Source organism: Salvia miltiorrhiza, chromosome 1, assembly GCF_028751815.1.
Source record: "Salvia miltiorrhiza cultivar Shanhuang (shh) chromosome 1, IMPLAD_Smil_shh, whole genome shotgun sequence".
Taxonomy (NCBI): Eukaryota; Viridiplantae; Streptophyta; class Magnoliopsida; order Lamiales; family Lamiaceae; genus Salvia; species Salvia miltiorrhiza.
This window is the reverse complement of record NC_080387.1, coordinates 56,202,457-56,305,048: the sequence shown is the minus strand read 5'-3', so window position 1 is coordinate 56,305,048 and position 102,592 is coordinate 56,202,457. Positions and strand designations below refer to the sequence as shown.

At 36.1% G+C, this 102,592-nt stretch overlaps 6 protein-coding genes and 3 long non-coding RNA genes across 17 annotated transcripts; 6 read left to right on the top strand and 3 right to left on the bottom strand.

Moving 5' to 3' along the window:
* The first annotated feature begins 7,760 nt into the window (after nucleotides 1–7,760).
* LOC130996386 (probable sugar phosphate/phosphate translocator At3g17430) lies at nucleotides 7,761–13,620 on the top strand. Its single transcript, XM_057921813.1, has 10 exons — nucleotides 7,761–8,255; nucleotides 8,552–8,858; nucleotides 9,615–9,722; nucleotides 10,309–10,340; nucleotides 10,414–10,464; nucleotides 11,483–11,544; nucleotides 11,645–11,906; nucleotides 12,698–12,963; nucleotides 13,050–13,138; nucleotides 13,295–13,620. The coding sequence occupies exons 2-10, from the start codon at nucleotides 8,775–8,777 to the stop codon at nucleotides 13,457–13,459; spliced, it is 1,119 nt and encodes a 372-aa protein (XP_057777796.1). The 5' UTR covers nucleotides 7,761–8,255; nucleotides 8,552–8,774; the 3' UTR covers nucleotides 13,460–13,620.
* Nucleotides 13,621–14,217: 597 nt separating this feature from the next.
* Nucleotides 14,218–16,596, bottom strand: LOC130996601 (uncharacterized). Its single transcript, XM_057921900.1, has 2 exons — nucleotides 16,440–16,596; nucleotides 14,218–15,646 (listed from the first exon to the last, which is right to left on the bottom strand). The coding sequence occupies exon 2, from the start codon at nucleotides 15,577–15,579 to the stop codon at nucleotides 14,554–14,556; it is 1,026 nt and encodes a 341-aa protein (XP_057777883.1). The 5' UTR covers nucleotides 15,580–15,646; nucleotides 16,440–16,596; the 3' UTR covers nucleotides 14,218–14,553.
* Nucleotides 16,597–27,032: 10,436 nt separating this feature from the next.
* On the top strand, nucleotides 27,033–35,430 carry LOC130995673 (ion channel CASTOR-like). Of its 2 annotated transcripts, none has more exons than XM_057921049.1 (12): nucleotides 27,033–27,679; nucleotides 27,854–27,925; nucleotides 28,595–29,209; nucleotides 29,688–29,870; nucleotides 30,643–30,702; nucleotides 30,781–30,984; nucleotides 31,171–31,419; nucleotides 33,019–33,117; nucleotides 33,336–33,530; nucleotides 33,692–33,784; nucleotides 34,515–34,781; nucleotides 34,889–35,430. In XM_057921049.1, the coding sequence occupies exons 1-12, from the start codon at nucleotides 27,227–27,229 to the stop codon at nucleotides 35,105–35,107; spliced, it is 2,709 nt and encodes a 902-aa protein (XP_057777032.1). In that variant the 5' UTR covers nucleotides 27,033–27,226; the 3' UTR covers nucleotides 35,108–35,430. The 2 variants fall into 2 exon arrangements, with proteins under 2 accessions (XP_057777032.1, XP_057777040.1); XM_057921057.1 differs by lacking the exon at nucleotides 33,019–33,117 and adding an exon at nucleotides 32,863–32,961.
* Nucleotides 35,431–38,413: 2,983 nt separating this feature from the next.
* Nucleotides 38,414–41,682, top strand: LOC130996683 (60S ribosomal protein L5-like). Of its 2 annotated transcripts, none has more exons than XM_057921986.1 (9): nucleotides 38,414–38,573; nucleotides 39,123–39,192; nucleotides 39,282–39,373; nucleotides 39,673–39,799; nucleotides 39,914–39,993; nucleotides 40,090–40,206; nucleotides 40,764–40,898; nucleotides 41,006–41,175; nucleotides 41,358–41,682. In XM_057921986.1, the coding sequence occupies exons 1-9, from the start codon at nucleotides 38,571–38,573 to the stop codon at nucleotides 41,470–41,472; spliced, it is 909 nt and encodes a 302-aa protein (XP_057777969.1). In that variant the 5' UTR covers nucleotides 38,414–38,570; the 3' UTR covers nucleotides 41,473–41,682. The 2 variants fall into 2 exon arrangements, with proteins under 2 accessions (XP_057777969.1, XP_057777971.1); XM_057921988.1 differs by lacking the exon at nucleotides 38,414–38,573 and adding an exon at nucleotides 38,864–38,881.
* Nucleotides 41,683–41,970: 288 nt separating this feature from the next.
* LOC130996985 (uncharacterized) lies at nucleotides 41,971–42,818 on the top strand. Its single transcript, XM_057922269.1, has 2 exons — nucleotides 41,971–42,243; nucleotides 42,478–42,818. Exons 1-2 carry the CDS (start codon nucleotides 42,092–42,094, stop codon nucleotides 42,704–42,706), a joined length of 381 nt encoding a protein of 126 aa, XP_057778252.1. The 5' UTR covers nucleotides 41,971–42,091; the 3' UTR covers nucleotides 42,707–42,818.
* A 200-nt stretch (nucleotides 42,819–43,018) lies between these two features.
* LOC130996821 (uncharacterized) lies at nucleotides 43,019–46,721 on the bottom strand. The gene is made up of 5 exons (XM_057922102.1): nucleotides 46,472–46,721; nucleotides 45,522–45,623; nucleotides 43,967–44,108; nucleotides 43,856–43,902; nucleotides 43,019–43,415 (listed from the first exon to the last, which is right to left on the bottom strand). The coding sequence occupies exons 1-5, from the start codon at nucleotides 46,556–46,558 to the stop codon at nucleotides 43,176–43,178; spliced, it is 618 nt and encodes a 205-aa protein (XP_057778085.1). The 5' UTR covers nucleotides 46,559–46,721; the 3' UTR covers nucleotides 43,019–43,175.
* A 32,073-nt stretch (nucleotides 46,722–78,794) lies between these two features.
* Nucleotides 78,795–80,288, top strand: LOC130997159 (uncharacterized). Its single transcript, XR_009092991.1, has 2 exons — nucleotides 78,795–78,896; nucleotides 79,827–80,288. It is a non-coding gene; the product is annotated as an uncharacterized LOC130997159 (long non-coding RNA).
* Nucleotides 80,289–83,602: 3,314 nt separating this feature from the next.
* LOC130997203 (uncharacterized) lies at nucleotides 83,603–85,702 on the top strand. Its single transcript, XR_009093010.1, has 2 exons — nucleotides 83,603–85,188; nucleotides 85,435–85,702. It is a non-coding gene; the product is annotated as an uncharacterized LOC130997203 (long non-coding RNA).
* Nucleotides 85,703–85,899: 197 nt separating this feature from the next.
* Nucleotides 85,900–88,231, bottom strand: LOC130997074 (uncharacterized). 7 transcript variants are annotated; one of them, XR_009092950.1, is made up of 6 exons: nucleotides 87,669–88,231; nucleotides 87,121–87,248; nucleotides 86,920–87,021; nucleotides 86,468–86,841; nucleotides 86,299–86,351; nucleotides 85,900–86,122 (listed from the first exon to the last, which is right to left on the bottom strand). It is a non-coding gene; the product is annotated as an uncharacterized LOC130997074 (long non-coding RNA). The 7 variants fall into 7 exon arrangements; XR_009092927.1 differs by having other exon boundaries at nucleotides 87,722–88,231; XR_009092948.1 differs by having other exon boundaries at nucleotides 86,479–86,841; nucleotides 87,722–88,231.
* Nucleotides 88,232–102,592: the final 14,361 nt, after the last annotated feature.

Sequence of the window (102,592 nt, the reverse complement as noted above, 5' to 3'; positions counted from 1 at the left end):
AACAAATTCCTTGTATTATGCACATGAAATGGCAATGACAATATATATAGCTCTATAAGCATGAAATGTTTCCGGCATGTTTTCACTGAGGGCTTTTGTGCTCAGCCCTGCATGTATTTCTAAATGTGCAGGTTGAGCTGATGGAGCTGTGCTGAGCGGAATATCTCTGGGTTGTAATAAGTTCACCTGTCTAGTATATGTCTTCATACATATAACTAGCTATGTATTCCGCTGCAAAACTTTGATGTATCCATATATTATAAAACAATAAGTCTTTGAGATGTCGGGTCACTTTGAGAACCTGTATAACTTATATTTTGAAGGTTAAATTATATATGTACCTTTTCGACTTCTATTAGCTTTCGTTTAATGCTTATTTGGATATTATTTATTTATTTCTTTTAAATTTAAGTGCCTATGACGCCCCTTTCTTCCCCGTTTCTTTAATCCCCATCCCAAATCGTGGATTCCTCGGTTTAGCTATCCTTAGCAAAATCGGGCTGCGACATTTAGGATCTTAATGCAAATTAGCCCAAATCTTTTAAATATTTGAACAATATCTTAACCTTTAGATTTATGGCAAATTTGTCACTTATACTCCTCTATCCCATAATAGTAACTCCACCATATATGATTCATCACAAACTTTTTTACTCCTATTTATTCTCATTATCATAACACTATAATAAAAATGAATTGCTTTTTTTATTCACAACATAATCACCTAATATTTATTATTCCCTCCGTCCCACTAAAAATAGTATGTATTTCATTTTGAGTTGTCCTACTATAAATGACACGTTTCTATAAATGAAAATCTTTAACCTTTAAAAAAGTGTAGGCCCTACCACTTTAAACCAATTTACACATTTTTCTTAATTTTTGCGTCGAAAAGTTTTGAGCCACTTATAATGGGACGGGGAGAGTAATATTCATGTCAAAGTTTGATGTACACACTATTCCGGGAGGGAAGGAGTATAATTTTTGCACAGGTTCATAACTGAAATTAGCCATTAAAAGAACATGAGAGTTTTTTTTAAGCTAATAGATAATTTCATCGTCGATTGTCTAACTGTTGTGAATTGAGTTATTGATTGTTTGAATTGCGATTTTGAGGGTTCAATTGTTAATATGAAAAGACAATCCAAAGAATCAAAATCTTTAATCGACAGTGTGACAATTTTACATGGATTACAAAATCTCTATGATGTAGTCAGGGCCGTTTCTGACGAAAAATGGGCCCAGGGCGAAACGATAAAAATGGGCCCTCTATTCACCATCATAACAACACAAAAAAAAACACTTTTTTTAAAGTCATATTATAATATTTCGGTAAAAAATATATTAATAATTATAAAAAAAATGACTTATTCTCGCCTTTTTTACTTGCAAAGTCATCTATAAGAACATTTATTTCAATATTTTTTAGAATATATTTTTTAATACAAAAAATTGCTAAACTATTTAATCTTTTTTGCCATATCGACGTTTTTAAATATGTCTTCAATAATTTTAACTTCCATAAACTCTTCTCAGCCGAAGCTACTGTTACAGACATAGTTAACAATATTGCAACATTTGGATAACAATCTGTAATTTCCATAAATTCAAGAATTTCAATAGTTGAAGTTATTTTATTTGATAATTTCATTTGTAATATTTTTAATTCAATAAATAAATCATCTAACTCATATAATGAGTAAAAGTAGATTTAAAATTAATACAGTAATGTCTTAATTTTTCACTATCCAAAAATTTTAAAGTTTTCGAATCAAATGAAAAACCAAATATATGATCAAATGATTTCATTTCTTTAAATCTACATTTTAAAGAAGTAATCGTTATGTCCACAACAACTACAAAATATTCAAATTCTAAATGACATTTTATTAAAAATATTGGCTCCATATTCATATTAGATGCAAAACTCTTAGCAATAGTCAAACATGTATTAGATGTTAGACCTTCTAATTGTTTCATGATAGAGTCAATACGCATAGTATACACAAAAAATGATATTAGACCTTATAATTTTTGGGGGGCCCAAAATTATTCAGGATGAAATTTTTTTGGCCTCATTTTTTTTTTATTCAATGCTAATAGTATACACAAGAAGAAAATTAGGCCAATAATAATAATAATATATATAAGAGAATATAAAAAAATTTGGGCCCCCAAAAATGATGGGCCCTGGGCGGTCGCCCATGCTGGCCCGCCCTCAGAGACGGCCCTGGATGTAGTACTAGATGCCAATCCGGGCTCCAAAAATTGTCATATTTAAAGAATAAATCCAAATTTAGAGGGGTGTATAGCATGCAATGATGTGAAATTCCAAGTTGAGTTAAATTTAATTAGTGGCAATTTTACATAGATTACAAAATCTCTATGATGTAGTACTAGATGCCAATCCGGGCTCCAAAAATTGTCATATTTAAAGAATAAATCCAAATTTAGAGGGGTGTATAGCATGCAATGATGTGAAATTCCAAGTTGAGTTAAATTTAATTAGTGGCAATTTTACATAGATTACAAAATCTCTATGATGTAGTACTAGATGCCAATCCGGGCTCCAAAAATTGTCATATTTAAAGAATAAATCCAAATTTAAAGGGGTGTATAGCATGCAATGATGTGAAATTCCAAGTTGAGTTAAATTTAATTAGTGGCTATACCTGTGAGTTGTGGTCCAAGGCTCCAAGCAATTGTGACCACTGACCAGGAGTCGATTCTTGGGGGGTTTGGCTATCCAACAATGGAAGGCACAGGTTGTATATGATTACCGACACAATCAGACTTTATATTTTATTTACAATGCTTAATGGAGAATGTTTATTGTATATATTTGTCATTACTAAAAATATGAAAGCACACTAGCACGCTAATTCTCTAGACGATTAAATTCCAATTTATTAGTAAGAAGGAAAATATCTTACCAATAAATTATGCTTTATCATCTCATGAATATATAATATTACATATATATTTATAAAAAATAATTAACAACAAAATACAATTCAATTAGTATGCCGCAATCCCTTCAACTAATTAGTTAGAGGGTTTGAGACTTCGAGTCATCTAAAGATTGGTGTCTGTAAAGGTGTAATCAAATCAAGTAGAGTCGAATATCATCGTGTTCAAATTTGATATGTTTATTATTGAATCGAGCTTCGAGCTTTGTTTATCGAATACTTCAAATCTCACAAGTTTATTCGAGCTTAAGCGAGCCCAAATGAACTTTCTAAATTTGAATTTATTTTTAATTATAATGGATGCAATAATTTTTATAATGGATGCGTTAATAATAATGGTTATCACAAAAAATGTACTCCCTCCGTCTCGCGAAATACGAGTCATTTCTTTTGGGCACAAGATTTAAGAAAGTATTCCCTCCGTCCATCAAAAGTGGGGCACTTTAGCTGAGCACGAGATTTAATAAAATTGGTGATGATTTTAATGTAATGGAGAAATTAAAATTGGTTATGAGATGTGTGGTTGAAATTGAATTTGGAGTATTTTTTGTAAATAAAGAGTTTGTAAGGTTAAAAGATTAAAGTGGATGGTGGGACTATTTCTTTAAAAGAAAAGTGGTACACTCTTTGCGGACGCTCGATATAATAATTGTGCCTCATTTTTTGCGGACGGATGGAGTAATATTTATTGTGTTAATTAATTGGAGATCAAGTAATATCCAGTCTCTCACTAGCTTACGATCTTTCATCCATCATTTCCCCCTTTCGCCTTCATGCTCCCAATTCTCTAGGGTTCTGATAGCTCTACTAGTCCCGCTAGCCTTTCATTCTACAATACTCAGTTATTTTTGCCCTGTTCATCAAGATCAACACTGATTAACCGAATAACTTATATATTTGTTCTCTTTTTATCATAGTTATTACTTGAAGCACGTTTATTACGCCGGTTATTTCTCTACCATTTTACTTATTCAAGCGTCGGAGAGCTTTCTATCGACAACTCCATTGGTATTCTTCTAAGGGCTCTAACTAGGGGTGTAAATTCGGGTTGCGGGTATCAGGTATACCCTCACCCGTCCCGATACCCGCAAAATCAAGGAAGAGGGTCGGGTGCGGGTATTGTTTTCCTAAAAATTGCGGGTATCGGGTACCCGCATGTAATTTTTAATTAAATAAATAATTTTATAATTATCAATTAATTTTTAGGAAATATGAAAATAACTCCCTAAGTCGTAGACTCATAGTCAATTCACTACTCACTACAGAGAGATAGTTGGGATTCGAGAATTAAACGGGAGTTTTGTTGAAAATACCCGTGGGTAAAAAGGATACCCGCACATTGCGGGACAAGAATATTCTCCAGCGGGACAAAATACCCTCCAGCGGGACAAAAAAACCCGCAAAATTAAAAATAATCAAAACTTGCGGGAAATAAGGGCACCCGTAACATGTAGGCGGGACGGGTGAGGGTGGGGTTTCAGATGATTTTGTCCCACGGGTACCCGTATTTTACGGATAGAGTACCTGCAGGTACTCGAATTTACAGCCCTAGCTCTAACATTGCTTTTGATTTTAGATTGCTTGTGCTCGTCGATCTAGATTTAACCCACGTTCCTTCCTTCTATAGTTGTTGGTCCCACACAATTATTAACTTTGATATCTCAACATTTCCACCTTACAACACTAAGAGGGTAAAAATTATAGTGTTAAAATATGTGATACTATAATAAATATAGTGCAAAGTGATTATCAAAAAAGAAATCAAATTAAATGAAACAATGCGGAATAAAATACATGCAAACGGTAAAGTCAAATAGGACGAAGAGCAGGGTAATATTTTCTTTTAAATAATTAAAGGTGGTATCTTATGATTTAATTCAAATAGGACGAAAAGGGCAATATTTTCTTTTAAATAATCAAAGGTGGTATATTATGATTTAATTGTAGCAAAATTGTTCTTTTTCCCGTGCAATCAAGACATTTAATATGTATTTGATGTTTTTAAGTTTTTAAGTTTTTTGTTTTTTTACTTTTTAGATGAAATTTGCATTAGTTTAGTGAACAGAACACTAATAACACTATGATTCGAATCCGATGCCATAATGATCATCAACCATTACCGAAAACTCACTAGTTCATTTGTTTTTTGTTTTTTGTTTTCTACTTTATTTTTTTTGTTGCGAAACACAAGTTCATTCATTTGTTAAAACTATTAGAACAAGTAGTATCATCCTTATGCAAGACTGATTTGGAACTACGAAACTAAGCACACCAAAAATAAATTAAATCATCATTAAAGCATACCAAACACAAGAACCCTCGCCAAAACTTCTACATGTAAAATTCATAATAATGGTATGGCTGCTGGAAATGGAATCGTACCTTATTCGTGAAGGCAAAGTAAAATTTTAAGGCTGCGTTTACTTTGATGGATAAATTTATCCATGAAAAATGATGAATAACAAAAATTTATGCCTTAAAATGTGTCATTTCTTTTCCAACATTTGACACAAAAGAGATGTTTACCATTTTTCCTTCTTTATTTTCAGTTCAATGATGGATAATATTATCCACTCAAAAATTGATGGATAATATTATCCATCCTTGAAGTGAAAATAAGGAAGGAAAAATGGTGATCATCTTTTGTGTGTCAAATGTTGAAAAAGAAAGAAGACATTTCAAAGCATAAATTTTTGTTATCCTTCCATGGATAAATTTATCTATCAAAGAAAATATTGAGTTGCAGTCGTCACTTTAAACGACCAAATGTGTGACTGTGATTCAAATTGGGTGACTATCGAATGATAATTTTCCCAAATAGTTGAGCTTCGATCAATTTGTGAGATATATTTATCACATTTATTATGGACCGATGAAAATGACAAAAATACCACACTTATCGTGGACGGAAGAAGTATTTATTTATTTGAATATTCTATTTTTTAATTAGAATTATAATAAGTATCTAAATATAATAAAATAAGTAATTCGCACGCAGACGAGACCTCTACGTTACACAAAAGTGGGAAAATAATCGCATGCAAACGAGATCATTATTCACACAAAAAATGAAAAAATTACACCATTTGCAAATGGGATTGAATCTAAGCTTTACAAAGAAAAAAAAAAGATTGATTGTCTCAGCTTTACCATTTAAATTAGATTTTATTGGCAAATATTTTGAAATTCTTCTTACTGAAGGAAGGTATGTTTTAATTGTAGAAATATAAATTCATAGTAATAGATAAACTATACTCCATAAAGAGTTTGGTGCTCCAAACTCTATATATATATATATATGTATTGTGATTTTCACAATTGATAAAATAATGATATTCCCAATCTCCAAATGCACCACTCATGCTAAAAAAATTAAACACGACGGTTGAGCTCAGACAACCACATCAAATTCTTTATAATATCCCAATATAGTATTTGACAACGCAACAAACTAGTATTATTAAATGGTCAAATGAAAAGAAATACAATTATTGTTAACCTTTTTGTGGTTAATCTTCCGTGGAACTCGTGTCTTCGACTTTTGTTATTTGGATTTTTAGCGTTGAAATTGGGAAATTATGGATGGGTGATTCAGTGCTTCAGGAAGATTTTATATACTACTCCCTCCGACCGTTTCATCGTTTTTTTTTCGTTTATCTTATTAATAATGATATGTTTTAAAAAAAAAAAATCACATTATCTCACAAAAAATTATGAATTCTACCACTTTCTATCACTATTATTCTGTAATTCATTTTCTTTCTTAATAATCGTGTCGAATAATAATGAGCCGTTATCAATGAGACGAAGGAAATATATGGTTATTAATACAAATTTCATTTATCTTACCTAATAAGTACAATATGAATTTGTTATGAAATGAAATATTAAAAATATGCAGTGAAAATATATAAATTCGTAAAATGAAATTTTCATTATTTATGAAATTCGAATCCTGAACTATGAATTAATTTAACGAAGTAATGAATTTATATAGATTCAGCAAAGTCATTATCATCATCAACCGATAATAATTTATACTCGTTTATATGATATTTTCTTCGTCCCACTTATTTTGACACATTTATTTTTGACACGGAGATTAAAATAAGATGTTCAGAGTGTAAAGTGGGTAGAGACCACTTATTTAATGTGAGGATAAGATATGAACCACATATTATTGTTAAAAAGTATAATTATAAATAAGACAAATTAAAAAAAAAATGTGCCAAGATAAATGGAACGAGGGAGTAACATTTAAACTATTATCATATTCTATCTTTTGAATTCATATTTTTTCATAACATATTTATATTAGACTCATTTAATACTAAGTATGATTTGTATAATTAATAATTATTCTATATACAGGGGTTGGTTAATATAAATATTGAAAACATTGTATTAAATATATAAAATTATTATTTTTTAAATATAGGGGTTGGTTAATATAAATACTGAAAACATTGTATTAAATATATAAAATTATTGTATTTATCATGAAATTAATTATATTTGAAACAAAATAAAAATCGCTCCTCATAAAATTTGAATCCAAATGTTGTGTTGATCGCATCAACACAATGCATTCATAGTAAATCCTGATGAACGACAAGCATAATCTGCATAAAGCATCGACAGCCATCCATATTTATAAATAAATATCCTTATAAATTAGTAAGTTCTTTTTATCAAATGTTATATTGCGTATTAATCAACAAGGACAAACAGAAAGCATCGACAGCCATCCATATTTATATATAAATATCCTTATATAGCTACTGTCCGAGGCTATTCCAATTTCCAATTTCCCAAATAATTTTAAAAAATAGAAGAACCTGAAATTTTAGATTAAAATAAAAACAATCATAAAATAGTACTCCACTAAAAGCGAAGAAATAAATCCGAAAAGTTTAACGTGGTTGAAAACTGAAGAGGAAAACGAAAATACTTATAAAACACACATCGCCATTACTATTAGCGAAGCACTGAGATCTGGAAGAGGTTTTTACTTCTCTGATTCATCGCCACCCAAGATTCGTTCAGTGTTTTCACATTTTCCTCACTAAATCCTACTTTTCTCCAACATATTGCACAAAAATTGTAGATCCTAAATCCATTGTTAGCTGCGAGAGTTCTAACTTCCTCGAGCGACTAGCAAGATTTTTGTACTGTTTCCCCCAATAGGAATTGAATCGTCATCACCGATTTTTCCTTAGACCCAACTCAAATCGACTGGCTTTACGGAGGCCCAGTTGAAGTTGCAGCTCTAATTGTAGTATTCAGGTTCGATCTTTCTCAAATTCTGCTGATTCACTAATATACTGATTTTCGACTTTGCGCGCTACGTGTTTGTTGTAATGTTTGGGGACGTTTCTTCTCAATGCCAGCCTGTAGCTGCTAATTTTGGTGTATTTCCCGGAAAACGTAGATTATTGATGAAATTATTGATAAAGTGTGATTATAATGGACCTTAATTCATTTGTGATGGAGTCGCGCTGTTAATTTTTCTTTTGGTGATGATTCTTGGAGATGGATTAATGATTTCTGACTATCCGCTTGATTTTGGTACTTTTTTCTAGGTTCGGATGGCTGTTGGAGTTGCAACCTCAGCTATTTTGCCCGGAAAAGCGAATTTTTGTCACTTATCAAGGGAATGAATGAGAACACCCTCAGCAGATATAGCATCCTGTTCAGTCGATTTGTTGTAAAATAACTAGTTTAGTTAGTTTAAGTAGTGACAAATTTCAGGACGTGGTATTCAGGGCATGAGTGCTTAGATTTAAAGGGACCAAAATAGGCACAATGATCAGCAAACACCTTCTGCTAACATACCTGTATCTCTTAGTATATATAACGCTATCCTCGGGAGTTATTCTGTATAACAAGGTATGTACTTCTTGCTCAATAGCCATGATATAATCATATGATCGGTATGGTTAACTGTTGATTCTTTTGTCTGTTTTTATGTGGTTTTCCTTAATATAGGTGTTTTTGGAAAGAGTCCTAGCCATAGTTTTCATATTTGCATTGTGCGTAACTAATGGTACCCTTAACTTGTAGTTATGTAAGACTCACAGTTAGAATTTTAGTGCTATGCAGCCAGACAGACCTCTTGTTCATATGGGATTATGTTTAGACTAAATGGTCATGATATGGAATAGGATAAAAGTGAAATAAGATTCTCCTATACTACTTATTTTCTACAGAAATATTATACAATGTGCAGTATTTTATGGTGCTTGAACTTTGTGTGTTCCTTTGATATACTTTAAAGAGAAAAGTGACCTTCTTATAAAGATACACAAGAAAATGTATCCAGTTTCTGCAGATGTGGTATTCTACAAAAATTGAAGAAAACATATATAGGAAAGGTGTAAAAGCTGCTGTGTCTTGTTTATGTCTATTTACAGAGGACCGAGTCTCAAATGTTCTGGGAATCTTCTATAAAATTGACAAATATTAAAATAGTTAAACATACTAACAACAAATGTTAGTTATTTTGTTACATATGCACGGGGTATTAATTTTTAATTAGTGGAACCTTCATAGTTTCCATCAGTATACTCTATAATTTGTTCTTTCTCACTTTTTCGATATTTATGACCTCACATTTATCCCTCTCTTACTTTTTCTTGTTTGTAGTGGGTTCTCTCACCAAAGTATTTCAATTTCCCATTGCCGATAACACTTACCATGATTCATATGGGCTTTTCGGCTTTCGTGGCATTTGTTCTTATCCGTGTTCTTAAGGTACAGATTGTTTTGGAATTCCTTTTATATTATTAGTTCATTATGCTTGTTGTTTGAGTGACTCATGTCAACGGCTGAAGCGATATTGAATACACAAACATAAATATAGTTTATGAACTCCAAGAGTTATTATCTAATTGGACTTGTTAGTGCCATTCCTCTTGCTACCATGAGACGAAGAAGTAGATCCATTATTGCACTTGAATTGAGTTGTAACTGTTCTCTTGCTACCACGAGTTATCTTTTGTGCCCCTATGATGGTTTTTATATCTTCTACTACTTAATAACTTGTAGTTTGATGTTCTAGTTTAGTTGTTATCTCTAGCCAATTCCGTACTTTAGATTCAATGTTTGGAAGCTTCGGTTTGAGTCAAATTGGAATATGGCAGCACAGCTTTGTGGATGACTCTTATTAAAGATATATATGTTTGATTCCTTTATTTTTAATTTTTTAATTTTGTGCAACTGTTTTGTCTTCTAAGCCTTCAATAATTTCCTACTTCATTATCATTTTGTAATCTCATCTTATTTCCTTTGTGTTTTATATTCCTTGATTCTATATCTATTCCTCCCTCCTTTTTTTCAGGTTGTATCACCTGTGAAGATGACTTTTGAAATGTAAGAGATGTTCCCCTCATTCTTATTCACTTCATATAGCACCTAGTCTGATCATGTCTTTTGGTATTTGCAGATACGCGACATGTGTAATTCCTATTAGTGCTTTCTTTGCGGCAAGTCTTTGGTATGTTATGATTTTTCATAGATCGGAAAATCCTTGCTTGCTTCCACGGTTTTGTACTCTTACATAGGAGACGTGCTACCTATTATGCAGTAATTGTGAACTGCCTATTACTAGGAGACTTTAAAATTTACTGCTTAGGATTATCATAACTATGTCTATATGTTCTTTAATAAACTGGAGCCCACCCGATAAATATTATTGCTTCTAACAGCTCTTGCAAAGGACAAATCATGATGTTTACAACAACACATTTGTTTGCTTTTGCACAGAGTAGTTCAGCTTTTCTCTCAAATTAGTACTAGTTGAATTTACTATGGTTCATGATATACATGAAAGTAAATGTTGAAGAGATTGTAACACCTTTGTTTCTTATAGTTCATGATAAGAGTAAATGTTAAAGAGACTGTAACACCTTTGTTTCTTACCCTCAAATCTATAGTTATTCCCAGTAATGCCCAGCACACTTATACTAGGTCGTTTCTAGTACTTGCATATGACTAATAAGATGATCCACTTACAAGTAAGCAAAGTGAACTTTCACAAATTAAATTATCTACTAGGTGATCAAGATGCAGATGCCAGAGATACTACAAAAATCAAACATAAAATCTAGCCATAATTTTACTTTTGTAAGGATAGGATTAAGTGTAAATTTCCTTAACAGCTGTTCATAAGTAAGTGTGCGTGTTTGAGAATTGAGAGAGAGAGAGAGGGCTGCTGACTGGTAACATCTCCACTTTTATTTAAAATGCAAATACGCATGAAAGGATCTATCAAACAGATAAGTGAAAGTGTGGATGTTTGTTGTTTTTGTGGTAAACTGTATCATCTGCACTAGGCCAAATGCGTTTCACCTACTTTTCATTCTATTAGCTGTTATAAGACTGGTATTTGTGAAAGTTGTTCTTCTCGTCATTTATCCTGCTGTCTGGAGTAGCACTTCACTGACTTCTGTGTCAGACTATGTTTTATGAGCCATGTTCCTTTATATTTTAAATTTGGGCATACTCTTGTACAGGTTTGGAAATACAGCCTACTTATTCATCTCTGTGGCCTTCATTCAGATGCTCAAAGCCTTAAGTATGTGCACATATTGTCATTTGGCTTCTTATGTCAATTGTTAGGCACAAAAAGTTGACTGATTAATTTTTTTTTTTTTTATCTTTATATTGGATGGCAGTGCCAGTTGCCACTTTCCTCATGGCTGTTCTTTGTGGAACTGACAAATTAAGATGCGATTTATTTCTGAACATGCTGTTGGTCAGTTTTGGAGTCGTGATATCGTCATATGGGGAAATTCATTTCAATGTAGTGGGCACAGTTTATCAAGTCACAGGAATATTTGCTGAAGCTCTTAGATTGGTTCTTACCCAAGTTCTACTCCAAAAGAAGGGCTTAACACTCAATCCTATCACAAGCTTATATTACATTGCTCCATGCAGGTACACTTCTTCCATTTTAAAATTTCGCACCAATTGCAGCTTTATATTCCTGAATTGAGAGTAATGAACGGAGGAAATAGCGTGCATTACTTCTTACAGAATAAAAATCTGTGCCGATCCATTATGAGAGTGAAACTGTACCAACTTTGGTATAAGGAAAGTAGTCGTGAAATGAATTCACTTCTCAACTAAACATGCTATGTGCACTGTCCAAATTTCATGCAAATTATGACACTTGATGATCTGGATTTTAGCATCTCCAACATCATTTCTAGAAGTTTGATTGGAATTTATTTCATTTTTATGATTTCTTATCCAATGTGCACTATGCTATATGCTTGGTGGCCTTAGTTACTTTTCAATGTTCCATTCATGTGTAAAATCATTATAATTTTTTTTATTTTTCATTATAAGATCCATATTTGGGTGGAATACTGAAAAATGGGAAGCAAGAGTTAGCAAGACAAATCTTGGAATATGATGCTTGGCTCTCACGTTTCTTTGAAAGCTTTGCAATGGGATTGTTCTCTACCTGCCTGCCAAATATCTGCATATTTAGTCTTCTCTTGTAAATTGATATATGTACTGTGGTTAATGTTTAGTTTACCATTTGCGTCTCATAAAGTTCATATATATTTATCAGCTTCTAGGCTTTAAACCTTCCATTCTATAAGAGACTACCATACTTGTATTCTTTTCTTTGTCCTCAACTAGAGGAAAATGAAATTTAGCTTTATTACGTGTATTGAACACTGATAATACTTGAGATGTCCTTTTCCTTGTCTTTACAGTTTTGTGTTCCTGTTTGTACCATGGTACCTCTTGGAGATGCCCGGGATTGAAGTATCACAGATCCGGTTCAATTTTTGGATATTCTTCTCAAATGCACTTTGTGCATTGGCTTTGAATTTCTCAATCTTCCTGGTAATTGGTAGAACCGGTGCTGTTACTATTCGAGTTGCTGGCGTTCTAAAAGACTGGATTCTAATTGCCCTTTCAACTGTCATTTTCCCGGAGTCAGCAATCACAAAGCTAAACATCATTGGTTATGCTATTGGTACAAATCTTATTCCACGCTAAGTTTGTATTTCTCTGAAAGTAGTCAGCTTGAAGACCATATTAAAGTTATCATTGTTTCTACAGCTCTATGTGGTGTTGTCATGTACAATTACTTGAAGGCCAATGATGTTAGGTCATCCCAAACTCCCGGAGACAGTGAGCGAACAGCAAAGGTAAAGGTTCTTCTTAGTTAAAAACAATCCCTTATAATCTTCCAATGATCTTTCACATCACTCCAAACAAATGACTGCTGCATTTCATTTTTTTCCGAGGGAGAAAAATATCAAACTCTTGATAAACTAACAAAATTGTGTCCCGTGTTTATACAGGATCTGAGGTCTTCCAATATGTATGGTGTGGACGATAACTCCTCAAACAGCGGTATGGGAGGGAAGAACGGAAGGAGTGGCTCTCATCTAGAGGTCGTGATAGACGAGGAAGTCCCTCTAATTCCTGCTTCGAAGGGTCTGTTGTCGAGATCAAAACCTAGTTAGAGATAGAATGAATTACAGTTGTTCCTTCTATTGTTCGTCTATTCCGAGCAGCTCTTTTTTGCAGCGTATTTTCATTCTTTACCTAGAGAGTATTATCATGGATACTTAAACCTCTTAAAACGGTTGAACTATGCAATGGAATAGTTGGCTGTTTGCATGAATTCTTTACTTCTATCTCCCTTTTATTCTCATCATAATATGCATATGGGTGCCAATGGTAAAGTCATTGTATTCATATATAAAAGATTAATTATAATCCAAATGTACATTAACAGTTCTCTTGACCAGTGGCAAATGAAATCAATGAATTTTGGTGCCGGTGGTTCTAGATTATTGTTGAATGAATCGAGAAGTAAGTAAGCCGTATTATATAGGGAGAAAGTAAGTAAGCCGTATTAATTTAAGCAATTCTGCAATACCAGGTTTATATGTAAAACTGTCTAAACACAAACTCCGTGAAATATACTATAATTTAAGCAATTTTGTATTGTATCTAATCATTTGTCCTTGTAACTAAAAGCTCGTCTCGAAATTATTCTAATAATCTTGGATGATCATAGAGAACTTAAAAGCGAGTCGCCAAAACTTACATGGATTTCATTATATACGTGAAACAAGAGGCAAGTACGGCACCAAACACTCTCATATTTGTTCCAAGTGCTAACGATATTGTAATTTTGCTAGTGTTTAGATTCGAGTTTTCACCTGTCTAAACACAACTCCGTAAAGCAATAATTCACAATATAGCAATACTACCCTTCAAGAAGCCCGCATCTAACTGAGCCAACACTAGAACATTATGTTACACCAAGTTTCAACAATTTGAAATAAATGCACAACAGTTCGACAACATCAGGATGATAAATCAGAAAGAACACAAAGCTGATATAGTGTTTCTGATTTTCGGCAAATTAATACATGCTAAAAGAGATTGGCAATTTGGCCCCGCGTAACTCAATCTTCTACAAAACACCAACCGGCAGAAACCAAGACAGTCCACAATCCTACAATGTATTCATTAGTCCTTAGATAGGTCTCAACAGCAAGCAATGAGTGTCACTTCTCAACCATACCGGATGGCATTGGATACCCAACTAAATTTCACCAAGATATATCTGCTTGTCGCTGCTGCAAGATCCGATTATAGGTTCATGGGGATGAAAGACGCATTCATTCACTGACCCAGTATGACCAGGAAGCTTGTATAATATGCGTCGTGAAGTAGTGTCCCATGCGTAGACCATGCAGTCGCTACTACCAGCAGTGACTTTGCTTCCATCAGGTGACCAGCTACACCTCAGCAGGTTCTTCTCAAAATTGTGTTGATGCCCTTCAAGAATCTTCACACAGCGATTCTGTGGGGCATATGGTCGCATATCCCATATTCGAAGGGAGCAATCCATGCTGTTTGTTAGAAGGTAAGACCCATCTGGACTCAGCTGCATACCAGTAATCATATCCTGATGTCCTTGAAGCTTCATAACAGGATCAGTTCTTCGTAAATCCCACACCTTAACATCATTGTCGATGCCACCGGTGTAAATCTTATCTGAAGCATCAGAGAAACTGACGGCTGTAATCTGGTACTTGTCTGGGAAACTCTGAATGGACCCCCTTTGACGCATGTCCCAAAGTTTTGCAGTTCCATCATCTGACCCACTGACAATAAGAGGAGGGCCCCTCCGAGCAGGACAACACGAGTTCACAACAAACAAGTGCCCGACCATCTTCTTAATCTGTTTTCCTGTCTCCACATCCCATGCCCTTAAAGTTTTATCAGGGCTTGTTGATATTATCTGCGAACCATCAGTATTCCATTGAACATCCAAGACAGCATTCTTGTGCCCTCTCAAGACCATAAAATTTTTGCAATCACCTTGCACATTCCACAAGAAGATATCCCTGTCATGTGAACCAGATGCAATGACAGTCCCAGCAGGGTTAAACTTCATTGAGTAGACTGCACTCTGATGCCCAGACAGTAACATTATAGGTGCTTCTAAGCTGGATGTTCGCTGTTTCCCATTGGGTCCTGACCCAGGTGGGCCAAAGCTGTGTGTGAAATTTGACAACTCTGTGGGCTTTGGACCAACCACAGATAGAGCACTTTCAACTTGCATATTCGTTTACGTTTCTCTCTTAGTAAGATAATGAATAAGAAGACAACAACAGTCGCCAACTTCAGCTCTGCATGAAAGTAGAATTCGTTATGCCATCAAGTCAGACTAGATATAGAACTAAACAATTACAACTAAAAGTAAAAATTGCAGGACTGGTAGAGCAAGTATCTGTTTTGCAAAGCGGCTAGCACATACGATCAAAGAGCATGATACGAATATCTGAACAAATCTACTCTTGTACCCTAATCAGCAAGCATAGAGTTCTCACACAAAAAGCATCCTATTGATTTTATATGTATTCCTTCACAATCAAAATCAACACCACGCCTTCTAAAATATTCTCATCAAGTTCAACATAAGAATACATTCCCACAGGCCACACATTTCACTAAGAGCCTCTATCTACAATGTTAGAGCAGCAACTACTTCCTCCCAGACACCGCCCAAATACATCAACACAAACAAAAAACAGGAGAGAGAGAGAGAGAGAGAATCGCTTAAGTCAGAATCAAATCTAACTTTAACACCCAAACCAAAATGCCAAGAGTAGAAAAACAAATCTAGAAAACAGGCCACAACTACCCAAATCAATAATTCGTCACATCTAGAGCACAAAACAAATCTCCAATGGCAATTCCGAGTAACATTTTGCACAACGCAAATCAACATTAATTTTTTTTGAGAAAGGAACCAACTATGACAAAAATTCAACACGATCATCTAACTAACACTAATTAACAGACCAGAAATAGGGACGAGGCGGAGCAAAAATCATGGACATTACAAATGGGGGAAAATAGGAATTATGCATTAGAGTGGAGCTCATGAACACTAAGATAATGCAATCGTAGAATCATTACCTTCGATTAACTAGTTCTAAAACCCTAACCTAGGGTTCTTCAAGAAAGTACTGGAACAGCTGAAGATTTGACAGAAAAATGGAGGGATCGAAAATCTCGTAGTTGGGTTCAGTTGTTTTATGCTTTAGAGAAAAACTGAGTATATCTTAATGGGTTGGGCCTATTAATTTATTTCTTGGGCCTTTACTTCTCTTCTTGCTCTCCTCATGTCATGGTTTCATAAATCAAATTTCAAATGATTTATTTTTACGGGAAGGATATGTATTTATTTAATCCAATCCTATTCCTCTCTTACAATATCTTCCAACTAACTTGGGAAATACTCAAAATCCAACAAACGGGATGAGAGCCGCTCGATTAACAAATTTATACAATAAAACATCCCAATGAACATCTTACAATATATTGATCGATTAACAGATTTATATAATAAAATATCCCAACGAGCATCTTACAACGCGTATTGATCGCATAATATCATGAACATTGTCCGAAAGAATAACATCATTATGTTCACGTCTGGCCATAGAATGAGTAGCAACGTAGGAATCCATATATGGGTCTAATATATTTTGTTTCAGGTTAGTGTTGGAATAAATGGCTTTATTAGTCCATAATTACTTTGTAATTAATGGAATTAAATGGTATATTTGGAGTCTACATTTTGAGTAGATTAATTTGGTATATTTACTTGTTCAAATCTATTAAGAATTGAATGAGTAATTAATGCCCAAAGATATCCATGGTTCGGACCACCTGTTTGCCCAAACGGACGTGGCAGCGGTTGAGGACCGAAGAGACACGATGGTTCGGACCACATGTTTGCCCAAACGGACGTGGCAGCGGTTGAGGACCGAAGAGACACGATGGTTCGGATCTGTTTGCCCAAACAGGACACGTGGTGGCGGTTCAAGACCGAAGAGACACGTCGGTTCGGACCTCCTGTTTGGCCAAACGGTCACGTCAGTTCAAGGAAACCCCTGGACTACTATAAATAGGGCCCTCCAGAATGAGATTAAACACACAAACGAATTCAGATAATCAATTTGTCATATTAGTTTAGTTTACATACTCAGTCCCGAGTATCAAGCCGTTCGACCGGATAGCGAACTCCTAGTGCTAAGGACTCGTCTATCATCCCGAAACCGTTGTATCTTGGGGGCAATTACTGTAGATCCGCGAGCACAGAGCGGAAGTAATTTTGCCTTACGGAGAGAGAATTTATTCTCGCCTCGGTTCTGCATCCTTTCATTTATCGTCATTCTATTTTCTACACTACCAAATAACAATCGTAAGGCAAAATTAGTGTGGAAAGATGGCGACAGGAAGCAACACCAACAACAACAATGCTCCACCAGTTCCGACCAACGTTCCACATGCTCCAGCACCTGCTGCTGCCGAAAAGCCGGAAAAATTCGCAGGTTCTGAATTTAAACGTTGGCAGTCTAAGATGCTGTTTTATCTTACTACTTTGAATATGGCTCGTTTTGTGAATGAATCTCCTCCAACTGTGGGGGAAGACGAGACTGATTCGCAACTGCGGATAGCATATGATGCATGGCATCATAGCGACTTTCTGTGTCGCAACTATATTCTGAATGGGCTAGACAACACTCTCTATAATGTTTACTCTAGCGCCAAGACGTCCAAGGAACTATGGGACTCCTTGGAGACGAAGTACAAGGCAAAAGATGCCGGCTTGAAGAAGGTCATAGTCGGTCGTTTTCTAGACTTCAAAATGGTTGATAGCAAAACCGTTGTGGAGCAAGTGCAAGAATTTCAACTGATCCTGCACGACATTCTTGCCGAAGGTATGGAATTGTCTGAATCTTTTCAGGTGGCCGCGGTGATAGAGAAATTACCACCACATTGGAAGGACTTCAAGAACTATCTCAAGCACAAACGCAAGGAGATGGGACTTGAAGACTTGATCGTTCGCTTGAGAATCGAAGAGGACAATAGAATCTCCGAAAACAAGACGAACAAAACTTCCATTGAGGCAAAAGCAAATCTAGCCGAGTCTAGCAACAAGAAGAAACGCAAGTTCAAAGGCAAACATCCAGACTCAAAAGGTCAGAAGAGGATCAAAGGAGATTGCTTCAACTGCGGCAAACCCGGTCACATGGCAAAAGATTGTCGCAAACCGAAGAAAGACAAGCACAATGGTCACCATCAAGCCCACGTGACGGAAACAAAGTCTGTGCCCCTCGACTTAGGCGAACTTGACTTGTGTGCCGTCGTAGACGAGGTCAATATGGTCGGCAGTCCAAAAGGATGGTGGATCGACACCGGTGCTACCCGGCATATCTGCGCCGACAAGACAATGTTCTCCTCGTATGAAGCTCTCACCGGCGATAGAAAACTATATATGGGCAATTCTACCGCATCCTCGATCATCGGAGTTGGAACCATTGTGCTCAAGATGACGTCGGAACTCAAGATAACCCTACAGAAGGTGTTGCATGTTCCCGACATTCGCAAGAACTTGATCTCAGGATCCGCTTTGTGCAACGCTGGATTTAGACTAGTATTTGAAGCAGGCAAAGTTGTAATGACCAAGAATGGTCACTATATAGGAAAAGGCTACCTAGATAATGGCCTTTTCAAGCTTAATGCTATCCCTGTACTTGTACGTGATAATGCAATAAAGGAAAAAGTTACTTACTTGGTTGAGTCTCCTAATTTATGGCATGATAGATTAGGACATGCAAATCTAAACACACTACGTCGTTTAGTAAATTTAGACTTATTGCCAAAGATGTCTTTCAATCAACACCAAAAATGTGAAATTTGTGTTGAAGCAAAAATGGCAAAATCTCCTTTTCATTCAGTGGAAAGATCAACGAAACCTCTTGAATTGATTCACACCGATCTATGTGATTTAAAACTTGTGCAAACAAGAGGTGGAAAGAATTACTTTATAACGTTTATAGATGATTGCACAAGATTTTGCTATGTGTATCTTTTGAGAAGCAAAGACGAAGCATTCGAAGCTTTCAAAACATACAAAAATGAAGTTGAGAATCAACTTAACACCAAGATCAAAATGATTCGAAGTGATCGAGGTGGCGAGTACGTTGCACCTTTTGAGGAATTTTGTCGTGAAAATGGCATTATTCATCAAACGACTGCACCTTATTCTCCACAATCAAATGGTGTTGCAGAACGAAAGAATAGAACATTGAAAGAAATGATGAATGCTATGTTGATAAGCTCAGGCCTATCACATAACATGTGGGGGGAAGCTATTCTTTCGGCTAATAAAATTTTGAATAAATTACCCCAAAAGAAACAAGAAAAAACCCCATATGAATTATGGAAAGGAAGGAAGCCGTCCTATAAATATACAAAAGTGTGGGGGTGCTTAGCAAAAGTTGAAGTACCTAAACCCAAACAAATAAAAATAGGACCAAAAACTATTGATTGCATCTTCATTGGATATGCAAACAATAGTAGTGCGTACCGATTCTTGGTACACAAGTCGGAAGTACCCGATATGAATGAGGGAATGATTATAGAATCAAGAAATGCCATATTTTTTGAAAAAATATTCCCCAAGAAAGAGAAGAATGGTATAAGTTCGAAAAAGAGAACTTATGATGAAATTTCGCTTAAGGATAACGGACCAACACGTGAACTAACACCGCAACCAAGACGCGGAAAGCGAACAAAAACTGCGAAAACCTTTGGTCCAGACTTCGTAGTTTATACTTTAGAAGACGAACCAAAGACAATCAAGGAAGCATTGTCTGGTCCTGATGCCGATCTATGGCGTGAAGCTATCAATAGTGAAATCGAGTCAATCTTATCCAATCACACTTGGCTTATTGTTGATCTTCCTCCGGGAAACAAACCTTTGGGTTCCAAGTGGATTCTTAAGAAGAAATATAAAGCCGATGGATCTATTGATAAGTATAAAGCACGTTTGGTAGTTAAAGGCTACAAACAAAAGGAAGGGTATGATTACTTTGATACATACTCTCCAGTCACTAGAATTACATCCATTAGAATGCTACTTGCTATAGCAGCATTATATAATCTTGAGATTCACCAAATGGATGTAAAAACAGCATTTCTAAATGGAGATTTAGAAGATGAGATATATATGGAACAACCCGAAGGGTTCGTGATTCCTGGCCAAGAAAAGAAAGTTTGTAAACTTGTAAAGTCTTTGTATGGACTCAAACAAGCTCCCAAACAATGGCATGAGAAATTTGACCAAGCAATGATGGCAAACGGATTCAAAATCAATGAATGTGATAAATGTGTATACATTAAAGGAACATCCGACAATTTTGTCATTGTTTGTCTCTACGTTGATGATATGCTAATTATGGGCAGCAACAATAAAATAATCATAGAAACCAAGGAGATGTTAAAGAGAAACTTTGACATGAAAGATATGGGATTAGCTGACGTGATTCTAGGAATTAAAATCCTTAGAACACCCGAGGGAATAGTCTTATCACAATCTCACTATGTTGAGAATGTACTTAAGAAATTCAAAGCTTTTGATCTACCTCCGGCTAAAACGCCCGTTGACCTAAGTATACACTTAGCCAAGAATCGAGGAGAACCCGTATCACAATCAGAATATGCTAGAGTTATTGGAAGCCTAATGTACTTGTCAAATTGTACAAGGCCAGATATAGCATATTCGATCAGTAAATTAAGTCGGTTTACAAGTAATCCCGGGAAGGATCATTGGACCGCATTGACAAGAGTGTTGAGATACTTAAAGCACACAATCTCTCATAGTATACACTATTCGAGATATCCCGCAGTTTTGGAAGGATATTGTGATGCCAATTGGATATCCGACACTAAAGACTCTAAATCCACAAGTGGGTTCGTTTTTACCATTGGTGGAGGAGCAATATCATGGAAATCTTCTAAGCAAACATGTATAGCCCGATCTACTATGGAATCGGAATTTATTGCTTTAGACAAAGCCGGTGAAGAAGCCGAATGGTTAAGAAACTTCTTAGAAGATATTCCCTGTTGGGAAAACCTTTGCCTCCGGTTATGATACATTGTGACAGCATGGCTGCTATAGGGAGGGCAAAGAATAGTTTGTATAACGGTAAATCTCGACACATTCGTCGAAGACATAATACCGTTAGACAATTGATCACTACAGGAATAATGTGCATTGACTATGTAAAGTCAAAAGACAATATTGCGGATCCGTTTACTAAAGGTATTAATCGTGATCAATTGTATAACGCAGTAAGGGGAATGGGATTAAAATCCACACGTTAAGAACTTTCATAGTGGTAACTCAACCATAATGACTGGAGATCCCAAGAACATGGTTCAATGAGACAACTAAATTATGGAAGTTCAAGTTGAGCACTTGAAACCTTCAAAATCCATTCTCATAGCTGCTCAAGTGCAAAGCCTGCAGCTTGTGGTAAAGGGTAAGCCGTCAAAGCTTTTAATGATTCCTATAGCCTTATTAGGTGGAGTATGGCAGGATACTCTTTATAGGAGATCACCTATACAAATGAAGAAGTGGGGCCGCTTCAAATTATCAATAACACTTGTGAATCCAAGAAATGGTCCAAGGCCGAAATGGACACAACGTGAGAACGAAAGATATTAGATCTATTATTGTGTGTATGTTGTTGACTAGATTTACACAAAAGTTGACCGGTTCAAGACATCATGTTCACCGAGCAACGAGTAAATCCGATGGCATTACACTAAGGAAGGTTCAAAGCTAACAACTACCTATCCTAATGCAATAATGGATCGTCGGGACTTAGTTTTTTGCATTTGCATTAATCATCATTCATGTGGGGGATTGTTGGAATAAATGGCTTTATTAGTCCATAATTACTTTGTAATTAATGGAATTAAATGGTATATTTGGAGTCTACATTTTGAGTAGATTAATTTGGTATATTTACTTGTTCAAATCTATTAAGAATTGAATGAGTAATTAATGCCCAAAGATATCCATGGTTCGGACCACCTGTTTGCCCAAACGGACGTGGCAGCGGTTGAGGACCGAAGAGACACGATGGTTCGGACCACATGTTTGCCCAAACGGACGTGGCAGCGGTTGAGGACCGAAGAGACACGATGGTTCGGATCTGTTTGCCCAAACAGGACACGTGGTGGCGGTTCAAGACCGAAGAGACACGTCGGTTCGGACCTCCTGTTTGGCCAAACGGTCACGTCAGTTCAAGGAAACCCCTGGACTACTATAAATAGGGCCCTCCAGAATGAGATTAAACACACAAACGAATTCAGATAATCAATTTGTCATATTAGTTTAGTTTACATACTCAGTCCCGAGTATCAAGCCGTTCGACCGGATAGCGAACTCCTAGTGCTAAGGACTCGTCTATCATCCCGAAACCGTTGTATCTTGGGGGCAATTACTGTAGATCCGCGAGCACAGAGCGGAAGTAATTTTGCCTTACGGAGAGAGAATTTATTCTCGCCTCGGTTCTGCATCCTTTCATTTATCGTCATTCTATTTTCTACACTACCAAATAACAGTTAGAAGCATAGTTGGTTCTCTTCGTTTGTGCATAAATAATCCACCTTATATCACCGCGGATAATAATTCCATTTCGAAATGCCATGCGATATTTCCCTCTCGCCAGCTTCTTACACCACATGTAAATCCTAGATTAGTTCACCAACCGCGCCTCCTAATATGATTCCCACAATCAGGGGCGGAGCCAGGATTTTTTGGGGGGGGGGGGGGGGGCTGAACTGTTACGGGGGTTCGGGGGCGGTAGCCCCCGGAATTTTTTTTTGGGGGCATTCAATACATTTTAGACATTTTTTACTAAAATACAAATATAATCATAATAATAACAACATTTTTATAGATAATATAGTTCAAAACATTTACTAATTTTTTTTTTGGAGCATTCAATACATTTTAGACATTTTTTACTAAAATACAAATATAATAATAATAATAACAACATTTTCATTTATAATATAGTTCAAAACATTTATTAAATTTTTTTTTGGGGGCATTCAATACATTTTAGACATTTTTTACTAAAATACAAATATAATAATAATAATAACAACATTTTCATAGATAATATAGTTCAAAACATTTACTAAAAATTTTTTTGGGGGCATTCAATACATTTAGACATTTTTTACTAAAATACAAATATAATAATAATAATAACAACATTTTCATTTATAATATAGTTCAAAACATTTATTAAATTTTTTTTTGGGGGCATTCAATACATTTTAGACATTTTTTACTAAAATACAAATATAATAATAATAATAATAACAACATTTTCATAGATAATATAGTTCAAAACATTTACTAAAAAATTTTTTGGGGGCATTCAATACATTTAGACATTTTTTACTAAAATACAAATATAATAATAATAATAACAACATTTTCATAGATAATATAGTTCAACATTTACTAAAAAAATTTTGGGGGCATTCAATACATTTTAGACATTTTTTTACTAAAATACAAATATAATAATAATAATAATAACATTTTTTTAGACATATTATAATTTTTTTTTTTTTTTTAATTTGGGGGGGCTCTAGCCCCCCCTAGCCCCCCCTGGCTCCGCCCCTGCCCACAATGCCTCGCTCCATCATAATTTACAAACAAGGAATCAAGTATTCCACAACGTAATCAACCAAACCTCAAAATTCTTTTCAGACTTCATGTGCTATATCCAATAAGTTCATCACTTTTCCAGTATTCCATAACCTACTCGTCTTCCAGCCTTCTCGAATTTTCGGGTGGAAGAATACCGCATGTTCCGCCCATCAATTCTTGCATAAAAATACAAATTCCATATAAAGGAATATGGTTGGCCCTATTTTACAATTGCACACAACATCTCTCTTATTTTTCATTATCTATTTTATAAATTTAGGATTAGATTTAAGGGGTGTAAATTTATAATTAAATTTGAGGGGTGTAAATTTTTTTGTGGGCCCAACTTAATATAGGTGATATGTTAGATGATCATTTTATTTCACTTTTTATTATTTTAGCCCAAATTTAAAATTATGATTATTTTTGAGAGATCTGCTGTGAATGCTCTTAAGAGACGTTCAAACCATAACCTTGATTTTTGGTAATCAAATTTCAAATGATTAATTGTAAAAACACCTACCAACTTTAATCTAATTTTAATTTTTGACATATTATAAATTGTCATAATACTTACATCACATTTTATTTGTAACATAATAAATACGGTTAATACATTTCAAAAACGTTCAATACCAAATATATAAAGTTGTTTCGTGAGTAATATGATAATATCAAATTTTTAATTAAATCACTTCATTCTCCATCATCGTAAAATACTTGATTATGTCAAATTGCTAAAAAATTTATTTTGATTTGATGGATATTAAATGCACGACGAAAGAGACCGGTAAATGAATAAGGAAGGGTTAATAATGGTTATTTTTACTCATTATCAAAGACAAAAAATAAAAAATACTCACTATAAAATAAAATTACCCTTACTTAATTCATAAAAAATGTTGAAATCGTGAACTTTGCTCGACATGCTCGACTAATGCACGTCGAACATGTTGAGCATTAATGCATCAATGGTAAATACATTAATGCTCGACATGCATTAGTTGAGCATGTCAAACATTGCGTATTTGTGATAAATATATTAATGCTCGACTTCTGCAGTCGAGCAATAGTGATAAATACTCCAATGCTCGACATGCTCAACCATTGCGAGTCGATCAATCGAGCATTTTGTAGTCGAGCACTATTAGAAAATACACTAATGCTCGATATTTATCGATTACAAGTCGAGCATCAATGCAAAATACACTAATGCTCGACATAAGGGCAAAAATGTTCTAAATGGATATGTTTATATCTATATAATATATTATAATGATTTTTTTTTCCTCCCTCCATTTTTATTACACCTATCTTTTAAATTCTCTGTGGTCTTCTTCACCCCAATTTTTCCCTACTTTTTCTCTTTCTTTTCACCAATTTTCATATTTTTCTATATTTAATTATTTTCAAAACGTCATCAAATTTGATTTATAAAAAAAATTATCAATATTTATCTTAAATTTAATATACTATAAAAATCATAAAAACGAATTTAAAATGAATAAGTTATGAAAATTTAAATAATTGTATTTTATTCCTTTTAAAAAGTGACAAAAAAAAAGCCTTTTATTTATATTTGTGCATGAAAATATTTATTATGATGAATTATACTATATAATAATATGCATAATGCACATTTTCATTATTGAATAATTTTAAAATTTAATTAATTAATTATATTTATCATTACACTTTATACAAATTGAAAATTTACATTTTTAAATTCAGAATTTTAGTGAGTAATTGATGTAAACTATTATATTTTGTTTTTTAAAAATATTTTGTATTTGTTTATATTTTGATTTTTTTTATTATTTATAATTATTTATTTATTTAAATTTGTCGTTTAATTTTAATGTCCGTCATGCATCGCACAACTTGGCGTATCCTAATATTTTATAAAAGGTGAGTATTTTTTATGTTTTGCCTTTTGGAATGGGTATATATCATTTTGCCCTATGAATAATTATACTCTAAGGGCGAGTTTGATAGGGGACATAAGCTCTATATTACTTATTTATCTCACCTTATATGCTGTTTGATGCGGTAATTTAATTAGAAGCCAAGCCCGCATTTATTTTAGAGCCCACAGCAATTCCATTGTTCCAGTTACATAATTGATCCAGCGCTCACCACCAGATTTTTAATCTCTATTTCTACAGTGTCTGAGATTACATTGAAGTTGTCGACTTTGTCCCTGAATTCATTTCACTCATTTCATCCATTTCTTTTTCTTTTTTGACGGGGGCGTGTTCAACAGGGAGGGAGGAAGCGCGTCGGTATATTGTTTGGGGGCGTGGTGATGTATCTATGAAGGCAGACGAGAGCATTCGGGATGGGGAACGACGGCGCTGGGCAAATCTGGGAGGAGGCGCGCCGCATAAGAGAGTGGAGGGCGGCGGCCGGGAAGGGGGGTGGGGGGTTACAGCGCTGGGTGAATCTTGAGGGGAGGAGGGGGAGCGGCGGCGCTGGGCAAATCTGGGGGGAGGCGCGCCGCAGAGAGTGGATCCCCAATTTTTGGTTTGTGGAGAATTGATGGCAATTGTGGTGGGGCGTGGAGAATTGATGACAATTTTTGGTTTGTGGAGAATTGATGATGAAGGTGATGAGGTTTTATTTTTGGTTACGTGTCAAATCTACCCATAGTGTTTTTATGGCGAAGGTGATGAGGTTTGTGGAGAATTGATGGCATATTCAGTTTCTTCCACAAACTAAAATAGTGTTATTTCTTAATTAAAATTTTTCAACTAATTTTAATATAAGGTTAAAATAGTAATTTCACTATTTAATTAAAATTTAATCTAAACTATCAAACAATTAAATGATGTTATCTAAATTTTAGTTTTGATCTATCAAACACTAAAATACATTACTAATCTAATTCAATCCATATTATTTTAACTAGATTTTATTTATCACTCTTTATCTCACGTAGCTATAAAACTGACCCTAATAAAGATAAACAATATAACAGATTGAATTATTTGTCTGCATTAGTATATTTTTAAATTTTCTAAAGTCTCAACTGAAGGGATCAAATTTATACACTATTACTATAAGACAACATATTTATTTTATTCAACATATAAATCCAAAAGTCATAATTCAATTACTCCTGAAACATATACAGTTATCAAATTACCCCTCGCAATCTCATAGAATTCCAAACATGGCCTTCAACTCCGATGGCTCGCAGCCGTCGACCTCGTCGCCGGCGGAGGCAGCAGCCACAACAAGAGACTGGATTTTCCCTTCATACTCATTCGTCCACTCGACGCATAACATCCGGAGAACCCCCAGAAGAAGAAGAGTCTCCTCCTACCATCCACCGCTGGCGCAGCAATTCAACTCCGCCGCGGCGGCGTCCTCAACCGGAGACGACTCTAATTCCTTCACCACTTCCTCTCCAAGTTTTAGACCGCGGGGTTTCGAGTTTGGCAACTACGAGAGGTCAACGAGGTTGCTGGCTGATGGTCCAGATGGACCAGCAGCAGCGGCTGTCAAGTCGAACGACGCCGTTTCTTTGGAGAAGGAGACTCAAACAACATATTCGGAGAAGACATTTTCGAAATTTTTTAGAAGCGGCTTGAGAATTCGACCGCAGCTTGCCTTTTCTGTTTCAGTGAGTTAGTTCTCTTCTCTACTCTGCGTGTTTGTGTGTGTGTGTGTAGCAACGTACAACTCTGAAGCGCAGAGGTACTACTACTTTCTATGCGCTCTAATCTTTTGGTGATATGAATGGTGCAAGTGGGCATGTATAGTTTAGTTTTCCTGATAGCGATGTTTTGCAATGCAGATAGTGACAACAGTGTTATCTTCATTGTTAAGCAAAAATTTTACTTTGCACAAAGAGGTTACTGAGTTGCAGGTATGCTAGCTAGCTACAAGTTCGTTTACTTCACGTTTCTCATTTGCATCAAGAAGATTTTTGTGCTGTGTTTCCTGCTTATATAATTTCATGGGGAATTTCCACGCAAATTTAACAAAATTGACCAACACTTATATCAATATGAAAATTGTTGAACTCTTAATGAAATTATGAAAGTGAACTTATAGGTAGAAAAACAGTTCATGAAATTATGGCTTGGTGAGACATATTCCATATAGTGAACTTAGTAATGCTAAAACTGTGCTTCAGATTGTAATAGAAATTTGGTTATGCACATCTGAACAGAAATTCCATTACTTAGTACTCAGTACAAGAGAAGCTACCATTTAGACCAGTTTTATTAAGCTATTAGAGTTTGAACTGTAGATGGCAAAAAGTCTACATGCTCCCATCGCTAAGAAACAAAATGTGACAATCTGGCTGTTCTGGTGAAGTTAAACGTGTGTTTTTGTGATTAGTTACTTAAATACACAAAAGAAGATACATGAACAGCAGACTGTACTTGCATTGTCGTTTGTCATCCTTAATGGACCTAGTACAGGCTAGTAGTTTTTTTTTTTATGAAATTACACACTTCCTGTTGCCCTTATGGCAACTTCTCATATGCTGTTTACTGTATAATCTAATATTCTTTACCATCGTCTGTAGGATCAAATTTCCAAGCTTAATGTTAGACTCAGACTATGTAATCTTTTGGACTCCCCAGACGTGTACAACTCATCACCTCAGGATGTTTCTATTGATCCAAACAAGAGTCTGAAAATTGCAGCATTACTTGTTTCAATCATGTTACTAGTCCTTCCGCTATTATTCTTCTTCAAGAATGTCGATTATATCTCAAGCTCAAGAAGACAGATAGACAATAACTCAGAGGAAGTTTCTCTGAACAAGCAGCTAGCATACAGGGTTGATGTCTTTTTATCAGTTACCCCTTATGCTAAGCCTCTAGCATTGTTAATAGCTACTCTGCTGTTAATATGTCTTGGTGGATTAGCACTGTTTGGTGTGACAGATGACAGTTTAGCTGATTCCCTTTGGTTGTCATGGACATACATAGCAGACTCGGGAAATCATGCTAATTCTGAAGGCATCGGTCCTAGACTAGTGTCTGTATCCATTAGTTTCGGTGGAATGCTTATATTTGCTATGATGCTTGGACTTGTTTCTGATGCGATTTCTGAGAAGTTCGACTCTCTGAGAAAGGGAAGAAGCGAAGTTGTTGAGCGAAATCACACTCTTATACTCGGGTGGAGCGATAAGCTGGTAAGCTCTTGTGTTGTGTGCCCTAAAACTAGAGGGAAAATTGATCCCTAGGCACTCGCGTTCATGCTCCTAGTTGTTGTGCTTTGGAATGTCTTTTATTCATTTTAAAGCACAATTGTTTCCTTCAAATCTTGGTTCTAAATTTATACTACCTCCGTCCCACTATTGTTGTCCCAAAACCTTTGGGCACGAGAACTAAGAAGAAGATGTAAATTGGTTTAAAATGTAGGACCCACACCATTTGAAGGGTTAAATATTACTACCTTTTATGGAAATGAGACAATAATAAGGTGACAACCCAAAATAGTAAGTGAGACAACAATAGTGGGACGGAGGGAGGATTAAAGTTGCTATATTGATTTGTGATTGAATTTCATTTCCAGTGATCACTTTTAAATCAACTTACCATACTTAATGAGAGTTTGGGTGAGGGATTGTGGTTGTATTGACTGTAATCGACAATATATTTCATTTTCAGGGATCACTTTTAAATCAACTTGCCATAGCTAATGAGAGTTTGGGTGGTGGGACTGTGGTTGTGATGGCAGAGCACGACAAAGAAGAGATGGAACTTGACATTGGTAAAATGGAGTTTGATTTCAGAGGAACATCTGTCATATGCAGGAGTGGAAGCCCTTTAATATTAGCTGACCTAAAAAAAGTACGTTCTTACAATTTCTTGATTTTCATGCGTGTAATTCTCTCATTGTTCTCTATTTCAGACTCACTACAGATGCAAAAAATTTACTTCATTATGTTAAGTTGCTTTACATCCAACTGATTAATATATATGATTTATATATATATATATAGGGGAGGGCTAGAATAAAAACACATTTTTTTTGTATAAAATAGGAACAATTTTCAGCCCTTAGATCATCTACGGTTGATTCATCACCTTGTTGGATGAATTCAGGTCCCGAGTTCGAATCCCAAAGGTAGCAAAAAATTTATTTTCCAGTTTTCACAATTCATACAGTTCCACAACCAATTCATACGGGTTCTACATAGAATTCATACATTTTAATTCTTTTATAGTTTATACAAAAAAATATGTTTTAATTCTAGCCCACCCCTATATATATATATATATATATATAGGTGTAGGATCAAATTAGAACTGTCATGATTTTTTTAACTAGAAACTACTCTAGTCCATAGATCTTGATTGATGGATGGTCAAAATTGATCTTCAAACGGTATTATACTTTTTTACTCATAATTTTCTCTATTATTATGCTTTTTATGCATAAAACACTGCTTTCTGAATATTAAAATTATGCTTTGTTCACAGTTAATAGAATAAGGTTGATTTTTACTGGATCTCAACCCTATATACATACATTGCATATGTAGTGTTTGTTAGTGTATATCTTGTGGCTGGTCTGACATCACAATTTTAATGAACAAACTAACTGGAAGAGGTTGCATAGGTTTCTGTTTCTAAGGCTCGAGCAATAGTTGTCCTTGCTGAAGATGGAAATGCTGACCAGGTTAGTGAAATGGAGAATGAGTGTACCTCAACAACAAATCAATGTGAATTAGCTAATATTTGAACTTTCTGAATGTAGAGTGATGCTCGTGCGTTAAGGACAGTTTTAAGTCTTACAGGAGTTAAAGAAGGATTGCAGGCTCACATAGTGGTTGAATTAAGTGATCTGGATAATGAAGTTCTTGTTAAACTCGTTGGGGGGGACCTTGTTGAAACTGTTGTGGCTCATGATGTAATTGGAAGGCTGATGATTCAATGTGCTCGACAGCCAGGCCTCGCGCAGGTCAACTTCTACCCACATTACTACTTGTTTGTGTCATTAAACAGAAATAATTGCTGCTTTCAACATGATATATTGATTGTTAAATATGACCCCACTTACGCGTCAAGTCATTCTCGTTCGTGGTTCATTATTTAGCTCCACTTTTCCAACTTTATCTTATTATCTTCTGTAAACTTGGAAATGTAGATATGGGAAGACATTCTTGGGTTTGAAAATTGCGAGTTCTATATTAAAAGATGGCCGCAGCTGGATGGAATGCAATTTGAGGATGTTTTGATAAGCTTTCCAGAGGCCATTCCTTGTGGCGTGAAGGTAGCATCTAGTGGTGGAAAAATTATTCTAAATCCTGACGACACTTATGTTCTGCAAGAAGGAGATGAGATTCTTGTTATTGCAGAGGATGATGACACATATTCTCCATCAGATCTGCCAATGGTATTTCTCTTTTCTTTGCCAATGTGTTGTAAATTTACATTTTCTTGATGACTTCCTATTAGCTATTCTATCATAAGAGATTCTAGCTTGTCATAACATTTTTTCTTCTTGTACTAAAGAGAAAGCCATCAATTGTTTAAGCTAATGATACGCTCTAATTATTAAAAGGCTTTTGGCAAACTTGTACAAAAGAAAAAAATGCACAATCAACTATGTTTAAAACACAAGTTTTGTTACCACTTTGTTAGAAGAGCAAATTTTAATACTTTGCTAGAAGTGGAAGATCTCATTTTTACACTACATCAAGATTCAAGAGTAGGAATGATGAAATTAAGAGTAAAGAATTTTGAAACATAAACTTTTAAGAAATTAAGGAAGAGTAAAGAACATTAAATCTCAATCTTTTGAGAAATTAAGAAGGATAGAATTTTGAAACATATACTTTTGCACTAAAGCTCGCTTTTGTCTCTCTCATTTCTATCAATTTTTTTGCAAGAAACGTCTACTAAAATGTCCAGATTTCTAGAATGGACATCATAGTTAGTTAATGCAGTAGAATAACCTTATCCATAGCTTCAACCCTGTTTGATTGAAGATGTAGTATTTAGAATCAGTTTGAACACCAAGAGCTTCATCTAGTGTTATTTCAATCAAGACTTGAATGAAGTGTGCATCCTACTAACCCTGAATCCATGAGAATTCGCTTAGCACTACTATTTGTATATTCTGCATCTACTGAAAAAGGCCCATTGATTAATGTAGCATTGCTCCTTCCTTCAATGTGGGCTCTACGTTGTTTTTTCCCCCCCTTCAGCATGGGTACCATCTGGTAACATTTGCATTACATTCTTCATATGCTTTATATTGGTACTGGTTGATGGGAGAATAATAGTATGTCATACAATAACTAAAACTTGCATAATGATGGGACTTGTACAAGCTTCTTATCTGACAGCCACACCTCCACTACATTCTCCAGGCTCCATGGAGATAATTTTCTCGATCCTTTTACCAGTTTTTTGTTGCGCTATGGAATAATACAAATCACTATCATTGTATGAAAATGATTGTCTAAACCTTTCTGGTGCCAAAGAACTGCTAGGACTTCTGCTAGCCAGTTAACTTCAGTAGTTCCAATTAAGTTCTTGCTTTGTAAAGAGATTTAACAATAATATACTGTCTGTTCAAATCAAACTACTTCCAGGAATTTTGCTGTTATAAATTCCTTAAATTCTTGTTATGAGAATGGCAGTCTGGGGAGCTTTCATTTTGTAGTGGTATATCACATTAAAGCTAACCTAACAATGAAGAGAGCAAAGATGGAAAGGTGGGCTGGCCACTGTTGAAAGACATGGTTTAGGACCAGTTCCTACCATGGAATTCAAGTCAGTGGGGCATACCATGGATCAAACTTACAGACACAAAATTAATTTTATTATTCAGGTCAAAGATGCCGAATTCCTACTGGTTACCCCACTGGCAAGGAAGCCTCAGAAGATTCTACTTTGTGGATGGAGGAGAGACATTGATGATATGATTGTGGTAAGCCCTATTTATTGAAGCTCCTAATTCCTTTTCTTCTTCAACTGAATGCTGCAGGTTCAGGGAGGAAATTTACCTGAGCTCGAACTAAATCAAAAGTCTTTTGAGCGGATTCTTCTTTGCGGTTGGCGGAGAGATATGGAAGATATGATAATGGTAGAGCATGCCTTCAGAACTTCTCCAGAAAAGTTGAAATTTCTAGGGAGGCAACTGGCTATATGCTGTTCTGAAAAACTTCCTATCATGTGACAACAGTCCCTCAATGAAAAAAAGAAATCCAATTTTTAATCTCATCTATTTTCAGTAATATCCATTTAAAATTACTACATTAACACCTTACAATATCACAAGAAACTCTTGTGGGTTTGTTTTAGGTACTGGATGCTTCTCTAGCACATGGGTCTGAGTTATGGATGTTCAATGAGGTTCTGGAGAAGGAAAGAGAGAGAAAACTTACAGATGGTGGCCTTGAGATTGACCGTTTGATGAACATCATACTTGTCCATCGCGAAGGAAATGCTGTAATAAGGCGCCACCTTGAAAGCCTTCCATTGGAATCGTTTGATTCAGTAAGCTGCATTTACCTTAAGTATATCTTTTGCAGAAAGCTTAAACTGACATGTTATAAGTAAATTACCATTATTTTCTTTAACAATCGATCATTGTTCACTGCTGCAAACTATGTTTCTTCCTAAAGTTTCTACCTGTCATTTTTGTTTATGCCCTGCAGATATTGATTTTGGCTGATGAATCAGTGGAGGATTCTGCAATTCAGGCAGATTCCAGATCTCTCGCCACACTACTGCTAATACGTGACATTCAGGTAATGTATTGGATAGGTGATTTTTAATGCAGTTGTTATGTGACCTAGGAAATTACAGTGGTTCCTCATTTATTTTTCATGTTCCCTAGTTGATTTAATGTGTACAATGTGAATTTTGTTTGGGATTTCTACATGATATATGGGGGTTAATTGCATATAAATTACTGAACTTTCAAACAATTCTCATTTTGCACACCAACTTTAAAATTTGTATTAAAATTACTCAACTATATTTTTTTTATCATTTTGCTTAGTAGACATACTTATTTCTAATATTATTTCATGCATGCGCATATGTATGCTCTGAGATCTAATACCTTCTTGAACTATACTTAATATTTTGCCTACAATAGCCAGGATTTATTCTTTACAGTTGGAATTATAGTATCAACTTCAAAGGCTACTTTACCTTTTGGATGCACCTGCTTTTGGATGTCTTTTGCATTCTTTTGAAACAGGTTGCCTCACAGACCTAAGATCTTTCTCTGGAAAAGGATGAAAAAGAGACAAATAAATAAATAATATTGATAAAATGAAGCTGCCACCCTAAGCAGTTGTGTTGCACATTTGAGCTCAATTTGTTGTGGGGAAATTTGTTTAGAGAAGATGTATAGGAGATCACACTGTATGTTCGGTTTCATTTTAACCGAATTGAAAGCAAAAATGTCTTTGGTGATGAAACTGAAAACCACCAATTACGCCAAACTAAAATTTTAATCTGGGTTTGCAGGCAAAGCGCCTTCCATGCAAAGAAGCTATGGCATACCAGACCCATAGAGGTAGCTTCTCGCAAGGCTCGTGGATAGGGGAGATGCAGCAGGCTTCGGTTAAATCAGTTATTATCAGTGAAATTCTTGATCCAAGGACCAAAAATCTATTATCCATGTCAAAAATCAGTGACTACGTTCTGTCAAATGAGCTTGTCAGCATGGCACTGGCCATGGTTGCAGAAGATCGCCAGATAAATGATGTACTGGAAGAACTCTTTGCTGAAGAGGTAGGTTTCTACTTTCAAAATCAATTTGGTGCTTCTTTTCTTGGCTGGAACTTATTTTTATGTTCCTTGATGCGTGCAAAATAACAAGAAGCTTTTACATCTTACAGGGGAATGAGTTGCACATAAGAGCAGCGAACTTATACATCGAGGAAGGTGAAGAATTGAGTTTCTACGAGATATTATTGCGTGCTCGACAAAGAAGAGAGATTGTGATAGGATACCGTCTGGCTGACACGGAGAAAGCTGTGATCAATCCTCCGGCCAAAAACGAGAGGAAGAAATGGTCACTCAAAGATGTTTTTGTGGTCATAGCTGAGAAGGAATGAGTTACTGCTCGATGCTCGTTAGTACCAAGTGACGCGCGTTTAGATTTGCTGCAGACTACAGGCGCCCATTTTTGTACCACATCTTCAACATGAAGGCTTCAGTTCCGGTTGGTGTTACCTACACTTGAGTAAGTTTGCGATCACTTTTTAAGCTTATTTTGGAGGGAAAATTCATTTTCTGCTTATTGAGATGTAACTATTTTTATCTTATATTTTAGCACGTCAGTGTATGTCGTACGTATATAACAACACATGTACAGTATTCATGTCGGGAAGCATTGAAAGTGATATATAAGAGTTTGGTTGTAGGTTTTGTGAACTCATTCTCTTCGCAACATTATGAGTTTTCATCTCATGTCACATTAGCGTAGTTGCAGATGGAATAAATCGAGGGATAAAATTGAAAAACATACAACAGATGGTTTCCCGACTTTATAATTATTAGTGTATTTTTGTTTGTCACTTCAAATCATGGAGATGGACTAGAAAACTCTAAACTGGTTGACATAATAATGTTGCGTTTTTTAAAATTTTCATAGGATGTAGCTACGACATATGTTTCGCGTAACATTAGTCGGCCCAATACTGACAAAATTAATCTAGCGATGTTGCTGAAAATGTTGAATTGGTATACACAATAATTGGTTTATATAAAATTTTATTATTTATGTATGGATAGATTAATTGATATTGATATTATAAATAGTTCATGAAATGAAATGTCCCCAAGGGAACACCAAGCGGTGCGACCTCCTGTATGTGAACAGTAGGGATGTCAATCGGGCCAGCCCACTCGGTTTCGGGCCAGCCCATTCGGTTTCGGGTTATTTTCGGTTCGGGCTAGTCGGTTTTTTTATTTTTCGGGCTAAAATTTTTCGACCCTAACCCTAACCCACTCGGTTTCGGGCTGGCCCGTTCGGGCCCGCAAGTTTTACGATTTTTTTATATATAAATAATCATATTCTTTTAATAAAAATATGTCATATTTTTTAAATAAAGACAATTCGCTTTATTTTAAATACAAAAATTAGTATTTTTTTAACATAAGTTTACATAATATCTAATTTTAATTTCGTTTTGATAAAAATTGTATATAGATTTAATATAAATGACTATCTTTCCTTGACTTTTATATCATAGATGTTTGTTATTAACCGTTGGAAAAAATCAAAACATATTCTACAAGCATCAAAATGTTATTATTGAATTAAAAAGTAAAGTATTAAAGTTTAAAAATCAATTATTAAGAATGTGTTCGGTTAATCGGGCCAACCCACTCGGTTTTCGGGCCAACCCTATCGGGCTCGGGCTATTTTCGGTTCGGGCTAAAAATTTTCAACCCTAACCCACCTTTTTTATCGGTCTATTCGGGTCGATCCGTCGGTTTCGGGCTTTTTTAACATCCCTAGTGAACAGTGAGGTTTCGGGTTCAAACCCCACTGCTCCCCCTTTCCAACTCCCCCAAGTCAAAAAAAAAAAAAATAGTTCATGAAATAAATAGATAGATTTACTATCCTTGTAAATTCAAATATTCAAGTGTCCAATATATTAAATTCTTTAGTTAGACCCTTGAAAACAATAAACATGAATATTAGATAATTATAGTTTTTTCAATCTAGCTCATCATATATTAGTGAACTGTTACAAGCCAACAAATAGGGTATGTCAAGCTTAAAAACTCTCTTACTATTAATCCCTAAAAAAAGAATTCTCTTACCTATAACGTTTAATAAAATATAGATTTCAATGATGAAAAAAAAAATCAAGTTTCAAATTAATCGCGAGAGGATTTATTCATTTCTTAGATTTAAAGGTTATAAAAAAAGTACTAAGATTTTCAGTCAGAAAAAAAGTACTAAGATTTAGGGGGGTGTATTCGTTGTGGAATTTGATGGATTTCTATGGATTTTAAAAGTCTGGGTGTATTCGTTCAAGACTTTTAAAAGTCTGCAGAAATCTGGGTGTATTCGTTCATGACTTTTAAAAGTCCATATAAATCTGGGTGTATTCGTTCAAGACTTTTTAAAATCCATACAAATCTAGGTGTATTCGTTATTCCATTGACTTAAAATCCGGAATGACTTTCATGGATTTCATCCAAAAAATACACACGACGAAATCCGGCCAAGAACCACGAGAATTGAAATTCATGAAATTTTTAAGCGAGCGCTGAGTTCCAGCGCCCGCGGCCAAGAAGCCAGCGAGCGCTGGAACTCAGCGATCGTTGAGAAGCCAGCGAGTACTATGTTCTGTTCATTTGCATTTTCTTGAAAACTATAATCACAGCTAGCAATGGAGAAGGAGCCGCCGAGCTCCGTCTTGCGCTTGACGACCGGTTGGTGATCGTGCAGCCAGTGGCGGGTGGCGAAAACGACGTCGAGGCGGCTTATCCACCAGCGGATCTTGAAGGCGGCGGAGCGGCCGTCGGAGCCGAGGGGGAAGAGGCGGAGGAGGAGGCAGAAGGCGAGCCAGCAGAGGAGCATGACGAGCGTGGCCTCCTGAAACACGGCCTGCGACTGCGTAAACTTCTTAATTGAGTCGAAGGAGAATATGGCGGCGGGGAAGGTGAAGGCGGAGCCGTAGCTGACGCCGCTGCTGAGCTGGACAAACGGCGGCTCCGCCGCGAATATGGCGCAGGCGCTGGAGGTCCGGTTGTAGAGGTAGCCTGGGTTGCAAGCGCAGAGGGTGGCGTTGTAGATCAAGGAATTGGAAGGGCATGCCATTGCATATTCCAATTAACAACAATTGAAACGAAATTCGGAATCAATCAGATTGGTTTCTTGGCTTGGGATTGGGAGAAACGACGAAGAACATTTTCGATCTGGAAATTTGACAGCTTGCCATGTTCTGTTCATTTGCATTTTCTTGAAAACTATAATCATTGCATTTTCTTATTGTAAATTTTCAAGAACGAGGGATATTGCAATTCACCAGCATGCCTTTTTCTAATCCCAGAAATCTTGATTAGGGTGCGTGTGCTTTTTTGGTGTTGAAATGCAATGATTACAGTTTCAAGAAGAGGGCCTCATTTGCAGAAGCCTACTCCAGCGGCCGCTGGGTTGCCGCGGTTGCTGGGTTTCCAGCAGGTGTTGGAACTCCGCGGGCGTTGGGTCTCTTCTAGCGGGCGCTGGTTTCATGGAATTCAATTCCAAAATTATCCCGTAAAGTCTTCGAAAATCAATGAAAATCGGAATGAAATCCAACCACGAATTAATTAAAGTCATCTGGAATCTATGTGAATTCCATGGAATTTAAATTCCATTGACTTTTCAAAGTCTGTGGAAATCCATAACGAATACACCCCCCTTAAAATTTTAAAAAATGCTAAATGTCATCCGCCGTTTTGAGAAGGGTATATTCGTAATTTTAATGGGAATTGAGTTTCTAGGGTTTTGGTATAAGTAATTATCTTGAACATCTGCTATCGTCACTGGCACTGCGCAGCTCCAGTCCAACTTCAACAATGGTTAGCGCCTTCTATAATTTTGCCGCTTGTATTTTCTCGTTATCATCTATACGTCATTGTACTCACAGTTTGTTTCAGGTGTCCTTTTTGTGTTGCTTCGTTGTTTTGTCTGTGTGCGATTGGGATCAGTTATCATCACTTTGGATCGTTTTTGTTTGGCTAGTGTGGACCGACGAATCATATAAAAAACCTGCGAGTATTGATTTTTGATATTGATTGAACTTTGGCAAGTGGAAATTTGTGTTGTCCGGCGGCATTTTGTTGTTGTTTAAGTAGAATTTGTTTGATATGTTTCCGTGAATTATTAGGTATTATATGTAACTCTTACTTTTCAAGTCTTTTTTTTTTCTGCCCTGATACTGTTATCCTTTCCTTGCTCAAATATGTGAGTGAACCAATATTTCGGATTATGTTTTTCGATTATGATTTTATTCCGTATTTATTAGATTTAACTAGAGTTGCATGCAGTTTTTCCTCTCATGTATATTGTAACAAGTTGTTCTAGTTCTAGCTATTAATGTTTATCATGAGAATTTTTCCTCATTTCAGGTTTTTATCAAAGCACAGAAGTCAAGGGCATACTTTAAGCGGTTCCAGGTCAAATTTAAGAGAAGGAGAGGCATGCATTTTCTTGTCAGGTCTTTCTCGTGTTGTTATTAATTATTATGGTGGTTCTAATAAATTTTATTGCCTTTTGAATATATCCAGAGGGGAAGACAGATTACAGGGCTAGGATTCGTCTAATCAACCAAGACAAGAACAAGTACAATACTCCAAAGTACAGATTTGTTGTGCGATTTGTATCCTAATTTTGCAAGTAATGCTAAACAGCATTTACTAATTTTCATAATTTTCATTTATTTGCTAGCATTTTTTTTTAATTTTCTTTTATTTGCTTTTGTTTATAGTATATGAGGCAGGGGTGATTAATAACAGTTTTATATCCGGTAGTCTCTTTCTCAAATAGACTAAAATGATATACTAGATGAGAGGTAGCATTCTCCACATTGAAAAGGACCAGATGATGTTTAGAAGTAATATATTGCTTGTTTGTTGGCATTGACTAATTTAAATTGCGTTAACCTTAATGTTGTTATAGTCCAACAAGGATATTGTTGCACAAATAATATCGGCTAGTATTACTGGAGATATGGTTCTCGCTACAGCGTATGCCCATGAATTGCCTCAATTTGGACTTCAAGTTGGTCTGACAAATTATGCTGCAGGTATATTTCCTTTGGAGCTACATTCATGCCTTTCCCGTGCTTGACTGTGAATTTGTTGAAAATATACACGGAATTTTTTGCTTAGATCAAATCCTAATAAAGGTTGTTTGACAGCCTATTGCACTGGGCTTCTTCTGGCTCGCCGTGCCCTTAAAAAGCTTGAGATGGATGATGACTATGAAGGCAATACAGAGGTATGGCATGTCCATACTGCCTATCATTTGGATTCATAGTTCAAGTTGGATCCTCTGCATGATTTATTGATCTCAGTGGAACCTTACTGACACCAGGCTACTGGAGAGGATTATTCAGTTGAACCATCAGATACACGAAGGCCTTTCCGTTGTCTGCTTGATGTTGGTCTACTTAGAACAACTACCGGAAATCGTATTTTTGGTGCTCTAAAGGTACTCGGTTATTATCTTTTTTTCATGGTTGAATGGATCAATTCATATTTGCTCTGTTTCTTAAATAGACAATTTTAGGTTCTAATATAAAGTTGCATGCTTGCTATGATATATGCTGCTATACATGAGAGGTGCATGTTCGCCAACACTTGAAATCTTTCGGCTTTGCCTGCTTAACAATTAGTAATGAACTGTGTTGTTGAAAGTTCCAGCTGAGTGGTTTAATGTGTGTAGTGAAAGTGACCATACCAAATTGCCTTTTAGATGTAAAATTTACTGTGTAGTTCAGATCATCTTCTATCTAGATTGTCCTGTGTTGTATATCTAGGTGGAATACTGTAGTGTCCATATTTGAAGGTTAATAGTTTGTAATTATCACATTGCGGCTATCATATACATTGTTTGTCATTTTAATATCCTTTAGAGTCGCATTTTTTGGATCAAATTTATTACAGCTGTTTGGAGGATAAATTTGTCATTAGTTGTTTGCCTAAATGTTATCTGCTGTATGTGTGTGTATGTAATTTATGCACATTCTGTTTGGCTAATGATTACAGGGTGCTCTTGATGGTGGGTTGGATATTCCTCACAGTGACAAGAGGTTTGCTGGTTTCTCAAAGGATTCTAAGCAACTTGATGCAGAAATTCACAGGAAATATATTTATGGAGGCCATGTGTCATCATACATGACGGTACATTTGAAGTTTTGCTTTATAATTTGAAAGTTAGGTTTGATGCCACAGAAACTAGGAAGTAGTATTACTCAGATCTTTTGATTGGTTATATTCCCTTTGAACAGACTTTGATGGAAGATGAACCCGAAAAGTTCCAATCACACTTCAGCAAGTATATTAAGAATGGTCTTGAGGCGGATGGCCTTGAGGAACTGTACAAGAAAGTCCATGCTGCCATTCGTGCTGATCCAACTATGAAGAAATCTGAGAAACAGCAACCCAAGAAACATAAGAGGTATGCGGCAGAATATCTTTGTCATTTTATTTTAGTTTGTAACCTAGGTATGATAGAAATACTTCTTCGCGGGGAAACATTTGATTCTTTTGCTTCAGTCTGTAACCTGTACTGTGCTCTACTTAGATTTCGCTGTTCCTGGATACTTTGTTCAATTGTTTATTGTGCTTCTTTTGTCTCAGGTACAACTTGAAGAAGCTCACTTATGAAGAGAGGAAGGCTAAGTTGATTGAACGTTTAAATGCTCTGAATGCTGCTGCTGGGGTTGATGAAGATGATGAGGAAGATGACGAGTAAACACTTGTAGGGGATGACTTGAAAATTTACTTGTATTTTCAAAATAGTGATATCTACTGTTTTATCTATGCTGCCAATTTTGGGGATTTTGTTTCCATCATTTTCATAGCTTTAGTCGATTTTTGAGGTTGAGAAGCGCCTGAATTCATGTTCGTTATGAGCAAATTATATTGCATTATTTATGGTGTTATAATTTTGAATTCATTTCAATTTTTCTGTTGCCATTCTGCATTCACTGTTAAATAATGTGTTGTCCGAGCTCTCAAATTTAGTGAATTTCCTACTAAATTAAATTATTAAATTCACGTTAATTGTGTTTGATTTCTGTCGTTTGTTTCCTTTCAATATTTACAACGTATATTTTCTTCGTGTCTTAGATTCCATTACAAAATAGAAAATTGATAACAGAGAACACACGCACACATGTTTTAAGCGGTGAAATTTCATTGAATTGAGGCCCACAAGATTTAAACCTTATCGAAGAGCAACCAATGAAGTCTCTACACCAAGTTCAATCAAAGGATGTAAAAGCCTACACTATCCACATACTAAATTTCTTGGTGCACTTAAAAATCTCTACTCTTCTAAATCCCCCCAAAATAAGGCTAGGTAAATAACCATGGCCCATATAGCCCCTGTTACTCCCCATGCACCAAAACCCTCAATCTCCACATTTACTAGAAAAACATCCGATTTCACATCTCCACCATTCCATAAATTCTATGCTTGCACAACTGCTGTTCCTGATCAGAAAACATCTGTGCAAAGGAGGTTTGTGTCTACATTTCTTTTTTGATCAAGTTTGTGTCTACATTTATGTCTATAATTTTTCACATTCAAGCTTATCTGAACATAATTCATCTAGTGCAAAATTCTTTGTGATTGCCAGGGTCGGATTTTCTTCATTTCTGTTTAGTTCCAAAGCGTAACTTTATATGATTTTCTTGATGATTGCACAATTTTACTTTCTTGATTACGTTTTCTAAGTTAGAATGTGGAATGCAGGGATGTTGCACTAGGGTTAGCAGGTCTGGTGTGGGGATTGAGTATTGGTGGTGGAAATGCATGGGGAGCCTCTAGGCGGCCGCCACCGCCGCCTCCAGAGGAGAAAAAGGACCCAAATGTGACTGGTTTGGCAGCAAAGGTTCTTGCAAGCAAGAAGAGGAAAGAAGCCATGAAAGAAACAATTGCTAAGCTTAGAGATAAGGGAAAGGTCATTCAGGAGACACAATAGGATGTGTTTACCAGCATTGGCTTGCCTACCTGATTCTGTTTTATTCATTTCGGAAAACTTATGAATTTGAAGGAACATGTGTCATAATGTCAAGGATATTCGTTGATTTGCATTTTATGCTTTTCAATTGCGATTTTATGACATTGCAGCAGCTCACTTTCTTCTAGATGAAAATGGAAGCATAAGCACATGAAATGTGCTGAAGAAAAAGAAAGGAAGAAACAACACATAATGACTCAAACTGCTAGATGCAATCTCTTTTACCTACATTAACAAAGCTGATATGTATATGACAAAGTTCAGACTGCACCATGATGAAAGTAGCATGCCGTTATTAAAATATGTAACAGAAATTGGAGAGAGTAGTAGGCGTTAATATCAATCAAACATCTACTTCACATAGGCAAATGGAATAGCAGAATCTTGAGCGAGGAGTGATTAAAAAAACATAGTGTATCTTGATTAAATATCAGCCTTTCAGGTTTCCAAAGAATCTAGAAAGTGGCAAGGGTCCATCAGCCTCTTTACCTCCATTGCTCGACTGCTTTGATCTTGATCTTGATCTTGATCTTGATCTTGAGCTTTGCCTCTTCTCTTTCTTCCCTCTCTTTGGCCTTGACTTTGATCTTTTTGCCTCTCTTTCATCATCATCAGTGTTTGATGTTTCCAATGATGAACTTGAACTAGAATCTGAAGATCTTCGAGAATGCTACAGCCAAGCCAAGTGTCGAGTATACAGTGAGTTAATAATGCATTTATAACTAATGATGTGGTGATTTAGTACCTAGAATATTCAAATTACCTCTATCACTGTAAACTTTTCAAAACACCCAGGCCCATATAACAGGGGCAGAGGTGGATGAGTTAAGTTGAGGGGTGGGTAAAAGAGATGAACAATAATTTTGGGGGGGGGGGGGTAAATAAATAAGAATATAATTATCTAAAGCCCCTGCGATGCCTAATAAAGATCTACCCTTGCATATAACCAAAGTTGTTCATGTTGATAGAAGGAAATTACAGAAATCAGTTATATGTGTTGTAAAATAGTCATTTTCAACTTGAATAACTTGTTCAATTAAGTAGATCATTGTTTTAAAATTATATGAGATGTCATTTTGGCAAAACTTAGCAGTTAAATGGTTTATGTACCTTCCGCTTCTTGCTGCTATGCTTTCTCGAATCTCTCTCCTTTTTATCTGCAAGAAAACTCATCATTGATTTCATGAAGCTAGAGAAGTACTCATTTACCCAATTTATTACCCTTTTTGCGGCTGCCTTTGCTGCTTGAGTAGTTACTCCCACGAGCAAGTTTATGTGCCCTTTCAGCATCAAGCTGAGCTCTATACTCTATCATCATCCTATCTTTATCTGCTTCCAATTCTCCTTTTCTCAATTCTTCTTCCTAATAATTGCAGCATTAGATCTAGGCACATACAAACCATAAATAAATAAAACTTGGTGGAAATGAAAGTTTATTCACAGCAAGAAATCAAGGAAAAGTGGTAGAGCTTCAAACTAAACAACACGTGATAGATTGAATACTGCAACTATCAGTAGAATAGTCCCACTGTCCCAGCATGAAGCCACATGATGAGGTAGTACTTTGATCTAAATCTTACCATCTTATAGATAGTTCTGTACATATGAAGGATGTTATAAACATCTCATTTGTTAGAGATAGTTACACGTCATGGATTTTCTATATATAAACAAGTCCATAATTAATTTGCTGTTATCCAAAATTTTCAAGTTAGTCATAATTATCCATAACGTAGATCTTCAATTCCTCCCAATTCTATCAAATCAGCCACAATTAGTCCTAAGATTAGTTTATCCCTCCCATTACCAATCATCCTATAATAATATATCTCTGCTCAACAAAGCATCCTAAAATAATCACCAAAACCATCTCTAATTTACTCTAAGAGTGCGTTTACTTTGATGAATAAATTTATTATGGGAAAAGGAGGATAACAAAAATTTATACCTTTAAATGCCTCCTTGAAGTGAGAAAGGAAGGAAAAATGGTGAACTTCTCTTTTGTATAAAATGTGGTAAAAGAAAGGAGGCATTTAAAGGCATAAATTTTTGTTATCCCTCCTTTTCACATGATAAATTTATCCATCAAATTAAACGCACCCTAAGGGTTACAACTAATACAAACCAGTCCCGTTTCATTGTATTTGCATGAACATGTTGCTAAAAAGTAGTTTTCGTCAAGATTACAACTACTACAATCATCTGCAAAAATAGTTTATCTAAATTTATTATAACTGCTGCCAATGCTACTACTATTAAGGACTTAATATAAATTGACATGTAAATTTTTTATAAGCATTTTCTTTTTTTTTTTGTGCCTGATGTTCAAAAGGCACATCACCTTGCACCTAAATCTTCAGATCCTTTACCCCTTGGTGCACTTAGCATCTTTAATTACTATGGTGACAAATCATATAGCTTTCAATTAGTACTCCATCCAATAATAACATATGGAACAGTCTATTACGGCCCCTTTCAATTAGACCATCCCATCCAGTAAGTCCAAGGTAACCTCGAATAGCACATGTTTGCCATCACTCACCCAAAATTTTCACCAGCAGTTACATGGTTTCTATTAATCATCCAGAATATTAATGCTTCAAAATGTTATTAGTAGTATGCCGAAGGGAAAAAGAAGGAACATTAGGTTAAACTAACAGATTCTGACTACAAAATACAAAGGAGAGACTATAACAAAAAAATGCCAGGAGAATGTATAAAGCTTGTAGAAAAGACATGAAAAGAAAGCTAAAAAGTGCATAGCCTGATATATCACCTTTTGCTTCTTTTTATACTCCTCCCATGTAACTGTATGAGAAGTTTTTAGACTTGCCAAACGGGCAGCATGCCACTCTGGTGAATGAAATGAACTATCAACCTGAAACTGTTCACATCAGATATATTTCCAACACACACACTCAGGTGAAAAGATAACACAGTTGTGATAAGTTATGTAAAAAGCTGCTCCATATATGCACTTGTAAATGTGTAGGTATGTGTGTGTCCGTGTCTGTTCCAAAAAACAACAAGATTTAAGTGATGCAAATTTCTTTTACACAACTATGTGAAATAGAAAGCATGTCTTTTATTGAATGGCTGAAACCCGAACACTTCATATACAGTAAAACTGTAAAAGTGAAAACTAGTTGGTTAAGTTAGTCAGAAAAAATGAAAATAGCCAATTAAGTTAGCCCTTCATAAAAACTAATCCATACATACAAGATTTGGTGGTCATGTAAGTGTATATACGACTGATGTAAACTAATTCATAAAAATATATAATCGCCATGAAAAATCTTCACAGAAAACCACTAGCTTTTACTGTAAACAAGGATTATACACATCCAATTTGCAGCCTGCAAGCTTTCAAGATTGTCACTGAACAACAAACAACTTGACCCGAAGCAATGAGGGCAACCTCAAAGCTCAAAATGAAGTAAGTGTCTCAAAATTATGACTAAAAAGTTCCCTCCCCAAATTACACTCCAAATATCTAATTCGAGAAAAATCACCACTTATTTCTTTAATTTCAATACTCTTAATCAGTTCCTCAATAATACTAACATAACAATCATTTCCATGTAATTAAAATTTTCCGCTAAACCCGACAAATTCATAAAACTTCCAATTCGTATTCCTTAAATTGACAAATGAACGACATGTATCAATTCGTTCATCAACAACGTAAAAGCAATAAATAGTGAAGCAGTATGGAAGGGTACGAACCAAGCCATCCTCAACCTCTTCCGGCCCGGCTGAGCTCGAGCCGAGCCGGCCTCTCTGCATAGCTTTGTAGGCTTGATTTTTCCCCATTAATTTTTTGTATAAATATTTTGCGATTTTCTTCTTCTACATATGAAGGGGAAAAGATTGATGCGTGTGAGAGGGAAACTAATTGAGTAGATTCTAATGGAGTTTATTATTCAAAAAATAAAAAAAATACTATGAAAATGAAGTTGAAGCGGGACCTTGGGGGCAGATTTACCATAACTAAATATCTGATGGGGCAATTAAAAATAGCAAAGGTTTTTTTTTTTTGAGAAGTAAAAATAGTAAAGGTTACACGCAACATTTTTTAATTAATTTTTTTAGGACACGTTCTGAATTTATTTGAGCCAAATTATCATTGTCTTAATAATTAAAATTATGTTATAAACTGAGAGAAGCGAGAGAATAGAGAAGAGAATACGTATTAAGTGTATTCAATATGGAGGCTAAAGGCCTCTATTTATACAAGTAGAAAGCTAGGGTTTTAGGGAGATTTCTTGGTCAACACAGATAAGATATATCTTATAGATATATTTACAACACTTCCCCTTGATTGACCAATCCCTAAAACAAAAAATGTTGCCTCATTAAAAACCTTGCTAGGAAAACCCAATGGGACAAAACCTAGTCGAAGGAAAAAGAGTACAACTGCTTCCCCTGAACTTGAGATCATAGAAGATCTTTGAGTCGACGCATGCCGATCTCATGTACCAACTTTCTGAATGTCGATGTTGGTAATGCCTTGGTGAATAAGTCCGTCAGATTATCACTTGAGTGAATTTGTTGAACGTCGATATCGCCATCCTTTTTGAAGGTCGTGTGTATAGAAGAGCTTGGGAGAAATATGCTTCGTCCTATTACCTTTGATGTATCCTTCCTTGAGTTGCGCGATGCAAGCAGCATTGTCTTCATATAAAACAGTTGGTTTGATCTTTGATGAAGCTAACCCGCACGACTCTTGGATATGACTCGTCACATTTCTCAACCATACACATACTCGACTTGTTTCGTGGATTGCAATGATTTCAGAATGATTTGAGGATGTTGCAGTCAAGGTTTGCTTCACAGATTTCCATGATATAGCAATTCCACCACATTTGAAAACGTATCTAGTTTGTGACTTAGCTTCATGTGGATCGGATAAAAATCCTGCATCCGAATACCCCACTAAAGTATTATCAGAATTTTCTTGATAATATAATCCAAGGTCAATGGTACCCTTTAGATAACGTAGAATGTGTTTAACACCATTCCAATGTCTCAAAGTGGGTGCAACGCTAAATCTTGCTAGAAAATTTACAGAAAAAAAACTATATCCGGTCTAGTATTATTAGCTAGATAAGTCAACGCTCCAATTGCACTTAGATATGGTACTTCAGGACCAAGTATCGTTTCACCCTCTTCAATTGGTCGAAATGGATCTTTCTTAGTATCAAGAGATCTAACGACCATTGGTGATGTTAATGAATGTGCATTATCCATGTAAAAGCGTTTTAACACTTTTTCTGTATATGTGGATTGATGGATAAACGTTCCTCCACGGATACGTTTCATTTGCAAACCAAGACAAAACTTTGTCTTTCCCAAATCTTTCATCTCAATTCTTTGTTTAAATATTCAGCAGTTTTATATTGAGCTCTTCAAGAGTCTCAATTAAATTTAAATCATCAACATAAACTGCTATGATTGCAAATTCACTTTCGGTTTTCTTAATGAAAACATAAGGGCAGATATCATTATTCTTGTATCCTTCTTTCAAAAGACACTCGCTCAGTCTATTGTACCACATACGACCAGACTGTTTCAACCCATACAACGATTTTTGCAGTTTAATTGAATACATGCTTTTGGGTTTTGACTGCAATCCTTCAGGCATTTTAAATCCTTCGGGAATTTTCATATATATGTCATTATCTAATGACCCATAAAGATAAGCAGTTACTACATCCATAAGGCGCATATCAAGCCTTTGTGACACAGTCAGACTAATCAAAAATCTTAAAGTAATAGCGTCCATTACTAGAGAGTATGTTTTCTCATAATTAATTCCTGGTTTTTGTGAGAAACCTTGTGCTACGAGTTTTGCTTTATATCTCGTAACTTCATTTTTCTCGTTTCTCTTTCTAACAAAAATCCATCTATATCCAACATGGATTTTAGATTCCGGAGTTATGGCTATATATCCAAATACTTTCCGGTTATCACAGGAATTTAATTCCCTTTCTATAGCTTCTTTTCACTTTGGCCAATCAAGTTTCTGTTTGCATTCTGCAACAGATTTTAGTTGAGGATCCTCATTTAAAACATGAAGAGCTATATGAAAGGTAAATATATCATCAACAATGATATTTTCTCTCTCTAGTATCTGATGTAAATAATTTATTGAGATCTCATGATTTTCAGATACTTGTAATTCTTCAGAAATTACATCGCTTTCATTTGGTTGATTAGTCATTTTCGTCATTGTTTGGTTTCTATCTTGCCCCTTTCTTTTTCTAGACATAGAATCTTTGGAACCAACTGGTCGACCACGTTTTTGACGAAGTTTAGACTCATTTGCTGCCAAATTTATTTGTCCTTCAAGGACATCAATTTTAGCTGGAGTATTTGCAGCATGTATGTGAGATTGTGTCACTTTTCTTGTATCTACAAAAGCATCAGGAATTTGATTTGCAATATTTTGCAAATGAATGATCTTTTCAATTTCTTGTTCACATTGATTTGTTCTATAATCAAAATGTGATAAGTTTTTCTCATTTCAAGAGAGTTCCTTGTGCATTTCTAGATGTAGATTTATTCCTCATAATGTTGGAAATGTCATTTCGTCAAAATGACAATCTGCAAAACGTGCAGTAAATAAATCACCTGTTAAAGGTTCTATATACCTTATAACCGAGGGTGAATCAAATCCAACATATATCCCAAGTCTTTGTTGGGGACCCATTTTTGTTCGTTGTGGGGGGTGCAATTGGGACTTAAACCGCGCAACCAAAAGTTCGTAAGTGAGAAACATCAGGTTCTCAGCAAAAAATAATTTGCATTGGAAAGTATTCATGATTGGCTTATGTCGAACTAATGTTGCAGCATGTAATATGGCATGACCCCAAACAATAGTTGGGAGTTTTGATTTCATATGTAATGGTCTAGCAATAATTTGAAGACGTTTAATAAACGATTCTACTAAACCATTTTGAATATGGACCTGAGCGACTGAATGTTCAATCTCAATTCTAATAGCCATACAATAGATTTCAAATGCTTGAGAAATAAACTCACTAGCATTATCAAGACGAATTCTTTGAATTGTCTGTGAATTGAGCTCTTAATTTTATGATTTGAGCAAGTAGTCTAGCAAATGTTGCATTTCTAGTAGAAAGCAAGCATACATGTGACCATCAATAAAAAAAAATATCAATCAATACCAATACTATAAAGTATCGAAAAAGGTCCACAAGGTGGATGTATAGGTCCACAAATGTCTCCTTGAATTCTTTCTAAGAAAGATGGAGATTCGGTATTAACCTTCGTATATGAAGGTCTAATGACTAACTTGCCTTGCGCACAAGCATCACATGGGAATTCATTTGTAAAAAGAACCTTTTGATTCTTATGTTGTGCCCATATGAATTATTGATTATTCAGCGCATTATAGTTGCTCCAAGATATCCAAACCTATCATGCCAAAGCTTAAAGCTTTTGTGTCATTGAACTTTGCGTTCATGACATGGTTTGTCTCAATTGCTTTTATGAATGTATAATACATTCCAGAAGGTAATGATGCTAATTTTTCTTTTGTCAGCTTATAGCCTGAAACAAAAGAATTTATGCAAATATATTCATTTCTACCTTTCACACAATTGTCTCGATGTGGTATCCATTATTACGAACATTATTGAAACTTAGTAAGTTTCTTTTAAACTTACTAGAGTATAGGGCATTTTCAACATCTAATTTAGTATCATTTGGCAAAATGATACAAGCTCTTCCGGAGCCTTCAATGATGTTTGATGCACCTGATATTGTGTTAACATTATTCTCATCTAATGTCAACTTAAGGAAATACTACTTCTTCTTTTGAAGAATAATATGTGTAGTTATTTCACCAAGACAAATATCACAGGATTCCATATGATGTTAGTGTATAGATGTTCATGCCTTGTTAAAAACCTCTCCGTAAAAACCCCATGGGAAAAATTCGGTAGAGGAAAAGAGTACAAGACATATATATTTACTCATATATTACACTAGTTGCCTCGTTAAAAACCTTAACTAAGAAAACCTCGTAGGAAAAAACTTAGTAAGGGAAAAAGAGTACAACCATTCGGCCTTTAGGGCCATTTGACCTTCACAGTCTAATTTTCGAGAGCATAATATATACTATTTCTTTTCAAGAGCATGTAATATTCTTCAGGAATATTACTTGTGCTACTTTAATAGCATCAATTTAAGATCTTGAATGTAATATTATTCAGGAACACTACTTGTGCTCAAGGTCTAATTTTCGAGAGCATGTAATATGCATTGCTCTTCAAAAGTATGTAATATTCTCTAGGAATATTACTTGTGCTATTTTAATAGCATCAAAATATAAACTTTAAGATTATCCGTGTTTCTTTGAGAACAACGATAATTATATTATTCGTAATATATATATATATATATATATATATATATATATATATATATATATATATAGGAATTGGTTCAATTGAGATTTATATATATTTTGAGATTTTGAGATAAATGAACATATAAGTACATTTTGATGAACTTGTCAATTAATTTTTATGAACGCGCGTTGGTCTGGGGTTCAATCCCTACAAGTGGCGTGTTTTTTAAATAAATTAAATAGATTCATATGTTCATCAGTTATATTGGTTATGTTCAAAGAATTTATTAATATGTTCATTTATCTCAAAATCTCAAAATATTTAAAATCTCAATATAAGCTAACCCTATATATATATATATATATATATATATATATATATATATAAGCAATATAAGTGGAAATTGCACAAAGTTTAACAATCTATTATAAGCAATTTTACGGTAATCGAAAAGAAATTTGATTAAATATTGAAGCAATTGACTATTTGCTCAATTAATGGCATAACATACTGATGTATGGAAAAAAAAACATATAAATCGATTCTATATTGATTAATCACAACAGAAGACCAATTCATATACCAATGACAATGGCTTAATAAATCAAACGCAATAAGTCGTAGTACTTCTCTGTTGTCGAAAATATTAGCAAGAAAATTGAACATCTCATATAGAAAAGCAATTGGCAGTTCATATATAAAAACAATTGCACTTATTGATAACAAATCACGAAATTTGGCATGGAAATTGACAACAATAAATTTCACAGTTTACAATTGATTTGAAAAAGAAGTGATATATTGTGTGAAATCAATAATTTCAATAACTAATTGTTGATAATCTACAAGATTATCAAAAGTTATAAATTCATGTTTGTTCGGGAAACTATAATCAGTATATTTTCATCAAGAATTGATGTCTATCGATCAAGAATTATAAAAATTTGACTTATATATGTAGACGTGCAAAATAGTACATTTGGACGGAAAATATGAAGAATACAACAAAATTGAGTGAATTACTCCAAAAATCAAGAATCTATTATATATACACGAAAGCAGAAGAAAACACTAATTGTGTGAAATTAGTGTATATATAAAAATCTTTTCGACCACCCTTTTCCAAGATATAAGAATTCAATTAAACTGAAACTTTATTTTACTTTACTAAATATTGCAGTCCGTCAATATAGAAAAACGAAGGATACATCCCTTTTTCTAACTAATCTAGTCTAATGATTCCAATATCTGTTATTTGAGTTTTTGAAATATTAAAGAAGACAAGCATTAAACATACAACTTCAAAGCATCTAGCAGCCAACAACATGTATAAGGGATTTAATATGTGGAAAAACAATCGCTCATGACCAATTAAAAATTAAGGAAACTTGCATACAACAACCACGCTACTAAGACAGAAATAAACGGTTGAAATACTTGCACAAAATTATTTAGATCGAAAATGAATACAAGAATTTTGTGAAATCAAATAGAGATGAAGTTATTTAATTATATGATTCACATAAAATCGGCACATATTGAAAGTAGAATTAATTACCTTTCTACAATCGAAGGGAGATCAGTCGAAGGGAGATAGTAGAATTAATTACCTTTCTACAATCGAAGGAAAATCAGTCGAAGGGAGATCAGAGAACTATCGAAGGAAGATCAGTCGAAGGGAGATCAGAGAACTAGAACTATCGTGCTGATAACGTGTTATAAACTAGAGAGAAGCGAGAGAATAGAGAAGAGAATACGTATTAAGTGTATCCAATATGGAGGCTAAAGGCCTCTATTTATACAAGTAGAAAGCTAGGGTTTTAGGGAGATTTCTTGGTCAACACACATAAGATATATCTTATAGATATATTTACAAAATTATACTTTATAACTTAATTTATTTAGAATGCCCAAAATTGGGTTTTGAAAAATTGGCGACTAAAATGTGAATAAAATAGTACTCCAGCATATCACCTAAATGCATCACTAACTCTAAATTTAAGCTAAAACAATTGAAAATGAGATAAAAAATGCATCCAACAGATCCCCTAAATTGGATGGGGCCCACAAAAAATTTTACACCTACCTAAATTCAATCTTAAATTTACACCAATCCCTAAATTTATTTTAAGCTTATAATTAGTAGGGCCCACACATAATTATTGTTTTTATGTAGAAAATAGGAGATCTGGTGTATGCATTTATAAAATCGAGATCCTAAAATTAAATAGGGAAGCTTTAGGGAGGAATATAGGAGCATAATTTTGAGATTTCTGCTGGGAGTGCTCTTAGGCTCGTCCCATTTTTTTTCGGGCGCTATTATTAAGGAGAGTATAATCTATATAATATAAAAGATGAGTTTTTTCTCTTCATTTTTTCCCTCTTTATTTCTCTCTCTTCTTCCACCATTTTTTTATATATTTTTTAATTCTTTGATTCATGAAAAAAAATATTCAATATGCATCTTAAATTTATTATAGTATAAAAATCATGAAAATGAATTTAAAACGAATAAGTTATGAAAAAAAAATTTAAATAGTTTATTTTTCTCTCTTTATTAAAAATTTACAAATTTTTTTTAGATTTATGTATGAAAATATTTATTTATTTTCTATGACGTGTAAAACTCTATAATAATAATGTGTAATGCTAATTTTCATTATCGAATAATTTTTTGAACAGTTCGGTAGCAGATTACTCCCTTCGTCCACTAATTCAAGGACTTCTTTCCTTTTTGGGACGTCCACCAACTCAAGGTCTATCCATTTTTAGTAAGTTTTTATTTATATTTAATTGGTGGGTCCCAAAACAATACACTTTTTCTCCACTCAACTAATAAACAATACATTAATTGTGGTCCCTTTCTCTATTCAACTAATAAAAATACATTTTTTCTTAAAACCCGTGTTTTGCTACTTAGGTCATGAATTAGTGGACGGATGGAGTATCATTTTGAGGGAGTTTGGCATTTCACAGAATCTTTTGTGGATATTTTCCCGGACGTGGTGTGTGATATTCTTCTTCTACCGGTTGGCGGTGACGAGAATGCACGTTATTGGAAACCGTCGCTGCATGGCAATGTCACGGCTGCCTTGGCTTTCTCTCATCATTGTCATCACTTTCATCACGTTAAATGAGGTAAGTGGATTTGGGAGGCTTATATCCCTCTCGCCGCCGTTCTTTCATTTGCTGGCGTATTTGGCATGGCCGAATGCCAACTTTTGATAGACTTATTAGGCATGGTCTCATCATGCCGAACTTTTGCATTTTCTGCATGACTTATTGTGAGTCGATGGATCATGTTTTTTGGTCGTGTGAGGGAATTAAAAAAGTGTGGCTTGATTTTTTGGGATGATTTGACCAATCTGTTGATATGGGAGCTCCAAACATACATAGTTTTTTGGTTTCCGCTTGGAACAAAGACTTTAGCACACAAGTTGATTGCTTTTGGAAGGCTGGTATTATTACTTTGCTTTGGGTTATTTGAACTCACCGGAATAAATGCATTTTTGAAGATAATAAGTTTAATTCGAAGAGTATTCTGGTTTTTGTTAAGGCCGTTTTTCTCGAGATGGACAACAACTTCAAGAAGTTGGGCAGCATGTACAATACTTGCTCGGACTTACTGGTCCTGTGCAATATCGGCACTAACCTCGACCGGCTCCACCCCCAAATTTTGTGAACGTTTATTGGTGGCCTCCTGCCAATCAATGGATTAAAGTTAATGCCGACGGTTCGGCTCTTGGTGCCCCCGAGTATATGGCGGCTGGAGGGGTGTTTCGGGATTGTAGATGCTCGGTCAGAGGTTGCTTTCACGTTAGACGGGGTTGCGGCTTCGCTTTCGAAGCTGAGCTTTTAGCTGTCATTACCGCCATCCAAATAGCTCACAATAGAGGTTGGCACTTTTTGTGGATTGAGTCAGATTCTACGTAAATTGTTCAGCTGCTTCATTCGAGGTCTTCAAACGTTCCTTGGCGTTTTGCGGCGATGTGGATTCGGGTTTTGGGTCTGCTTCGTCATTTTAAGGTGCATGTGACGCATATTTTTAGAGAGGGCAATAAGGTGGCGGATATTCTGGCTAATAATGTTATGCCGGAGGGATGGTGGGATTTTGAAATCAATGCTATTAAGGATGCGGTTCGCTTGGACATGTCGACGCATAGCCACTTGCGGCGGGTGGGGTAAGTTTTTGGGTTTCTCGGCTTGTCTTGGCTGGGACTTTTCGTCATACACTTAGCGGAATGGTTCTCTGGTGTGGGTGTTGCTTCTTGTTGGGGGTATTGATGGTGGTTGTTGGGCGGCTTTTCGGTTTTTTTTTTCAGTTCTTGGGTGCGCTCGAGGCTGGGATCGGGATGTTTATCCTTTCTTGGTTGCTCCGCAATAGGTGCTAGATCCTGTTGGCGTAGAGTTTTGGAGACCAGCGAGTTTTCGTCATTGATACGTTGTCCTTGCTCTCTTTAGAGCATTTGGTTTTGTGTAACTGCTTTTCTCGGCTGGGCTATGCTCTTCGTGCATGGAGTTCCAAGATGAAGCAGCGGGAGCTTGGCCGTTTATGGTTTACAAGTTTATCTCTCTCACAGTTGGGGGGCTGTTTTGTGGGTTTGTTTGGGGTCTTGGCTGGGTTTGTTTTACTTGGGGCCAGGGCCGGCCCTTATGTTAATTTGGTGGGGCAATGGCCTAGGGCCCCCAATTTTTGGGGGCCCCAAAATTTAGGCCCACTTAGTATATACCCTACAAAAAAAAAATTTACTTACCTACTTTCTAATGGTGTAGCCGACAGCAGCAATCAATTCATAAAAAAAAAAATTAGGCCCACTTATTGAAGCTCTCCCACGCTCTCTCTCAACGGCTCTCTCTGTCTCTCACGCTTTCTGATTCTCTCTCTCTCAGAACTCTCATCTCTCTACTCTCAGTCTGACTCTCACGGCTCTCTCTCTCTTTCCATCTCTCAACTCTCTCCTCCATCTCTCACTCTCAACTGTATTGAACATCTCATCTGATGTGTTCTGCGGCTGCCAGCGCCAGGAAGCAGGGAAGGGTCCGACGCCGAAGGGAGTTCTGTTCTTCTCCTCAAGTGGTCGCCGGACGTCGGTGCTCCGACCTGCTGCTGCGTCGTCGGCTCCCGGTCGCCGGTCGGGTTCAGTTCTACAGCAAAACGGCTCCTCAAGTCGGCTCCCGATCGCCGGTCGGGTTCAATTCGTAGGAAGAAACAATTTGATGAAAGTTGTCAAGAAGAGATTCCATTATCTGATGAGGAGTATTTTAGGATCAATTATTTTCTTGTTATAGTGGATATTGCTATTTTATCTTTAAAGACTAGATTTGAACAATTGACAATTTTTTAAAGATATTTTTGGCTTTTTGTTTCCTCATAAGATGTTATCTTTATGGGATAGTGATAAATTGCGTAAGTGTTGTGTTAAGCTTCAAGATGCCCTGAAACATAATGATAAATTTGACATTGATGCTGAAGATTTATATTCTGAATTGCAAGTGCTACAAATGTGTTTACCATCTGAAACAAAATCGCTTGGTGAGGTTCTTGAATTTGTTAAAGTTTCAGATTACTTTCCTAATGTTTCTATTGCATATAGAATATTGTTGACCATACCAGTTACTGTAGCTTCAGCAGAAAGAAGTTTTTCAAAATTAAAATTGATAAAATCATATTTACGTTCTACTATGTCTCAAGAAAGGTTGAATGGATTAGCGGTTTTATGCATTGAACATGAGGTATTAGAAAAGCTTGATCTTGAAGAAATTATTGATGATTTTGCTTCTCAAAATGCTAGAAGATCTAAGTTATTTTTATAATTATCTCATCATTGTTTTCTAGTTTATTGCCTAGGGGCCCCTTTTTTCCTTTTCGCATAGGGCCCCCGAAATGTCAGGGCCAGCCCTGCTTGGGGGTGGCCAGCGGTTGGTTTCTTTAAGTGTTCCTTTGTTTTCTCTTTTGTATTTTTCGTTTATTTCTGTTGCGGGGGCCCGAGGTTATCTAGGGACGATGGTTAGGCCGGAGTCTCTGAGGTGGCTTCATTCCGCTCCCCCACAAATTTTTTTGCTTGCTTTTTAGACGAGTACTCTTTTTCCCCAAGTTGAGGTTTTAATGAGGCTCGGGCCCTTAGTCTGCTTTTCTGTGCTTTCAAGGGTTCTAGGTTCGTTTTTTCTTTTTAATAAAATTTCATTTTAATAATAATTATCGAATAATTTTTAAATTTATTTAATAACTATAATTATCAATACACTTTATACAAAGTTTAAATTTTATATTTTAAAATTCATAATTTTACTGAGTAATTGACATGGATTATTTTATTTTATTTTTAAAATATATTTTGTACTCCCTCCGTCCCACGAATCTTGACACGTTTGGTTTCGTCACAAGAATTAAGGAGTTGTAAGATTAGTGCTTTAAGTGTGTAAATAATAAAGTATAAAAGATACTATAAAGTATGAGAGTATGAGAGAGAATGTAATAAAGTGATAAAGTAGGAGAGATAATGTAATTAAATAAGATTAATTATTACCTTATTTGAAAATGTGTCAAGATTCATGGGACGGCAAAAAAAATACATGTCGAGATTCGTGGGACGTAGGGAGTATTTATTTATATTTTATAATATCTATATTTATTTATTTAAATATATCATTTAATTTTCATGTTCGTCGTGCAACGCACGAATAGCCATACTAATTAGTGTATTAAAAGTGTGTAAATGTGTGAGACCATATTATTTGTAGTGTAAAATCATTACCAAATTTATATAGAAACATATAATTTTTAATGATAATTGCGTATTTAGATACATATAATTTGGTCATTTATTAAATTTGGCACCACTTTTATTTGTTAGAATTGAGTTCATACACCTTCATTTTCGTTTATTAATTAATTATCAAGGTTAATAGTCATTATTATTTATTGAAAATAATATGATTAGTATGACTTTATTTCACAAAGTAAATTTCTTTTTTTCTTGGATTTATGTGATTTTCAATAGTTTTTTAATGATAAATAGATATTTAGATATCTGTAAATTAGTCATGTGTTAAATTTGGCACCACTTTTATTTGGGTTAATTGCATATAAAATACTGAACTTTCATCTAATTCTGGTTTTGCATACAAACTTTAAACTGTGGCGTGATAATTACTAAACTTTTAATTTTATCTGATTTTGCTACCAATCCAAATTCCGGCCAAATTCCGGGTTGACATGGCGTGCGGAAATCTGACATGGCATATGTATTCTTACGTGGCAATTAGTTGCCCGTAAAATACTGAACTTTCAGAACCTAAAGGGTAACTGAGTGTATATCAGTGGAACCCGTTATGAAAAATAGCGAAGTTTCTCTTCCCCATGAAGACAGGCTACAATTGGTAGCTGGATTTTAGTGTTTTACATTAAAAGTCTGAATATGGTGTGCGCGGGTTTTACATCTAAAATTGAAAGGATAAAGCTCCTTTCCTTATGAAAGATTGATGTTAATCATCCAAAATTTCATTCTGAAATTTAAACTTTTTTCTTGATTTGCCGTTCTCACATAAACAATGTTTCTCATATGTAGTCAAACTGCCTGAGATGCTCTCATTTGTGCACATTGAAATGGAGACACTGTCAGAGCTGCAGCAAAGATTGGTGGACTTCCTCAGGTCTTATGATCTTATTGTTTAAGCTTGAAATAACTTGTTCTTCCCTACCGAATCTGCAATCATAACTTGATTTTGCATCTCAATTTTATCCTTTTCTTTGAGTTGGGGAGGAGGGGATACGATGATTGAACCCCGGTCTCTCACTTGCAGAAGAAGGCTTGTGGTAGAGTTTGTGTCTCTTTAATCATTCATCTTCGTTTGTAGAGGTTTGGTTTTGTAAATAACCACTCAAAAGGTGCCACTAAGTCGTAAGAGTTTCAATAGATTGAACCCTCTAAAACCTGGTGTTGGGAACCACTCATAGGATTGCTTGTTTGTTGTCATAACCTTCAAACTGAAGAACTAGCATAGTCTCTCGAAATAAGGTTCGATCTTCCTCGTTAAATATTTGCATTAATCAACTGCACATCATTTTGAACTTAACATATGGTTGGGGGTTGGTGGCATGGATATCTTTGCTTCTTGGAGGGTCTTGGTTTGGTTATACTAGTCGACCATTCACGTAATATGCGTGGGGATAATTTGTTTTCATGATGTTAAATAAATCTGTAGATATAATAATATACATATAAATTTATATAAGAGCTTGATTAAATAAAAAAAATTATATATGTATTAAAGTTATACAAAGGAGCCAAAAATATATTAGCTTCATTAAAAAAATAGAATGTTTTCTTATATGGGTGTGTTTACTTTGATAGAAAATGTTAGAAAAAGTATATTTTTCATCATTTTCACATGTTTCCTATGATGGATAATTTTCTCCGGTCAGGCTGGAAAATTTATTCGGGCAGCCCCTTTTCACTCATTTTCTCACAAATGTTGAACAATATTATCTTATTGGGAGGGTGTGAAAATATTTTCCAATATTTCAATCTTTTTATCCATCTATTTCTAACAAAGTAAACAAATGATAAAAAAAGAGAAAAATATAATATTATCTCATATTTTCTTATCCATCATTTTCAAATGAAAATTTTACTACCAAAGTAAACGCACCCTATACATAAAATTTATGAATACACATTCTAACTTCATATCAATCTAATCAAAAATTTATGGATTGTTCTAGATAGATTGAAAAAAAAAGTGATTAGAAAAAAAATTCAAATTTGAGTGACATATCCAAATAGTTTGACAATCCAATAGGATTGAGGGTTAAGGGTTTAGGTCGATAGAACTAACTTAAAAATCAACTGAATTGACCTGATTAATCTAAATCTTTTTCATTATTTGATTTTCAAATGTCATACTTTACCATCACTCGTAAACAAATATATTCTCACATTATTATAATTTGATTTTAATGAGATCTAGGGCACGATCTGGTGTGTTTATTTTATCAATTCTATGGCTGATATTGTATCTGGAGGGAATTTTTTTTTCGCAGGGTTCGAATCCTGGAGGGAGCAATATATTTTAAATTTTGTTATTCATTAGTATATATTGCATTGTTCATCAGTATATACTGCCTTGTTCATCGGTATATATGTCTTATTCATTACCAATTTTTTAAATTTTATTTTTCATCAGTATATACATCTTGTTCTTTATATATACGTCTTGTTCATTAGTATTATATGTCTTATTTATTGTCCTCAGTGTTTTACGAAAAATAGGGGGTCTCAATGGAGCGCGCCCATATATATATATATATATATATGAGAGTTCAATGGAGACCACTCCCTTAGATAAAGAATAAAGACCAAATCATGTGTGTTGGTCTTGCTTAATTTAAGGGTGATAATTTAACCTATAATTATGATTTTATTTAATTTATTTTATATAATAAAGGTTAGGTTTGTCATTTGTATTTTCTTTCTCTCTCTCTCTCCCAACTCACGCTCTCTTTCTCTCCCACACAGCCGCCACCTTCCTTTTCCAGATCTGGTATCGCCGTCGCCGCCCCTGCTCCTCCGGTGAAGACGCCGCCTGTCGCGACTTCGTCTGTCAACAACACGGCAGCGTCTGTCCCCCTCCCCTCGCCTCTCTTCCCAATCTCCGCCGACATTGCAGACTTGAGGCTGTACGGCCCCGACGTCGCCAGCGGCCGACGAAGACGGCGATGATGAAGAGGGAGTTCACGTTCACCAGGCCGTCCAGGGCGGTCACATGGACGCTCGTGGTGGCAACCGCCGCGCCGCCGCCGGATCTGCGGTATTGACAATGTAATGTTCGTAGAAAATACTAATGAACATACTAATGTCCGTCGATATGTTCGTAGAAAAATAAATGAACATAATAATGTTCGTCGATATGTTCATCGGAAAACAAATGAACATACTAATGTTCCCCTATTATATTCATTGACAGATCAGGTCCCAGATTGGAAAGAGAAGAATTTTCGGGATTTGTTCAATGTAATCCTAGAATTCAGTGGATTTGAGTGGCCATATATGCCATTTTTGAATTAAATAAATGTAATAAACCAATATTTAATTACATGAAAAATCAAATCAGGAAATTATATGAACCGTTGATTGGAGTGAGATGAATAGTTTTGATTTGATCTTTATTCTTTATCTAAGGGAGTGGTCTTCATTGAATGCGACCCTATATATATAGACAGAGAGAGAGAGGTGGGCTAAAATAAAAATAGATTTTTTTGCATAAAATAGGAACGGATCTCGGTCCTTTATTTTCCAAGATCCTATGGCTTAAATCATGCCAAAGATTAGCAATAAAACTGATGCCTATTGCATTGGAGGATTTTTTTTGTCATTATAAATAAAACTAATGCCTATAACATATCTTCTCAGATTTGGTAACTTTTATTTCATTAATCTCTTTCCATTTCAATGCATATCTTTTCATTGCTCAAGAATAAAAATATATCTTATGCAAATATTGCTTTTATCATATTTTTTGGAATTCTTCTAAACAGTTACTTCTTACGATATGATTTGCTGGAATTACTAATCACAGATATATTGCATGGATCACGTTATGTTGCAAAACTGAATCGAAAATTATCTTGCATGAATCGCCCGTTGATTCAGCACGAATTTTCATTAGATTTTAATCCGGCTAAGCTCATCTAATCTGAATTTCATGCAATGATTTGTGTGATTCATGCGATTAATGTTTTCATAATTCCCATAATAGTATAATAACATAAATTAGAATGCATTTTACGATTTTTTTTATAGTATTATTTAGGATTTTTTTATTAATTCAGAATGCCTATAGTTATTTGATTGATATGTAGATAACTTCTTTATTTTTTGTCCGTATCATGTTTCATTTGAATTTTGAATCTGCATTATGTCTCATTTTTTTGGAAATACAATTCATATGCATTCTCATTTCTCTCACAAATTATAATGCATTTCCCCTTCTTCTGAGCAAGGTAAGCTGCAATTCACAATATCGATGCAATTGTTAGACGATGATAGGGTTCACACAAAAAAATAGTGATTCAAACACCATAAACACAAGTTAACATCATTTGCGGAAAAGTATACATATTGATTCATGCTTCATCCGCATTGGTTCATTGAATACAAGATATAATTCACCCACATTATTTGGTTCATGCACAACCACCAACTGATTCAAACATATAATTATAGGTTTTAAAAATATTACCAATGGATCATCCTACATTAGGCATGGTTCATACTACACAACAACGGTTCATAATATACACAATGTGGTTCAATTAACCAACTCAAGCTTATTTTACACATCAAAACAACATTTCGCATACTCTCACACCAACACAACCACAAAACATCCCACTGGAACGCTCATACACATCCCAAATATAAACAAAAATAAATAAAATTCCAAAATTATCAAAACAACATTTCACATTCTCCTGTCGAAAATATAAATCGGTGTTTGACTCATAAAATTACAAATCATAAAAAAAATATCCTTTTTATCCAAACCTATCACTACTGATTCATATTGCACGAAATCGGAACACCAAATGAAAACCACAGCCGATCCGAGTGCTCATATCCAATTCGCCATTTTTTTCAACCAAGATACCAAAAAAAAAAAAAACAAACAAAGCACAATATTATAATCTACATATCAGCTCTCTTTGATTTCGAAATCGCCATTATAGATCTGAAATCCTTTACCGCATGTTATTTTTTTTAAATTTTCGTCTGAATTGCCCTCTGAGCTAAAAGTCTGGACAAAAACAAAAAGGCAAAAGCTTGAAGAAAAAAAATTACCTGTCAAACAATCTATCGAACACCTAAAGGGCAGAATGAAGAAACTGATTTCTCACTGCCATAGAGGATAGAGCTTACCAAGAATTCAACACCAATGCCATAAATTTTTTTGGTACCTTTCGTGTGAATCGCCCCCGCCGGAAAGGGATAAAGAGAGTATCTTGGAAAATAAACCCTACACCTTCTAATTCATACCATAAAAAATAATTATTTATTACTTCTCCACAAAATAGATTAGATATGGCAATAATATTCAAAGATTCGTCTGATCTAATCGAATCATTTCAAGTCGCAATTAAATAATACCAGAAATGAATTTCCAATTAAATGGGGCGCTATTTTCGGAGCAAGTTTGGTGAAGATCATCGGCCGATTTTTTTTGGACCAATTTACCCTTATCCGATTAATTAAGTATGATTCACAACCTGTTTTAATTTGAACCGAGCAGTAAGTAATAATCTAATCTGGACTAAGGGGTGTTTTCACCCTAGCCCACCCCAATATATATATATATATATATATATATATATATATATATATATAGGGGTGGGCTACCGTGAGAGCACATTTTAAAATAAGAAATAAGAGCAATTTTTAATATATGAATTTTATGTAGAACACGTATGAATTCGCTATATAAATGTATGAATTGTGAAAAATAAATTTTTGCTACCTTTGAGATTCGAACTCAGGACCATAAATCCATCAAACAGGATTACGAATCAACCGTAGATCTTGATGATCTAAGGGCTGAAAATGATTCTTATTTTATATCTTAAGAAATGCTCTTATTTTAGCCCTCCCCTATATATATATATATATATATATATATATATATATAGGGGAAGGCTAAAATAAGAACGCTTCTTAAAATATAAATTAGGAACCATTTTCAGCCCTTAGATCATCAAGATCTACGGTTGATTCATCACCTATAATGCACGGATTCGCCGGAAAACTATACATTGCAGTATCTGATACGTACAGGGGGCGGGTGCGGGTACGATTCGCGTGGGATTCGCACGGGATTCGCCAGGTGGCGAATCCCCCCAAAAAATTAAAAAAAAAAAAAAGGATTCGCGAATCGGGTGCGCCATCCTCGCGAATCCGGCTGTGGCGAGGGAGGTGGCGATGGCAGCGTTCCGGCTGAGTCGCGGCTGTCGTTCCGAAGAGATATAGGGGAAGGAGGCGATGTTTCCAGTGGATCTCGCCGGAAATTTTGAGGGGGAGAGGCGCCTGCGTTGTGAGGAAAGAGAGAGAGAGAAAAGAGTGGAGGGGTCGTGAGGGGGGGCGCGGCTGCCGACGATTCTCGCTGGAAGGAGGGTGGCGGCATGGTCAATTTCGAGAGAGAGAGATGAGGGAGCAGTAGCAGATAGAGAGATTAGGGAGAGAGGGGCGGCAGGTTGTGCAAAAGAGAGAGAGAAAAGAGAGAGAGGGCGGCGGATTGTGAGGAAAGAGAGAGAGAGAGAGAAAAGAGAGAGAGGGCTGATTCGTGAGTGAAGTGAGTAAAACTTTTGACTTTTAAGTTTTAATAATTGATTTAATTTTAAATGGGCCTAATTATTTTAAATGGGCCTAAATGTATTTCATTTTAAATGGGTTCATTTATTCTAATATAGCCTTTCAAATTTTAGGGAGCTATAATTGATTTTATTTTAAATGGGTTATTTTAATATAGCCTTTTAGATTTTATTCTAATTTTTAAATTTGATAGATTACATATAATAAAATATATAAATATATATGTATTTGATTGATTATATATAATAAAATATATAAATATAATAGACGTATCCTTCACGAATCTCACCCTATAATTTTTGAAAATCCGTATCCCCGCACTCGAACCGTATCGCTCCCGCACCCGCCCCCCCCGCACCTGTGCAATATAGTTCATCACCTTGTTGGATAAATTCATGGTCCTGAGTTCGAATCCCAAAGGTAGCAAAAAATTTTTTTTCGCAATTCATGCCTTTATACAGTTTATTCATGCGTGTTATACATAAAATTCATGCATTTTTGCTGGTTCGTAATTCTTAAAATAAGGGTGGTTTATTGAATAACTGCCCCCTATATATATATATATAGAGGAGAGATCAAATGAAAACATTAACTTATGTGTTAACTAGGAACCAATATGAGCCCTTCATTTTAAAAATCTATGGACAAGATTAATTGATAATAATTAATGTTTAAGACTTAATAACTAATTAAATGTCTTCCCCTTTTTTTGTGGAATCTTTCAATTAACCGTGTGTCCCTTATTTAGTGGGATCATTTAGATCATAATATTAGTTTTATAAATACTATTAATTGTGTAAATTATTTTAATATTTATCTATTTCTCTCTCTCTCTCTCATTTATTTAATAGTTACGGTTAATACTCTCTCTCTCTCTATTATTTCTATTGTTTCATTGTTACAGTTAGTATTAATTAGCACTGAATTGTGCCGAATTTAGCAATTACAAATTGAGTAATTAGCATTTAGTTTAAAAGTAATTATTCATTTCTCCATCTGACCGACGAAAACATAACTAACTAATGTATAAGAAAAAAAAAATATATTCTTGCATCCAAAGCATTTAACGTTTCAATAATTAGCAAAAAAGTTCCAAAGCAAAAATAAAAAGAAATTATAAAAATCCACCGTAAAAATAAATAAAAAAATAATGGTTCTTAATTTTCATGCTTTTGGCAATGTCAACTTAAAACTCATTACTTTCATTTTAGCCCAAAACCGAGCTCTAACTGCATGTAGTATATATAACATATTATTATATTAAATTCACATAAATACAACATTAGAATTTTACTATATAATTTAGAAATGTTAATGATTATTGATTAAAATCTAGAGAATTAGAAAGTATTTAGCACTGAATTGTGACATAATTAACAATTAGAATTCAAGTAATTAGCATTTAGTTTAATAGTAATTATTTGTTTCTCCAAAGTTTGGAGTGACATAATTAACAATTAGAATTCTAGTAATTAGCATTTAGTTTAAAAGTATTTATTTGTTTCTCTGAAGTTTGGAGGCTGCTCGATGGAAACAACACTAACTATTGTATTAAAAAATATTCGACAAAAAAATCCAACATAAAAAACATGATACAAGATCAACCAGTATAAGCACAAATGAATATTTAAGCAATAATATATAATAAAATAAGCATCTACGATTTAATATAAAAGCATAATACGCAAGCAGCCACTTCCAATGCCCAAATGCATTTCAAAACATCAATATCTTAGAACAAATAAAAGCATTGATTTATACCTCAAAAAATATAATTTATCAACTTAGCAAACCAAACGAATGTATTTGTATTTGGGAAGTATTTGTAGCAACAAATGAAATGCTAAATTCATGTTCAACTCTTATATAATGTCGAACTAGATTTAAGCTAGCTAAAGTGGCAACCAATTTCTATAATAAGCAATAATACGCTAAACAATAAGCAATTGATATTCCATTACTAAGCAATACACATATCAAATGGCCTATCTATGAGATGTTTATTTATTTTTTAAGAAAATAAAATGCTTATTAAATCAATCAAATTCGTGATAGATGGTGTTGTATTCTATATCACAATATATTAAGGCAATTACCTAGTGTATCCCAAGGTGGATTACGTGGAATATTTGGATGATTTGAATTTCCGAATCACATAATATCCGCATCATTATCTGCATTAATATATTTAGTCGATTAATATAGCATAATCTTTGAAATATTTTATTTGATCTGAACCGTTCAATTAGTGTAAATCTAGGATCTAAAATGGTTCCTAGGTAACACATAAGAGTTGGTTTATATTATAACCCTTCCCTTAGAACAGAGAACCATTTTAAACCATTCGATCATCAAGATCTACGGTGGATGCATCATCTTGGTGGATGAATGCAGATTCTGGGTTCGAATCCTGAAGGGAGCAAAAAATTTATTATTTTTCGGATGCATTAAATTTAATAGCGAATGCATTAATTTATATAGTAGATGCATTGATTTTAATGGTTCTTATGTTCTCACGATAAGTGTGGTTCTCACTATAACCGCACCATATATATATATATATATATATATATATATATATATATATATATATATATAGGGAAGGGCTAAAATAAGAACATTTCTTAAGATATAAAATAAGAATCATTTTTAGCCCTTAGATCATCAAGATCTACGGTTGATTCGTAATCCTATTGGATGGATTTATGGTCCTGAGTTTGAATCCCAAAGGTAGCAAAAATTTATTTTTCACAATTCATACCTTTATACAGCGAATTCATACATATTCTACATAAAATTCATACATTAAAAATTGCTCTTATTTCTTATTTTAAGATGTGCTCTCATGGTAGCCCACCCCTATATATATATATATATATATATATATATATATATATATATATATATAGGCCAAGGTTCAATGAAGAATGCCTAAATGTAAGAAAGAAGAGAGAAGTAATCTCATCCGTTGATCTTATATAATCTAACGGACATGATTTGTTCACGCTATGTTCAACGGATTTTTTCGTTGAACATATGGGGGGTCGAAACCCAGAACCCCCAAAAATATTGTATATGTTCACGAATGTTCAACGAAAAAATTCGTTGAACATGGCGTGAACAAATCATGTCCGTTAGATTAGATAAGATCAATGGATGAAATTACTTCTCTCTTCTTTCTTACATTTAGGCCTTTTTCATTGAACCTAATATATATATATATATATAAATGGGTCACATTATACTAGCAAGAACGCAATCTCCAATTTATATAGATTTCTTCAAAATGACCAAATGTGTTTTTCTCTATTGCATAGTTTTAAACACACTAATCTAACAAATCAATTCACACAAAATCATTAAATTTAATCAAGTACCAATATAGATGTAATTGTTCAATACCCTATATTAATAAAAACTTGGCCAATTAAGTCAAACTTGATTAATTATTTTAATCAAAATAATTAAATACTTTATAAATTGATTTGATAAAAATTTCTAAATATACAAAAGTAATAAACCCAACATAAGAAAATTATAATCTTTATTTTTGCCCAACATAATTAAGCAAAAAAAAAAGATTATAATTTTCTTATGTTGTATTATTATGTTTTTTCACGTTAATTTTGTTACTCATACCTGTAGCATTAGAGGTTTCAGATTTTTCTCGAAAAAAATAAAATAAATTATTTACTAAAATTATTCTAAATATAGAAAGTTGAAAGAATGAAAAACTGAAGTTTCTATTTAAAACAATCCGTAATCGTTATTTAAAGCAATCCGTAATCGTTAAATTTCAGAAAATATAAAAAGTTCGTATATTTACAGGCTAATAACCCATATCTATAAAAAGTTCGTATATTTATATATAAATATAAATATAGATATAAAAGGTTTGTATATTTACAGGCTAATAACCCTATAAATATAAATATAGATATAAATATAGAAAATATAAAAAGTTCGTATATTTATATTGATATAAATATAGATATATAAAAAGTTCGTATATTTTGTTGTCGAGGCTAAAAATAAAAGTCATATTAAATTTCAGAAAATATAAAAAGTTCGTATATTTACATGCTAATAACCCTATAAATATAAATATAGATATAGATTAGTAATATAAACAAGACTTGTTTGTGGTACAAAGCAGGTTCCTCCATAGCAATCAATCAACGTGAGTTATTTTATTCCAACTACGAGGGTGATTTCATAGCCCCTATTTTATTCCAACTACGAGGGTAACTCAAAAAAAGAAAACTTGACATATAAATAAGGGTGATTTCATACATAGCCCATATTTTACTCTTTGTAGCCCCTTATTTATAAAATTAATAAAAATATTGGCATTGTAATACCCCGTTTTTCCCTAGCTAAGTTTAGATTAATTTTGAACTTAGAAGTTAAGATGATTCACGCCAAAAAAAAAAAGAAAAAAGAAAAACTAAAATTATTTTAATTCCAACAAAAATGATTTACAAAAGAATATTTGTAAATTTAGTTATTTAAATTCTTATGCATTGCATATTTATTTAAATCAAGTATTGAGCATTGAGTATTTATCAAGATATTTATTTAGCGAACCCTGAGAAAATTCTACAGTTCCAATGATTCAACCATGAGAGATTTTAATTGTCAAATCATCCCTTCAATTTATTCACACTCATTATCTGCCATACCCTTTTCTCTTACTCTCCCTAAATCAAGTACATAAAGTAACTTTTCCAATAAGCTGTTGGCCATGCCTTCTCCACGAAGCCATACATTTTACAAAGCTAAAGTTTAGCCAAAGTCCCATCCTCCACCTTTCCTCCCACTTTCAGCAGGCCTAGCTATGCTTTCCATTACACCCAACTTTAGATTTTGCAGCTTCTAGTATACGTAAGGTACTTCAGCCAAGTTCCTATATTCTCCATTCATAATTCCCACAGTTCATTCTGAGGAGCTCATATTTTTAAAAACAGTCAAGCAGTTTCATAGCTTCAATAGCCAAGCAATTTCATATCTTTGAACAGAACATCCCCAAGGTTTCATTTTGAACTCTTTTACTTGTTTCATATTTCTATGTGATTAAAGCATTATATACCTATATCAGCAAATCATACAAATAGCAGCTCATTCTTCCATCATGTTTCATATATACACATGTTTACATAATATGTATATATACATCACTGTATAAGAATAAGAAGAAAGAAAAATCGAGTCTTTTAAAGCCTTGTTTTCCTTCGATTTGAACCTTGCTGTGTTGAGTCGGGTCGTTACTTCTGTGTGTGAGAGTCGAGTCAGGGCAGGGCAGAGAGTCGACGGCGGTGGCTCGGTACCACTGTCCGTCCGATCGGGAATAGGGAGCCGACGGGCGGCGATTGTGGCTTGTTGCTGCTCGCCGATCTGTTGCAGGGAGTCGGCGGCGACAATTGTCGTTGCCTTAGGACAGTGAGAGAGATGAGATGTCGGAGGTGCCGCTTGACACACGAGCGACGACTGTTTTGCTACGGTCGCCGGAGTTGCTGCAATTTGTGGAAAGAATCGGAGGAGGGAGTTAGGGGTTCTGGAGTGGGTCGAGTCTTGTGAGACAAGGGAGAAGAGGCGGCGACCAGCTGCTGGTCGTGGCAGCCGGAGTTCAGTGAGGGAAAACGGCGAGGCGGCTTATCGCTGTTGATTCGCCGGAGATGAAAGAGAAGAAGGAGGGGAGGACGTGTCTTGATCTGTGTGTGTTTGTTAGTGTGTGTCCGTGTGGGTGTGAGTGGAAGAGAGAGGACGAGGGTGCCAGAGGGGCTGTGCTCTCGCCGGAGGTGAAGGCGGCGCTTCGCCAAAGAAGGAGGGAGGGGCGCCACTTGAGAGTGACTGGTGAGTGTGTGCGTGTGTAGGGATGGCAACGGGCCGAATCTGGACCGGATCTCATCAATACCAGATCTAGGTCCGTTTTCATCTATCAGATCCAGATCCGCGGATCTAAAAATTTTGGATCCAGATCCAGATCCGCGGATCCGCGGGTCCAGATCCATGGATCCTAGAAATTAAAATGCAGAGAAACCCAGAAATTAAAATGCAAAGAAATTAAAATGCAGAGAATTCTGGATCCAAATCTCGCCATTTGTGTTGTTACAGAAACCCATAGGGAGACCGGAGTGAGGCGGCGGACGACGGGCTGGAGAGGCCGAGAGGGAGATGGGAGTGGCTGAGGAGTGAGGCGGCGGGCTGGAGAGGGAGATCGGAGATGGGCAGCGCAGAGTCGCACGAACTGGAGAGGGAATGTTGCAGCTGCTGCTGTCCCCACCTTCACCAGTGGCGGGCGGGCGACTGGAGAGAGAGACCAGAGTGAGGCGGCGGGCGGCGGGCTGGAGAGGCCGAGATGGAGATGGGAGTGGCTGAGGAGAGAGGAGGCGGCGGGAGAGGAAGTAGGAACCGAGAGATGTTTGAGGGGAAAATTAGAATTGGAAACTAGGGTTTTCAAAGTTAATCTAATTTTTCTATTATTTTTAATTTTTAATATATCTAATATTAATAATAAAATAAATATAAAAAATAAATAATATATTTTAAATAAAATCGGGTCCACGGGTCGGATCTGGGTCGGATCCGAATCTCAAATTTTCAGATCCAGATCCAGATCCGTTTTAGAAATTGAGATCTAGATCCGGATCCAGATCCGTGGATCCAAAAAATTGAGATCCAGATCCGTAAAATTGGATCTGGATCCACGGATCTGGACCGGGTCTAGGATCCATTGCCATCCCTATGCGTGTGTTAGGTGTTTTGAAGAGAATGGTTAGGTGTTGGGCTCTGTCATGGGCCAACTCAATTCTCTATTGGGCCTATTTTTATTTAAGTTGTTGGGCTGCAGTTGTTATTTAAATCATGGGCTGAGTTTATTTAAAGTATTGGGCCTTTGTTTATTTATTTATGTGGGCTGTGAATTTTTAAGAAGTTGGCCCTTACATTTAATTATTTTGGGCAGTCCACATTTTAATTAATTTGACTATCACTAGTTGATTAATTTTTTTTAAAAACAAATTGCATAATAATATTTTATTATTGTTATGTGCACATTTTAAGTAGTTGCTTATCATATGTTTTAAGCATGACATGAAATTTGCATTTGCATAATGCATAAAAGTATTTATGATTTAAAGAAAATCGAGTAGGGATATTGTTGGTGTCCTTGACTCAAGAAAGTTATTAAATTTTGAGAACTCGGCGTGATGAATCAAAGAATTTCTAGCACTTCCACTATGACTTAAGATTAGATTGAGGAGACCTATTAAGAATAGAATTTCTTGTAGGCTTTATGGACCAAGGGGATTAGCGTTGCTTTTCCGAGACGAGTTTGTGTGATTTTGAATCTTCAGGCTTTGCCTAACCAGGTGGGCTTACTTTTCAAATGTATAAAGTATGATTGAGTTATTAAGCTCTAAATATTTCAATGAAATGCAGACTATTTATTTAATGCAATGCAAACCGTTTATCCAATAAAATGTTTATGTGCACTCTGCTCTGTTTAAGGCTCGCAAAGTTAATCAATTGAGGTTCTCTTATGACCTAACACGTTGTCTGAGAATCGTGTACACATGCTAGCTGACCTGGTGGGTTGATCTCCATCGGGCACTGGCCAGAGGCGTTATAAGGGTGCTTGCTGGATGTGTCCCGAAGCATGTAATGTAAGGGCCTGCCTGGGTAGCGTCCCGAGGTCAATTCAACTTGTCTGAATTACGTCCTCAGGGCAAGTGCAATGGGAGATATGGATCCGTCGGTGGCTAAAAGGTCCGGGATCACAGCGAGTAACAGAAATGGAGTGTGACATGTGCGCACAAATGAAAGAAATTATTTTAACATGCTTAGAAGTTATTTCACTTTAAAACCTTCTAAGTTATGTCAAGTATGATTGGATAAACTGTCCTTACGAAAATATGAAATGTTTATGAAAATGCATGCCCACTGAGTACATTAGTACTTAGCCCAAAAATACTTTCAAATGTTTTCAGGTTGATTGGCCGGTGCTGACGGGACGGAGTTGAGGCTAGGGTTAATTTCCTATGTTAGACTTCCGTTGTAGCAATTACTCATATCCGTCTTTTGTTTTCCCAACTTAAGACCTTCATGTTAAATTTCAAATGATATACCTGACCGAGCTTAGACTCTTCACTACCAAATTTATGCTAATGAATGTCGGTTGTCAGAAGCATGAAACAAAACTTGTGATCCAAAGGGGCATAACCCGACTTTCTATCTTATTTCAGTTTTAACAAGGTTTTTCCTTTGTTTATTTCTATGAATTAGTTGCACCTCGATTATATTTATTCATTCAAGAATTGGGGTGTGACAGACATGCTTCCTATTTTATCCCTATAGCCTCTGATCAAAATTTTAATAAATAAAACGTAAAAATTATTTTTCAATCTTTTCATAGCCTCCAAAGCTTCATCTCCATCTTCTATGACTTTATGGCAATCCACGATGGTGCCCTTCTTCACCAAATTATTAACCTTTTTGGAATTTAGATTTGTGAAAGCCCTAATCTCCTTAATCATCTAAATCTTTAATGAATCGTCGAATTTTTCCAATTTCACATTAAACTCATCTTCTTTGTGGTAGCGATAGGGGCGGCCGGATAGACGGCGACAAAAGCGATTGCGTGAAAGTGTCGGAGGCGACGGGGGAATCAATTGAGACTCATTTTATGATGAAATTAATATATGTTAAAACATGTTAGTATCATAATGCAGAGAATAAAGAGAAGCTAGATGATTGTTGTTGTATTTCTTGTTATTTCTTACTGATACACTTCTCCCATTTATAGTGTTTGATGGGAGATGATATTCAATATTGCTGATACAAAGTCATAAGGATCCCTTTGATTAAGGGATCCTTAGTTTTCTTTTGATCTACCTTTGGAGTTAATACTTGCTGCTTTTACTGACTTTGGTATCTTATTCTCAACACTCCCCCTCAAGTTGAGTGACGGGATTTCCGATACTCAACTTGGAAAGAACTTCTGAAAAACTTTTGAAGTCCACAGCCTTGGTTAGGATATCAGCGAGCTGATCTTCAGACCTCACAAACGGGAGCTCCACAATCTTTTCTTCAATCTTCTCCTTGATAAAGTGCCTATCCACTTCGACATGTTTAGTTCTATCATGTTGAACTGGGTTCTCGGATATGCTGATGGCAGCCTTGTTGTCGCAGTACAATTTGCACGTCTTTGTTGGGTGAAGGCCTAATTCCATCAACAATCTTCTTAGCCAAAGGACTTCAGTTAACCCACTCTTGATCCCTCTGAATTCTGATTCTGCACTTGAGAGAGCAACCACCTTTTGTTTCTTGCTTCTCCATGAGACAAGATTTCCTCCCACAGATGCAAAGTATCCAGCTGTTGACTTTCTGTCATTCGGGTTTCCTGCCCAGTCAGCATCGGTGTAAGCTTGTATCTCAAGGTGTCCAGCCTTTTTGAACAGCACTCCATAGTCAAAAGTCTTCTTCAAATATCTCACAATTCTGAGCGCAGCTTCCATGTGGTCAGCCTGTGGTTGGTGCATGAATTGACTAACAACACCAACAGCATAAGCAATGTCAGGTCGAGTATGGGAAAGGTAGATTAGTTTCCCTACCAGACGCTGATATTGTCCTTGATCGGCTAACTGAGCTCCTTCCACAATTTGCAGCCCATGATTTACGATAATAGGAGTTTCTGCTGGCTTGCAATCTAGCATCCCAGTTTCAGCTAGGAGATCTAGAGTATACTTCTTCTGGTTGATGAAGATCCCCTTCTTTGATCTGAGAACTTCAATTCCGAGGAAGTATTTTAGTTTTCCTAAGTCCTTCATTTCGAACTCTTTGAACAAGCTTTCTTTCAACTTTTGAATCTCCTCTGTGTCATCCCCTGTTATAATCATATCATCAACATAAATGACCAAACAAGAGATCAGATCACCTCGTTTCTTTAAGAATAAAGTGTGATCTGAGTTGCTTTGCTGGTACCCAAACTTCTTCATGGCTGCGGTGAATCTTCCAAACCAAGCTCTGGGAGACTACTTGAGCCCATATAAGGTTTTCTTCAACTTGCAGACTTCTCCCTCTCCAAAATCTCCTGAAAAACCTTGAGGCACCTCCATGTAGACTTCTCTCTTCTTCAAGCTCTCCATGAAGGAAAGCATTTGTAACATCGAACTGATGAAGATCCCAGTCCTTATTAGCAGCAATTGAGAGGAGCACTCTGACAGTGTTCATCTTTGCAACAGGTGAGAAGGTCTCCTCGTAGTCGATCCCATACATCTGTGTGTATCCTTTTGCGACCAATCGAGCCTTGTAACGCTCAATAGATCCATCCGGTCTCCTTTTGATTGTGAAGACCCATTTGCATCCTACCGTTTTTTTCCCCTTTGGTAGTCTACACTTCTTCCATGTATGGTTTCGATTCAGTGCACTTATTTCTTTCTTCATGGCATCTCTCCAATGTGGAATCTTTAAGGCCTGTTCCGCATTCTTTGGGATCTCTTCGTCATACAAAGCTACTTCATAGGCAGCGGCAGTTTTGGATAGGTTCCCTTTGGCGATACCCCCAATAGAATACCGAGAGTTCTTCCCAAACTTTTCTGGTGAATAACGTTTAGGAGGAATTCCTCGAGTACTTCTAGAGGGTAACACATATCTCCCCTTGTCTGCACCCATGGTATGCTCCTCCTGTACTTCCTGTTCTTCTTCTTCAACCACTTGAGAAACAGGATCAGTAGAACCCAAAATCATAGTAATAGGTTCAGAATCTCTTACCTCAGATATCAGTGGCGAAGAAGATATTTGGGGCGGCGGTGGATTGGATTGCTCAGATGTGGATGAAGTAAGCTCGGTGGCTAGGTTAACCTTTTCTGTTGGATCTGCTTCCGGGACTGGCATTGGTAACCAACTTAACAAGTCGATCTCACTCTCACTCTCCCCCTGACTGGTAAGGTGGTTATCGTAAAAATACTCAGTTTCAAGGAAATCACAGTTCATGGTGGTGATGATTTGACGGGTTTTGGAATTGTAACACCTATATCCTTTTTGATTAACTCCATATCCTACAAACACACACTTGACTGCACAAGGAGAGAGTTTGGTGCGTTCATGTTTAGGAATGTGAACGAAAACAGAGCACCCAAAGACCCGTGGTTGAAGTGTAAGGGCAAGAGGTATGGAGGCCAGAGTAGACAATTTCTGTAATGGTGTTTGAAGTTTAAGAGTCCTAGTAGGGAGACGGTTAATAAGGTAAGCCGAGGTTGCCACGGCCTCGGGCCAAAACGAGGAGGGAACATGAGACCCAATCATCATAGAACGAGTCATTTCAAGTAAAATTCGGTTTTTTCTTTCGGCAACTCCGTTTTGTTCAGGAGTGTGGGGGCAAGTAGTTTGATGAATAATCCCTTTTGTTTGACAAAATATTTTCATGGAATTATTAACAAATTCCCCTCCATTATCAGTTCTAAGGGTTTGGATGTTTTTCTGAAACTGAGTTTGAACCATAGTACGGAAATGATTAAATTTTTCAAAAACTTCAGATTTGTGTTTTAAAAAATATACCCATGTCATCCTAGTGCAATCATCAATAAATAACAGAAAATATTTAAAACCTTGTCCCCCTACCACGGGTGAAGGACCCCAAACATCGGAATGAACAAGAGAAAATATGGAGTTTACTTGTGTGTCATTAGGCTTAAAAGATTTTCGGTGGCTTTTAGCTAAAATACAAGTTTCACAAGATAAATTCTCATCATTTTTTATTAATTTAGGAAATAAAAGCTTAAGATACCCCATGGATGGATGCCCTAACCGACGGTGCCAAAGCCAGGCTTCCCGGTCAGCAGTTCCGTGAGCCAGCATCACCTTGCCTTGTTGAGCTATCTCATCCACATAGTACAATCCATCCCGCTCAGTGCCACGCCCAATAATCTCCCGCGTCCTGATATCCTGAAGTAAACAGAAGTGAGGATGCATTAGCATGGTACAATTGAGTTCTTTAGTAACATGACTAATTGACAACAACTTATGAGATAGGGACGGAACATATAGACAATTGGATAATCGCAAGGTTGGGGAGATTTCTATAGTTCCGGCCCCTTCTACTTGAGTTAAGTCACCATTAGCAGTTTGTACATGAGTTCTAAAGGATTTTGATGACTCAAGTATATCTGATTTGTCAAAAGTCATAGTGTCTGTAGCTCCACAATCAAAAATCCAATTTGTTTTTCTACTGACTTGTTTATTTGACACTTGACATGCGTAGGGGTTATTTTCGAATTTTGACATAGTTTAGGGTCAAAAATTGAGTTGGGCATAACTGTGGGGCTGTTTTTAATAACATGGGGTTCATTCTGGGATTTCCATAAACTTGAGGGACTAGACTCAAAAAAATGGGGTTTCTTTTGTAATTTACGGAAAATAGGGGACTGCAATTGAGATAAGGGAAAAATGGGAGGGTTTGATGGATATTCATCAAACCCTATACCTAAAGTTTCCTCCCTTTGACTGAATGCATGCGCCTCCTTCTCCCTTTGACTGAAATCATACGCCTCCTTCTCTCCCTTTCCTCTCTCGATTCTGCCCCGGCCATCAACGCCGGCAGCGGCGCTAGCAGCCGCCGATCGGCTGCCTCCTCGGCCCTCTCGGCCATCTACGCTGGCAGCCGCGTCTCTAGCCGCCGGTCTGCTGCTTCCTCGGCCATCTCGGCCATCTACGCCGGCAGCCGCATCGCTAGCCGCCGAGCTGCTGAGTTTTCGGCCGTCAACTGATTTTAATTCACCCCAATTTCCTCCAGCCGCGTCAATCGCAGATTGGTCCATACTGCCGATCTCGAGCCTATTAAGCATACTCCGGTAAATTGAGCCGTCGCCTCTTAAGTGCCTCCGCTCACCGGAATCCTCTACAGCGGCGCCGGCGAGGTGGATGTCGGAGCGGCCCAGCTCGACCGTGGAGTAGCCGTCGCCTGCCCACGTGAACTTGCCGCCATGGCCGTCTTTCTTAGGGGAGCTGAGCAGGCCCGAGCCTGACTTGCGGTCCTTGCGCAGCTGAGGGGCGTTGGGCTTGCCGCTGCCGCTGGTTTTGGAAGCTTTCTTCATTTTTGGAATGGCGATGTTGAGCGCCGGCTTCGCCTTCTCTCTCATCGCAATGTGCGGTTTCGTCTCGAATTCGAAACAGTCGCCGGTAAGTATCTTCATTTTGAGATCGGAGAGATTGGAGTTTGTGCTGGAGATTCTCGAGATTTGGGATCGAAACTGTCGTCGGTGAGTTTCTCCACAAACTGATTTGAATTGGCTAGGAATGTTTTGGTTTTGGATTATGAACGATGATGATTCGTTTCTGAGTTCCTATGGTTAAACCTGCTTTGATACCATGTTAAAACATGTTAGTATCATAATGCAGAGAATAAAGAGAAGCTAGATGATTGTTGTTGTATTTCTTGTTATTTCTTACTGATACACTTCTCCCATTTATAGTGTTTGATGGGAGATGATATTCAATATTGCTGATACAAAGTCATAAGGATCCCTTTGATTAAGGGATCCTTAGTTTTCTTTTGACTACCTTTGGAGTTAATACTTGCTGCTTTTACTGACTTTGGTATCTTATTCTCAACAATATAATGCTTTGGTAAACTATGGTTCTCGATCTTGTTGAGATCCATCGTCTATGTATCTTGACAGGAAACATGCATACAATAATTTAAGAAAAGAAAAATTTAGGATTTGCGCTCAAACAAAGTAATTGAACGTTCTCTATCACCGGATTGCTCACCACTCCAGTAATCTATCTTTATGCATTGGAGGAGAGAGAGAGAGATTGTTGTGTTACTATATATGAAGATTTAAGACTGAAATCTAACGTTTTTTTTTTCTTTCTCAGTTTTCCAACATTTGATGTCAATACTTGGAGAAATACAAGCATTCTAAAATCTAACATAAACACTTATATATCTCACTTTTTCTTTGTGGTTTTAATTCAATTGAATATATTTCGACCACAACAATAAAGTTTTAGCACTGAAGAAGCAAGCAATTTGCGGTGGAATCTGAATTGAAAAATACTGATAATTGGTATAGAAAGAGGGGCTGTGTTGGGGGTTGGGGCTATATTTCTTAAGATTTATTATATTAAAATTTTAAAATGATGTTAAAGGGTGAAATGGTAATTATATTAATAATTTTATTATTTTTTTAAATACTTGGCTATAGTGAGTAATATAGTGGCTACGTATAAAATTACCCTATAAATAATTCAAACAAAATTCAGCAATCGGAAAGATAACCATGGCCCAATGTGCCTGGGCCCATGCCCCCAGGCCCATTGTGCCTCCCCATGATTGTATATAAGCATATACGCTGACCCTCAAATCTCTCTCCACCTCTCTCTCTTCTGTGTTATTTCTTTCAACACAAATCGGTATTTTTCTTAAATCCGATCTTTAATCTCTATGTTTTTCTATCAATCCCAATCGGTTTTCGTGAATCCAATCTTTTAGCGATTGTGGTTTTCGTGAATACGATCTTTTAATCTCTGTGTTTTTCTATCAATAGTGAATCCGATCTTTTACGTGAATACGATCTTTTAATCTCTGTGTTTTTCTATCAATAGTGAATCCGATCTTTTAGCGATTGTGGTTTTCGTGAATACGATCTTTTAGTATCCAAACTATAATCTCTCTTTTGTGTAATCTTTTGTGTAATCTCCTATCGTGAAAAATCTTCTCTCTCTGCTTTGAGATCTCTCTTCACTATGTTTTAGCCTGAGATTCTTACTGCATGTTAAATTTAATGAATTTATATCTGTTTTGAGATGTTTTAGCCTGAGATTCTTACTGCGTTCGCAAATGTTTATTCACAATTGATTAGATAGTGATTTTATCCAAACTAAAATAATCTCTCTCCACTTCTCTCTGTAGTTTGATGAATTTACATCGATTTGATCAAATATTTAATTATTTTACAATACTTTATAATTCTGTGATGTATTTTGCACTGTTAGATGATATTTAATTACTTTACAATACTTTATAATTCTGTGATATAATTTGCAACTTTCTTTAGTTTAATGAATTTACATCGATTTTATCAAATATTTAATTATTTTACAATACTTTATAATTCTGTGATGTATTTTGCACTGTTAGATGATATTTAATTACTTTACAATACTTTATAATTCTGTGATATAATTTGCAACTTTCTTTAGTTTAATGAATTTACATCGATTTTATCAAATATTTAATTATTTTACAATACTTTATAATTCTGTGATGTATTTTGCACTGTTAGATGATATTTAATTACTTTACAATACTTTATAATTCTGTGATGTATTTTGCACTGTTAGATGGCTCGAGGACGTCGATCGCCAGATACTGTGCAGAAATGTCACAATAAACTTTTCAAGCTGTATTGTGAGGTGACACGAGCTCGAGATCGGCTTAATACCACGGTGACAGATAGGGATGCTGCTTTGGAACGTTTAAGATCTATGGATCTTTACCTCAAATCTAACCATGAGGTGGATTGGGTTCCTCCTAATTTTAGCTTTTTGAACGAGACATATAAGGTTTACATCGATCGTGATGTTAGTAAGGTCTTCATTGAGATCTTCAAGTCTCGCCATCCCACTTTGAATGTAATAGAAAATGTTAGGTTTGTTTGAGTATTATCATTCTCTAGTTGTTTGGTAATTGAAAATATTAAACTAGGGAAAATATTATGACTCTAGTTGTTTGGAATTGAAGATGTTATTTTGTAGTTGTTTGGTAATTGAAAATATTAAACTAGGGAAAATATTATGACTCTACTCTAGTTGTTTGGGATTGAAAATACTTATTAAACTAGTTTGTAATTGAAAACTAGTATGTCCTCCCGTGTGCACGGCGATTATCGAATTAAGTGATATAATTAAATGAATAAATATAAATATTAAACAGAATTAAAATATAAGAAAATGTGACATAATTAAATTAATAAATGTAAATATTAAATAGAATTAAAATATAAGAAAATGCGATGTACGGCGATTATCGAATTAAGCGACATAATTAAATGAATAAATATAAATATTAAATAGAATTAAAATATAAGAAAATGCAAGTATATTTTAAAAATGAAATAAAATAATCGACATCAATTACTCAATAAAAACGAATTAAGCGATATAATTAAATGAATAAATATAAATATTAAATAGAATTAAAATATAAGAAAATACAAGTATATTTTAAAAGGGTTAATAGCCGGAAAATACACGAACTATTTTGAGATTTGCATATTGCACATGACCTTCAAAATTAGCCCCAGAATACACGACTTTTCAATTTAATCGCAATTTGCACCCGGCGGAAATTCCGACCACTCTTATGTTTGACCGGTGATGACGTGGACACTATTTTAAATTACATGGCATTACGTGTGGCATTTATTACACGGTGGCAAGCCACGCGTTCAAAACGACGCCGTTTTGATAGGGAGAAAAAAAATAAAAAATAAAGAAAAATATTTTGGAATGTTGACAAGGCAATATTGAGAGGAAGACTTGGAGGGCTTTGTGGTGCAGCTTTGATCGCCGTCATCGTCGCCGATTCAATCACCCAGATCCAACGGGCGGATCGCCGTCATCGTCGTCGCCGCCCCACCACCCTCTTCCAACTCCCTAACGCTCGCTCTCCCCATCCAAAACCAGAAAACCCCCGGCTCCGGTGGTGGTCGAGAGGATTGCTGGAGCGAAGGCGCCACCGCCGTCCTAATCGAGGCCTGCGGCGAGAGGTACCTGGAGCTCAGGGTCAGGTACAACGTCGACGCCGCGAGGATTACTTTAAATCCCCCAGTCTTCCCCTTTCAGTAACCCTACTTCAACCTCCCTCCCCTCTGCAACTCTGACATCGACGCCGCAACAGCAGCAGCAGACCGGCGCCTACCTCCCCGGCTTCTCCTTCGCCGCCAACAGACCGACGACGCCGCCCTTCGTCTCTCATTCTGACTCAAAATACGAAAACCCCCAAAAATTCTTCCAATTTCAGAACCCCTCTCCTTAAATCCCTAAATCTCTCTGAAATCCCCTCTCCTTCTGTCACATGTCAATAGCCAACGGCTGCCGCCGTTTCACCCTCGATTCACGGCGAGAATCGCCGCCCTACTCTCAACCGGTGACAATAGCAGGGTGTCGAGATTTGGTGGCTGAGGATTTGGTGCGTTGTGTGTGTGAGTTCTCATGTGTCAGTGTATATATCCTGGAGGAGGGGAGAAAACTCCTTCTTTATATATTAATAAGGGGTTATTGCCAGAAAATACATATACTTTGTCAATTTTCTGGTTTATATCATGACTTTATAATTTGGCCAGAAAATACATCAATTTTCAATTTAATTGCAATTATAACATGACTTTATAGTCTGGCCAGAAAATACACCAAATTTCAATTTATTCTCAATTATAACATGACCTTATTTAGATTATTTTTCATCATAGATGTATTAATATTTATTGTATTTATATTAAATTTTTATGTATAAAATATTTTTAATTGATTGATTAATTTTTATAAAAATTAAGTTAGATGATTAATTATTTCATAATAATAATTTCATAATATATATATATATATGTATGTATTTTTAAGCCATCAATATAATATCTTGTTTGATTTTAATATTCTATTAATATTATATATATATATATAATAAGTATTTATTTATTTAAATTGTGAAATTATAAAATATTAGGACCAATTAAAAAAATTACGTACATATATAATAGAAACTATGTTAAAAAGTGAATAATATTATATATTATTTACATATAGATGTATATTTATCAAATATATAAGTATTTATATATAATATATTGTGAGATGAAAAGAAAATTAAAAATATTTAATGTATTAAACTTGATATTATTATACTAAATTAATTACAAGGTCATGTTATAGTTGAGAATAAATTGAAACTTGGTGTATTTTTTGGCCAAACTATAAAGTCATGTTATAATTGCTATTAAATTGAAAATTGATGTATTTTCTGGCCAAATTATAAGGTCATGATATAAACCAGAAAATTGACAAAGTATATGTATTTTCTGGCAATAACCCCTATTAATAATACGTCCACCCCACGGCTCAAAGCCTTTTTTATACGAAAATATTGTGATGATAATTTTTTTTATTCATCCATGAAAAATTTATCACTTTTATTTATAATAATAAGGTGTATATTATTCCATCACAAATCCACTCACATTTTATTAGATCTCGTGCCGTTCAGGATGTGGCAAAAATTCTATGAACGGAGAGAGTAATTATTTAAAATTTTAAATTATGAAGTGCCAAAAAATCATTATTTATGACTTAAATTAATTAATAAGATAAACATCCCTCCGTCCATGAAAGAACTTCCTAGGAGAGAGTGGCACGAGTTTTAAGAAAAAATATTGTTGAGTGTATTAAGAGTGGATAAAAGATAGTTGAGTGTATTGGGAGTGGTGAAAAGTGTTATAATTAATATTGAGAGTTGTGAAAAGTGAAAAGTAAGAGGATTATAAGTGGTGGGGTATAGTCCAAAAATAGGTAGGAAGTTCTTTTGTGGACGTCCCAAAAAGGAAAGATAGGAATTTCTTTCGTGGACGGATGTAGTATATTTTATTATTCAAATATTACTTTATTTGAAGTTGTGTAAAATAATGAAAATTGTCAACCCAATGAAAATAATATTAAATTTAATAAAAATCATATTACAAAAAATAAATTATAAAGAAAAAAATAGAATTATTATAGCAATAATACAATCTTACATTTTTTTATATATAAATCAATTATTGATACATATTACAATATTCAATTTATTTTTTTATGTAACTAACATTTAAATAATTATTGTACTATATCAATTAACACTAAGATTGTAAATGAGTGCGCAAAACAAAATGAATCAATAATTAATCGGATTTGATATTCAATGAGATATTGATGAAATATTTAAATGTGAATATATTCAAATTCTATATTGAAGTAAAGGCCACGATTTTTTCTAACACCCCATTATATTTATTTCAAGCTCAATTATCAAAGTTGTTCTCAAAACGTTATCATCTTCCTCATCTCTCTTTTTTGTTTTGAATCACGCCATAAAATTCAGATCCCTTCTTCACTATCATATTCTCTTTCAAATCCGACGATCACTCGTCGTTTGTTGCCCTCCACCCTTCCCTAAAAATTTTAAAACTTTCTCCCCAAAAAAATCTAGCAGCATGTGCCATCGCCGTTCCGCCGCCGCCATCTCTCTCTGCCAATGACAGGTCGAACAACAGTAACTAATTGGACCACCGCCGCCGTCGTCCTTCCATTTCTCGGCCAACACCTGCTTCTTTATCCCTATTCATTTTAAAGCTATCTATCCCGCTTTTTAATTTCGATTCTCTTTCTACTTGATTCACACAAATCATTTACGAAAATTTCGAAATGAAAATTTGATTAATTCATATATCATTTTGAATTATTTTTATGATTTGAAAAAAAATAATTAGTATTCAATATTCAAATATTTTCTCAAATATACCATTCGTATAATCTCAACCTTCTTAATTCGGCTGAGTTTTCATTTTTGTGTACATTTTTTGTGTTGGTCTCTTATGTGGATTGCGTAGATAAAAGGGATGTATTGTGAATTTTATCGGGTGATTTTTGAAAAAATTATTGTGAGTGAATTGTATCCGGTGATTTTTGAAGAAATTATTGTCGGAGAGAACGTTAGTCTGGAATTCGTCGAATGATTTATGGATGAGTTATTTGGTTTCAGAGTTCTGGATTGTGTTGGACGATTTCTGGATGAGTTATTTGGTTTCGGGAGAGAATGCTAGAAGGAACACACGTTTATTTGAATAGCCTAAAATTTTGGAAGAAAAAAACTGTAAAAGATTTGCCGGGAAAAAGTGTCCATTAAGCTGTTCTTTTATATAATACTTTATATAATACTAGAACGATCTCCCGTGCGATGCACGACGAGTATCGAAATTAAACGACATCAATTACTCAATAAAATCATGTGCATCGTTATTAAACGACATTAATGACTCAATAAAATCTTAGATTCACTACAACAAAGAAAGAATAAATGCTATCAATATTTTAAAATAGAACAAGCATACCAACATATGAATCAAGGAACATTTTCTTTGGAGAAAGCAAAATCAAGGAACATTTTCAGTCCATCCAAATACGTTTTGCTATTCCTAGGGAATTTAATCTAAGTCTTATCAATGCTTGTTACCTTCAAATTGGAAGCAAATAAGAGAGAGTCCCAAAATTATTTGTTGATACCTCAAGATAGAAGCAGGCACAGCAAAAATCGTGCAGTAGTCACAGACTCACAACCAGTGTTGTCAAATTTCCGCCATGGCGGATGGCAGTGGCGGTTTAGGAGCAGGACGCCATAAAATTCTTATGGCATGGCAGTTTTGCCATGGCGGGTTATGGCGGCCGCCATATCCATGGCGCCATGACGGGATATGGCGGAAATTTGGTCCATGACCCGCTTTACGGGCGGGTTGACCCGACCCTTTAACCCTTTTACTTAGTTAAATTAGGTTTAAAAATTAGGGTTTTAACATTATAGTAGCCTCCAAAGTTCAAACTTGAAATTGCTCTGCGCCGCCTCCTCTGATTTTCGGACCGGCGACGCACCGGCGACCCACTGCTCCGGCGACCTCAGGTAGGTTCCTTTTTTTTGGTTTTTTAGTTATTTTTTGTTTTTTAGTTGTTTTTCTAATTTTTACAGCAGTTTATTTCATTTAAACACTAGATTATTTTGATTATTTCATATTTTCTGAAATTTTTCAGTTTAAGATTATGATTACAAATTTAGTTGTCATTTTTTTTTATTTGTAATATGCCAATTTTTAATTTTTAACAGTAGATTATTTCTTTTTTCTTTTCTAACATTTTTAATTTCTAACAGTAGGTTTGCTCCTTTGGATGATGATGAAGATGATGACTACGTGGATGTTGATGAGGAGGACTAGCATTATTACCTATCTATCTATATCTTATGCTTGAAGTTGAAGACTTGAACTTATTCTTGCATTTTGTTATGTTTGAACTTTGAACTTAGGAATATGTTATGTTTAAACTTAGGATATCAAGTTTTCTATGATTTTTCTTGGATTTTGCATGTGTTAATTTCATAATTTGCATATATATAAGTATATATATTATTATTTTATTAATCCGCCATGCGTCCGTCATAACCCGCCATGGCACCCGCCATATCCTTATGGCGGTTTTCAGGCCGGACCGCCATCCGCCATCAATAACATTGCTCACAGCTTAAGCTTCTTTTCTAGTTATCCTGCATTTCGATGAAACAGAGCATTGATTATGTTAAAGAATCATAACATTCAGACTCCAGATTATATAAGATAGATTTGAGAGGCTGAAATATGCAGCGAATTTCCCTATCCAAACCAAAGCTTGCTGGTTTCAGCGGTCATTTTACATAGCAGAATGCAAGCAGTGTAACTAGGCAGATTCGAATGATGAAGAAAGCTATTAGTCATTGCACAATATTCGTTATCTGAAGTAGTAAATTCCCAGAGCTGTTGTTATTTCTTGAATGATGGATGTTACAAAATGCATATATAGCACCGCTGCACACAGCAAAATGAAACTATAATTAAGATCAAGAGGAAATTGACAAGTACAGGAAACTCGATAGACAATATCTTTGGAGTTATCGTTTCTACTACTTCAAGAGAGAAAATAACTGAATTCCTACAAGAGGCTGAGTCAACTGGTATTGTACAATATTGCAGGAAGCTCGTACCTGAGTACCCAAAGAAACCAAGAAGAACCCAAAACTTATCAACAAGAGGAACCCTGTGACAAATATGAAGATCAAGAAAGTGTTAAATAATCAAATAAGATATATTGTTGCATCTTCCGGCTCCAGCATGAGAATATAAGAGTAAAATAAGAGGAGCTTAGATATATACTTGCATATTACCAATGAGCAGAGCAAATAAGAGGAGTCCCAAAATGGCTACTGCTATAGAAAACAAGACTTCCCTGAGATGCTTACAGCCCCCTGACCGAGTGTGCTGCACAAAAATTAAAATAATATCAGTCATGATACATATACATTCTCTAAAATCATTCTCTAAGGCATGAAGTAGGTCTGACTACATTACTCATTGTGTATTCACCAAAGTAAACAATCTTTAAACATATAAATAATAAACTACAGATAATCATGGTTAGGAGCTATGATTTAATATGATCCATAATATAGCAAAGACACTGAGTTTGTATCCTATCCCTGTTAGTTTCCCACCAATGCTTGGCATGCACCTCTCCAAATTTTTCACGGCTGAAACACATCAACATAGCTATTAACCAAGTGAAAAGGCTATCTATCTATGGTGAGCTTTGTATGAGAAATGGAGACCTGAATTTGACATGCCGAAGCTCTCTAGTGCCATCATGAAGCTGTCTGATGGTGATGTATACACCAAGCTCATCCTCCGCTATCCATTCCGATTCAATGTCACTGGCATAGATACGCAATATTATAAATGAAGCAACATGAGATTAGAAATTTCATCAGATTTATGCATAGATATATTAAGTGCACATAATCTTCCATTACCAAAAAGGTTGCGCTGCTAATAAAGACTAGTCATATTTCCATAACAATAATAACATATTTAAAAGTGATGTGTATTATTGCAACCACTCCACGATAAGGACATTCCAACTCTTGCCAGTCATCTATACCTGTAGCAAAATGGAAATGCAAATCGTCATATACGTTATCATCTCAAATTTCATGAGTTGGAACTACCACAAATGGTGTAAACAGATAACTGTTGCAGATCGTTTCAAAAAACAAAAAGATAACTTTAGTAGATGCAAGGAGAGCTCAAGATTACTCGACCAGGCCAAAGCTGAAGAGATTACCTCAGCAATGCAGTTCCTAAGAGTTAGGGTTTCACCTTCAACATCATAGCAATAATACAAACTCAATGGATATGCAAGTTTCATACAACAACATAAACCAAACACAAGAATACCAAAAGCCCAGAAGATATTAGTATATGAACAAACGCGGAAATCAGGAAAACTGAATCGGAACAGAACATCGAAATGCATAAATTAATGCTAATAAACTTGGAAAAGAGAAGGACGAAAATGCACCTTAATCTGAAGTAGAACACAATTTCGGGTGCTAAAAGAAATTGAAATCTCACCTCCTCACAGGAATTGACCGCCATTAAAAAAAAGTTTGACAATCACCAGTGAAATTCCCCATTCGGTTTCATAAATCCTATTTTCAACAATCTAACACTTGTGAAGCAGCAATCGAACTGCGAATTAGCAGTTAATCGGCCAAAATTTTCAATATAGCATTTGTTGCCGAGACACAGCGGAGAAGGTGATGGGGAGTAGTGAGAGAGCCAGAGTGAGAGAAAATAAGGTGGAGCTCTGCCACGCGTCGGTGAACGGCGAACGTTGTCGTCAACAAGATTTGTCACGGTGGTGGCGAACGTCGCTGCAAATCTTGTCCGTTGTTGAAATTTGTGAGAGAGAAAATGGGGATAAGAATGAAATAGGGATTTGGGGGTTTATCTGTTCTTGAAAAGGGGGAGAGACATAAGCTGTAGAGATTTTCTCTTAAAAAAAATGTTACAGAGATTTTTTTTGTTTTTTTTTTTTTTTGGTTTTTTGAATTTTATTTATTTTTTGCTTAAAATAAAATATTGTAGTCTTTGTATAGCATTGATACAACGAATTTGTATTGATAGATGCTCCCAATAAATTAGATAAGACGACTTTAAAACAAGAGTCCCATTAAATACATAATAGGACTCTTGTCATAAAAGAGTCCTCATATAAACATCCTCATAGGCTTATTTTATTGTAGTGATTTGAAAATATAAGTTTTCAACTTTGTATAAAGTGTAATGATAATTATAGTTATTAAATAATTAATAATTATTTGATAATGAAAATTAGCATTATACATTATTATAATTATAAAGTATGATGCATCATAGTAAATAAATAAATAAGTAATTCACAAATATAAAAAAATATTTAAAATTATATTTTTTTAATATATATACTAATTTCATCTACAAAGTTATATTAAAAACAATACAATATATATATATATATATATATATATATATATATATAAACACAAACACATGATACTTACTTATTTTTATCTAAAAATACAAAAAATTGAAAAATAACTTAAATTAATATAATAAAAATAAGCAAACATGTCATTAAAGAGAAAACTAACACACATTAAAATAAAGAGGAAAGAATAAAATATATTTTAAATTATCATAACTTATTTATTTTAAATTAATTTTTCATCAAAAGAGGAAAAATAAGAGATAAATTTTCTAGTAGAGAGAGAGAAAAATATATAATAACAACAATTATTAAATTACGATAAAACAATTACGAATAACAACAATAATAATAGTGCAAAAAAGGAAAAGATAAAACTATAAAATAATAGAGAAAAAGAAAGAGGATAGAAAAAAATAATTACCATAAAATTTTTAACTACAATAATTTATTTGTTTTAAATTCATATTTTATGATTCTTATACCAAATTAAAGATCTTGTCGTTATCTTTAAGTTAAGATGCATATTTAATAGGGGTTATTGCCATAAAATACCTCAAGTTTGCTAATTTTCTGATTTATATCATCACCTTTTTTTTTGCCAGAAAATACATGAATTTATAATTTATTCGTAACTATCCCACAGTGAATATTTCCGGCGAAACCGAAACTTATGTGTCATTTACGTAGCTTATGTGGCACTGACGTGGCATTTAATTTATTTGAGAATGATGATGTGTTGACACTCCCCCCACCCCCACCCCCAGACCGTCCTCTCCCCCCCCACCCCAATGACCGTTCTCTTCTCCCCCCCCCACCCAAACCCCTCTGCCCCTTACCCCCGACGGCCAACCTAAGTACCCAATAAACCGTCTCCCTCCACCACTCCCGCCGCCGCCGCTTCTCCTGCTCAGCAGACGGAGCCTTCCCCTTCCCCCAACCCCGCCGCCACTACTTCCCCTCTCGATCTCTGTTGCCTTCACCCAAAGTCTTCCAATTTGCAGATCTACAATTGAGCATGGTGAAATTGGTGGTTTTAGTTGAGTTTTTGAAGAAATTGGTGGTTTTGGTCGAGGAGAGAAACTGGAGGGCGGCGGAGGTCGAGCTCTGTTGGTGGAGGAGAGTGGCGAAGGGGGGAGGGTTTGCTGGTCGGAGAGGGGGCTCTACTGGTCGGGGAAGGCGGCGTAGAGGGGGCTCTCCGGGCCGAACATCCGGTGCCTGTGCAGCGACGGGTTGAATTGAAGAGAAGGAAGCCATAGCTGCTGATTTCGGTGGACTTTGGTGGTCGTGGCGATTTCGAGCTGTGCGTGTTCTGTGTCTCTGTGTGTGTGTATGTGTGTGTGTGAGATAGAGATAGAGGCGGTAAGAGAGAAAGTGAGACAGGGGATGAGAGGGCGGCGGCGACGGCAGCGCGCCGCCGCTGGCGGAGAAGGAAGAAGGGGGAGGGTTGTGCATATGTGTGTGCGGCCAGTGGCGGAGCCAGGATTTTTTTTGGGGGGGGTAGGGGGGGCTGAACTGTTACGGGGGTTCCGCCCCCGAAATTTTTTTTGGGGGGGCATTCAATACATTTTAGACATTTTTTACTAAAATACAAATATAATAATAATAATAACAACATTTTCATAGATAATATAGTTCAAAACATTTACTAATTTTTTTTTTGGGGCATTCAATACATTTTAGACATTTTTTACTAAAATACAAATATAATAATAATAATAATAACAACATTTTCATAGATAATATAGTTCAAAACATTTACTAAAATTTTTTTGGGGGCATTCAATACATTTTAGACATTTTTTACTAAAATACAAATATAATTATAATAATAATAACAACATTTTCATAGATAATATAGTTCAAAACATTTACTAAAATTTTTTTGGGGGCATTCAATACATTTTAGACATTTTTTTACTAAAATACAAATATAATAAAAATAATAACAACATTTTCATAGATAATATAGTTCAAAACATTTACTAAATTTTTTTTTGGGGGCATTCAATACATTTTAGACATTTTTTACTAAAATACAAATATAATAATAATAATAATAATAACAACATTTTCATAGATAATATAGTTCAAAACATTTACTAAAATTTTTTTTGGGGGCATTCAATACATTTTAGACATTTTTTACTAAAATACAAATATAATAATAATAATAACAACATTTTCATAGATAATATAGTTCAACATTTACTAAAATTTTTTTTGGGGGCATTCAATACATTTTAGACATTTTTTACTAAAATACAAATATAATAATAATAATAACAACATTTTTAGACATATTATTAATTTTTTTTTTCAAAATTTGGGGGGGGGGCTCTAGCCCCCCCGGCTATGCCCATGTGTGCGGCGCAGTGGGTGTGTGCGTGTCTTAGAGAGAGAGAGAAGTGTGTGTATGTGTGATTTGGCATTTCCGACAGCCATGTTGGCAATCCGATTACCACCTCAGATTAATTTGGGCGAAATTATAAATGGTGGGACAATTACGAACAAATTATAAATTCATGTATTTTTGGTCAAAAAAAAATTGATGATATAAATCAGAAAATTAGCAAACTTGATGTATTTTATGGCAATAACCCCTATTTAATATCTTTTCATATATCATTTTTTTTAAATCACTAAAATATGAAAGATAGAATAAAAGAGAGAGAGAGAGAGAGAGAGAGAGAGAGAAATTTTATGGAAAAAATAGTGTAAAACGTGTGATAGGGAGATGAGAGAGAAAAAGTGAAAAAATTGCATAGTAAAAGAAAAGAGAAAAATTGGCGGGAACAAAAACTGGCGTTTCATATAGATATAGATATAGATACTTAAACTAGGGAAAATATTATGACTCTAGTTGTTTGGGATTGAAGATGTTATTCTGTAGTTGTTTGGTGATTGAAAATATTAAACTAGGGAAAATATTGTTCCTATTCCCTTTCGCCCTACAACCGCAAAAGTAGGATAAAATTGTGCCAGTTTCATGCCCAAGAAGAAGTGAGAATTGACATTTGTAGCCTAAAGCACATAGTTTATGACTTTTTTAGCCACCTCTTTTAAAGAATGACTTTTCTGGCCAAAATCCCCTTAAAAGACAACTGCGCCCCTAGGTCAACTGTGCACGTTGTAATTCAACTGTGTACCAGTATTGAAAAATGGCTTAATTATAGTGCTGATCCCCCGCTTCTCAAAATGGTATCAGAGCGGGTTTTTATAGAGGAATTATATAATTTTTAGTTTATTTTATTAATTAACCCATGTGGGAGGAGACTCCACTTAAAGTTTATGGATCCGGACGAGTGTCCGAGATGTGTACACTACAGGAACTCTCTCCAGAATCTGGAGATAGAAACTAGTCACTTTTTAAGTGATCTCAGGTGGAACAATCGAGTCCTCGTTACCAACATACGACGAGGAGGAGACATCGAGTTTATTCGCGAGGTCATCGCGAGTATCCAATTTTATCATGAACATCTCATGATAATGGCCACTGCCCGAGCAAGGATTGAACGGACCATGGAGGAGGCCCATCAGTCACACGACTAATGGAACAAAAAGACAAGGCGGGAGTAGCTTATCCAAGCTACCACAAGATCGAGCCAGACTCTTCCGACAACGTCAACTTGCGGGAGATTCAGAAAACGGTGGAATATTATGGCAACAAGCTATATGAACTACCGATGGAGATAAGCAGAATATCACTCAAACAAGAGGAAATCCTTACCCTCTTGCGTGATATCCAGAGAAGAATGGAGGAGATCGAAAGGCGAAAACCATGTTCCGGAAAAATTCGGAATCAATGGTCCAAAGACCCGACGTCTACATCTCTATTCGATGCAAAACCCAAGGAGTTGCAGCCGGAGGACATAATCCGAATCATGAAAGGCAAATATCATGAATAGCCTTGACAGAATCGGATTAGAAGATTTACAAGAGTTAGCAGAATCTTTTGCTAACCTTAATATGGTTGATCTAAAGATGAACCAAGGAGATGAAGGCCCCAAAATTGAGCCTCAAGGAGAAGAATCGTCAGGGAAAGGGTCAGCCCAAGACGATGCAAGCCAGTACCAGCGAACCCGACGACGGAGGCCTCAGATGCAGAATACTCCTGTAGGAAAGGTCACGCTGGAACCAGTCCATCCATATGGATTGATCCTCAATCTTGACGAAGCCAGCTTCAAAGAATGGGAGGGTCTCATCGACGAATGGGCTTCATCATTGAAAGTCGTAATCGCTACAATTGATTACGATAAAAAGGAATTTGCCAGAGTCTTCGAAGCCAGTTTGGCAGGAATGGCAAAACAATACTGGGACAAACTTGAGATTCCAGTAAGGGAAGAAATGTTTAGTAGTACCTCCATGTATGACATCATCAAGGAGATTACTAAGCAGATTAAAATCCATTTCTTGGGAATGGGTTTTTTCGAAGGATCCGCGGAGGAGAAACGCAAGAAATATCAACAGGCACTTCACAATCTGAGATTGATGGTGCTGGAGCCAAAAGCTCTCGATGAATTTCTGCGCCTTTATACCCTATATGTCCATATGGGGGAAGTGGAAGACCAGACGGCCATGGACCTATTTTTCCCAAAATTTCCAAGTCCATGGAGGGAGATGCTCATCAAGGAGTATGTTTCACCCGGAACATATCCCCTCGATAGTGCTTCAAGGAGGATGTCTTATGTCCACAAGAAGCTGTCCGAATGGTGCCAGAAGGCAGCGGACCAGAGGAATCTCAAGAGATTGAGAAGACTCAACAAGAAATCCCCATTGATGTGCGACAACATTGATCTTCCAACAGAGATTGGTGCTGAGTTGCTATATCAAAAGAGGAGCCGAAAGAAACATAGGTATCAACCCTATGAAAGAAAGTCCAGAAGGAGTTCTTGGAAGCCAAGAACCATGTGGACCAGACAGAAGGCACGCTCCTACAAATCAGGCCAACGGAGCGGACCATCCAGAAACCGATTCTCAAACCAAAAGAGAATCCCGGCGAGAAAAACTTTCAGGCGCACTCAGGCTAAAGCAAATGAAAGTTTCAAGGATTGCAACTGCTGGACGTGCGGTGCAAAGGGGCATATCTCTACAAATTGCCCAGACAACAAGATGAGGAAATTCGAATCCACACCGGATATCGAAGACGCCATCTACCACCAGGATTTGATACCCGTGTATCAATTCGAAAATATATCCTCTGATGAGAGTATATATGAGCAAGAGGAAATCTTTAGTTCTGAGGATTCGGAGATGTCCGATGGATCAACCGGAGACGAGTCAGACTAAAGAGGAGCACGAGGTTCACCATACCCAGAAGGAGGATCAGAATGGATTTTCCAGCCATTTCCTGATTCCACAAAAAGAAGTGGTGAAGCAGCTCGTGAAAAAACTCAAGAAGGAAACCGAGGAGGTTCAAACCTACCAAGGGTTTTCCAATGGAAGATTGAATCGAGTTTTAAATAGCTTGATTCCAACCAAGAGGAAGCATCATGTCTATTTTGGCGTTACAAGCCAAGAAACGGCGCTTCCAATTGAGATTACAAGCAACCAGGTGGAAATCCAGCTGGTTCCGGCCGAAGATATTAGGAAGGATCTCAGGAAAATGAAGCCAGAAGTCGCAAGTACGATGAAATGGATTCATATTGGAGCAATTCAATTGGTGCTCAAATCCTCCCTTCTCCCAGGGACAGACCAGCCAATTGATGTCGCACTTTGCGATAAAAGGGTCAGAGATGCCAGAGAATCAGTTATTGGAGCTTTTTCGGGCAATCTTTATGCCAAGAAGATTATAACCGAGTTTTATCCACAGATCGCTTATAATCTACAGGATTCATCCTTCAGCCGAGCCCTGACTCTCTATCAGGACTACAAAAAGAAGGAGTACATGACAGATGGAAACAGGCCATACTCACTGACTTATCAAGTCTCGTATGCCCTATCAAATTCCCATCATACGGAGTTATTTCTGGGAAAAGAATTTATTGAAATTCCAGAAATATTCAAAGAAGTTGCTAAGGCAGCCCCTCCAAACCGAGTGGAAATTCCCCGGAACAGGGAAATCGACATCGATGTTGGAGATAAACCGGTGCTTAGTCATACCCAGAGTCTCAGACTGGGAGCACCAAGGCTTTCATTCCAAGGAAATAGGCTAACTTCAGGGCCTATAACAAGAAGTTACTCTCATTCCTATGAGAGAAAGGCGATCCAGGAAACACCAGTCCCAAACATGAGGGTCAAATTCAAATGTCCCGAAGGATGGAGACAGGTTTCTACAAGAATTGATACTACATGCATGGAAAACAAGTTTCCTTGTAGTATGTTGTATTATTTGGCGAATCCAGGAGACAACCGATATATCGGAACTCTGGAGGTTGGAGGTTTTGAAATTCAGACCGAAGGCCAGGCCGGACAAGAAGCGGATGTCCTGTTCTTAGGACGAAATTTCCTTGACAAATACAAACCATGGTCATGGAAAGCAGGAGGAATGGAGATCACCATTGGACGCTAAAGAGTGATGATCCAATGACAAGTTCATTCTCAATATACATCTCTGTGGGGATGTTATATGAGAAATACAAAGCAGAATATTTTGCTGCTTATGTGGATTCAGGAGCAGGAATCTGTACAACAAAACGAGGAGTTTTTCCAACAGAAGTGGAAGAAGATCTACCTCGAATTGCAGGAAGGGATTTCTCCAAGAAGATTTTACTCTTATCAAAGGGAGTAAAACAGACGGAAATATTGATCGGCGGAGCAGGACAGACACCTTGGTACAAGGTCAAAACTCCACCAATTTATTTCCATGATACCGGAGCAGATATATTATTCGGAAATAATTTTCTGCAAAGCTTTAAGCGGTATATTCAAGATAATGAAGCCAGGAGGCTAGTGTTCACAACCAATTGTGACCACAAGATCATTGTGCAAAGGCTCAAAGGAGCTTTTCATCGTTCAATGCCAATCAACTTTCGCAGCAAGCGTGGTGATGATGGCAGACTCCGGAGACCCCAAATGAAGGATCAAAGGAGATTCGGAGAAGTTCTACTCAAATGCAGAACTGAGGGATTCCCAAATCTCTCCGAGGAGGAAATTCAAATCCTCAAAGTCTCCCTGATATCACACCAAGATATCAAGGAAGAAGAACAGGTGTCCATTGCCGACGTCAAAAGGAGAATCCAGAAGTGTTACCACGAGGATCCTTTGGCATGGTGGGACAAGAACCAGCTCAAAGCTACCCTGAAAGTTAAAGCTGGAAAGGAGCATGAGTTCGTTAGATACAGACCTATCCTGATGAATACTCAAGATCAACAGGATATGAGGGATATAATCAAGGAACACCTTGATTTGAAGCTGATCGAACCAGGAAGGTCGCCTTACAGCAGTCCTGGATTTCTGGTGAGAAATCATGGGGAGATCAAGCGAGGAAAACCAAGATTGGTCATTAATTACAAAGGGATTAATGACATTCTTGAGTTTGACGGATATTTCATCCCAAGCCGAGAACACCTCATTAACTGCATCCGAAGTGCAAGGGTATTCTCAAAGTTCGATTGCAAATCAGGTTTTTACCAGATTCGCATGGAGGAAGGGAGTAAGAAGTTCACAGCCTTCTCAACCCCACAAGGACATTATGTCTGGAATGTCATGCCAATGGGGCTAGCCAACGCGCCTCAGATATTCCAAAGGAAGATGGATAATCTCTTCAAAGATTATTCTTCGTTTATGTTTGTTTATATTGATGACATCCTTATTGCATCAAAAAACATTCATGAACATGTCAGGCATCTGGAGATCTTTGCGGATGTTTGTCAACAAGAAGGACTAGTGCTGTCAGAAAAGAAGGCAGTCATAGCCACCCAGAAGATGGAGTTTCTGGGGATCGAGATCGATGAATCTGGGATAATTCTACAAGATCATATTGTGGAAAAAGTCCAGGGATTTCCGGAGGATCTCAAAGAAAAGAAGCAGCTCCAAAGCTTTCTCGGAGTTGTTAACTTTGCAGGAATGTTTATCAAAAATCTTGCAGAGTACCGGAAAGTCTTCAGTCCATTACTGAAGAAAGATGTTCCATTCATTTGGAAAGAGGAGCATCGGGAGGGTATGAAGAAGTTAAAAGAGATTTGTAAAAATCTCCCAAAACTTTCAATACCACAAGACGAGGATGACTTGGTCCTCTACACCGACGCGAGTGATTTCTGGTGGGCAGCGGTGCTTACAAAGATCACTCCTTATGGAGAAGAACCTTGCAGATACTGTAGCGGTCTTTTCTCCGACGACGAAGCTGTGCGATGGCACATCAACGAGAAAGAATTCTTTGCAGTGCGAAAGGCGTTTAAAAAATGGCCGCTTTTCTTACTTGCTAAGAAATTTGTTTTGAAAGTAGATAACACTAACGTTAAAGCTTTCTTAACAAAAAAGATTGAATCTAAGCCTGAAAAATCTAGATTGCTTAGATGGCAAGCCGAATGTCAATATTATGATTATGATATTGTCGTTTTGAAATCTGATCAGAATGTTCTTGCAGATTTTCTGACAAGGGATGGAGCTCCCTGAAGTGGAGGCCATCGAGACAATACAGGGGCAGCTCTTTGCAAGTCTAGAGCTGCTACAACAAGAATGGCAGAAGTGTGTACTACACACTAAACAAGCTGGAAAGATACAAGCGGCTGACGAAGCCCAAGTATCCAACCAAATCGATGATTGCTTCATGAAGATGTTCAATCTTCAGGAAGTACTCAGCAAGCCGCTCTTGCGCGTTGTCCGTGAAAACCGGGCTAAAGCAATGCTTTCCGTACAGGGCGGATTACCTGTAGCAGGGGATTCAAGTACCCCTAGCACAAGTCCTGAGAGAATGGCTTTACAGCCGGACGCTCGAGGAAAAGATGTTGTTAAGGGGTCACACCCTGAATCAACATGTCAACCCTCCGCATCTGGGGTAAAAGATGAAGAGATCAATCTTAGGCCCATGACAGGCCAAGTTAAGGTTGATACTAATTTTATTGATATTTCTCCTTCCTGGCAGATGTACCAAGACAGGTGGGAGAAACTCATCACGAGAAAGGGCATTAATCCGGGAAATTGCCGGGTTGATGTTGCAGGGAGATACCCTAGAATTTGGACAACTCCGGGAGCCAATCCAAATCACATCAAGGAATGGTATGAGTTTGGGGCTTTGGCCTCAGTTTATACCACTGCTCCAGCCTTCAACGAAATCAAGGGTCTACCCAAGTGGATCCAGAGAACGGTGTTTGAAGCCTGGGAGAACAACGAGTCCCTTAAACGGGGAGACGTTCTGGAACTGTACTTCTTCAGCGCAGCACCAGAACCTGTCGGAAAAGGAGTCTATGAAGCTTTCCATTTCATCAAGCTTCGGAGACCAGATACAGGAGCCTTGAACCGAATCAAAGTTCCTGATTTTCAAGTTCCAATCGCCTCAACATTCACGGAGGATCAAATCTCCACGAGACGAGCATGGGGGCTATGGGTCTGTCTTACAGAGATGGACAAAATGAAGTCCAGATTCAAGTTCTTTCAAAGTTCTGATCTGGGAACGTTCCTGGTCAACACAATGACAGGAACAACGACCGAGTTTGCCGAAAAATCTTTCGAGAAAAAGAGGCAAACAATATGGGACAACAAGATTGCGGGGAGCAAAGAAACTCGTCGCAAATTCTGTAACATGGCTCATTCGGGCCAATGGATCGAGAAAATCTGCGATCAATGTTCGTCGCAGAATGAGCCAGAATTCGGAAAAGGTTTCTTCCCGAAACCTGACAGAAGGAGGTTCCGGTCTGATGAATACGACAAGCATCAGACTCCAAAGGGGAGGACCCCTCGGGCACCAAAAAGGTAAGGTGGCCGACAAAGCAAAGTGAATCATGTGATTCACAGCAAGGATCGCACCCACAAAAACGACAAAAGTGGGTGGAATGACAGGAAGACCACTCAGCGCTCCAAGACAAATGCGAGTGGAAAGAAAGCAGCCGGTCCCTACCAGCATTATCACAAAGTGATAGAGCAAGGGCCCAACACATGTGACAACACCAACAAGTGTCGGCAATAATGGCCAACAAAAGAAGGTGGCTGTCAATTTCAAGCAAGCTGGCCACGAAGAAAGCATCCGAGGCCAACCACCAAGCAATAATAGAGGGTATCAGACCTCTATAAAATCACAAGAGCTGGAGAGAAGAAGAACATCCGAAAATCACCACATTTTCACACACCACTTCCTCTCTCTAGAAATTATCTTTTGTAATTTTAAATTCTTGTTTTCAAAGTTTTTCGTTTTAGTTTTAGTTTCCTTTTTTATTTTATGTACACAAGAATCGGCTACTATGAGTAGCTGAACAAGTTGTCTCCTCCCTTGGGGGATTATTTTTGAAATAAATTAATTATTATATAAATCCTCTATAAACACTTTGTTTTTGTCCAACTATTCCGGGTTGAGTAAAAATATTTTCTTTTTATTTTTCAACAAAAATATTTGACGTCGAGACACAGTGAAGGAGGGAAACTGATTCCTGAAGGTGACCATTCGGCGAAAGCCGGAACACAGTGAAGGGAGAAGGTTGCAACCATCACTTGCGAGTGTGTGGTTGGACGAAGGCCGAGGAGGCAAGAAGTCCGTAAAACGCGATAAAAGCTCCTGAAGGTGACCAGTCGACGAAAGGTATACTGTTGATTTATGATTTGAATTATTTTGAAGTGTTACGGAAGCATGTTGGGCCTGATTAAATGTTAAACTGTTAGAATGATTTGCTAAATGAGCTTGAATGGTATATCGGCTGGAAACTTTCCTCGTGCCCGATAGATTACTTTGTGATCTGGGTCTGGACTGTGAGACAACGCCACGTACCTTTGAGCAAAACAGTTTAATAAAATTTGGTTTAATCGTGACTTGCATGTATTAATTAAGCATGATTTTTGACGAAGGGCGGTTTGGTCATTTGATTGGCTTTTGGTTACTAAAGTCTTACTTTAAACCTTGTGGCTATATAAGTCTCTAACTATGTGAGTTTGGCTAAATGTGTCTTTTCCCCCAAGAAGAATCTATTTTACCAAGGATAACTTTTTATAATAATAATAATAATAATAATAAATAAATAAATAAATAAATAAGTAATAAATTTATTATTTTATTCTAATAATTCATAGACCAAAATTAAATATTTATAGCCCTCAAATAATATAATTTTTATTCTTCCACAACATTTATTTTGCAACAGGGAGTTCGTTGGAAGAATGAGACTAGTCCTGCATAGGAATGGCAACGGGTCGGATCTCATCAATACCAGATCCAGATCCGCTCCAGTTGGATGTGGATGGCAACGGGTCGGATCTCATCAATACTAGATCAAAATTCGCTCCAGTTGGATCTGAAAATTTAGGATCCAGATCCGCTGGTCCATGGGTCTAGGTCCACGGATCCAAATCCGCTGCCGTGAAAATAATTTTAAAAAAAAATCACAAAATCACCAACATCTAGTATCGAATCTGTTTAAGTGCATATTTTCGAATTTGTCACATATTTTCAGAATCAAAATTTCAATCATAAACATAGACATATTCTCAGTCTAAATCATAACCAAAATGGCATATTTTTGAAACTAGGGTTTCTTAGTTTTAATTTCTAAATCACTTTTTCAAGACTTTGTGTATTGTTTTTAATTTTTAATTTATTTAATATTATTAGTAAAAAAAATTCAAGATTCAGATCCAGATCCGTTTTATAAATTGAGATCCAGATCCGGCCCAGATTCGTCGGGTTTAAAAAATTGAGTTCCAAACCCTGAAAAATGGATCTAGATCCACTGATCTGGGTCCAAGATCCATTGTCATCTCTAGTCCTGCGGTGAAATCTTATTATAGTAATGCACCAAATTATCAATTCTTTTTTTTTTAAATAATTTTTTTCCCCACCTAATACTCCCTCCGTCCCATTAATCAAGTCTCATTGCTTTTGGGCACGGGAATTTAGGAGAGCTAAAGTAGATGTAAAAATAGTAGGGACCACATAATTAGTGTATTAGTTAATGTAAAAAACTCCAAGGTAAAAATAGTAGGGACCAAATAATCAAGTCTCATTGCACCAATTATTTTATTTCATAATTAGATGCAAAAATTGCTCTCAGCTCTCTTCTCGCCCTTCTCTCTTGCAATTCTCTCTCTTCTCGCCCTTCTCTCTTGCAAAACTCACACACACAGATCTTTGGCAGAACACACACATACATAAAGGCATCCTCCACCACAAAAATCAAAGATACATAAAATTTCCATCCCAAAAATCAAAGATACACAGTCCGGAGGCAGAGCGCACCACCATGGAAGGTTCACAGAGTCGAGAAGGGCTCGAGCTTTCCGATTCGAAATATTCCGACGAGGAGAAGGTAGAGGAAATTGTGGTCGCAGAAGCCGTCCGGCGACTGGAAGTGGATGAGTCGCGGTGGAGAAGAGCCGCGAGTGCTGAGGGGCCGGCGAGTCGCCGCCCTTATTCCTGCTGAGAGGCGGTGGAGGCAGTGGAGAGATTGGAGGCGGCGGCGCCTTGCCGTCGCCAGGAGAGGGCAGAGCCCTGGTCGCCGGAAAACGGGCGGCGAGGCAGGGGAGGAAGAGGGAGGAGGGAAATCTAGGGTTTGCAGTGGTGGCGTTGGAGGCGGTGCAAGAGGATGGCGGCAGAGGCGCAAGGTGGTGGAAGGTGGTGGAGGCGGTGGAAGGTGGAGGGATTGGAATTTGGAGGTGGTGAAAGAAGAAGAGAGAGGGGGGAGATGACGATGTGAGAGAGAAGAGAGAAGTGAAGAGAGAGAGAGAGAGAGAGAGAGAGAGAGAGAGAGATGGGGGCAGGTAGGGTTGTAAATGAATCGAATATTTTTGCTCGATTCGAGATTCGATTCGAAATTGCCCGATTCGTATTCGAAATTATTCGATTCGTATTCGATAACAAATATTCGATTCGATTCGATTATTATTCAAATACGTATATGAAATTTTGATATTCGATTCGATATATATATATATATATATATAATATTTTAATTATAATTTTATAATATTTAATTCTGACCCTAATTGTATATATACACTATAGAATATTAACATTTGAATTTGAATTTTTGTAATATCTAATTTTTAACCCTCTTTTTAAAAGAAATAGTAAAAAAACAACTCTAGCCCTAATTGATTTCTAGCGCGCCTCCATTTCCAAATTCCAATTCCATCTTTTTTCCCTTCAGCGGCCTGCCCTCTTCTTCCCCACGCACGCCGCGTCGCTCGCTGCCCGCCCAGTCGCTCGTCGCCGCGCCACCAGCACCCCGCCGCGACTCAGCCTCTCCGTCTGCTGCTTTTGTCTCCATCTCCATCAGTCGTCGCCTACATCGCTCGCCGCGCCGTCCAGTCGATCTTCGCCTGCATCGGTTGCTGCGCCGCTTGCATCGCTCGCCGCCGCACCGTCCTGTCGATCTGATCCAGATCCACGATTATGTTCCACTCCTCCACTCCTGCTCCACGATTTCGACGCCGTCGCCGATCTGATCCAGATCCACCGCACCTCCCGCTTCCCCGATCCCTACCTTCAGACCTATACGTTCAAGGTGTCCAGTGGGGACAGTCAATCGGTGGTGGGGAAGACAGAGTAGAAGAACAAGTGCGAGAAAGTGAAGGAGAAGGAGAAGGGCAAAAAATTCAGAATTTCGAATCGAATATTTTTGAATCGAATAATATAGAATACAAGTCGAATACTCGAATCGAGTATTCGATTCAAAAAATTAAGGTACATTTAAAAGACGAATCGAATACTCGAATCGAATCGAATAATTCGAATATAACTACGAATCGAATACCGAATCAAGTTTAATATTCGACATCGAATCACGAATCGAATATCCCTACCATTTAACGAATACGAATCGAATATGTCGATATTCGCTTCGATTCGATTCGATTACAACCCTAGGGGCAGGTGGGTTGGTTTGTGAGAGGAG

Bases quoted from the DNA above. Each gene is read 5' to 3' on its own strand.
- LOC130996386 (XM_057921813.1), top strand. From the start codon at position 8,775: ATGATCAGCAAACACCTTCTGCTAACATACCTGTATCTCTTAGTATAT. The intron at 10,341-10,413 runs GTAAGAGATGTT...TGGTATTTGCAG, and splicing joins GTGAAGATGACTTTTGAAAT to ATACGCGACATGTGTAATTC. The intron at 12,964-13,049 runs GTACAAATCTTA...TTGTTTCTACAG, and splicing joins CATCATTGGTTATGCTATTG to CTCTATGTGGTGTTGTCATG.
- LOC130996601 (XM_057921900.1), bottom strand. From the start codon at position 15,579: ATGCAAGTTGAAAGTGCTCTATCTGTGGTTGGTCCAAAGCCCACAGAG.
- LOC130995673 (XM_057921049.1), top strand. From the start codon at position 27,227: ATGGCCTTCAACTCCGATGGCTCGCAGCCGTCGACCTCGTCGCCGGCG. The intron at 27,926-28,594 runs GTATGCTAGCTA...CATCGTCTGTAG, and splicing joins AAGAGGTTACTGAGTTGCAG to GATCAAATTTCCAAGCTTAA. The intron at 30,703-30,780 runs GTTAGTGAAATG...TTCTGAATGTAG, and splicing joins AAGATGGAAATGCTGACCAG to AGTGATGCTCGTGCGTTAAG.
- LOC130996683 (XM_057921986.1), top strand. The intron at 39,193-39,281 runs GCATGCATTTTC...GAATATATCCAG, and splicing joins CAAATTTAAGAGAAGGAGAG to AGGGGAAGACAGATTACAGG. The intron at 39,994-40,089 runs GTATGGCATGTC...TACTGACACCAG, and splicing joins ACTATGAAGGCAATACAGAG to GCTACTGGAGAGGATTATTC.
- LOC130996985 (XM_057922269.1), top strand. From the start codon at position 42,092: ATGGCCCATATAGCCCCTGTTACTCCCCATGCACCAAAACCCTCAATC. The intron at 42,244-42,477 runs GTTTGTGTCTAC...TGTGGAATGCAG, and splicing joins AAAACATCTGTGCAAAGGAG to GGATGTTGCACTAGGGTTAG.
- LOC130996821 (XM_057922102.1), bottom strand. From the start codon at position 46,558: ATGGGGAAAAATCAAGCCTACAAAGCTATGCAGAGAGGCCGGCTCGGC. The intron at 44,109-45,521 runs GTGATATATCAG...TGCAATTATTAG, and splicing joins AGTATAAAAAGAAGCAAAAG to GAAGAAGAATTGAGAAAAGG. The intron at 43,903-43,966 runs GTAATAAATTGG...GTTTTCTTGCAG, and splicing joins CAAAGGCAGCCGCAAAAAGG to ATAAAAAGGAGAGAGATTCG.